The sequence below is a fragment of the Xenopus laevis genome, chromosome 4L (assembly GCF_017654675.1).
Source record: "Xenopus laevis strain J_2021 chromosome 4L, Xenopus_laevis_v10.1, whole genome shotgun sequence".
Classification (NCBI taxonomy): Eukaryota; Metazoa; Chordata; class Amphibia; order Anura; family Pipidae; genus Xenopus; species Xenopus laevis.
In genome coordinates this window covers 1792981-1937159 of record NC_054377.1, presented here as the reverse complement: position 1 = coordinate 1937159, position 144179 = coordinate 1792981, and the positions used below count along the sequence as shown (strand labels likewise).

The 144179-nt window shown below is 43.6% G+C and overlaps 5 protein-coding genes across 12 annotated transcripts in view; 2 read left to right on the top strand and 3 right to left on the bottom strand.

Moving 5' to 3' along the window:
• Nucleotides 1-4960: 4960 nt before the first annotated feature.
• Nucleotides 4961-23207, bottom strand: copb1.L (COPI coat complex subunit beta 1 L homeolog). Of its 2 annotated transcripts, XM_018256709.2 has the most exons (22): nt 23052-23207; nt 16653-16798; nt 16321-16550; nt 16009-16178; nt 15694-15808; nt 14509-14601; nt 14287-14424; nt 14047-14166; nt 13172-13279; nt 12943-13089; nt 12711-12856; nt 12005-12101; nt 11617-11777; nt 10525-10645; nt 9602-9829; nt 8048-8227; nt 7777-7921; nt 7010-7129; nt 6642-6787; nt 6076-6165; nt 5575-5730; nt 4961-5285 (listed from the first exon to the last, which is right to left on the bottom strand). In XM_018256709.2, exons 2-22 carry the CDS (start codon nt 16741-16743, stop codon nt 5226-5228), a joined length of 2862 nt encoding a protein of 953 aa, XP_018112198.1. In that variant the 5' UTR covers nt 16744-16798; nt 23052-23207; the 3' UTR covers nt 4961-5225.
• Nucleotides 23208-25117: 1910 nt separating this feature from the next.
• Nucleotides 25118-31291, bottom strand: psma1.L (proteasome subunit alpha 1 L homeolog). Its single transcript, NM_001096533.1, is given in 10 exon segments — nt 25118-25383; nt 26522-26626; nt 26975-27054; nt 27346-27475; nt 27864-27934; nt 28432-28520; nt 28614-28717; nt 28986-29087; nt 29788-29832; nt 31247-31291. Coding segments are annotated over 10 exon segments (786 nt in total). The 5' UTR covers nt 31250-31291; the 3' UTR covers nt 25118-25326.
• A 16257-nt stretch (nt 31292-47548) lies between these two features.
• pde3b.L (phosphodiesterase 3B L homeolog) lies at nt 47549-106777 on the top strand. Its single transcript, XM_041589682.1, has 16 exons — nt 47549-48335; nt 83493-83543; nt 83625-83873; nt 84478-84617; nt 84888-84994; nt 85921-86116; nt 86745-86836; nt 87011-87117; nt 87208-87342; nt 90934-91045; nt 91214-91312; nt 95763-95959; nt 98823-99026; nt 100484-100645; nt 101008-101248; nt 105423-106777. The coding sequence occupies exons 1-16, from the start codon at nt 47694-47696 to the stop codon at nt 105644-105646; spliced, it is 2958 nt and encodes a 985-aa protein (XP_041445616.1). The 5' UTR covers nt 47549-47693; the 3' UTR covers nt 105647-106777.
• Nucleotides 106778-112256: 5479 nt separating this feature from the next.
• Nucleotides 112257-117645, bottom strand: cyp2r1.L (cytochrome P450 family 2 subfamily R member 1 L homeolog). 5 transcript variants are annotated; one of them, XM_018257234.2, is made up of 6 exons: nt 117168-117635; nt 114784-114925; nt 113978-114610; nt 113515-113658; nt 113077-113406; nt 112257-112805 (listed from the first exon to the last, which is right to left on the bottom strand). In XM_018257234.2, the coding sequence occupies exons 1-6, from the start codon at nt 117618-117620 to the stop codon at nt 112630-112632; spliced, it is 1878 nt and encodes a 625-aa protein (XP_018112723.1). In that variant the 5' UTR covers nt 117621-117635; the 3' UTR covers nt 112257-112629. The 5 variants fall into 5 exon arrangements, with proteins under 5 accessions (XP_018112723.1, XP_041445612.1, XP_041445614.1 ...); XM_041589678.1 differs by having other exon boundaries at nt 113539-113658; XM_041589680.1 differs by having other exon boundaries at nt 113515-113634.
• A 22071-nt stretch (nt 117646-139716) lies between these two features.
• Nucleotides 139717-144179, top strand: part of LOC108713444 (calcitonin gene-related peptide) — a 13825-nt gene continuing 9362 nt past the window's right edge. For all 3 annotated transcript variants that reach the window (XM_041589677.1, XM_041589676.1, XM_018257010.2), the window contains exons 1-3: nt 139717-139788; nt 140568-140663; nt 142870-143001. In XM_041589677.1, the coding sequence (XP_041445611.1) occupies nt 140578-140663; nt 142870-143001 (218 nt within the window). In that variant the 5' untranslated portion in view covers nt 139717-139788; nt 140568-140577. The remainder of the gene's footprint in view (nt 139789-140567; nt 140664-142869; nt 143002-144179) is intronic.

Below are 144179 nucleotides of genomic sequence, written 5' to 3'. Positions count from 1 at the left end.
CCCTTCCCAGGAGACGTATTATCCACTGTTACTATTAGGAACATCCTCTCCCTACTAGTAGCCTTGCTATCCCAGCAGCACGTCACACGTCCTTCCTCTCCAAGAGACTATTATCTCACCTGTTGAGTCTGATAGGGCACCATCTCTCCTATCATCTGTTATCCCACAGTCCACACTCCCTTCCCAGAGACTCTTAATCCACTGTTACTATAGGCACCATCTCTCACTACTATCACCTTGCTATCCCCACATGGTCACACTCCCTTCCCAAGCACTATTATCCACTGTTACTATAGGCAAGCCATTCTCGTCGGCCTAACTCGTAGCGCTGATAGTCCCAAGTCACAGTTCTTTCAACCCTTCCAAGAGAGCTATTATCCGATCTGACACATGGTCTCTCCGCCTAACTTACCTGCTATCCACAGTCACACTCCCTTCCCAGCGATCTATTATGCAGCACTGTTATACATAGACACATCTCTCCCTACCTATGATCCTAGCTATCCCACAAGTCATCACTGCCCTTTCCGAGCAGACTATTATCCGCGTGTTACTATAGACATCCGATCTCTCCCTACTAGTACCTGCTATCGACTGCCCGTGGATCTCTACCAGGATGTCACACTCCCTCTCCCGAGAGAGCTATTGGACTCGCACTCGTTACTATGTAGGCACCATCTCTCTGCTACTCGATACCTAGCTATTCCACAGTCACACTCCCTGTCCAGAGACTATTCCACTGTTACTACTATAGGCACATCTCTCCCTCTATACCTGCTATGCCCACGTCACACTCGCCCTATCCCAGAGACTATTATCCACTGTTTACTTATTTAGATCACATCTCTCCCTATATACCTCTGCTATCCACAGTCATAACTCCCTTCCAGGAGGCACTATGAATGGCAGTACGTGTTACTTATAGACCCGATCTCTCCCTACTATATGGTTTCCCAGTCACACTCCCCTTCCCAGAGACTATTATCACTGTTCTATAGGACAAGACCATCTCTCCTACTATAGCCTGCTATCTCCACAGTCACAGCTCCCCTTTCCCCGAGACTATTCACCCACTGTTACTCAGTAGAGCACCATCTCTCCCTACTCATACCCTCTAATCCCAGCATGCCACTCCTTCCCCAGAGACCTATTATCCATGTTATCTATAGGCAAGGCACCATCTCTCCTACTTACATAGCTATCAGCCGCAGTCACACTCCCTTGCGCCAGACAGACTAGTTATCGCACTGTTACTGATAGGCACCATCTCCTCCCTACTGATACCTGCTATTCTCAGCAGTCACACTCCCTTCCCAGAGAGCTATTATCCACTGGGTTACATATAGACAGCAGTCTCTCGCCTACTAGTAACCTGCTATTCCACCGTCAGCACTCTCTTCCAGAGACTATTATCAGTTACTATATGGCACCCACTCTCTCCCTATTATAGACCTGTTTACGGCACAGTTCCACACTCCCTGTGCCAGAGAACATTATTCCCTGTTACTCGATAGGCACCATCTTCTCCCATACTATACCTGCTATCCGCCACAGTCCCCTGCCCTTCCCAGAGGACTATTATCCACTCTGTTTACTATAGGCACCAGGTCTCTCCATACTATACCTGATATCCCATCAGTCACACTCCCTTCCAGAGAACTATTATCACTGACAACATTCTCCCTACTGATACTGCTATCCCACAGTCCAACACTCCCTCCCAGAGACTTTATCCACTGTTACTATAGACACTCTCTCCCTACTTACCTGCTTATCTGCCCAGTCCACTCCTTCCCAGAGACTATTATCCACTGTTACTATAGACACATCTTCCCTATTATACCTGCTATGCACAGTCACACTCCGACTTCCCAGAGACTATTATCCACTGTTAACTAGGTAGGGCAACATCTCTCCCTACTATACTGCTATCGCCTACAGTCGACACCTTCCCTTCCCAGAGCTATTATCCACTGTACTATAGACACATCTCTCCTAACTATAGCTGCTATCCACCGTGCACACCCCTTCCAGAGACTATTATCCACTGTACTATAGGCCCATCTCTCCCTACTGATACTGTTATCCACAGTCTATCACTCCTTCCCAGACGCACTATTTATTTATCCACTGTTACATCGGCACCATCTCTCCTACGTATACCTGCTAATCACACCACAGTCAACTCCCTTCCCAGCTGAGACTATATCACGTGTTATACTATAGGCACCTATCTCTCCTACTATATTCCTGTTCCGAACAGTCCACACTCCTTCCCGAGAGACCTATTACTCCCATGAAGACATCCTCTCCTACTATACTGCTATCGGCCACAGTCACAACTCCCTCCGAGACTATTTCACTGTTTACTATAGACACATCTCGGCCCTACTATACCTGCTATCCCGCCCACAGTCCCACTCCCTTCCAGAGACTTTATCCACTGTTACGTATAGAGCTACCATCTCTCTACTATCCTGCTATCCGAAGCAAGTCATAACACGTCCCTTCCCCAGAGACTATTATCGCACTGTTACTATAGGACAACCATCTCTCCCTACTATACCGTGCTATCACACATCACATCCCTTCCCAAGAGACTATTATCCACTGTTACTATAGGCACCATCTTCCTACTATGCCTGCTGATCACCAACAGTCACACTCCCTTCCCAGACGACTATTCAATCAGCACTGTTACTTTATAGATCACATCTCTCCCCTACCATACCTGCTACCCACAAGCTCACACTCCCTTCCAGAGACTATTATCTCACTGTTACTATAGACATCATCTCTCCCTACTATACCCTGCTATCCACAGTCACACTCCCTTCCCAGAGACTATTATCCACTGTTACTATAGACACCATCTCTCCCTACTATACCTGCTATCCCACAGTCACACTCCCTTCCCAGAGACTATTATCCACTGTTACTATAGGCACCATCTCTCCCTACTATACCTGCTATCCCACAGTCACACTATTTACCCAATTCTATCAATAATTATTTTACATTGGGGATCAACGAGCTCCAGCTTTTAGTTTTCTTTATGACAAATCAATAATAGTATTATAATATCTGGCTTTATTGATGCAAAGGCAGCCAAGATTTATGGCACCTGCTGTCACCCATTAGATTATCAATTAATTACCCCCCTGAACTGGTGATGCTCTCACACAGGGCCCAGCACAACCTTGATACTCAATAAATTATATCACTTGTCTGAGATGAGAGGATTTGTGTTTCTTGGGGAAGTTCCCTAGAGGAAGTGATGGCTCTACTGTAGTAGGAATGTTCTGAGAGTCTGGAATTACTGAACTGGCTTATCAACAGAGTTGATAAGGTCAGTTATCCGGGGAATATTAAGCCTGGAAAGGCAATTTCTGAGAGCTGAGGCAGAGAATGAATTTTATTTAAACTGTTTCTCTGACTTGATTCCCTTAGACAGTACAGTATGAGGGTATAGCTTATTGTGTGCCCAGAACATTCCTTCTCTGTATATTTGTATTTATACATATGGGAGGAGGGAGGTGCCATATTGATTCCCTTAGACAGTACAGTATGAGGGTATAGCTTATTGTGTGCCCAGAACATTCCTTCTCTGTATATTTGTATTTATACATATGGGAGGAGGAGGTGCCATATTGATTCCCTTAGACAGTACAGTATGAAGGTATAGCTTATTGTGTGCCCAGAACATTCCTTCTCTGTATATTTGTATTTATACATATGGGAGGAGGGAGGTGCCATATTGATTCCCTTAGACAGTACAGTATGAGGGTATAGCTTATTGTGTGCCCAGAACATTCCTTCTCTGTATATGTGTATTTATACATATGGGAGGAGGAGGTGCCATATTGATTCCCTTAGACAGTACAGTATGAGGGTATAGCTTATTGTGTGCCCAGAACATTCCTTCTCTGTATATTTGTATTTATACATATGGGAGGAGGAGGTGCCATATTGATTCCCTTAGACAGTACAGTATGAGGGTATAGCTTATTGTGTGCCCAGAACATTCCTTCTCTGTATATTTGTATTTATACATATGGGAGGAGGAGGTACCATATTGATTCCCTTAGACAGTACAGTATGAGGGTATAGCTTATTGTGTGCCCAGAACATTCCTTCTCTGTATATTTGTATTTATACATATGGGAGGAGGAGGTGCCATATTGATTCCCTTAGACAGTACAGTATGAGGGTATAGCTTATTGTGTGCCCAGAACATTCCTTCTCTGTATATTTGTATATAGGACTGCTGCTTACAATGGGGATCAGATAGGATCTGTGCAGCCACTGGGACAGAATGTTCTGTTATACAGATAGCTAGAATCTCAGCTGCCATAAAGCAGGACAGGACTGCTGCTTCCAATGGGGATCAGATAGGATCTGTGCAGCCACTGGGACAGAATGTTCTGTTATACAGATAGCTAGAATCTCAGCTGCCATAAAGCAGGACAGGCCTGCTGCTTACAATGGGGATCAGATAGGATCTGTGCAGCCACTGGGACAGAATGTTCTGTTATACAGATAGCTAGAATCTCAGCTGCCATAAAGCAGGACAGGACTGCTGCTTACAATGGGGATCAGATAGGATCTGTGCAGCCACTGGGACAGAATGTTCTGTTATACAGATAGCTAGAATCTCAGCTGCCATAAAGCAGGACAGGACTGCTGCTTACAATGGGGATCAGATAGGATCTGTGCAGCCACTGGGACAGAATGTTCTGTTATAAGATAGCTAGAATCTCAGCTGCCATAAAGCAGGACAGGACTGCTGCTTACAATGGGGATCAGATAGGATCTGTGCAGCCACTGGGACAGAATGTTCTGTTATACAGATAGCTAGAATCTCAGCTGCCATAAAGCAGGACATAATAAGTAGGTAAAGGAGAGCGGATGAGCAGGAGACCAGACACTGGAGGATAAATAGAGGAAATCGCACAGGGAATGACAGTAATGAAAAAGGTCACTTTATTGTGAGAGAGAACAGACATCTGTAGGACGAGTCATCTCTGTGTGAGAGAGGAGACGACATTCATACAGAGACAAAAGAAAAATATATATTTATAAAGTTTGTAGAGTTATCGGACCACAACTTCAGTGACCGGGGGGGATGCTGGGAGGAACCTGCTCTCTCTATTCTTAGACCTAAGAAGCAGATAAAGGGTTAAGTGGCCCCAATCTGAGCAGCGAGCGACGTCTCGTATACAACATTATATACAGGATTTCTTCTGCGAAAGGTTGATCTTATCCCCGAGGCTCAGCGCCATCCCCTGGTGGAGAAAAAAAGGGCAGAACATTATAATCAATGCTTGATAGGGTTAGTTTCCCTTTAAACATTAAGCAGATTAACACAACTGTTCACCCTTCTATTTGTCATTTAGCCCTGTGCTGGTTGCTACAGCCAGTGATCCTAGCAACCAGACAGACATTTAAAAAGCCAAACCCATTGCAGATTGAGAATAAAATTCTGTGCAATGAAGTGATTATATTTAAGGTGGAACTTTAAGGTGGAACTACTGGGAGGGCAGGATTCAAGAATAACTGAACACTGCCCATTACCTGGCTCTTGGCTCGAATCCTTATGTGCCCAGTTACGGGGGCTTCCGGTCCGAGGTGAATGGGCTTCTCGATGCTGACGTTGGCGAGGGCGTCTTCGCCAAATATGGAGCGGGCGTAAAGATTGGCCGCCATGAAGCCGCAGTAACCAGACAGCGCCTGTGGGAGGAGCAATAAAAGTCATTAATCAGAGGAACAGAGTTTAGGAGCAGAGCTTGCAATTTAACTCTAATACTATTTGTAGTTTCTCCTCCTTATTCCACAGCACCATCTTGTGGTGAATAATAGGAACTTACTTTGCCCCTACAGCAGCGGGTCGTGTACCCACGATTAACCCACAAAAACTTGTGGTACCCTGCCGGTTGCAGGTAGAAGTTTCGGGAGCGGGTATGGACGCAGGTCGGCGGTTCTCCGGGTTTGTGGAACGAGGCACCAGCTTTCTACCGAATCCGTGGGCCCCGCACTTTTAAACCCCAATATAGTCGGCCACCAGCACCAACCTACCTTCTCTGGGGTGAGACATTTCATGTTTGTAGATTTCAGAATGTGTTGCAGATATTCATTCAGATCTGTGATGTTTGTATTAACCGTCACCTGTAAAGGGGGGCAAAACAGGACGGGTCAGTGAGTGACCAATCAGGGCTGTTACTAGAGGTAGGGAAAAGCCATATAACGACTATCATGTGACTTTCTCTTTATCACTTCAACTTGCAGTACAGCAGTAAAGAGTGACTGAAGTTGATCAGCGCACAAGTCACATGTCTGGGGGAAGCTGGGAAACTGACAATATGTCCGATTTCAAAATGAAATATACAAAAATCTGTTTGCTCTTTTGAGAAACGGATTTCAGTGCAGAATTCTGCCAGAGCAGCGCCATTAACTGATGCGTTTTGGAATTTTTCTTTTTCCCATGACAGTTTGCATTTAAAGGACCAGTAACGTCAAAATGTTTTTTTAAAAATGATAATGTATGATGGATCGCCTTTTTTTTCCTTCAATACAAAGTTTTTTAAAAAAATTTTTTTGACGTTACTGGTTTAAGGATTCCTATTCACTGGGACAAATGTTACCTTATTCTCCCATTCAAACTCCGCCCACATCTGTCGGAATTCCGTGTCGGAGCAGGACGCAGGCTGGATGTAGTCCATAATATCGATGTGGATATCACTGAGGACGACACAGTTCCTGTCGCTGGCTGCGCCCGACACGTCGTACACTGCAAAGAGGCAGCAATTACAGCAGGGAACGGGTTAATCTCAGCTCCAAGGTTCATTCCTGGTCTGAGCTGTGAAGTGGGTGCAATGGAGTATATAGCGCACATATCCTGGGCCTTAGTCTCAACACGGGAAGAATAAAGCGTTTGAGAATACGGCCCAAGATATGCGCTATATACGCGTTCACCTCTATTGCTCCCGCTTCATACAAACACCAGACTCACCGATATTGCCAAAAATGATTCCGTTCTCCGTAGAGGCGACTTTGACGTTAGCCTTAATGTTGGCAAAGTCGTGGGGGGCCAGGGTGAGAGGGGAGGGCTTCTCTACGAGCTTCAGATCACCTGCGATAAGCAACAAAATAAAATAAAAAAAATGTTCATTTTAAAGTAAACTTGCCCTTTAAAAAGACGCAACTCACGGTGAGGCTAGATCTAAGTCTTATAACTCCCTGTACAGCACAGAGTACAGCTATGACATATATATATATATATATATATATATATATATATATATATATATATATATATATATATATATATATATATATATAAATAATACACAGGAGCCATGAATATCCGGTGAATTAAATCCTTATAAATGGTGCTTAGTGATGTCATCGGTTATAAACGGTGAGTAGTGATGTCATTTCTGTCACACGACTCACTGAAACTTGTGTATTATAATAAATGTTGCAGAATATGAGGATATTAGAAGTCACCTCGGAGTTCCATGACACAATCTTGTAAACGGTGAGTTCTGATGTCATCAGTTATAAACGGTGAGTTCTGATGTCATTTCTGTCACATGACTCACTGAAACGTTATATGGACATGAAACTCCTCGGTAACTTATAATATCCTTTTATTTTGCAACTGGGGGTACTTTATTCACTATATATATATATATATATATATATATATATATATATATATATATATATATATATATATATATATATATATATATATATATATATATATTTTCTTACCTAGGGTTGCCAGCTCGAGGGTACAGTTCTGCAGGGTGTCGCCGGTCTGATTCACCACCAGCACATCCAGCACAATATCATATTGATTGACATGCACATAAGCTTCTGCGTACACTGGGTCTGAGAATCCCGTCAGCTGCGTCACCTTCCGGGGAGAAGAGCGAAGAGGTGACAGTTGCACAAATAATCATCTCATAAAGGCACTAACTGTCATCTGCAACGAGCTCCCAGACACGCCAGGTTAGGGCACATTACAGAGAAGCCCGTTTACCTTATTGAGTTTGGAGGCCAGAGGGTCGGCGGCCTCCTTCCTTTGCGTTGTCCCCATGGCGGCCAGAAGGCTGAGCTGAAACTGATCCTCTTTGGAGGCCGTTTCGTTCTTGGCCGTCAGTTGCATGAAGGATATGGGGTCGTCGGCTTGAACAGTCACGTTCCTCTTCTCCGACTCTTTCTGATAGGGGGGGGGGCGAGAAAATACGAGGAACAATCACAACCCGTGCGTCAGAAGTCGCATAAATTCCGATGCACAACCACTACTTTGTTAAAGGAAAAGTCATCTACACTACTTGTTCCACCAAACTTATACCAGCAACTAGGGATGCACCAAATCCACTATTTTAGATTCGGCCGAATCCTTTGTGAAACATTCGGCCGAATACCAAACCGGATCCGAATGTGCATATACGAATTAGGGGTGGAAAAGAAAAGTGTAAAACTAAAAACATTTTCACTTCCTTGTTTTGTGACAAAGTCACATGACTTCTCTTCCCACCCCTAATTTGTAGGGATGCACCAAATCCAGGATTCAGCCTTTTTCAGCAGGATTCGGCCGATTCATTCTGCCAGGATCTGACTATGCAAATTAGGGGAGGGAAAACGCACAACGTTTTGTCACAAAACAAGGAAGTAAAAAATATTTACTCTTTCCCACCCCTAATTTGCATATGCAATTTAGGATTCGAGTTCGGTACACGGCCGAATCTTTCGCAAAGGGTTCAGGGGGTTCGGCGCATCCAAAATAATGGATTCGGTGCATCCCTACTAATTTGCATATGCCATTCAGGATTTGGATTTAGATCGACCTGCCCCTGCTGAAAAAGGCCAAACCATGTCCGAATCCCGGATTCGGTGCCTCCCTATCTGCAGCACAGCTCTTCTTTAAAGGGGTTTTTCACCTTTAAATTAACCTTTAGTATTCTGGGACAATTTGCAATTGGTTTTCATTTTTTATTATTTGTGGTTTTTGACTTATTTAGCTTTTTATTCAGCCATCTGGTTGCTAGGGTGCAAATTCCCCTAGCAACCATGCATTGATTTGAATAAGGGACTGGAATATGAAAGGACTGTGAGTAATAAAAAGTAGCAATAACAATACATTTGTAGCCTTACAGAGCATTTGTTTTTTAGATGGGGTCAGTGACCCCCATTTGAAAGTTGAAAAGAGCCAGAAGAAGGCAAATAAATAAAAAACGACAAAAAATGAAGACCAATTAATAAGTTGCTTAGAATAGACCATTCTATAACATACTAAAAGTTTACTTAAAAGTGAACCACCCTTTTAACTTGCGCTGTGCCTCATATAAACTACCCCTGCCAAATTAATTGCTGCAGCATGCATCTTTGGCCAGTAGAGGGTGCTCCTGCTTCATCAGCTTCTTTACCCCACTGCTCCAGCTCCAAAAACCCATAAGGGATCTTCTCATATTCATCTTCCATTCTGAATGCAAGACTGCCGCTTGGTCGCTAGGGAACCATTTCTGACAGTTTCTGCGTGACCTCATCCATAGGCTCCTCCTCCTCTTGGATAAGTATAAAAATGACTTACCTTCTGGGAGAGCTTCTCCTCCTCCAGCTTGGCCGACAACATGTGGGACAGGGACTGGCGACATTCCTTGTTGAAGATCTCGTTCATGAGGGGAGAACATTCCGACAGCACCTTGAGGCACAGGGAGATGCGATCCACATCGTCGTCTGTGATTGGCTTCTTGGGGAGGGAGGACTTGCCCAGGTGAAGGATGGTGGCCATTAGCAACATGGCTTCCGCAACAAATGACTAAGAGGAAACAAACAGAGACGTCAGAGTCTTCTTCCTTAAAACGTCTCAATCACAATTTGCCAGGGTTAAACACATTAAAGGGGAACTATTGCTAAAAATTTTATTTAATATACGTTTCCTCCTACTGAAATAAGAAACTTTCTAAATACAATCAATTAAATATTCTGCATTGTTTCTGAAATAATCAAGTTTATGTTCACTATTTCTCTCTCAGCATCTGTTTCTCTTCATTCTCTCTTCATGCGGCAGTTGGGTGTCAGATATTCACTGACAGTTAGATCCAATATATCTTATAGGGGGGCTCCTTTCCTAGCAGATGTATTAGATCAAATAACTGATTCCAGTACAAACAAAATAATTGCCTTTTGCACAAATCCTGCATGTAGAGAGACATGATGTCTGGTGAGTTTAATAGAGTGACCTCTAATACATCTTCTAGGCAAAAGGAGCCCCCCTATAAGATATATTGGATGTAACTGTCAGTGAATATCTGACACCCAACTGCTGCATGAAGACAGAATGAAGAGAAACAGATGCTGAGAGAGTGAAGAAAAACTTGATTATTTCAGAAACGATGCAGGGTTTTTAAATGATTGTATTTAGAAAACATCTTTTGTCAGTGTGCTGAAGCTTATATTAAATTTTCATTTTCGTGACAGTTCCCCTTTAAATTTGATTAAAGGAGAACTTACATTTTGTTTCCTCTTCTCCTGGACCAAAGCCACGTAGCGCAGGGCAATCTTTGTCAGGGTGGTGGCGAGAGATGCGGCAACATAGAAATCGCCGTCCAGCAGGAACCCTCTGAGGGGAGGTCTGTAAGGAGCAACAGTGGAACTGCATTAAATCACTTGCCGTTGTAAACAGGAGAGATTGTAGAATGTCAGCTCCTTGGAACCAAGAGGGGGAACACGGATACTCAGGAGCCAGCTTTACCCACACTGGGTATAAATAACCCACCTTCAGGTTAGATCTATGGAAGCAGTTTGACCATGACATCATAGACTATGAGGGGAGTAATAAAAATACAGAGAGGGCTGGAGCTTTGCAGCAATGCCATTTCCGAGGATTTTAAAGGGATACGGTCATGATTTTTATGATGTAGTTTTTATTTCTAAATGACTCTGTTTACACTGCAAATAATTCACTGTACAATATAAAATGTCATTCCTGAAGCAGCAAGTGTATTTAGTTGTAATATTGGTGTGTAGGTGCATCTCAGCTCATTTTGCCTGATCATGTGATTTCAGAAAGAGCCAGCACTTTAGGATGGAACTGCTTTCTGGCAGCCTGTTGTTTCTCCTACTCAATGTAACTGAATGTGTCTCAGTGGGACCTGGATTTTACTATTGAGTGCTGTTCTTAGATCTACCAGGCAGCTGTTATCTTGTGTTAGGGAGCTGCTATCTGGTTACCTTCCCATTGTTCTTTTGTTTGGCTGCTGGGGGGGAAGGGAGGGGGTGATATCACCCCAACTTGCAGTACAGCAGTAAAGAGAGACTGAAGTTTATCAGAGCACAAGTCACATGACTTGGGGCAGCTGGGAAATTGACAATATGTCTAGCCCCATGTCAGATTTCAAAATTGAATATAAAAGAATTCTGCTGGAGCAGCACTATTAACTGATGCGTTTTGAAATGACAGAATTCCTATGCAGGTAGATTTTACGGCTCCACCTAGTGGCAGAAAGCAGAATCTGTTCAGTCAGGATAAAAATGATATAACAGGTACGTGTCGGTATCACTTTAACTCAAGTGTGAGTGGAGAGATAAGTGTAAGCTCCGCACCTCTCCTCCTCTTTCTTGGCCGGCCGTGAGCTGCTGAGGGCGCTCTGTGTAACGTAAGTGCCCATTTCTGTCACCAGCTTCTGCGCCGGCCCCACACTCACATCTTCCTCTGCTTTTACTTCTCCCGATTCCTTCTTGAGTTCTGTCTCTACAATCGGCACCTATAGATACAAGACAAATGATTTTACACCCTGGTGTCCCCCGGGGGAGGGGGGGGGAGAGAGAGAGAGAGAGAGAGAGAGAGAGAGAGAGAGAGAGAGAGAGAGAGAGAGATGATAGATAGAGATATAGATAGATAGAGAGATAGATACAGACAGATAGACAGATAGATAGGTAGTTAGATGACAGATAGACAGACCAGACAGACAGACAGACAGACAGAACTTACCTCTCCCAGTGACCTGCGCACCTCAGTCATCACACTGTTAATATCTTCTTTAGTGCTGCAGTATTCACCCATAATCCACAGGGCCCCCCTGTATATCCTACAGAAAGAAGAGACATTGCACAGTGATATTAATGGTTAGAACAGGGGCCCCTCACTGAGCCTTCTAATTGCCCCTTTGAAGCTTAGTGATCAGAACACCCATTGGTTTAAGGGGTGGTTCGCCTTTAAGTTAACCATTAGTGTGTTATATAATGTCCTATTCTGAGCAACTTTTCAAATGGTCTTTATTATTTATTTTTAATCGTTTTTTAATTATTTGCCTTCCTCTTCAGACTCTTTCCAGCTTTCAAAAGGGGGGGGGGGGTCACTGAGCTCATGTAAAAAACAAATGCTCCCAAGTTTGTGTATCTCCCCTTCCCTGTAATAAAATAAAATAAAGACTTTAAAAAATGTATAGTTATTGCTACTTTTTATTTCTCGTCTTTCTTTTCTTATTCATATCAGGGCATGGTTGCTAGGGGAATTTGGACCCTAGCAACCAGATGGCTGAAATTACAAACTGGAGAACTGCTGAATAAAAAGCTAAATAGGTCACAAACCACAAATAATAATAAATGAAAACCAATTGCAAATGATCTCAGAATATCCCTCTCTACATTATACTAACAGTTCATTTAAAGGGGAACAACCCCCTTTAAGAACGTACTTGACTGATTTGATGGCATGGAAAACCTCCAGCATCTTCTCGACTATCAGCGGCCGGAGATGATCGAATCGCTGCACGGCCTCACGTACGAACTCCAGGACATCAGCCGACGCCGCCTCACTGCTGTCGCTGAGGAACTCCATGAGCTGAAAGGGAAGAATAAAATGTCATTAACCTTGCTCATGTACAAAAACAAGCATGGCCGACTCGGTTTTGGGATTACGTCTCTTACCACGGGAATGACGTTGGCAGCCATATCTGGGAATCTCACGCTGCACGAGTGGAGAGTCCTCACCAGCAGTTGCCTGTACTTGTCCGTGTCCTCGTGCTCCGTCACGTTATTGGTCTTGATCACCTCCTTCTTCAGCACGATGACCAGCTGGGGGAGAAATAACAGCCAATCAAAGCTCTGCGTGCCCCCATCAGGAGGTGGATTATTGGTTCAACTTATAAAAAGTTACCTCTTCCACATTGCGTGAGGAAACCAATTCAAGAGCCAGCTGGAGGGTTTTCTTGCGCACTTCCAGATCAGGGGTGCTCAGCACCCGCAGGATGTCCATGACCAGATCCTTCAATACAACAAGGGAGCATAACATGGATGAAGTTAGAGGGACACTGTCATGGGAAAAACATTTTTTTCCCCCAAAACACATCAGTTAATAGTGCTGCTCCAGCAGAATTCTGCACTGAAATCCATTTCTCAAAAGAGCAAACAGATTTTTTTTATATTTAATTTTGAAATCTGACATATGGTCAGTTTCCCAGGTGCCCCCAGTCATGTGATCTCTCTTTACTGCTGTACTGCAAGTTGGAGTGATATCAACCCCCCTCTGTTTCTAACAAGCAGTCTAACAACAGAACAATGGGAAGGTAACCAGACAGCAGCTCCATAACACAAGATAACAGCTGCCTGGTAGATCTAAGAACAACACTCAATAGTAAAATCCAGGTCCCACTGAGACACATTCAGTTACATTGAGTAGGAGAAACAACAGCCTGCCAGAAAGCAGTTCCATCCTAAAGTGCTGGCTCTTTCTGAAAGCACATGACCAGGCAAAATGAGCTGAGATGCACCTACACACCAATATTACAACTAAATACACATGACATTTTATATTGTAGAGTGAATTATTTGCAGTGTCATCATAAAAATCATGACGGAATCCCTTTAACCTTGGGTCCTTGAGAAAAGCCAAGGTATTGGAGAATTCAGTAGCAGAATATAATGGTTCCACTGTAACTCTACAATATAGTGCCCTCTAGCGTCTACTTTGTATCCAAACCTGGGATTTATCAAGTGGCCAATAAGAATGACAAAAAAAACAAATGTGCCCACCTGCAGCACTCGCTCATGGGAAGGATGGTCCTTTAGCTCCACAAGTCGGTCCAACACAATTAGCTTCACGTTGTTGTCGCTCTCCTTGATGATCAGGTCAATGTAGCACTGAGCAGCTGCCTAAAGACAAAATATTCACACTGACACCCAGTATCTACCCATGAAATGGCCCTACGCCCCAAAAGAAAGAGAAATGATCACCAGATCATCTTGTACTGACCCATCTGTCCCGCTATTTACCTTGACGGCAGTTGGAGCGCTGGAGAGGGTGACCAGTGTTCCGGCAGCTTCATACCTGACAGCGGGGCTGGAGGACTGGAGAAGGTTGTAGATGCAGCGGATGAAGCGAGCTCTCTCAGAAGGGTTAGCATGGCACACCTGCGGGGGAACCACAACATGTGAAGACTCAATGGATTGTGTTGTTCAGAAGGACAGAGTTGGGCGGTCGTTACTAACACAAACCTTGTATATCAGCTCAACGATGACCAACTGCAGGATGTCCCCAAATGTCTGCACTTGGTCAATGCAGGTGCTCAGGTAATCCAGGGCCCGGTCCTAAGAGACACACACAGTAACAAGTCAAATCCCTGCAGAGTTGCTCCCAGAGCTCAGAATTATACATCCAATGACACCAACCCCCCCAACGGCCAATGAGGTTTCATTCCATGACACCAACCCACCCAACAGCCAATGAGGTTTCATTCCACGACACCAACCCACCCAACAGCCAATGAGGTTTCATTCCATGACACCAACCTCTCCAACAATCAATGGGGTTTCATTCTATGGCACCAACCCCCCAACGGCCAATGAAGTTTCATTCCATGACCCAACCCCCTCAACAGCCAATGAGGTTTCATTCCATGACACCAACCTCTCCAACAATCAATGGGGTTTCATTCCATGACACCAACCCCCCAACGGCCAATGAGATTTCATTCCATGACACCAACCCCTCAACGGCCAATGAGGTTTCATTCCATGACACCAACCTCTCCAACAATCAATGGGGTTTCATTCCATGACACCAACCCCCCAACGACCAATGAGGTTTCATTCCATGACACCAACCCCCCAACGGCCAATGAGGTTTCATTCCATGACATCAACCCACCCAACGGCCAATGAGGTTTCATTCCATGACACCAACCCACCCAACAGCCAATGAGGTTTCATTCCATGACACCAACCCACCCAACAGCCAATGAGGTTTCATTCCATGACACCAACCTCTCCAACAATCAATGGGGTTTCATTCTATGGCACCAACCCCCCAACGGCCAATGAAGTTTCATTCCATGACCCAACCCCCTCAACAGCCAATGAGGTTTCATTCCATGACACCAACCTCTCCAACAATCAATGGGGTTTCATTCCATGACACCAACCCCCCAACGGCCAATGAGATTTCATTCCATGACACCAACCCCTCAACAGCCAATGAGGTTTCATTCCATGACACCAACCTCTCCAACAATCAATGGGGTTTCATTCCATGACACCAACCCCCCAACGGCCAATGAGATTTCATTCCATGACACCAACCCCTCAACAGCCAATGAGGTTTCATTCCATGACACCAACCTCTCCAACAATCAATGGGGTTTCATTCCATGACCCAACCCCCCTGCTTTGCTTTCTCCTCACCTGGTCGGCATGGATGAGCATCATGAAGGCATTCCTCTTGCAGCTCGCATCTTTCTCATTCACCAGGAAATCATGGATCAGTTCTGGAGCGTCTGGGATCAGGTGCTCAAAGTTTCTACAAGGGGGAGCACAGCAGGACTGAGTAGAACAGTATTAGGGGATAGCTACAAAATAACATGGCTTACAGCAAGTCCAAAGCAAATTCACCAAAAGCCAAAGGGTAGATACTAATAATCACCATTGGGGCAGTGTTACCCCTAATTCCATGCAAGTCCTGAATCAGATATGCACAATATGATCTTCCCTGAGGCTCACCTGTAGATGGTGTAGATTGCGAGCACTGCGTTCCTACGCACATAGCTGTGCCGGTGGTCCAGGCAGGCCCGAATCGCAGGCATCAGAGGCTCCAGAAGTTCTGCCTCCTTCAGTTTGCACAAGAATCGCAGTGTAGATCCCCTGATGAACTCATTGGGGTGCTGGAGATCCTGGAAATGGAAAAAACACACCCAAATTACAGCCCCAAGTCTGAGCCACCACAATCTGAACAGAAGCAGAAGAAACTCGCTTTGTGCCTACTAGAAAGTAGCAGTTAACTGAGCACCCCAACCAGACCCGCTCCCCTCTCACCTTTCTGTAGGCATCACACACCAGGATCATCTCCTGCAATAGTTTCCCATCGGGTGTTGTTTTGGGCACAATCTCCCAAAAGACCAAGAGAAGCTTCTTGATGGTGTGATCCTGCAGCGGCAACACAAAGCGGATGATGGTCATCAGAAGGCCCGGAAGCTTCTCTCCATTCAAGATCATGATGATCACTTTCTTCAAGGCCTCCGTCTTGGACTTCGCATCTCCTTTCTCTGCGGGTAGAGAAGAATAGAGTGTTATCTGCATCCAGAGACGCATATTTCTAGCTATTCATTACTAAGGCAGAATAACAAAGGGGGCTGGAGGGGTCTTACCCAGATCTGCCTTCAGAGTAATTTCAGATGGAGGTTCCGAGTCCATTGGGACGTTAATGAGAGTGTAACACACATTCTCAGCGGCAGTCATGGTGCCGGGTGGTTCAGTCTTCAGATTATCTGCTGTATGTTATGAGGAGGTGGCCCTGGACCATGGGAAATAAAATTAACATTACAATTAAACATTACCTCAATTAGTATTAGCACAATGGGATATTATACATGGAATTGGCCCTGTATTTATCTGCTGTGTGTTCTGGGGTATTATACATGGAATTGGCCCTGTATTTATCTGCTGTGTGTTCTGGGGTATTATACATGGAATTGGCACTGTATTTATCTGCTGTGTGTTCTGGGGTATTATACATGGAATTGGCACTGTATTTATCTGCTGTGTGTTCTGGGTATTATACATGGAATTGGTCCTGTATTTATCTGCTGTGTGTTCTGGGTATTATACATGGAATTGGCCCTGTATTTATCTGCTGTGTGTTCTGGGTATTATACATGGAATTGGCCCTGTATTTATCTGCTGTGTGTTCTGGGGTATTATACATGGAATTGGTCCTGTATTTATCTGCTGTGTGTTCTGGGGTATTATACATGGAATTGGCACTGTATTTATCTGCTGTGTGTTCTGGGGTATTATACATGGAATTGGTCCTGTATTTATCTGCTGTGTGTTCTGGGGTATTATACATGGAATTGACCCTGTATTTATCTGCTGTGTGTTCTGGGGTATTATACATGGAATTGGCCCTGTATTTATCTGCTGTGGGTTCTGGGGTATTATACATGGAATTGGCCTGTATTTATCTGCTGTGTGTTCTGGGGTATTATACATGGAATTGGCCCTGTATTTATCTGCTGTGTGTTCTGGGGTATTATACATGGAATTGACCCTGTATTTATCCTGCTGTGTGTTCTGGGGTATTATACATGGAATTGACCCTGTATTTATCTGCTGTGTGTTCTGGGGTATTATACATGGAATTGGCACTGTATTTATCTGCTGTGTGTTCTGGGGTATTATACATGGAATTGGCCCTGTATTTATCTGCTGTGTGTTCTGGGGTATTATACATGGAATTGGCCCTGTATTTATCCTGCTGTGTGTTCTGGGGTATTATACATGGAATTGGCCCTGTATTTATCTGCTGTGTGTTCTGGGGTATTATACATGGAATTGGTCCTGTATTTATCTGCTGTGTGTTCTGGGGTATTATACATGGAATTGGTCCTGTATTTATCCTGCTGTGTGTTCTGGGGTATTATACATGGAATTGACCCTGTATTTATCCTGCTGTGTGTTCTGGGGTATTATACATGGAATTGGCCCTGTATTTATCTGCTGTGTGTTCTGGGGTATTATACATGGAATTGGCCCTGTATTTATCTGCTGTGTGTTCTGGGGTATTATACATGGAATTGACACTGTATTTATCTGTTGTGTGTTCTGGGGTATTATACATGGAATTGGCCCTGTATTTATCTGCTGTGTGTTCTGGGGTATTATACATGGAATTGACACTGTATTTATCTGTTGTGTGTTCTGGGGTATTATACATGGAATTGGCCCTGTATTTATCTGCTGTGTGTTCTGGGGTATTATACATGGAATTGGCACTGTATTTATCTGCTGTGTGTTCTGGGGTATTATACATGGAATTGTCACTGTATTTATCTGCTGTGTGTTCTGGGTATTATACATGGAATTGACACTGTATTTATCTGCTGTGTGTTCTGGGGTATTATACATGGAATTGGCCCTGTATTTATCTGCTGTGTGTTCTGGGTATTATACATGGAATTGGCCCTGTATTTATCTGCTGTGTGTTCTGGGGTATTATACATGGAATTGGCACTGTATTTATCTGCTGTGTGTTCTGGGTATTATACATGGAATTGGCCCTGTATTTATCCTGCTGTGTGTTCTGGGGTATTATACATGGAATTGGCACTGTATTTATCTGCTGTGGGTTCTGGGGTATTATACATGGAATTGGCACTGTATTTATCTGCTGTGTGTTCTGGGGTATTATACATGGAATTGGCCCTGTATTTATCTGCTGTGTGTTCTGGGGTATTATACATGGAATTGGCCCTGTATTTATCTACTGTGGGTTCTGGGTATTATACATGGAATTGGCACTGTATTTATCTGCTGTGCGTTCTGGGGTATTATACATGGAATTGGCACTGTATTTATCTGCTGTGCGTTCTGGGGTATTATACATGGAATTGGCACTGTATTTATCTGCTGTGCGTTCTGGGGTATTATACATGGAATTGGCACTGTATTTATCTGCTGTGTGTTCTGGGGTATTATACATGGAATTGGTCCTGTATTTATCTGCTGTGTGTTCTGGGGTATTATACATGGAATTGGCCCTGTATTTATCTACTGTGGGTTCTGGGGTATTATACATGGAATTGACCCTGTATTTATCTGCTGTGTGTTCTGGGGTATTATACATGGAATTGGCACTGTATTTATCTGCTGTGAGTTCTGGGGTATTATACATGGAATTGGCCCTGTATTTATCTGCTGTGTGTTCTGGGTATTATACATGGAATTGACACTGTATTTATCCTGCTGTGTGTTCTGGGTATTATACATGGAATTGACACTGTATTTATCTGCTGTGGGTTCTGGGGTATTATACATGGAATTGGCCCTGTATTTATCTGCTGTGTGTTCTGGGGTATTATACATGGAATTGACACTGTATTTATCTGTTGTGTGTTCTGGGGTATTATACATGGAATTGGCCCTGTATTTATCTGCTGTGTGTTCTGGGGTATTATACATGGAATTGACACTGTATTTATCTGTTGTGTGTTCTGGGGTATTATACATGGAATTGGCCCTGTATTTATCTACTGTGGGTTCTGGGGTATTATACATGGAATTGACACTGTATTTATCCTGCTGTGTGTTCTGGGTATTATACATGGAATTGACACTGTATTTATCTGCTGTGGGTTCTGGGGTATTATACATGGAATTGACACTGTATTTATCCTGCTGTGTGTTCTGGGTATTATACATGGAATTGACACTGTATTTATCTGCTGTGGGTTCTGGGGTATTATACATGGAATTGGCCCTGTATTTATCTGCTGTGTGTTCTGGGGTATTATACATGGAATTGGCACTGTATTTATCTGCTGTGTGTTCTGGGGTATTATACATGGAATTGGCCCTGTATTTATCTGCTGTGTGTTCTGGGGTATTATACATGGAATTGACACTGTATTTATCTGTTGTGTGTTCTGGGGTATTATATATGGAATTGGCCCTGTATTTATCTACTGTGGGTTCTGGGGTATTATACATGGAATTGACACTGTATTTATCCTGCTGTGTGTTCTGGGGTATTATACATGGAATTGACACTGTATTTATCTGCTGTGTGTTCTGGGCATTATACATGGAATTGGCCCTGTATTTATCTGCTGTGTGTTCTGGGGTATTATACATGGAATTGACACTGTATTTATCTGCTGTGTGTTCTGGGGTATTATACATGGAATTGGCCCTGTATTTATCTGCTGTGTGTTCTGGGGTATTATACATGGAATTGGCCCTGTATTTATCTACTGTGGGTTCTGGGGTATTATACATGGAATTGGCACTGTATTTATCTGCTGTGCGTTCTGGGGTATTATACATGGAATTGGCACTGTATTTATCTGCTGTGCGTTCTGGGGTATTATACATGGAATTGGCACTGTATTTATCTGCTGTGCGTTCTGGGGTATTATACATGGAATTGGCACTGTATTTATCTGCTGTGTGTTCTGGGGTATTATACATGGAATTGGTCCTGTATTTATCTGCTGTGTGTTCTGGGGTATTATACATGGAATTGGCCCTGTATTTATCTACTGTGGGTTCTGGGGTATTATACATGGAATTGACCCTGTATTTATCTGCTGTGTGTTCTGGGGTATTATACATGGAATTGGCACTGTATTTATCTGCTGTGAGTTCTGGGGTATTATACATGGAATTGGCCCTGTATTTATCTGCTGTGTGTTCTGGGTATTATACATGGAATTGACACTGTATTTATCCTGCTGTGTGTTCTGGGTATTATACATGGAATTGACACTGTATTTATCTGCTGTGGGTTCTGGGGTATTATACATGGAATTGGCCCTGTATTTATCTGCTGTGTGTTCTGGGGTATTATACATGGAATTGACACTGTATTTATCTGTTGTGTGTTCTGGGGTATTATACATGGAATTGGCCCTGTATTTATCTGCTGTGTGTTCTGGGGTATTATACATGGAATTGACACTGTATTTATCTGTTGTGTGTTCTGGGGTATTATACATGGAATTGGCCCTGTATTTATCTACTGTGGGTTCTGGGGTATTATACATGGAATTGACACTGTATTTATCCTGCTGTGTGTTCTGGGTATTATACATGGAATTGACACTGTATTTATCTGCTGTGGGTTCTGGGGTATTATACATGGAATTGACACTGTATTTATCCTGCTGTGTGTTCTGGGTATTATACATGGAATTGACACTGTATTTATCTGCTGTGGGTTCTGGGGTATTATACATGGAATTGGCCCTGTATTTATCTGCTGTGTGTTCTGGGGTATTATACATGGAATTGGCACTGTATTTATCTGCTGTGTGTTCTGGGGTATTATACATGGAATTGGCCCTGTATTTATCTGCTGTGTGTTCTGGGGTATTATACATGGAATTGACACTGTATTTATCTGTTGTGTGTTCTGGGGTATTATATATGGAATTGGCCCTGTATTTATCTACTGTGGGTTCTGGGGTATTATACATGGAATTGACACTGTATTTATCCTGCTGTGTGTTCTGGGGTATTATACATGGAATTGACACTGTATTTATCTGCTGTGTGTTCTGGGCATTATACATGGAATTGGCCCTGTATTTATCTGCTGTGTGTTCTGGGGTATTATACATGGAATTGACACTGTATTTATCTGCTGTGTGTTCTGGGGTATTATACATGGAATTGGCACTGTATTTATCTGCTGTGTGTTCTGGGGTATTATACATGGAATTGGCACTGTATTTATCCTGTTGTGGGTTCTGGGGTGGTATAAGTGGAATTAGCCCTGGGATAGTAAGAAGTAATCTGTATAGAAAATACCTAAATGACCCTCTACCAACAGCACCAGGGTTGAAACAGTAAATGCCCCAGCAGGTATTTCTTATATATTCAGGTCCCAGTGTAGTAAGAACATCAGCACCAGGAGGACATTGAGTCCATCCCTCTCTACATATAACACTGACACTGCATCAAGTCTCACTATTTGTGCCACAGGCCAATGGTACTAAACACTCACTGATGTGCAGCACTCACTCACACTCACTCACTCACACTCACACTTACTAACACTCACTGTTAAAGTTAGGGGCAGCTAGGCTGGGGGAGGGAGGGGGGTCTATGTGGGGGGGGTTTAATAAGGGGTTTGTTTGTCCTTTAAGTTAACTTTTAGTATCTTATAGACTGGCTCATTAGAAGTACATTTTGAGTTGGCCTTTTTTTTTTAGTTTTTGAATGATTTCCCGGACTCTTTCCAGCTTTCACATGGGGGTCACTGACCCCATCTAAAAAACAAATGCTCTGTAAGGCCACACGTTTAGGGGCAGGTTTATCAAGGGTCGAATTTCGAAGTCAAAAATACTTCGGAATTCGACCGTCTAATTAAAATACGCCGAATTCAAACTTTTTTCATCGAATTTGTGCATTCTGCGGTCGAAAATAAAATCGATCGACGTATTAACGTATTTTAACATGCGATTGAACGATTTTACTTTGACTTTAAAGAAATGCTGTAGAAGGTCCCCCCGTAGGCCAACATAGCACTTCGGGGGGTTTAATTTGGGCAAGTATTGAAGTCAAAGTTTTTTTAAAGAGACAGTACTGTATGGTCGAATATTCTAACTATTTTAACAAAGTCGAAGCCGCAGTATCGTATTCGATGGTCTTAGTATCCAAAAAAATGACCTCTCCTCTTCATAATCCAGTGTGACAAATAGAAAGGTGAATAAATTAGCAGCATGGCCCCTCCCACAACTGACTGTCACATAAAACATGATTCGCTGCCACTTGGGTACAGGGAATTAGAGGGAACACTGGGGGTGTCTGCCCATCTGCCCCCCTTATATCAACACTTAATTCCCCACAATAAGATTTATCCCTCCTGTGACACAAGGACACTTTCCTGCAGTGTCGCAAAACCCCTAATGAGTCCAGACAGGCAGTTGCTTCCCCAGAGTCGAGTGATATTAACTCAGGGGAGGCAGCAGCAGGTCCAAGAGTGGATTCTATGGAGGAGTGACGTGTGAGTATCCAGGTGTGAGTATCCAGGTGTGGGCTCTTACCTGCGGCTCCGGCCTCGCTCCGTTCCAGGGAGTTACTGACCGCTCTCTGGGTGACGTGGAAGCGCTGGCGGAGCGCAGGACAACTCACTACTACGGAAGCCGGGGAGGGGAACCGGAAGACTCGCAAAAACGCAGACAGCTGACGTCACTGGCAGTTCAAAGAAGATCTGCGGAAGGGAGCGACTCTGCCAACCGGAAACCAGCAGCTGGAACGCATAATCCAGGAAATAGCGCCGTTTTATGGAACGCAAACAAACAGGGCGAGGAAATAGAGGGTAAAAAAAAGAACTGAGCAACAGCCACGAACTGACATTGGTGTCGTTTGTCCTTTATACTGACATGTACGTTTTATTTTCCTGTAGGGATGTGTGTGAGTGTGGCAGGGCTGCTCACAAGTCAGTACAGGCTGCAGCAGGAATATCCGGGTTACAAACGAGGGGAATAGAAAGACCTTCCTGTGTATTTCTATGGCGTTTCCCTTCTATGAAAGGGCCGGTTCACCTTTAAATTAACTCTTAGTATGTTCCACAATCTTAGCAACTTTTCAATTGGTCTTCATTCTTTAATTTTTTTATAGTTTTAGAATTATTTCCATTTTTCTTCGGACTCTTTCCAATGGGGGTCATCTATTAAACAAATGCTCTGTAAGGTACAAATTTAATGTTATTGTTACTTTTTATTACTCACAGGCCTTTCCTATTCATATCCCAGTCTCTTATTCAAATCACTGCGTGGTTGCTAGGGGAATTTGGACCCTAGCAACCAGACTGCTGAAATTACAAACTGCTGAATAAAAAGCTAAATAAGTCAAAAACCATAAAAAATAAAAAACAATTGCAAATTATTTCAGGATATCCCTCTATCTATACATCATACTGACAGTTAGGGGGTTATTTATCAAAGTCCGAATTTATCTCAATATTTCCTACGACAAACTCTGATCAAATCCGCTCACGTTTTCAACGCTTATTTATTAATACATTTTCCCTAAAATCAGATTTTCAAAATTTTTTCGGATTTTTCCATCAAATTTTCACGATTTTACCAGTATTGCACGAAACCCAGCGCACATCAATTGCGACTTCTCCCATTGACTTATATGGAACCTCGACAGGTCTGAGATGCTGCATTTTCAGATTCAGACTTTTCCATCCTTGGGGTTTAATAAATTCCGAAAAAAGTCCAATTTTATAAAAAAAAAAAAAATAATTGATCTTTGAATTCGGAGTTTAGTAAATAACCCCCTTAATTTAAAGGTAAATAAACCCTTTAAAAACATTGACATTTTTCAGGTTTAAGTCAGGTAGTAACTCCAATAAAAAAAGTTGTGACTGAACTACAAGTCCCAGAAACTCACACTCAGCTTCATTACTTTCTCCATCATGTTGGGCCTCAGGGCAGAGGCTCTTGGTTACCGCCGTCCTATGACTGTAAGGACAGGTCTAGGACTCTTATTAAAGGGGACCTGTCACCCAGACATAAAAAACTTTTCAAATTGAAACCCAAATTTTTTTTTAATTAAAACATCCATATCAATTATAAAGTTATTAAATATCTCAGCTGTCAATCATTTATTGGGCACCACCTCTATCCCGTAGGCCTTAGGCCCAGAGAGGGAGCAGGGAGTGACTTTAACTTTCCATTCTGCACTTCTACATATTACTCCCCTCCTCGCATCTCATTTTGTCATGATGCATGGGCATCAACAAATAATAAATACGATTTCGAGATCATACAAAACTTGCCTTAATAAGGGGTCATTTATCAACACTATGCAAGTTTGCCCATGGGCAGTAACCCATGGCAACCAATCATTCATTGTCCTACTTGCAGCTGCCTTCAAAAATCTGATCACCGATTGGTTGCTAGAGGTAACTGCCCGTGGGCAAATATGCCCGGTCTTGATAAATGAGCCCCAGTGTGTACAAATGGCTGCTGCCTCCTTGATTGTGAATTCTCAGACTGAAGGGAATAAAATTTATATAATTTCTATGGTGTAAGTAAAGTTTATTTTGCTTGACTAATGAATACGGATTTATTTGTAGAATGAAACCGCTGAAACAAACTGAAGAGGAAAAAAAAAAATCCTTTATTTTTTTAGTGGCTTTTACAACCGTAGACACAATATCATACAAAATATAAGGCAATGCCTGAAACTGTTTTTTTTTTTTCTTCAGAAGAGCATTATGTACGTAGGACTAGATCTGCAAGTGAAGATATGTTTCATCAGATCCTCAGGGGCAGGGTCAGGGCGTGGCCTTCATAAGCTTGGAATTTAGTGCTCCATAGGCTCCTCCTGCTTTTCTACTGGTTCCTCAGCAGCAGGTGCAGTCTGCAAATAGGAATGTTGGGAAGTTATCCTCGTTAAATGAATTATACTGTGACGCCCCTATCTCTGCTCTCCTCTCACAGCCAAAAAACACACATTTGGGTTAAAATATCTACAGAAATAAAATTATTATTACACATACAACCAATCTTTCCTGTAGTTATAAGGTTGAATGTGCAGGCGTATCTGTGCTACAGGACTGGGTATTCCCAAATACATGATATCCGCAAGGCTCTATCCCCATGTCTGTCCTGTGGGGACGGGAGCAGCAGAACATACATAAGGGCTCTTACACATGAGCGTTCTGACCTGCGCTCCCCTGCGTTCCGTTTTTTTGGCGTTCAGCCGCAGGGGAGCGCAGGAATAGACGCAAGTCATTATTTGAAATGGGGCTGTACTCACTCAGGCGCGTGTAGGCGCCGAACACAGGTTCAGACGCAACATGCTGCATTTTTCCTGCGTTCGGCGCCTACACGCGCCTGAGTGAGTACAGCCCCATTTCAAATAATGACTTGCGTCTATTCCTGCGCTCCCCTGCGGCTGAACGCCGAAAAACAGAACGCAGGGGAGCGCAGGTCAGAACGCTCATGTGTAAGAGCCCTAAGAGAGAAGTCATTTACAAAAGAGCTCTAGCCACTAGAGGGAGCTGCCGAGATGTAAAACTAGTTGCCCTGATGGTTTTGCCCCATCAGTTACACCACGGAGTTTCTACATTGTTCCATTTATAATGCAGCATTTACATAAATCCTATTCCGAGTTAGGGTCAGGCAGATTCGGGGAGATTAGTTGCCTTGCGACAAATCTCCTCTTCTTCGGGAGCGACTAATCTCCCCGAACTGCTTCCCACCAGGCTAAAATGTAAATCGACTCACGAGAAAACTTCGAGCTAATTCGGAAAACGAAGCTCTCCGACTGCCACCCTGCTGGTGATTAACATTGTAGCTGGCGGGATGGCAGTTAGGGGAGATTAGTCGCCCGGAGACTAAACTCCCCGAATCTGCCTGTGTGCCCTGACCCTAACTGTCATTTACACAACTCATTGGGCTGACAGTTACAAAACACCCATGACAGATCCATTGTATCAGAGATTATAGAGAGGCCTCTGATCGTTAATCCTGACAACTGGTGGGGGGGTACTGACCTTCCTCTGGGGTCTTTCTTCCAAGCCCTCTAGAAACGAGGCAACATCATCATCATCGTAGATGGTAAACTCCATGTCTTTCCCGACGATGCCGATAGAAACATTCTGAGGAACAAAAAGAGATAAATCACATTTCCCGGCAGCCTTTTAGTTACGGTTATGAAATAATATCCATTCAGTTGCAGCTTCGGCCGAATCCTTCGCGAACGATTTGCCCGAATACCTAACCGAATCCAAATACGAATTTGCATATGCAAATTAGGGGCAGGAATGGGAATTTTTTTTTACTTTGTTTTGTGGCAAAAAGTCCCTTCCCACCCCTAATTTGCGGATTCGTTTCGGCCAAATCCTGCTGAAAAAAGACAGAATCCTGGCCAAATCCCGAACCGAATCCTGGATTTGGTGCATCCCTAATTTAAATATCTATTTAAAGGTGCGACGGGGAGAGATTACCTTAGTAGTGAGATCCTGCTCTGCAGGGAGGGTTTCTCTCAGGCCACGGAGTCCATGTTTCACCAGCTCACTCAGATTACCTGTATGGGGAAACAAAAGCACAAATCTGCCAATCACCATTTAGGCTCACAGTGAAATTTAAAGGGTAACTTAAAATATTAGCCACACCCTCAAACCCACTACATCAGCCTGAAGTAACTTGTGTATCTACATTAACAACTTCAATAGTTTTCCTTTCTATCCTGCCTCTCCCCACTCTGGAATATAAAGGGTTTATACAAGAGGCTGTTTGGATTTAGTGGTACCCCCATTTATAGCCACTCAGTAAATAAGCATTCACCCCCAAATGTTTCCCTAACTGGCTCACTTACAGTCCAGAAACTCGGACATGTGTCGCTCCAGGTAAGTGCGCGCTGACTGAGACCTCGCTCCGATGGACATCGCTTTACAGTCAAAGTAGTTGGCGGAGGGGCAAGTCTGGAAAATGTGGGGTCCCATGTCCTGTACACACAAGAGATATTGGGTTATAATGCGATTATTGTACATTGTACCAAAAATTGTACGTAATCTGTGCAAACTCACACTTTATACACAACAGTAGATTAGATGTTAATTACTTTAAAACACTACATTTTTTGGTGTTACTGTTCCTTTTATATACGAACGTCTTTTCCAAGTACACAACATACAAGGCATTTTCTCACTGCCAATGGCTTCTGCCGTATCCTCCTTCACAGAAGCTCTTACATCTGATTTGATTATTTTCACTGCTTGTATTTAAAGCGATTAGGAGTCAGAACATTTTTGACTGCAGATACCCAAAATTGCTTCCGACTCCACAGCTCTGGGTAAAAGCAAGAACATTTCTAAAGGGGAAATAAGCCCTTACATCATATCCAGCGATGAGCAGCCCCACGCCGTACGGTCTCCGTCCGTAACGCTGAGTTGGAATTTGGGTTTCTAGGGTTACAGTTAAAAGAAAACGTTCACTAAAAATAAGACAAAGTTACAAAAATAATGTTTGCCCCTTTTCTGGGGTTAAAAGTAGGGATCCAGGATTCGATTTTGGATTCGGCCTTTTTCAGCAGGACTCAGATTCGGCCAAATACTTCTGCCTAGCTGAACCGAAACCTAATTTGCATATGCAAATTAGGGGTGTTGAGGGAAATCGCATGACTCTTTGTCACCAAACAAGGAAGTAAAAAAAATGCCCCCCTTATTTGCATATGCAAATTAGGATTCGGTTTGGTATTCAGCCAAATCTTTCGCAAAGGATTCGGGGGTTCAGCCGAATCCAAAATAGTGGATTCCTATGTAAAAGCCACAATTCTGTGTTCAGGTCTGGCGGCGCCAGTCGGGTACAGAGACCCCTAGAAAGCTGATCTAGAAAAGTCTGGGATCTAGAACAATGCTGTATCTTGAGACAACACCGAGACTCCCGGGAAATGAAAGGATACTGCTTCCAATCTGGGAGACCAGTCGAGAAACTGGAAGGGGGCGATCGAAGACGAAGCGAGAGTCCAGACACTCCTGCCGCATGAAGTTGCTGCAAAATAATAGAGAGTCAGCGGTGCGCAACAGTTGTTTAACTATACGTGGGTATCTATGGGCGGCAGCAACGGGACAGCACTTTACTCACCACAGCAGGCGGGCATCAGCCGTGAGACCGGCAATGGAAATACCAACGTGATTGTCCACATTGAGAATTTTCTTCTGATGAGCTGCCAGTTCTGACTGTGCCCTCTGTACAGAAACAACAGGAGGGTCCAAAAAGGAATTAGGGAGTTGTAAGAGATGTACCACTTATTAGACCAATACAAGTGATGCTTTAGAGCCTGTCTCTTTAATAAGAGGGATGGGAATTTATAACGTTGCCGTAACTGATGGAGGCAGCAGTAAAGTGCAGCTATAGACAAGCACAGGAGGAGGAATGAGAAGGGCTGAGCTGCACCCACTGATGCTGCAAATTGAAGGGACCTACCGCAACCTACAGGAGATGCCATCGACTTACCTTTAAAGCTACAAGCACGGCGTGAGTTTTGGACTTGAGTCCGACGGTGGCAGAGCCCTGCTTCACGGCCTCCATTGCATACTCAATCTGATGAATACGGCCCTGGGGGGAAAGAAATGCTCAGCACCAACTCTCAGTAACTTCTCTGCGCAGATTCAAGGGGTGCTTCACCTTTAGTATGTTATAGAATTGCCAATTCTAAGCAACTTTTCCACTGGTTTTCATTTTTTATTTTTAATAGTTCTGAAATTATTTGCTTTCTTCACTGACCCCATCTAAAAAACAAATGCTCTGTAAGGCTACAAATGTATTGTTACTTTTTATTACTCATCTTCCTATTCAGGCCTCAATTCATATTCCAGTCTTTTATTTAAAGCAGTGCATGGTTGCTAGGGGGATTTGGACCCTAGCAATCAGATGGCTGAATTGCAAACTGCTGAATAAAAAGCTAAATAAGTCAAAAAACCCAAATAATAAAAAATTAAAACCAATAGCAAATTGTCTCAGTCTGATATAGAGAGTGATATTCTAACAGTTAATTTAAAGGTGAACAACCTCTTTAAGGGAGAGCAATAGTTTCATTCTAAACATGTGACTCCTATTTGAGGAACACAGACCCGCCCCTGCAGAACCCAACAGAAAAGCGAGTGAGGGACACTCACACCTTACAACCAATCTGTAAACTTACTATCAATATGAGGATAGCATTCTCCAGCAATGGGAGCTACCATACTGCCCAGACCCAATTAAACGCCAACTAAACAGTGATTCTTCTGACAGTAACATTCCTATTCATTATTACCTGAGGGCTCCACACGGTAACATCGTTGTCATACTGATTGCGGAACTAGGAGAGAAAAGACAACATTGTTACAACCCAGTTAGCCCAACACAACTGTCTTCTGCTACATTGTTTCAGGAGTCAGAGGCAGCATTGAAGAGTATATAACCAGACAGTAATCAGTTACACAGAACTATAAACCCAGTGAGAATGAGGAATGAATGGATATTGGGAAGTTGTATCAGGAGTCAGAAGCAGCAGTGCAGAGAAAGGGACAGACACAATGACAGTTACACAGAACTATAAACCCAGTGAGAATGAGGAATGAATGGATATTGGGAAGTTGTATCAGGAGTCAGAAGCAGCAGTGCAGAGAAAGGGACAGACACAATGACAGTTACACAGAACTATAAACCCAGTGAGAATGAGGAATGAATGGATATTGGGAAGTTGTATCAGGAGTCAGAAGCAGCAGTGCAGAGAAAGGGACAGACACAATGACAGTTACACAGAACTATAAACCCAGTGAGAATGAGGAATGAATGGATATTGGGAAGTTGTATCAGGAGTCAGAACCAGCAGTGCAGAGAAAGGGACAGACACAATGACAGTTACACAGAACTATAAACCCAGTGAGAATGAGGAATGAATGGATATTGGGAAGTTGTATCAGGAGTCAGAAGCAGCAGTGCAGAGAAGAGAAAGGGACAGACACAATGACAGTTACACAGAACTATAAACCCAGTGAGAATGAGGAATGAATGGATATTGGGAAGTTGTATCAGGAGTCAGAAGCAGCAGTGCAGAGAAAGGGACAGACACAATGACAGTTACACAGAACTATAAACCCAGTGAGAATGAGGAATGAATGGATATTGGGAAGTTGTATCAGGAGTCAGAAGCAGCAGTGCAGAGAAGAGGAGCAGAATTTGTTTGGGAAACACTTGTAGGGGGTAAATTGCTGTTAAAGGGAACTATGAGGATATAAATTGTTGGATGTTGAGTCACAAGTGAAAGTGAAAGAATGAGGGGAGAGGAATTAGAAGTAAATATTAATGATTTTCTATCTGTGGGGGAAGTGGTTGTCAGTCTCAGGTGCAGGTGAGACATATAATACATAGAATATAATATAATATATAATAACTGTACATAGAATAAGAGAATATAGAATTGCAGCTCGTGTCTCATTGGTGCAGAGGGAACACAAAAGGGAAAATGAATGTGGGGGGCACAATGATACAGTTGGGGGGCCAGAGAGGGAAAGGTTAAAGGTGAGTCAGGAGGGGGTGCTGGGAGTTGTAGTCCCCCAATGACAGGAGGAGCCGAGACAGAACTAGAGACACAAGAGACACAAGTGCAGCTGCTGCAGAAGCTCTTGGAGGCGCCACACGTCACTTCCGCGTTAACTCGGGGCCCAACTGAGCTAATTCGGTGCAGCGGGTAAAGCAGTGGCTTCAGTCACAGACACAGGGATACTCACCATACTGCCACTAACTGCTGAATAATGCTGCCGGCTCCACGATCCGCTACTCCGGTCTGACTCAGAAACAAGGGGACGCGCCGGAAACAAGAGCAAGTACTTCGCTCGGGGATTGGTTTGTCTGGTCTGGCTACATCAGCAAATGAGAAGGGGCGGGGCCAGAGAGAAAAAGCGAAGGCTGACTATTCTATGTGCCGGCCGCTACCGTCACGTGACTAAGTGCTGATTCACTCAACTTTATTAACATCAGACATGATGAACAGGAGCTGCATGTTATTCTCTAGTACTGCGTTAGTGTTGGTGGGAAAGATAAAGGAAGAGAAGAAGGACTGTCATTTCCTTCCTACTGTCCCTCTGATTATATTGCACTGAAACGAGGGACACTTCCTCCTACTTCTAGACTGGCTAATTCTCACCAACTTTTCAATTGGTCTTTGTTATTTACTCTTCATACTTTTTAAATTATTTCCCTTCTTCTTCTTTCGACTCTTTCCACCGGGGGTCACTGACCCCATCTAATGTCTTGTTATTGCTACTTTTTATCACTCATCTTTCTATTCAGGCCTCTCCTATTCATATTCCAGTCTCTTATTCAAATCAGTGCGTGGTTGCTACGGGAATTTGGACCCTAGCAACCAGACGGCTGAAATTACAAACTGGAGAGCTGCTGAATAAAAAGCTAAATAAGTAAAAAACCAGAAATAATAAAACATGTATTTATTAGGAGAGGCTCATGGTGTAAGCTAAAGCTGGCCATAGATGTACAGATTTTCAACAGATCCAATCCACATCGTGAGACCAAGATCTTCTGAGAACCATCGTACGAACGTTCGAACTGTCCATCAACTAAAACGACCAATTTACCAGGAAAACAAAGGGGAGCTGCCTGCTTGGCCCTGCAAACATCCATAGATTGTACTGGGACCGACAAAGATTTTTTAACCTGGCCGATCAATTTCCTGGCAGATGTCGGACGAAAAATCGTAAGATGTACGATCGTTTGAATCCCACTAACCGCACGATAATTTGACGAATCGGTCGGGCTGCGCTGAAATCGGTCGTTTCGCAAAGAAGAATCGTCGCGTCGAGTAGTGGGTACAGGTCACAGGTATCAGGAGATTAAGCAAAATACACAAGTGTCACCAAGAAACTGTTACAATGTCTGAAGTCTAACCCAGGAGTAGTGGTTGCAGGTCTCTGGCTCCCTGTCCAGCTGGAGAATGTGGGGTGTAACCTAGGAGTAGTGACTGTGTGGCTGGAGTACAAACCTCCCAACATTTGGAAAATAGAAAGTGGGACAAAAAAATTTGTTGCACATAGCATGGTGTAATTTTGTGACCACACCCATTTTATGGCCACACCCCCTAAGTACCTCATACTGGCTATGGAAAGTTTCAACACATTTCTGGCAGTTTTAGGGTCAGGTTTTATGTGTTGTTAAAGGTTTGCTAATGAATATGAATTGCTCTTTAAACTGCAAGTCTCCGTTCTCCCAAGAGACCTGCTTATCTTAAATTGTTACAATTGTTTATTTGCTTATCTTAAATTGTTACAATTGCTTCCTTGCTTATCTTAAATTGCTACAATTGTTTAACTGCTTATTTTACATTGTTATAATTGTTTCTTTGTTTACCTTAAATAGGTACAATTGTTTCTTTGCTTATTTTAAATTGTTGCAATTGTTTCTTTGCTTATCTTAAATTGTTACAGTTTTTTCTTTTCTGAAATTGTTACAGTTGTTTCCTTCCTTGTCTTAAATTCTTACAATTGTTTCTTTGATTGTCTTAAATTATTACAATTGTTTCTTTGCTTATCTTAAATTGTTACAATTATTTCTTTGCTTATCTTAAATTGTTACAATTGTTTCTTTGCTTATCTTAAATTGTTACAATTGTTTCTTTGCTTATCTTAAATTGTTACAATTGTTTCTTTGCTTATCTTATATTGCTACAATTTTTCTTTACTTATCTTATATTGTTACAATTGTTTATTTGCTTATCTTAAATTGTTACAATTGTTTCTTTACTTATCTTATATTGGTACAATTGTTTCTTTGCTTATCTTAAATTGTTACAAGTTATTTATTTTCTTAAATTGTTACAGTTGTTTCCTTCCTTGTCTTAAATTCTTACAATTGTTTCTTTGATTTTCTTAAATTGTTACAATTGTTTATTTGCTTATCTTAAATTGTTACAATTATTTCTTTGCTTATCTTAAATTGTTACAATTGTTTCTTTGCTTATCTTAAATTGCTACAATTGTTTATTTGCTTATCTTGCATTGTTACAATTGTTTCTTTGCTTCTCTTAAATTGTTTCAATTATTTTTTGCTTATCTTAAATTGTTACAATTGTTTCTTTACTTATCTTATATTGGTACAATTGTTTCTTTGCTTATCTTAAATTGTTACAAGTTATTTATTTTCTTAAATTGTTACAGTTGTTTCCTTCCTTGTCTTAAATTCTTACAATTGTTTCTTTGATTTTCTTAAATTGTTACAATTGTTTATTTGCTTATCTTAAATTGTTACAATTATTTCTTTGCTTATCTTAAATTGTTACAATTGTTTCTTTGCTTATCTTAAATTGCTACAATTGTTTATTTGCTTATCTTGCATTGTTACAATTGTTTCTTTGCTTCTCTTAAATTGTTTCAATTATTTTTTGCTTATCTTAAATTGTTACAATTGTTTCTTTGCTTATCTTAAATTGTTACAATTATTTCTTTGCTTATCTTAAACTGTTACAAATGTATCTAAGTGCAGCTGCCAATGTATCCTGGGTTATCTGCTAAAAGCCTCTTATTTAATTAATTTTTAGATAATTTGTTTCTTTTTCTGGCTGTCCAGTGCAAGAGATCAAAGAGAAAGTCGGGACATTTCAATAACAATCCGAGACTGCGGAGTGAGCTGTGAAGATCGGGACTTTCGCATGAAAATCATTAGATGCCCAGCACGGGGTATACCGAGACTGTTACTGTGCTTTGTTCCCTGGACATTGGGTTTCGGAGGTTGCAGGGAGTTGTTTCTTTTATGGTTGCACATAGATTACTGTTCCCTTTGAGTTGTTTTTGTTAGTTGCACAAGTCTTCTTTAAAGCCTGGACTGGTACTGATGATTAAGTGTCTGTAGATAAAAAACGCGTTAGGATTCATTGTTTCAGCTAATGGAACAAACCCAAGTTGTATCGGCACCAGCTGATTCCAGGAGTGCGGCTTCAGGATGTCGTTGGAATTAGTCCCAAAGCTACAGGTTCAGGGAGTTGCACCCGAGACACCGGACGCCATCGATGAGTGCGAAACATTTATTGGCTAAATTGCAACATTCACTTGTGTAGGGGTTGAGCCTGAACGAGATAAATCTCAGGTCTTTACACTCATGTCCTTTTTTCGCACAGGGTGAGTCAAACTTCTGAAATTATTTCACGGCCGGGATTGAGCAGCAAATTTCCTTTTTTCGTGTGTAAATCACAATAATCCCTGAGTCTGACACAATCAATGTTCTGTGCGGCTCGACTGACAAAAGAACATTTTATTACTCCTACAGGATTATATATAGATAGAATATTCATTTTATTTCTATTATAGTTCCACTATAACCTAATATTCTGCTGAATTGTGCTTAGTACAGAGGGATACTATGCTGTTTTATGGGAGGAGGAGGTGCCATATTGATTCCCTCAGACAGTACAGTATGAGGGTATAGCTTATTGTGTGCCCAGAACATTCCTTCTCTGTATATTTGTATTTATACATATGGGAAGGAGGTGCCATATTGATTCCCTTAGACAGTACAGTATGAGGGTATAGCTTATTGTGTGCCCAGAACATTCCTTCTCTGTATATTTGTATTTATACATATGGGAGGAGGAGGTGCCATATTGATTCCCTTAGACAGTACAGTATGAGGGTATAGCTTATTGTGTGCCCAGAACATTCCTTCTCTGTATATTTGTATTTATACATATGGGAGGAGGAGGTGCCATATTGATTCCCTTAGACAGTACAGTATGAGGGTATAGCTTATTGTGTGCCCAGAACATTCCTTCTCTGTATATTTGTATTTATACATATGGGAGGAGGAGGTGCCATATTGATTCCCTTAGACAGTACAGTATGAGGGTATAGCTTATTGTGTGCCCAGAACATTCCTTCTCTGTATATTTGTATTTATACATATGGGAGGAGGGAGGTGCCATATTGATTCCCTTAGACAGTACAGTATGAGGGTATAGCTTATTGTGTGCCCAGAACATTCCTTCTCTGTATATTTGTATTTATACATATGGGAGGAGGAGGTGCCATATTGATTCCCTTAGACAGTACAGTATGAGGGTATAGCTTATTGTGTGCCCAGAACATTCCTTCTCTGTATATTTGTATTTATACATATGGGAAGGAGGTGCCATATTGATTCCCTTAGACAGTACAGTATGAGGGTATAGCTTATTGTGTGCCCAGAACATTCCTTCTCTGTATATTTGTATTTATACATATGGGAGGAGGAGGTGCCATATTGATTCCCTTAGACAGTACAGTATGAGGGTATAGCTTATTGTGTGCCCAGAACATTCCTTCTCTGTATATTTGTATTTATACATATGGGAGGAGGAGGTGCCATATTGATTCCCTTAGACAGTACAGTATGAGGGTATAGCTTATTGTGTGCCCAGAACATTCCTTCTCTGTATATTTGTATTTATACATATGGGAGGAGGGAGGTGCCATATTGATTCCCTTAGACAGTACAGTATGAGGGTATAGCTTATTGTGTGCCCAGAACATTCCTTCTCTGTATATTTGTATTTATACATATGGGAGGAGGAGGTGCCATATTGATTCCCTTAGACAGTACAGTATGAGGGTATAGCTTATTGTGTGCCCAGAACATTCCTTCTCTGTATATTTGTATTTATACATATGGGAGGAGGGAGGTGCCATTAGACAGTACAGTAGGAATTTACCAAGATAAGTTCTAACAAAAATCCCATTTGATATCAGATGACTGGAGGCAAAATTGTTTCAAAGAAACCCTGTTTGCAGTCTGTGTTATTCCTATACCAAAATGTTTGGGTGCGGTTGCCCCCTTGTTGAGCCCCAGACTGATATTAGAGCGTCAGCTGATAGACGAGCAGTAATGGGCAGCAATGAATACAGGACCCATCAGTGTGTGATTGAAACTGAATCATGAGATCCATGTTGCACAACGTTTCACCAAAATGTGAAACCTCCAAAAACAAAGAGCACAAGGTTTAACCCCAAGATTTTAAAAATTAAAAAAACACTTCTCACCCCTAAATACAAAATAAAGTGAGAAATGATGAGAGACCCTCCTGCTCATGTCGATCCACTTATTCTGCACAAACACTTCCTTCTGGGAATTCCTGTATTCAGCTTTAAAAAAAAACTAAAATGTTCTCAAAGCTTCATATGATTATCTTAGTTATCTATTAAATATATCACATAGCAGGTATAGTAGGGAGAGATGGTGTCTATAGTAACAGTGGATAATAGTCTCTGGGAAGGGAGTGTGACTGTGGGATAGCAGGTATAGTAGGAAGAGATGGTGCCTATAGTAACAGTGGATAATAGTCTCTGGGAAGGGAGTGTGACTGTGGGATAGCAGGTATAGTAGGGAGAGATGTGTCTATAGTAACAGTGGATAATAGTCTCTGGGAAGGGAGTGTGACTGTGGGATAGCAGGTATAGTAGGGAGAGATGTGTCTATAGTAACAGTGGATAATAGTCTCTGGGAAGGGAGCGTGACTGTGGGATAGCAGGTATAGTAGGGAGAGATGGTGCCTATAGTAACAGTGGATAATAGTCTCTGGGAAGGGAGTGTGACTGTGGGATAGCAGGTATAGTAGGGAGAGATGTGTCTATAGTAACAGTGGGATAATAGTCTCTGGGAAGGGAGTGTGACTGTGGGATAGCAGGTATAGTAGGGAGAGATGGTGTCTATAGTAACAGTGGATAATAGTCTCTGGGAAGGGAGTGTGACTGTGGGATAGCAGGTATAGTAGGGAGAGATGGTGTCTATAGTAACAGTGGATAATAGTCTCTGGGAAGGGAGTGTGACTGTGGGATAGCAGGTATAGTAGGGAGAGATGGTGTCTATAGTAACAGTGGATAATAGTCTCTGGGAAGGGAGTGTGACTGTGGGATAGCAGGTATAGTAGGGAGAGATGGTGTCTATAGTAACAGTGGATAATAGTCTCTGGGAAGGGAGTGTGACTGTGGGATAGCAGGTATAGTAGGGAGAGATGTGTCTATAGTAACAGTGGATAATAGTCTCTGGGAAGGGAGTGTGACTGTGGGATAGTAGGTATAGTAGGGAGAGATGGTGCCTATAGTAACAGTGGATAATAGTCTCTGGGAAGGGAGTGTGACTGTGGGATAGCAGGTATAGTAGGGAGAGATGGTGTCTATAGTAACAGTGGATAATAGTCTCTGGGAAGGGAGTGTGACTGTGGGATAGCAGGTATAGTAGGGAGAGATGTGTCTATAGTAACAGTGGATAATAGTCTCTGGGAAGGGAGTGTGACTGTGGGATAGCAGGTATAGTAGGGAGAGATGTGTCTATAGTAACAGTGGGATAATAGTCTCTGGGAAGGGAGTGTGACTGTGGGATAGCAGGTATAGTAGGGAGAGATGTGTCTATAGTAACAGTGGGATAATAGTCTCTGGGAAGGGAGTGTGACTGTGGGATAGCAGGTATAATAGGGAGAGATGGTGCCTATAGTAACAGTGGATAATAGTCTCTGGGAAGGGAGTGTGACTGTGGGATAGCAGGTATAGTAGGGAGAGATGTGTCTATAGTAACAGTGGGATAATAGTCTCTGGGAAGGGAGTGTGACTGTGGGATAGCAGGTATAGTAGGGAGAGATGGTGCCTATAGTAACAGTGGATAATAGTCTCTGGAAAGGGAGTGTGACTGTGGGATAGCAGGTATAGTAGGGAGAGATGGTGTCTATAGTAACAGTGGATAATAGTCTCTGGGAAGGGAGTGTGACTGTGGGATAGCAGGTATAGTAGGGAGAGATGTGTCTATAGTAACAGTGGATAATAGTCTCTGGGAAGGGAGTGTGACTGTGGGATAGCAGGTATAGTAGGGAGAGATGTGTCTATAGTAACAGTGGGATAATAGTCTCTGGGAAGGGAGTGTGACTGTGGGATAGCAGGTATAGTAGGGAGAGATGGTGCCTATAGTAACAGTGGATAATAGTCTCTGGAAAGGGAGTGTGACTGTGGGATAGCAGGTATAGTAGGGAGAGATGGTGTCTATAGTAACAGTGGATAATAGTCTCTGGGAAGGGAGTGTGACTGTGGGATAGCAGGTATAGTAGGGAGAGATGTGTCTATAGTAACAGTGGATAATAGTCTCTGGGAAGGGAGTGTGACTGTGGGATAGCAGGTATAGTAGGGAGAGATGTGTCTATAGTAACAGTGGATAATAGTCTCTGGGAAGGGAGTGTGACTGTGGGATAGCAGGTATAGTAGGGAGAGATGTGTCTATAGTAACAGTGGGATAATAGTCTCTGGGAAGGGAGTGTGACTGTGGGATAGCAGGTATAGTAGGGAGAGATGTGTCTATAGTAACAGTGGATAATAGTCTCTGGGAAGGGAGTGTGACTGTGGGATAGCAGGTATAGTAGGGAAAGATGGTGTCTATAGTAACAGTGGATAATAGTCTCTGGGAAGGGAGTGTGACTGTGGGATAGCAGGTATAGTAGGGAGAGATGGTGTCTATAGTAACAGTGGATAATAGTCTTTGGGAAGGGAGTGTGACTGTGGGATAGCAGGTATAGTAGGGAGAGATGGTGCTATAGTAACAGTGGATAATAGTCTCTGGGAAGGGAGTGTGACTGTGGGATAGCAGGTATAGTAGGGAGAGATGGTGCCTATAGTAACAGTGGATAATAGTCTCTGGGAAGGGAGTGTGACTGTGGGATAGCAGGTATAGTAGGGAGAGATGTGCCTATAGTAACAGTGGATAATAGACTCTGGGAAGGGAGTGTGACTGTGGGATAGCAGGTATAGTAGGGAGAGATGGTGCCTATAGTAACAGTGGATAATAGTCTCTGGGAAGGGAGTGTGACTGTGGGATAGCAGGTATAGTAGGGAGAGATGGTGTCTATAGTAACAGTGGATAATAGTCTCTGGGAAGGGAATGTGACTGTGGGATAGCAGGTATAGTAGGGAGAGATGTGTCTATAGTAACAGTGGGATAATAGTTTCTGGGAAGGGAGTGTGACTGTGGGATAGCAGGTATAGTAGGGAGAGATGTGTCTATAGTAACAGTGGGATAATAGTCTCTGGGAAGGGAGTGTGACTGTGGGATAGCAGGTATAGTAGGGAGAGATGTGTCTATAGTAACAGTGGGATAATAGTTTCTGGGAAGGGAGTGTGACTGTGGGATAGCAGGTATAGTAGGGAGAGATGGTGCCTATAGTAACAGTAGATAATAGTCTCTGGGAAGGGAGTGTGACTGTGGGATAGCAGGTATAGTAGGGAGAGATGGTACCTATAGTAACAGTGGATAATAGTCTCTGGGAAGGGAGTGTGACTGTGGGATAGCAGGTATAGTAGGGAGAGATGTGTCTATAGTAACAGTGGGATAATAGTCTCTGGGAAGGGAGTGTGACTGTGGGATAGCAGGTATAGTAGGGAGAGATGGTGCCTATAGTAACAGTGGATAATAGTCTCTGGGAAGGGAGTGTGACTGTGGGATAGCAGGTATAGTAGGGAGAGATGGTGCCTATAGTAACAGTGGATAGTAGTCTCTGGGAAGGGAGTGTGACTGTGGGATAGCAGGTATAGTAGGGAGAGATGGTGCCTATAGTAACAGTGGATAATAGTCTCTGGGAAGGGAGTGTGACTGTGGGATAGCAGGTATAGTAGGGAGAGATGTGTCTATAGTAACAGTGGATAATAGTCTCTGGGAAGGGAGTGTGACTGTGGGATAGCAGGTATAGTAGGGAGAGATGGTGCCTATAGTAACAGTGGATAATAGTCTCTGGGAAGGGAGTGTGACTGTGGGATAGCAGGTATAGTAGGGAGAGATGGTGCCTATAGTAACAGTGGATAGTAGTCTCTGGGAAGGGAGTGTGACTGTGGGATAGCAGGTATAGTAGGGAGAGATGGTGCCTATAGTAAATGTGGGATAATAGTCTCTGGGAATGGACCAGGGCTGTGCAACAATATCCCTACATTCTATAACATTTCAGTAAATACCAAATGCTATTGCTGGGAGTTGTAGTTCAGTAACAGCTGGAGGGCAGCATGTTGGATATTCCCAGATCAGATAATGTTTCTCTCAGTATAACTGGGACCTCACATTCCTGTGCTGCTCCCCCCAGGCCAGGATCACTGCCGGAGGTGAATGCCCCTCTCTGTTCCTCGCTGGGACCGGCCCTGTTTTCCTTGCAGTGGGGAAATGCTCTGCAGAGTTGGAAAGTTTTGGTTGCGGAACAAGAGAAAAACAAATCCCGTCTCGATGCCGAACGCTGACGTCAAGGGCTGACATTTTGTCAACGAAGAGGAAGTAATTTTTTGGGCATCAGCTCATCAGAGACTGCGGAAAGCGGGTTTTACCTAATGGCTTTTTATTATATTTATTTTGAGTGGGAGATGTGGGTCCTGTTTTGTGTCTCTAGAGAAAATGATTATTGGATAATGGGTTTTGTTTGGCATTGACACCTGTAACCCAAAGGGGGGGGGGGGTCCATTGCACAAAACTGGGGTACATTGAATAATATCAGTGTGGAAAGATGAAAATAATCATTGAGCTGTTTCCTTCCTTACTATACATTTATTCCAGTTAGAGCACCTGCTTTCTACTTAAAGGGCAGTGTTCCCCTTTATCTGGTGTGACCTCAATGAAGAAAGCTTGCACAAACCAAATATTTTACTTATAATTAGGAGATATCTGTGGATTTCGTTATTTTTAGCATTAAACAGTGTTCGTATGAGCGCCATCAAAAGTGATATACAGTCCTGTGATAAGCCTCTGTATAAACAAATCCCTCCCTTACCCTAGCTGCAGCCTCTTAGACTTTAAGAGAAGGAGCAGCTCATTATACACTGAACTGCTCATTCCACTAGCCTTCAGCCTGGACCCCTTAGCTCATAACAAGGTTACAGATATATAGAAACATTGGGGTGTCACCCTGCTATAGTTCCAGGGGTACCCAGGGCACAAATAAGCACTCACCCCAAATCTCCCCCTAACTGGCCTTCAGACTGGGCCCCTTAGCTCATAACAAGGTTACAGATATATAGAAACATTGGGGTGTCACCCTTCTATAGTTCCAGGGGTACCCAGGGTACAAATAAGCACTCACCCCAAATCTCCCCCCTAACTGACCTTCAGACTGGGCCCCTTAGCTTATAACAAGGTTACAGATATATAGAAACATTGGGGTGTCACCCTGCTATAGTTCCAGGGGTACCCAGGGCACAAATAAGCACTCACCCCAAATCTCCCCCTAACTGGCCTTCAGACTGGGCCCCTTAGCTCATAACAAGGTTACAGATATATAGAAATATTGGGGTGTCACCCTGCTATAGTTCCAGGGGTACCCAGGGTACAAATAAGCACTCACCCCAAATCTCCCCCTAACTGACCTTCAGACTGGGCCCCCTTAGCTCATAACAAGGTTACAGATATATAGAAACATTGGGGTGTCACCCTGCTATAGTTCCAGGGGTACCCAGGGTACAAATAAGCACTCACCCCAAATCTCCCCCTAACTGACCTTCAGACTGGGCCCCCTTAGCTCATAACAAGGTTACAGATATATAGAAACATTGGGGTAACAGTCACCCTGCTATAGTTCCAGGGGTACACAGGGCATATTGACAGAATGTTCTGTTATACAGATAGCTAGAATCTCAGCTGCCATAAAGCAGGACAGGACTGCTGCTTACAATGGGGATCAGATAGGATCTGTGCAGCCACTGGGACAGAATGTTCTGTTATACAGATAGCTAGAATCTCAGCTGCCATAAAGCAGGACAGGACTGCTGCTTACAATGGGGATCAGATAGGATCTGTGCAGCCACTGGGACAGAATGTTCTGTTATACAGATAGCTAGAATCTCAGCTGCCATAAAGCAGGGCAGGACGGTTGTTTTGGGAAAGGAGGAAGGAAACATTTTCATTTTATTTAGGAAGGACAAATTTGAGTAAGTAAATATTTGTTTTCAGTAATTCCTGCTCCACTCGTTATTACATAATGTTATTAGGAAGTAATACAAACTTTAATAGATCATTTGCTAAATTCTCTTTACATAATTTAATAAACGTAGAAATCAATACAATGACCAATGGGAAATAATACAGAGGTGCCCAAGCCTGTATTACAGTAAAGGATGATTTTTCTGCTGCATCGATGTGATTCCGAGCAATTGCTGCTCACACAGACCCTTCTTGCCTGGTCACCGGCTCAGCAGCTTCTCAAACATTAGAAATGAATAGCGACGATTGTTTCTCTGCTGCCAAGAGCGGGTATAGAGTGGCGCATGCCAAGTCTGAAGAATGCGCAGCCCTAATTGAGGTCTAACCCACGCTAAGTATTACCTGGCACCTTCATTTACACTCCGCAGCCTCGGTAAAGTAAACACACTGCTCATTAATCAGCTCATTAGAACATGGTATTCTGATTAATTAACATAAATATTTAGTTAATCACCAGACAAATCCATCTGTTCCACTTCACAGGGATCGGTGTCCCCTTATTCTCATTCTTTAAAATTAGATTAGTCATATGCTACAAACAATGGGAGGATTCTATGCCCAGGAGCTTACATTCTAAATGACAAGTGTATATTCTGCTCTCATTTCCCTTCAGAAATAGGGATTGGTAACACTAGATAGGTACCTAATATATAGAGACAAGAGGAAAGTGTTGGAAGGGTTACTGTCTGCTCTCTCTCATTTCCCTACAGAAATAGGGATTGGTAACACTAGATAGGTACCTAATAAATAGAGACAAGAGGAAAGTGTTGGAAGGGTTACTGTCTGCTCTCATTTCCCTACAGAAATAGGGATTGGTAACACTAGATAGGTACCTAATATATAGAGACAAGAGGAAAGTGTTGGAAGGGTTACTGTCTGCTCTCTCTCATTTGCCTACAGAAATAGGGATTGGTAGCACTAGATAGGTACCTAATATATAGAGACAAGAGGAAAGTGTTGGAAGGGTTACTGTCTGCTCTCTCTCATTTCCCTACAGAAATAGGGATTGGTAACACTAGATAGGTACCTAATATATAGAGACAAGAGGAAAGTGTTGGAAGGGTTACTGTCTGCTCTCTCTCATTTCCCTACAGAAATAGGGATTGGTAACACTAGATAGGTACCTAATATATAGAGACAAGAGGAAAGTGTTGGAAGGGTTACTGTCTGCTCTCTCATTTCCCTACAGAAATAGGGATTGGTAACACTAGATAGGTACCTAATATATAGAGACAAGAGGAGAGTGTTGGAAGGGTTACTGTCTGCTCTCTCTCATTTCCCTACAGAAATAGGGATTGGTAACACTAGATAGGTACCTAATATATAGAGACAAGAGGAAAGTGTTGGAAGGGTTACTGTCTGCTCTCTCTCATTTCCCTACAGAAATAGGGATTGGTAACACTAGATAGGTACCTAATATATAGAGACAAGAGGAAAGTGTTGGAAGGGTTACTGTCTGCTCTCTCATTTCCCTACAGAAATAGGGATTGGTAACACTAGATAGGTACCTAATATATAGAGACAAGAGGAGAGTGTTGGAAGGGTTACTGTCTGCTCTCTCTCATTTCCCTACAGAAATAGGGATTGGTAGCACTAGATAGGTAAGTAATATATAGACACATAGACAAGGATTAACATATCTACCCATGCTGGATTCATCAGAATGTATATCTTTCCAAATTAAATGCTTGCCTCGGGTCATCTTAGTTTTAAACACACATAAACACACGTAAAATGCATTCAGTATGTTGAATGTATAATAGCCCAATTAGAGCCATGGTACTTTCTATGTACAATTTTCATTTTGGGGTCCATACATGGCTCTTAGGCAGATAATATTATGTATATTGGGTGTCAAACTGTTCAGAAGATCCCTGGCATTCATAATCTTCATGTTTTACAGTGGTCCTGGGTGACATGTGATAAATAAGAGGCCATAAATTGCACGGTTTGAATCAAGTTTTGGGAAAGCATTGCAGTTGTATTTTAACATAGAAAGACATATCTCCATTTTGGATTTGGCAGAATGTGTATTTTCCAATGACATATGTGTTCCTAGTATAAATTATTTTTAGTGGATCTCTGTCCCTCGCCGTCTTTAGTAAGCTGATTTCTAGTGTATGAAAGTTTTTGACCTGTATATGTAGTTCTGTGTAAAATTCAATATCTAGGTTTGGGCACCGTACAATTCTTTTGGCAGTGCAAGGGTTGAATTTGCATTAAAGTGGATTTTTTTTAATATCATGATGACAGTTTCCTCATAAATGTCAGTTAGGGAGATGTTGACCCTTTAAATATTAAAAAAAAAATAAAAGTTGAAGGAATATTTATAGCCGACAGTCCCTCTGTATAAATAGAATATATTCTGCAGATAAAGCAGAGGCAGACACAAGTGCAGGGGGATTCAGTTCCCGCTTGGCACCAAGTGTTGGCACAACAGTAGCCCCAATGCAACGAGGGAGAAATAAATCCCATTACCCTGACCCCCTGTTCCCAGGTAGCCTGGGGGGCTCAAAGAGGCAGCACTGCATCTACACCCCCAGAATGCTTTAAGTTTTCTTCACTTTTAAAGTGGAAAGTGTAACCCAAGTGATATTTTACATATAAGGGCCCTTAATGAATACATAGATGCCATTGAATCGGTTGCTCTTGTTTGTCAAACAATGCTCCTAAAATCCACAAGGGGTCACAATGATTTTTTATTTGCTCCGTAGGGTGCACAACACTTCTCTCACTTTCCTATAGGCTGCGGATTCAAATGAGTTCTGGGAACCATATGCAGTGCCATATGTTACTTAATGGAAATATATCGTTGTCCCATACTTACTGCAATTCCTACAGTCCCTGAGTCTGGAATTCCTGCCCTTTATTGGACTCTTGTTCTCCTCCCCTCAGTATGTTTCTTTTTATTGGTCTCTCTTAGTCTCCTGTCTCCATCTTCCCCTACGGTCTCCATCTTGCCCTACTGTGTCCATCTTGCCCTACTGTGTCCATCTTGCCCTACTGTCTCCATCTTGTCCTACTGTCTCCATCTTGCTCTACTGTCTCCATCTTGCCCTACTGTCTCCATCTTGTCCTACTGTCTCCATCTTGTCCTACTGTCTCCATCTTGCTCTACTGTCTCCATCTTGTCCTACTGTCTCCATCTTGTCCTATTGTCTCCATCTTGCTCTACTGTCTCCATCTTGTCCTGGTGTCTCCATCTTTTCCTACTGTTTCCATCTTGCCCTACTGTCTCCATCTTGTCCTATTGTCTCCATCTTGCTCTACTGTCTCCATCTTGTCCTACTGTCTCCATCTTGCCCTACTGTCTCCATCTTGTCCTACTGTCTCCATCTTGCCCTACTGTCTCCATCTTGTCCTACTGTCTCCATCTTGTTCTACTTTCTCCATCTTGCTCTACTTTCTCCATCTTGCCCTACTGTCTCAATATTTACCTTCTTGTCTCCATCTTGCCCTACTGTCTCCATCTTGTCCTACTGTCTCCATCTTGTTCTACTTTCTCCATCTTGCTCTACTTTCTCCATCTTGCCCTACTGTCTCAATATTTACCTTCTTGTCCTACTGTCTCCATCTTGCCCTACTGTCTCCATCTTGCCCTACTGTCTCCATCTTGTCCTACTGTCTCCATCTTGTCCTACTGTCTCCATCTTGCCCTACTGTCTCCATCTTGTCCTACTGTCTCCATCTTGTCCTACTGTCTCCATCTTGCCCTACTGTCTCCATCTTGTCCTACTGTCTCCATCTTGTCCTACTGTCTCCATCTTGCCCTACTGTCTCCATTTTGTCCTACTGTCTCCATCTTGTCCTACTGTCTCCATCTTGTCCTACTGTCTCCATCTTGTCCTACTGTCTCCATCTTGCCCCTTACTCTACATCATGCAATACTGTCTATCTAATATATCTATTTATCTAATGGCCCTGCCAGGATCCTGACTTACTATAATGTTACTTTAATCAGAGATGTAAGTAGATATTATTGGGTCCCACCGCAAATTATTTTTCAGGCCCCCAAAATATCTAGAGATTGACTAGTTATTACCAATGTTTATAGAAATTATATATGAATCAGGGCTTCATGGGGCCCCTATACCTTGTGATTCTGCTTCCTCTGCAGTTACCCCCCCCGGTACTTTTCTTACCCATCACTGGGGCAGGTGGAGTTGCCACAATGGGGCATTGGGGGGTATTAGTGCCAATCTGGGCAGAGACAGCAGCAGAATGTGCAGGGGAAGCAGAACTTTTTCTTCTTTCTTTTGTTCATTTTGGGAAATGAAATGACATGATGGGAATGAGTAAATAAGGGGGACATTTGTATTGAGTGGGGGGTGTCATGGGGCAATACATTGTGTGGCTCTTCAGCTCTAAACATTGATCTTTTTTTTTTTTTACAAACATTCCTGCTCTGGAATAAAAATCTGATTTTAAAAGAGGTCAGAAAATCTATTGAATAGGGCCCCAGATTATTTATGGCCCAATGGGTTTTAATCATGTATTGATTCTTGCCTCGTGTCTGCCTCTCCAATAAACATGGACTGTGATTGGCTGACCGTATGGAGGTTGCTGCGCGCTGATTGGCCATAGTGGATTGTCTTTTCCTCCATTGGACAGACAAGTACAGGCTCAGCTGGCTCCTCCCTCTCTCTCAGCTGTGTGAGGCACAATTTCAAATAGAGGAGAGGCGGGTCACTGGCTGAATGGGGTTTAGCGGAGGCGGGACAGAGAGAGAGACGGGAAAGCAGCGAGCGGTAGGAGGCGGGGATAAGGCTGAAGGTGGAGAGAAGTGGGCGGTGCAAGAATGAGGAATCCGAGGCGGTGCAGGTGTTTATCAGAGCAGAGGTGGAGCAGTGGGTGGGGCTAGCTGGAGGCGTAACCGTGTAGGGGCGTGAGATGGGCGGGGCGAGGCCAGGAAGAAGAGCAATTTGGAGAAGGGGGCGCGTATTGAGGCGGAACCGGATCTGTTTGATTAGCTATGGCGAAGAGGAGGCGTGGCGATAGGCGGTCCCTCAGTTTGTTTGGCGCTAATGGCGGGAGGCGGAGTCCAATGCTCTGCGGGTTGTGCCCGGGCAGTGGGCGGTGCTGGAGTGTTGGCGGAGCCAGTGGTGTGGGCGTGTCTGTTGGTGAGTGGGAGGAGCTGGGGCCAGTAGTTGTGAGGGAGCAGATGGCGGAGGAGGCCCCGGACATGAGCCCCCCGGGCGCGGACACACGAGCATGAAGGGACCGGAGGGACGGAACGGCTACGTGCGGACTAGTGTGAGAGCTGTGCCCGCGGAACCCCCGTGTGAGGAGCTGCTGCGGGGGCTGCGCTTCCCTCTGGTGCTGGGGGCGCTGGGAGTGGTCGCTCTGTGCGGATTCCCGGGGGTGGGTCAGGCGCTCAGTCCCCTCTTCACTATCGGCTCCGCCTACTTCTTCCTGAGCCGCAGTGTGTGGCCCCGGGGGGCCCTTCTGGCGCTGCCGCTTTGCTGCTCCCTGGGGGAGGTCCTTGGACTGGGGGCGGTTCTGGGCTCCGTGGGGCTCGTGTCTCTGTATCAGGCGCTGAGACTGGGGGAGTCCGTGCTGCTCCTTCTCTTCTCCAGTCTCATCTGGCTCCTCACTGCCTCTGGCCTCGGGGCCCTTCCTGCCGGACTCCGGGCCCTGGGGAGCTGCTTGGCCGGACTGGGGGGCGTGCTCTTGGCTTTGGCTTCTCGTCCAGCCCCGCCCCCGAGGAGCAGTCTTGTGGAGGCGGATAAAGTCCCGGTGATTCGGCCCCGCAGGAGATCCAGCTGTGTGTCCTTCGGAGAGACCCCCAATTCGTACTATGGGGGCAGCAAGATGGGCCGGAGACCTTCCCTACCCTGTATCTCCCGTGAGCAGGTAAGTCATCTCTGGCCCCTCCCCTGCGGAACCTCCTGTCTCACAACATCTCCCTGGGCAAGAGGTTCCGCTGCGGCTGAGGGTAATGGAACGTTGTTTCTCATCAAATTCACTTGTAGTCGTCTCCCAGGGAACCGGCTGCTGCAGAAGCTCTTGGATACAACTAAACCCACAATGTCAGCGCTCATCACTGGGTCCAAGAGGTTCTGCAGCAGCAGCAGAGAGACATGTCTATGGGCCCCTACTGACTGGCACTAGCCCCAACTCCTGACCAGCCAAGATGTCCCACAGCAGCCGAGACTGAGTGCAAGCTCTTTGTACCAGGGAAACCTCCGTCATCTCTACTATTCACATCTGACCTGAGCATAGTTGGGCCCTTTCTTGATTGTAGCGGCTTCTTATTGGTCGGTGTTTGGCTCCAGAACCAAGAGACCAGGGACACTGCTGTAACTACATGATACTGGGCCCCTCAGCAAATTTATTTTAGGGCCCCCAACATATCCAGAGGTTGACCTAATTTACCAATATTTGAAATTGCTAATTAATTAGGGCCTCACGGGGCCCCCTATACCTTCTGGGCCCCTCTGCAGCCACCAGGTCTGCTTCCTCTCTAGTTACACCCCTGCCATTGGTCACCCTACATTTCCTTGTTCATTTCCACCTGGTCTGGGAGCTGGTGCCAGGTACCAACTACTCTTTCATAAAAGTGAATGTTATTGTATCTGGGCAAGGAGACGATTCTGGCCCCCAGTGTTAATGTGAGACCAGGGGCCACAATAGGGCCACAGATCGCAGGGCAGCAGCTTGCACCCCCCTAATAATAAGTGATTGTTACACACTGGCTTCATTGATAAATGTGTGAGATTTGAATTATCCCCAGAATTTACACCGATCCTTTAGGGCCGAGACACGCGCTGCTATTGCGGGAGATTAGTCGCCAGCGAAAAACCGCTTCTTCTTCGGGCGACCAATCTCCACGATTTAAATCGCAGATGGGATGCCACTCGGAACACTTCCTTTTCCGAAGTCGCCCAAAGTCGCCTTACGAGGCAGCTAGAATGTAAATCACCGGTGGGATGGAACTCTGATCGCTTCCTTTTCCGAAGTCGCCTGAAGTCGCCTTACGAGGAAGCTACAATGTAAATCGCCGGCTGGCACTCAGATTGCTTCGGCTTTCCGAAGTCGCCTGAAGTTGCCTCGTAAGGCGACTTCGGGCAACTTCGGAAAAGGAAGCGTTCCAAATGCCATCCCACCCCAATTTACATTCTAGCGGCCGTGTAAGGCGACTTCGGGGGACCTCGTAAAACAAAGCACTACGACCAAGTGCCATCCCATGGGCGTTTTACATTCTAGCCGGCGGGTGTAGGCCGTTCGGGGGACATAAGTCGCACGAAGAAGAATCGATTTGTCGAAATCTCCCGAAATAGCAGCGTGTGTCTCTGCCCTTAACAGGCCAAGTTGGGGGGATTCTGTATAGAAAGTTCTGTTTTGTACCCAAATAAATCTTTCGGCTGTTTCTCTCTCTCTCTGTGCCACGAAATTCACGTGAGCTGCCCCCCCCCCACCAAGATTTGTGCAAAAAAAAAACAATTCTCTCTGTCGCAGGGAGATTGAGCCCAAATATCTGAGACTTGTGACTTTGTGACGTTTCAGATTTGTTTCCTCCTTTGTTTTGTTTCCTATCGAAAGTTCTTCACTTCTACTGGATCCTACACTGTGTAACGTGATTGTTACATTACTATACTCCTGCACCCCCAAACCTTGTATATAATGATCTGTATCTCACACATATATTGATATTGTACATCAGTCAGGAACCCCACTGTCCCTCTATACTCCTGCACCCCCAAACCTTGGGATAATGATCTGTATCTCACACATATATTGTACATCAGTCAGGAACCCCACTGTCCCTCTATACTCCTGCACCCCCAAACCTTGTATATAATGATCTGTATCTCACACATATATTGATATTGTACATCAGTCAGGAACCCCACTGTCCCCTCTATACTCCTGCACCCCCAAACCTTGTATATAATGATCTGTATCTCACACATATATTGATATTGTACATCAGTCAGGAACCCCACTGTCCCTCTATACTCCTGCACCCCCAAACATTGGGATAATGATCTGTATCTCACACATATATTGATATTGTACATCAGTCAGGAACCCCACTGTCCCTCTATACTCCTGCACCCCCAAACCTTGGGATAATGATCTGTATCTCACACATATATTGATATTGTACATCAGTCAGGAACCCCACTGTCCCCTCTATACTCCTGCACCCCCAAACCTTGGGATAATGATCTGTATCTCACACATATATTGATATTGTACATCAGTCAGGAACCCCACTGTCCCTCTATACTCCTGCACCCCCAAACATTGGGATAATGATCTGTATCTCACACATATATTGATATTGTACATCAGTCAGGAACCCCACTGTCCCTCTATACTCCTGCACCCCCAAACATTGGGATAATGATCTGTATCTCACACATATATTGATATTGTACATCAGTCAGGAACCCCACTGTCTCTCTATACTCCTGCACCCCCAAACCCTGGGATAATGATCTGTATCTCACACATATATTGATATTGTACATCAGTCAGGAACCCCACTGTCCCTCTATACTCCTGCACCCCCAAACCTTGGGATAATGATCTGTATCTCACACATATATTGATATTGTACATCAGTCAGGAACCCCACTGTCCCTCTATACTCCTGCACCCCCAAACCTTGGGATAATGATCTGTATCTCACACATATATTGATATTGTACATCAGTCAGGGACCCCACTGTCCCTCTATACTCCTGCACCCCCAAACCTTGGGATAATGATCTGTATCTCACACATATATTGATATTGTACATCAGTCAGGAACCCCACTGTCCCTCTATACTCCTGCACCCCCAAACATTGGGATAATGATCTGTATCTCACACATATATTGATATTGTACATCAGTCAGGGACCCCACTGTCCCTCTATACTCCTGCACCCCCAAACCTTGGGATAATGATCTGTATCTCACACATATATTGATATTGTACATCAGTCAGGAACCCCACTGTCCCCTCTATACTCCTGCACCCCCAAACCTTGGGATAATGATCTGTATCTCACACATATATTGATATTGTACATCAGTCAGGAACCCCACTGTCCCCTCTATACTCTTGCACCCCCAAACCTTGGGATAATGATCTGTATCTCACACATATATTGATATTGTACATCAGTCAGGAACCCCACTGTCCCTCTATACTCTTGCACCCCCAAACCTTGGGATAATGATCTGTATCTCACACATATATTGATATTGTACATCAGTCAGGAACCCCACTGTCCCTCTATACTCCTGCACCCCCAAACCTTGGGATAATGATCTGTATCTCACACATATATTGATATTGTACATCAGTCAGGAACCCCACTGTCCCTCTATACTCCTGCACCCCCAAACCTTGGGATAATGATCTGTATCTCACACATATATTGATATTGTACATCAGTCAGGAACCCCACTGTCCCCTCTATACTCCTGCACCCCCAAACCTTGGGATAATGATCTGTATCTCACACATATATTGATATTGTACATCAGTCAGGAACCCCACTGTCCCTCTATACTCCTGCACCCCCAAACATTGGGATAATGATCTGTATCTCACACATATATTGATATTGTACATCAGTCAGGAACCCCACTGTCCCTCTATACTCCTGCACCCCCAAACATTGGGATAATGATCTGTATCTCACACATATATTGATATTGTACATCAGTCAGGAACCCCACTGTCTCTCTATACTCCTGCACCCCCAAACCCTGGGATAATGATCTGTATCTCACACATATATTGATATTGTACATCAGTCAGGAACCCCACTGTCCCTCTATACTCCTGCACCCCCAAACCTTGGGATAATGATCTGTATCTCACACATATATTGATATTGTACATCAGTCAGGAACCCCACTGTCCCTCTATACTCCTGCACCCCCAAACCTTGGGATAATGATCTGTATCTCACACATATATTGATATTGTACATCAGCTGATTGGGGAGCACTTTTTATTGTTACACCCCAGTTCCTCCTCACTTGCTCCTGTATTTAATATCTAAAGAAATCTGAATTCTGTTTCTTTTTCCTCCGCTGGCAGGGGTGACACCTTCAGACGTTTGGGGTTTAATTGCCTCAGTAGATTTGTCACATTTATTAGCTGGTATGTGAATACGGAGAAGCTTTGCGTCACACAATTGATAAAGAATTTAACTCTTCGGGGACACCTTTAGGAAGGAGCGGGTGTGATGGATCAATTCGACATTTTGTTAAGGAGTTTTGGGGGGTGGGGGAGGGAGGTTGCACTTTGAATGAAGAATTTGCAGCAGCGAAACATGTCAAAAAGTTAATCTTTTTTGTTTTTAGACGAAGTTGTATTTCCTGCTACTCATGTGACTCCCTCCGAGCCCCGCGTTGCTTTAAGGCTGGGATTTTTCATATAAACTCAGTGTAAAAGTCACAAGGTTTATGGAAAGAGGGAGATTGTATTTGCAGCACTGCTGTCTGGCGAGGCCTGGGACTGATTTACTGGTGGGGATGTAATAAAACTCAGCAGGAGAACTGACAACACCACTGATACTTTTTAAGCAAATAAATTAGGGATGCGCCGAATCCAGGATATGGTTAGAATAGAATCCAAACCTAATTTGCATATGCAAATTAGGGGCAGGGAGGAAAATCGCATGACCTTTTGTCACAAAACAAGGAAGTAAAAAAATGTTTTCCCCTTCTCACCCCTAATTTTCATATGCAAATTTGGATTTGGTCCGGTATTCGGTCGAATCTTTTGTGAAGGATTCGGGGGGGGGTTCGGCCGAATCCAAAATACAGGATTCAGTGCTTCCCTAAAATAAATGTCTATAATGTCTGATGCCTCAGCGATTCTCCCACTCGGGGCAGATGTGAGCGTAACTAATTGCCCTTTAACAAGCAGCAACTCCCCGCAGGCCTGTGGGCAACGCTGGGAACAGATCCCTGCAGTTAAAGTGCGGTGCATTCAGGCGCAACACCTGCATCTAATGCCTTTCAGTTTATTGGCTCCTCTTGACGTCATTTGGACGTTTGTAGAAAGTGAATTGAAGAAAATTCAGGTTTGAAAAGTAAACAAGAAAAAAAGCAAAAAAAATTCTTTACATATCGGAGGTCCTTTCCGTTCCCCAAATACAAATATTAAAGGTCAGACTGTTTGCGGGGTGTCTCTGTAATTGTCGTTGCTTTTGTACAGTAGCCCCATGTCTGCATTACTGTGTATTATTACTCTATAGCCACAGGGGCTACAAGGGGGACATCTGTGTTCTGCAGCCCCCGGCACTGGCTTTCCAAAATAAAGAGAGAGGTTAAAGGTCATTCTTTTTGGAACAGGCTGCTTTAAAGTAACCGTCACAAATCTACTGCTGATAGAACTATTGCTGCTGCTATTGCTTCTGCTACAACTGCTGCTGCTGCTACTACTACTACTGCTGCTACTACTGCTCCTGCTACAACTACTACTGCTGCTCCTGCTACAACTACTAATGCTGCTACTACAACTGCTGCTACAACTACTACTGCTGCTACTACTGCTCCTGCAACAACTACTACTGCTACTACTACTACTGCTGTTGCTATAACTGCTGCTACTACTACTGCTGCTGCTGCTGCTACTACTACTGCTGCTCCTGCTACAACTACTACTGCTGCTGCTACTACTGCTCCTGCTACAACTACTGCTGCTGCTGCTGCTACTACTACTACTGCTGCTGCTATAACTGCTGCTGCTACTACTGCTGCTCCTGCTACAACTACTACTACTGCTACTGCTGTTGCTACAACTGCTGCTACTACTGCTGCTCCAACTATTACTGCTGCTACTACAACTGCTGCTGCTTCTACTACTGCTGCTACTACTACTGCTGCTACTGCTACTACTACTACTGCTGTTGCTATAACTACTGCTGCTGCTACTACTGCTGCTCCTGCTACAACTATTACTACTGCTGCTGCTACTATGACTACTGCTGTTGCTACAACAACTACTGCTACTGCTGTTGCTACAACTACTACTGCTAGTGCTGCTACTACTACCGCTGCTGCTACTACTACAGTTGTTGCTACAACTGCTGCTGCTACTACTACTGCTCCTGCTAAAACTACTACTGCTGCAGCTACTACTACTGCTGCTGCCACTACTACTGCTACTGCTGTTGCTAGAACTACTTCTGCTGCTGCTGCTATTACTTAGTTAACAGCCCGCCACCCGGGTGCCCTTTTTATTAGCCACTGCTTGCCTGACCCCCTGGGTAGGGGGCCCTGCGGGCAAGCAGAATGGGGCCCCTATAAGAAGTATACGTTAGAGAAGTAGGATGGCGCACACATATGCAAACGTGCTGAAGTCTGATCAGAATAAAAGCCCTTTAACTTCAGCACGTTTGCATATGTGGGCGCCATCCTACGTCTCTAACGTATGGTTATTGGAAGCCAGTTGAGCCGCAAGGTTTCTGGACAGAGCACCACAGCGAAACAGCCGCAGTCTGTTGAACTATTGTATGTTACCCTATAAGAAGCAGCCTGACATTTAATGCAACTTTTCGGAACACCCTTTGGGTTACTAATACTGTTGGCGGTTAAATGGCTCAGAGAAACCGTGAACTTTGCCCAAACCAAGGGGACGAGGGATTTTATTTTTGGGCATGTGAAGTGTCACCGATCGCTGCTTCAAAATAAACGTCTGTCTGTTCTGTGAATATTCACGGCTGCTCTTTCCCATTACTCTCGGCTCAGGTCTCTGCTCATAGTTTGGGACGCTTTCCAGTTTGTAAAAGTCTTTGCTTTGCGCTAAGCATTTATTTACCCTTTAATAGCATAATAATGTATTCCTTGACCACAGAATGTATTGGGGCCCCTGCTCTCTGAAGGGCCACCTGTTTACCAGTGTGCAAACGACTTCATATCCAGGTTACTGTGACTTTAAGCTAAACGGTAATCGGTTAACTGCTTGTGTGCTGGAGTGATCAGGCAGCAGAACAACTTGCTTCCTCATTACACCTCGTGGGTTAATGTGTAACAGTCTCAATCCTTTCCATTTCCCGGCCCAGGAGCCTCAGATCTGCTTTATGGCAGCTGAGATTCTAGCTATCTGTATAACAGAACATTCTGTCCCAGTGGCTGCACAGATCCTATCTGATCCCCATTGTAAGCAGCAGTCCTGTCCTGCTTTATGGCAGCTGAGATTCTAGCTATCTGTATAACAGAACATTCTGTCCCAGTGGCTGCACAGATCCTATCTGATCCCCATTGTAAGCAGCAGTCCTGTCCTGCTTTATGGCAGCTGAGATTCTAGCTATCTGTATAACAGAACATTCTGTCCCAGTGGCTGCACAGATCCTATCTGATCCCCATTGTAAGCAGCAGTCCTGTCCTGCTTTATGGCAGCTGAGATTCTAGCTATCTGTATAACAGAACATTCTGTCCCAGTGGCTGCACAGATCCTATCTGATCCCCATTGTAAGCAGCAGTCCTGTCCTGCTTTATGGCAGCTGAGATTCTAGCTATCTGTATAACAGAACATTCTGTCCCAGTGGCTGCACAGATCCTATCTGATCCCCATTGTAAGCAGCAGTCCTGTCCTGCTTTATGGCAGCTGAGATTCTAGCTATCTGTATAACAGAACATTCTGTCCCAGTGACTGCACAGATCCTATCTGATCCCCTTTGTAAGCAGCAGTCCTGTCCTGCTTTATGGCAGCTGAGATTCTAGCTATCTGTATAAGAGAACATTCTGTCCCAGTGGCTGCACAGATCCTATCTGATCCCCATTGTAAGCAGCAGTCCTGTCCTGCTTTATGGCAGCTGAGATTCTAGCTATCTGTATGTTAGTTGGCACTAATAACAATTACTTACAATTAAACAGAACGGAAAAGGTGCATTTTGCGGTGATTATATCCCTTAAATGATTAACTTTTTGCCCGTTCAAGAAATCCCTGTATTTTCGGTTCTAGTCGTTGCTACACAAACACGCCCTGACGCTTGTTACATATTTATTTTAAACGGAACACTGGCTGCACCTCTGTATTTGGACAGTGTGTTTGGGAGACCTCTCTCTCTCTCCTGCCCGTGTTGTACCCAGGGGACAGCCCTAGTGCTCGGAGTGAGAGATCCAGTCAAACAAGACTGACGAGGAGGAATCTTTAGTGTCTGTTTATTTTTGACACACAAATGTGTAGGATGATGTCACAACACTGGCACCGCCCATTTGTTCTGTTAAAGTCTCCTTTCCCATCAGCAGTGACTTATTGTCATTAACCACAAGCCTCGAGCAAAATATACAACTGTCACTTCTGTGTCCCTCCCCTCAGTCTGGAAAATACACAAGTGTTACTGTTTTATACAGCGGGAAATGCCACATTATTTCCCATATACTGTACATTATATCTTATTGTGTGCCCAGAACATTCCTTCTCTGTATATTTGTATTTATACATATGGGAGGAGGAGGTGCCATATTGATTCCCTTAGACAGTACAGTATGAGGGTATAGCTTATTGTGTGCCCAGAACATTCCTTCTCTGTATATTTGTATTTATACATATGGGAGGAGGAGGTGCCATATTGATTCCCTTAGACAGTACAGTATGAGGGTATAGCTTATTGTGTGCCCAGAACATTCCTTCTCTGTATATTTGTATTTATACATATGGGAGGAGGAGGTGCCATATTGATTCCCTTAGACAGTACAGTATGAGGGTATAGCTTATTGTGTGCCCAGAACATTCCTTCTCTGTATATTTGTATTTATACATATGGGAGGAGGAGGTGCCATATTGATTCCCTTAGACAGTACAGTATGAGGGTATAGCTTATTGTGTGCCCAGAACATTCCTTCTCTGTATATTTGTATTTATACATATGGGAGGAGGAGGTGCCATATTGATTCCCTTAGACAGTACAGTATGAGGGTATAGCTTATTGTGTGCCCAGAACATTCCTTCTCTGTATATTTGTATTTATACATATGGGAGGAGGAGGTGCCATATTGATTCCCTTAGACAGTACAGTATGAGGGTATAGCTTATTGTGTGCCCAGAACATTCCTTCTCTGTATATTTGTATTTATACATATGGGAGGAGGAGGTGCCATATTGATTCCCTTAGACAGTACAGTATGAGGGTATAGCTTATTGTGTGCCCAGAACATTCCTTCTCTGTATATTTGTATATATGGGAGGAGGGAGCTGCCATATTGTTACTTTAGCTGCTCACTAAGCTTTCAGAAATTGGCATTAAACCTATAAGGTATCAATGAAGACGTCGGTGCTGCCCTGTAGGTTTGGCCGCCCTTCAGAAAGGGTCACACTGTGGCTAAAGCTAAATCAGGAATGAGACTAATCAGCATTGGGCCAAGCACAATCTAATGTGTCAACACTCCTTGTTTTTGTCACAGCCACTGACACCCTATAAACACAAGCTCAGGCCGACCCGGGACATCGCACTGCATCATGGGAAGCCTGAGATAGAACAGAATAGTGTGGAAGTCTGTGTCTGGTTTTCAGCTCAGGAACTAAACTTGTAAACTTGTATATTGTACCTCCTGGGGTTCAGAAATGTCAGGGTTAAAGACCAACCCTAATGTATAATTTAATTTAATTGCCAGCATCCAGCTCTCAGGGCCCTATAGCAACTATAGCAGGGTGACTGTTACCCCAATGTTTCTATATATCTGTAACCTTGTTATGAGCTAAGGGGGCCCAGTCTGAAGGTCAGTTAGGGGGAGATTTGGGGTGAGTGCTTATTTGTACCCTGGGTACCCCTGGAACTATAGCAGGGTGACACCCCAATGTTTCTATATATCTGTAACCTTGTTATGAGCTAAGGGGGCCCAGTCTGAAGGCCAGTTAGGGGGAGATTTGGGGTGAGTGTTTATTTGTACCCTGGGTACCCCTGGAACTATAGCAGGGTGACACCCCAATGTTTCTATATATCTGTAACCTTGTTATGAGCTAAGGGGGCCCAGTCTGAAGGTCAGTTAGGGGGAGATTTGGGGTGAGTGCTTATTTGTACCCTGGGTACCCCTGGAACTATAGCAGGGTGACACCCCAATGTTTCTATATATCTGTAACCTTGTTATGAGCTAAGGGGGCCCAGTCTGAAGGTCAGTTAGGGGGAGATTTAGGGTGACTGCTTATTTGTACCCTGGGTACCCCTGGAACTATATCAGGGTGACACCCCAATGTTTCTATATATCGGTAACCTTGTTATGAGCTAAGGGGGCCCAGCCCTGGTCCTGGTTCAACAACATCCAAAATAGAAGAAGAAATGATAAGTCCAAAGACGTTGGCCCCCAGCTGTGGACCCAGTTTGGGGGGAGCAGTTAGATTTAGTCAAGTGGTAGGGGTTGTATTTGTTAGGCTGTAGTTATTTCCCCTTTAATATTTTGGCTTAAAGTTATACAGGAATGTTGAATTTTGGGGACTCCTTATTAAAAGAAATAGTGGGCCCTGTGTCTGCACAACTCACATATTCATAGACTTTCCTGATTTGTTAAAAAAAAAAAAGATAGAAAAAGTAGAAATGATTTGTGTCCCCTTCCCATGTGATTCGGGAAAGTGCGTCTGTTTCAGAGGTAACTGTCAGTTACGGGTTCAGGTCCCTTGTGGCTCGGCTCGGCTACGGAGCTTGCTCTCACAGAGGAACTGAAAGATGATTTTTCGTCAGTAGTTTTGAATGGTGGGGTGACGTTGGCTGAGTAACTGTCGCTTTCAGTTTCATGTGGGGGGGGGGGCATTAGCCACGAGGCCCCGATATCACAGGAGGAACAGATATTTGTGTAAGTTCACAGGTATAATCACTTGCTGCAACAAGTACAATTTAGTATGTTCTAAAATGGCCAAGTCTAAGCAACTTTTCAGTTGGTCTTCTTTCCAGCTTTCAACTGGGGGTCACTGACCCCCAACTAAAAAACAAATGCTCTGTAAGGCTACAAATGTATTGTTATTGATACTTTTTATTCCTCATCTTTCTATTCAGGTCTCTCCTATTCATATTCCAGTCTCTTATTCAAATCAGTGCATGGTTGCTAAGGGAATTTGGACCCTAGCAACAAGACTGTTGAAATTATAATCTGGAGAACTGCTGCAAACTCTATCTTCATCCCCCCCCCCCTTTAAAATCCATCAGCCGGGACGGTGAGACCAACAAGGGGACAGAAATCACCGGCGCCTCATGACAGAAGAGGGTGGAAGGATCAAACACAAGTGCTCGGCTAATGCCTCTGAAACTGCCCAGACTGCCCCTATCCACACACTTGGCTCCTCTCTGTTAATTGGGTTCTTGACAGAATGAACATTTATGATTTGATGCCATCGTCTCCCCTGACACTGACTTCTTTCTCTTTTTAACATTATCTGAGATTCAGATTATTGTGAAATTATTCTATTACCCACTTAACCAATCATACAGCTTTCCTTGCCCTTTAATATCCATATTATCCAATATGTATAAATACAAATATACAGAGAAGGAATGTTCTGGGCACACAATAAGCTATACCCTCATACTGTACTGTCTAAGGGAATCAATATGGCACCTCCTCCTCCCATATGTATAAATACAAATATACAGAGAAGGAATGTTCTGGGCACACAATAAGCTATACCCTCATACTGTACTGTCTAAGGGAATCAATATGGCACCTCCTCCTCCCATATGTATAAATACAAATATACAGAGAAGGAATGTTCTGGGCACACAATAAGCTATACCCTCATACTGTACTGTCTAAGGGAATCAATATGGCACCTCCTCCTCCCATATGTATAAATACAAATATACAGAGAAGGAATGTTCTGGGCACACAATAAGCTATACCCTCATACTGTACTGTCTAAGGGAATCAATATGGCACCTCCTCCTCCCATATGTATAAATACAAATATACAGAGAAGGAATGTTCTGGGCACACAATAAGCTATACCCTTATACTGTACTGTCTAAGGGAATCAATATGGCACCTCCTCCTCCCATATGTATAAATACAAATATACAGAGAAGGAATGTTCTGGGCACACAATAAGCTATACCCTCATACTGTACTGTCTAAGGGAATCAATATGGCACCTCCTCCTCCCATATGTATAAATACAAATATACAGAGAAGGAATGTTCTGGGCACACAATAAGCTATACCCTCATACTGTACTGTCTAAGGGAATCAATATGGCACCTCCTCCTCCCATATGTATAAATACAAATATACAGAGAAGGAATGTTCTGGGCACACAATAAGCTAATAAGTAGTAAATAGAAGAGGCATGAGAAGCTGTGATTGGGCACGACTTGCTTTCTCGTACTACGATCCCTTTGTTTACTAATAAAACTTTCATTTTTTTTTCTTCTCCTTTCACCGGAATTGGATTTTCCACTTTGGCTTCCTGTTCTGGGGAAGAGAGGAATTTTCGAATAACTCGCCTGAAAGCCGCATTGTTGCCTCATGTATTTACGCTGGGAATGAAGGGGGGGGGGTGCTCTACAAGTGACCCACGGATCTCAATACATTTATAGAGAACTAGTTATTTTTTAGAAATGTGCACATTGTAATATGGGGGCGAGGGGAGTACTTTTTTTTTGGGGGGTGGGTTCTTTATGCCGCACAGACTTATCTGATGTTTATAATATTGGTGTGTAGGTGCATCTCAGGTCATTTTGCCTGGTCATGTGATTTCAGACAGAGCCTGCACTTTAGGATGGAACTGCTTTCTGGCAGCCTGTTGTTTCTCCTACTCAATGTAACTGAATGTGTCTCAGTGGGACCTGGATTTTACTATTGAGTGTTGTTCTTAGATCTACCAGGCAGTTGTTATCTTGTGTTAGGGAGCTGGTATTTATCTTCCCATTGTTCTGTTGTTATCACTCCAACTTGCAGTACAGCAGTAAAGAGAGACTGAAGTTTATCAGAGCACAAGTCACATGACTGGGGGCAGCCGATGTCAGATTTCAAAATTAAATATAAAAAAATCTGCTTGCTTTAGGGATGTTAAACTGGTGCATTGCCTTCTGTTATTGACCTTAAACTCCCATCAGCCTCAGCCTGCCTGAAGTTTTAACCTCCTGACCATGTAATCGGTTTGCTTCTCACTTTCGGTGCCTGTAGGAAGCCGCAGCTTTAAAGGGGCGGTTCACCTTTAAATGAGCTTTATGTTATGGAATGGCCAGTTCTAAGCAACTTTTCAATTGGCTTTCATTTTTTCTTTTTGACAGTTTTTGAATTATTTACTTTCTTCTGATTCTTTGCAGCTTTCAAATGGGGTCACTGACCCCATCTAAAAAAACAAATGCTCTGTAAGGCTACAAATGTATTGTTATTACTTATCTTTCTATTCAGGCCTCTCCTATTCATATTACAGTCTCTTATTCATATCCGTTCATGGTTGCTAGGGGAATTAGGACCCTAGCGACCAGATGGCTGAAATTGCAAACTGGAGAGATGCTGAATAAAAAGCTAAATAAGTCAAAAACCACAAATAATAAAAAATGAAAACCAATTACAAATTGTCTCAGAATATCCCTCTCTACATCATACTAACAGTTAATTTAAAGGTGAACACCCCCTTTCACCCGTTAGCCATTCTATAATATGCTAAATGTTAACTAATTCTAAGCAACTTTTCAATTGGTCTTCATTTTTTTTTATTATAGTTTTTTTAATTTGTTGCCTCTTTCTTCTGACTCTCTCCAGCTTTCAAATAGGGGTCACTGACCCCATCTAGAAAAAACGAATGCTCTGTAAGGCTACAAATGTATTGTTATTGCTACTTTGTGTTACTCCTCTTTCTAGTCAGGCCTCTCCTATTCATATTCCAGTCTCTTATTCAAATCAGAGTATGGTTGCTAGGGGAATTTGGACCCTAGCAACCAGATGGCTGAAATTGCAAACTGGAGAGCTGTTGAATAAAAAGCTAAATAAGTTAAAAACCACAAATGAAAACCAATTGCAAATTGTCTCAGAATATCCCTCTCTACATCATACTAACGGTTAATTTAAAGGGGAACAACCCCTTTATCTGCCAGACACCTAGTGGTGACCTTGGGGTTAATCAGGAGAGTGGGGGCTCTATAGATTGGCCTTTATTTGTTACTGGGATCAATAGTAACAATGTTCCGCTCTCCCTCGTATTTAGGGCACATTACAGTAACCAGCTAATTCTGCTCCTTCAGCCCCAGGAACAGACGCATCAATTTAACCTCTGGCTCGGGACCCCCAGGGAGGGTCAATGGAAAATTTGATGGGTGGTCGGAGGTTGCAGATTTCTCTCCGGCTAAACAAAATGAGACAAGAAGCCGTCAGTTCAGGGAGACAATAAAATGCACGTGTTGGGGTCGCAATTACTGCAGCACTCATGCATGTGTAATTAGATAAAAACAGCCCAAAACTGCACAGATCACATGTGTTTTTCTTTCAGGTGCCTCTCATTTCAGCTTTCCACTCCGCTGTTAAAAAATCGTTGGAGATCTGTTTTCAAAGATTTTATTTAAAAAATGTCCTGCGGAGACGTCTACATCTATTTCATTTAACTTCCCCTTTAATAGATTAAAAAAAACTCTTTCATTGTTTTTTTCCCTAAGGTGTTATTAACTAGGTGCGTGTGTTAGATTGTAACCTCTTTGGATCAGGGAGTCCCGCCTAACACAAACTTCATATTTCTGTTAAAGGGGAAGTTCCCCTTTCCATTAATGGGGTGGTTCAACTTTAAGTTAACTTTTAATATGTATAGAACGGCCAGTTGTAATCAGCTTTTCAATTGATCTTCGTTATTTATTTATTGTAGTTTTTGAATTATTTGCCTTCCTGATTCTTTCCAGCTTTCAAATGGGGTCACTGACCCCATCTAAAAAAACAAATGCTCTGTAAGGCTACAAATGTATTGTTATTGTTACTTTTTATTCCTCATCTTTTTGTTCAGGCCTCTCCTATTCATATTCCAGTCTCTTATTTACTGTAAATCAGTGCATGGTTGCTAGGGGAATTTGGCCCTAGCAACCAGACTGCTGAAATTGCAAACTGGAGAGCTGCTGAATAAAAATGACTCAACACCCACAAATAATGAAAAACGAAAAACAATTGCAAACTGCCTGGCTGGTTGAGGGGGTCGCTGACCCCAGCATCAGACTTAGCTGTAAAATAGAAGGGTGTATAAGTGATTTAGATTTGTTCATAGATTATATCTTATGGTGGGGCACTGGGAGTTTCAGTTGAGCGACCAATGCAAAGCAGGGAAACCGCTGTATTATAATCCCGTCATTTGCTTTGGAATCTATGAATCGATTCTGCACGACTGTGTTTGTAAATACGGGAACATAAAACATCTCTTACGCTGGGGGATTGATGTATTTTGTTAGACGCCTACGAATGGGGAAATCGTCAGTTGGGAGACCTGATAATCTCTGTGTTTAACTAGTTCTGCTAATTATTCCAGCACTTGCCTCGTCGGCTGATATTCCTGCTCTAGTATCACTGTGATAAACAATAAAGGGGAAGTTACTCTGAAAATAAACTGCTGGTTTGACATAGACATTGGCATCTCCAGACAGTGTGGAGCTGACTCGTTTTTTACGGTTTAATTACTCTTGTTCATCTTTGAGGGGTTGCTACATATATTGCTTGTATCTCATCTGCCATAAAGCAGGACAGGACTGCTGCTTACAATGGGGATCAGATAGGATCTGTGCAGCCACTGGGACAGAATGTTCTGTTATACAGATAGCTAGAATCTCAGCTGCCATAAAGCAGGACAGGACTGCTGCTTACAATGGGGATCAGATAGGATCTGTTATACAGATAGCTAGAATCTCAGCTGCCATAAAGCAGGACAGGACTGCTGCTTACAATGGGGATCAGATAGGATCTGTGCAGCCACTGGGACAGAATGCTCTGTTATACAGATAGCTAGAATCTCAGCTGCCATAAAGCAGGACAGGACTGCTGCTTACAATGGGGATCAGATAGGATCTGTGCAGCCACTGGGACAGAATGTTCTGTTATACAGATAGCTAGAATCTCAGCTGCCATAAAGCAGGACAGGACTGCTGCTTACAATGGGGATCAGATAGGATCTGTGCAGCCACTGGGACAGAATGCTCTGTTATACAGATAGCTAGAATCTCAGCTGCCATAAAGCAGGACAGGACTGCTGCTTACAATGGGGATCAGATAGGATCTGTGCAGCCACTGGGACAGAATGTTCTGTTATACAGATAGCTAGAATCTCAGCTGCCATAAAGCAGGACAGGACTGCTGCTTACAATGGGGATCAGATAGGATCTGTGCAGCCACTGGGACAGAATGTTCTGTTATACAGATAGCTAGAATCTCAGCTGCCATAAAGCAGGACAGGACTGCTGCTTACAATGGGTATACATGCCTATGGATATTTCTAGCCAGTTAATTTAAGTATATTTCACAGGTTATTGGGTCAAGCTGGTGCAGCAGAACAAGCAGAACAATTTCTCGGTGCTGATAAAGTGAAGTGAATCATCGGGGGAGATCTGAGATAACTTTGCAAAGTGTAATGGAGTGAGGGATGTTAGTTGGAATTATCTCTATTATTCACTCTAATCCATTTGTGCCTGTGCCCACGTCTGGTGCTGGTGGGGGGGTATCACATTTTTTTTCCGCACAAAAACGTAAGCGTCAGCCAAGGGGTTTCCATCTAATAACATTCGAAGACAGACAAGGCCCATTAAATTGCTAGCTTTGTGGGCAATTGGAGCATGAGTCTCACAAAAGACACACGTAGGATCAGTTACCCTTTATCTGAAAAGCTCCGGTGTAGATAAGGAGGTTTATTTGAGGCAATGCAAATAAAGCCCTTGAACTTTTAAAATTCATAAACACACTTTAATATATCATGGAATGGTATTAATAGCGCCCCCTGCAGGCGGCCGCAGATAATTTACCCTTTAGGCTTGAGTTGTTTGTGCCCGTGTTCTCCCTATTTGTTTTCTATGGGAACTAGATTGGGCAGGGCTATTTTAAGCAGCCACTCCATGGGGGCCCGATAAGATGCTGAATATCTTTCTGGCGGTTCTTGAGATACGACAATCAGATGGTCGGCGATCACCCGGCACTATGTGGCTTTGAGTTTGGCGTTCGTTATTCACGAGAACTGCACCGCGTCACACCCAATGCAAGAGGGGCGGTGATGATCTTCGCTGTGTTTGTGTTATTGCTATTGAAAGCTGTTGTCTGGCTCTTTATATTCTCTGCACTGCTGGTTCTGACTCCTGAAACAATGTAGCTGAAGCCTTGCAGATGTGTTGGACTTTGCTATATTATTTTTTTCAAGAGTCTGCTTTTCCAGCTCTACTATCACAGATGTGCTATAAGTCCTGTGGAATAGGTTATTATTATTATTAATAATAGTAAGATAATGTTATTATCATTATTAATAATAATAATAATAATAGTAAAATAATCATAAAGATAATAATCATAATGATAATCTTGATAATAATGATGATAATAATGATAATAATAATATCTAGAGCTCAGGGCAAATCCCAGGTGCAAGTACATTTTAAATGAGCCCTAAGGGGGCACCTTTGAGCCCAACGTCCCCAATCAGGAGTCTCAAAATTTGGAAAATGCTTCATAAAGCGACAATCCCGTACCTGCCGCATAGACCTGAAGGTGGCGCTGTTCTGTTGTGACCCTATGGGAAACCCTGACCTTTAATAGGAAGTGGTAGTGCAAATCAGGGGCACAATGCATCCATTTTTAGAAGCAAATTCTTTTTTTTTTTTAATTATTGCATTAAAGGGGAAATAATCCTTTAAACAATTTGTCCCACAAGGAAACGTATGGAGCCCTGTAAGGCAGGGCAGCATAAAATCCACAGGAGGTGTTTATTTGTCTTCCAAATCTCTATTGAAAACCAACATAACATAGTTACATAACCCATTGAGTAGAATATACCTCTGATCATACAGAGTCCAAAGCAGCTTCTGATTGGTGGATGTTAGACTGTACCAAACTCTGGTAAAGTAGGAACCTGTGTAAGTTGTCTCTATTGACATGTGCAAAGAAAGGGTTAATCCGTGTCCTGTCACCTGCCTCTCTCATTGGCTGCTGCTGGAACAGGATGCGCCTGGGCTGAGTGCAAACAGATGAGGAAATGTGGGAGAGGGGGAATCCAGAACTTTGGCTGTTACCCCAGCAACCGCTGACGTCACAATCACCAGCAATTAGTCTGCAGCTCTGCACTGACTGGAGGAGAGAGGCATTAGGGAGAGGGGACACTGACCCCAGTGCAGGCTGCTGTCTCTTTACACACGGGATTGGTATTTATTGGCCGGGGGTGGGAGTGCAACTTTTTCTGTCATTTTGAAAAGAAAAACTGGAGCCAAATTGTGTTATTTTCTAGATACTTCTATATTTATATACTTATATGCTTATAGATATATTATGTAGAAACTTATATATTTATATACTTATATTTAAGTATAGTTCTGCCATCGTTATGTACTAAGGTTGCCACCTCACCCCTTTAAAAATGAAGGCACATGGAATCCACAGGCTGCATGGCTAATTAGCAATTCATTTAGATGCATGGCTGCAGAATGAGCTGATTTAGGGCTCTTACACACGGGCGGTTTTACCTGTGTTGCGCTTTCTTCCGTTCAGCTGCAGGGGAGCGCAGGAGTAGATGCACTGAATGATTGTGAAGGGGGCTGTACTCGCACAGACGCATGTATGCACCAAACGCAGGTAAAATGCAACATGCTGCGCCCCACCTGCGTTTGGCGCCTACATGCATCTGTGTGAGTACAGCCCCTGCGTTGCACTTCCTTTCGTTCAGCTGCAGGGGAGCGCAGGAGTAGACGCACTGAATGATTGTGAAGGGGGGCTGTACTCACACAGATGCATGTAAGCGCCAAACGCAGGTACAGCCCCCTTCACAATCATTCAGTGCGACTACTCCTGCGCTCCCCTGTGGCTGAACGGAAGAAAGCGAAACGCAGGGGAGCGCAGGTAAGAGCCCTAAATCAGCTCATTCTGCAGCCATGCATCTAAATGAATTGCTAATTAGCCATGCAGCCTGTGGATTCCATATGCGTTCCTTTCAAGGGCTCTTACAGACGAGGGGTTTTACTCCCCTGCGTTCCGGTTTCATGCATTCAGCCGCAGGAGTAGATGCACTCAATTATCGTCAAGGGGGCTGTACTCACACAGACGCATGTAAGCGCCAAACGCAGGAAAAATGCAACATGCTGCGTCCCAACCTGTGTTCGGCGCATATCAGGGCTGCGCCGCACAGGCGCCCAAGGCAAGCCGGCAGACGCGGTGCCGGCTTAGCCCAAGTGCGCATGCGCAAGGTGGCGCTCGCGTGCGCATGTGCAAGAAAAGCGGTCGTTTTTACTTCTTTTGCGCTTCTGCGCATGCGTGAATTGGCGCGAGATACATTTGCGCGCATGCGCAGGAGCGCAAGAAGCCGTAAAAACTACAAAGAGTCGGCCACCGGACTGGGGGTAGGCGACAGAGGAGGTGCGTGCCTGGCGCCCCCCCGGCTTTGCGCCCTAGGCACGTGCCTACTCTGCCTACCCCTAGTTCTGGCCCTGGCGCATATATGCGTCTGTGTGAGTACAGCCCCATTGACAATAATTCAGTGCGTCTACTCCTGCGGCTGAACGCATGAAACCGGAGCGCAGGTAAAAACGCTCGTCTGTAAGAGCCCTGGCAGGGGTGAGGTGGCAACTCTATTATGTAGCCATCGCTCTAAAGTTCAAGTTTAGGTAAATTTCCCCTTGAAATGGGATAAAACACTTGTCACCCTGCTCAGGGGCCGCACACTGAACGACACATAAACTTTCAATCACCGACTCTTAATCGCTGCTCAGCTCATTAATTAGAAGCATTTAGACTTGGGCAGGAATAATGTTTCTTTTGGGAATGGCACACGGACGGGAACGTGTTTTGCTGGGGGGCAAGATTAAAGTTTTTAGGACCGCGGTGTTGGGGGAGACTATAAAAATCGAAAAATATATTATAAACAGTTGCCCCTAAATACAAGGTACAACGGCATTGCCATAAAGTGGCACTTTCCGTATAAAATGGCCCATATTTATATTTATATCAAAGCTGCTGCTAATTACTTTGCTTTAGATCTGACTTATAATGTGACAAGAAAGTGTCTTTTTCACCTTCAAAAGCAACTCTGGGAAGAGGGGTCGCCGACCCTGTAAACTGTTCTAAATTGATACATTTAGTTGATACATTTCTTATCTTTGTCCCTGCTGAGAAGAATCCCTGGGTTTCATTACAGGCAGCTGTTAGACTTGATACAATAGTTACTGATGCTGCTGAGGAATGTATCAACTAAGTGAAAATTCTATTTTTTTTTTACATTTTTTGTGTACTTTGACTAGAGAATAGTCCAAATTCGATTTGAATTTGAAAAAAATGTGAAAATTCGAATATCGAAATTTATCATGTACCGTCTCTTTAAAAATTCGACTTCGATCATGCGCCATCTAAAACCTGCGGAATTGCTGTTTTAGCCTATAGGGCACCTCCTAGAACCGATTTGGAGTCAATTGAAAGTTTTTTTTTTTTTTTTTTAGAAAAAACTTTGAATCGAATACGATGTTACTTAGATTCGTACGATTCGAACGAAAACGGCCTATTCGCCCGAAAATAAAAACTTAGATTTTTTTAAGTGAATTTCGGTTGGCCTTTTTTTATTCGAAATTCGATCCTTGATAAATCTGCCCCTAAATGTTGCGAAATTGTAACAATTCAGAACCTGCACCTGAATTACCCAGGAGCTGACACTCAAACACCAGAGACAGGGACATTCAACTTAGATTTTGAAAAAAAACGGTAAAAAATACACAATGGAAAGTAATTGGAAAAATTATTTATTTCTGGGGTACAGTCTGAAAACAACTGAACTGAATAAAGTGAACTTCCCCTTTAACTGGGAACTTGTTCCATTGTAACACAATAGAGATTCTTTTCTCTTGCTGATTTTTTTTCTACTAGCAAGAAGTAAAAACTAGGGATGCACTGAATCCACTCAGCCGAACCCCTGAATCCTTAGCAAAAGATTCGGCCGAATACCGAACTGGCAAATTATGGCTGGGAAGGGAAAAAAAATGTACTTTTCTTGTTTTGTGACAAAAAATCACGTGATTTCCCTCCTCACCCCTAATTTGCATATGCAAGTTGGGATTCGGTTCACCCGGGCAGAAGGATTCGGCCGAATCTGAATGCTGCTGAAAAAGGCAGAATCCCAAACCAAATCCTGGATTCGGTGCATCCCTAATAACAATACATTTGTAGCCTTACAGAGCATTTGTTTCTTTAGCTGGGGTCGGTGACCCTCATTTGAAAGCTGGAAAGAGTCAGAATGCAAATTATTCAAAAACTATAAAAAAATTAATAATGAAGACCAATTGAAAAGTTACTTAGAATTAGTGACATACTAAAAGTTAACTTAAAGGTGAACCACCCCTTAACATTCATGTATGTGTCTGGGAGTCATATTTAACCCTTTCTGATCTCTCCCCAGTTCATTATTTTATTTGATACAGTTAAAAAAAAAAAAAGGAAAAATGATCACATTAAAGGGGAACTCAAGCCAAATAACTTTTTTTCAAGCACAGTTCTAAGCAACCTTCCAATATACACGGGGAGGCACATTTATCAAGGGTCAAATTTCCAATCCATGGGAGTTTTATAAACTCCCTTAAATTTCAATGAATTCGAAATTCAACTTGGGGAGATTTATTTAAAAAAAATAGAAGTTCTAAAAGTCGGACGAATCTAAACGACCCAAAAACTCGAATCGAATTCGATCAAACTTGATTCGAGTTTTTTCTCCGAAAGGAAGGCTGCAAACATCTCCAAATTGATCCTTAGACCTCTCCCATTGGCTTAAAGAGTAATTCGGCAGGTTTTAGGTGGCGAATAGTCAAATTCTTTAAGGGCCAGGGTATGGTAAATCTGGACATTCTAATTTTTTATTAAAAAAAACTCTATTCGAATTTGGTTACTTCCCTAGTCGAATTTGACAGTTTTAACAATAAAAAAAAAATTGAAAATTCAAATTATATTTTTCATTTCGACTCTTAATAAATCTCCCCCTATATAAAACTCATATAATATATAGGGTTGTGCCGAATTCAGGATTCGGCCTTTTTCAGCAGGATTAGGATTCGGCCGAATCTTTCTGACCCGCTGAACCCAATCCTAATTTGCATATATTTTTTACTTCCAGGTTTTGTGACAAAAAGTCACACAATTTCCCTCCCCGCCCCTCGAATTCGAATTCAAAAAGACCAACCTAAATTACGTCAAAGTTTTTTTTTGGGTTGAATAGGTCCATTTTCGATTCAATAGGTCCGTATTCGGCCGAATTCGAATCGTTCAAATCGAATTAACAGCACAGTCAAGTTTTTCCAATTGGTGGATTTTTCAAAGTCCACCTATTGACTCCAAATAGGTTCTAGGAGGTCCCCATAGGCTAAAACAGCCATTTTTAAAGAGACAGTACATGATAAATTTCATTATTCGAATTTTTAAATTTTTTTCAAATTCAAATCGAATTTGGACAATTCGTTAGTCGAAGTTCACAAAAAAATAGCTTGAAATTTTTTCATTTGCAAATTCACCTTGACTTTTGATAAATCTGCCCCTTGTAGTTGTATAAATATATTGTGTAGGTTTATAAAGCTTATCGTGTGTGTGAGCTGCCATATTGCCTGCCAGGTGCTAGATGTTTCCGTGGAACAGGACTAATTATCCACGTGACTTGCTCCGGGCCCAGTAATTACTAATAACGGAACTTAATTCCAGGCTCACACTGTGTTTGTGTAACCGACATCTGACTCCGAGGAGCGAGGCTTTTGCTGTTTCTGGAGTCGCTAATATATTATTTTTGTCTGGCATTTTGTTCTTTCCATTCCCTAAAGCTTTTGGACTGGGCTCGGAATTGTGCGGCTGCCTCTTGGGTGGGATCTGGACTTGATTGGATTGCGAGGCCTTCGCACAGTGAAAACGAGTTTGTTACCCCAATACGGGAGGAGAAGTGGGTGGAGTAGAGGGACGAGGAGGGGAATAGGAGTTTCCAGGCTTTTCCTATGGAGTCTGAGGCTTTAATGAAATGCTCCGGGTTGTGTGCTCAAGACCAAATCCTTCATCCGCTCGCCCACAGCCGCCCCAGATCTTGGAGTTGGCTCCGCTCTCCTGGAAAGTCCTGGAAAGTAACGAAAACAAGTCTGGAAAGTCAGGGGAGAGGGTTCAACGGAAAGTGCAAAGGGCCAAAATTATTCACATTCAGACTGACAATCTGTTCTCATTGATTAGTTCTGAGTCGGATCCCCATGCGAGTCTCACCTTCCTCCGAATCCCATAGAGTTTGGTGAAGTGACTCTTGACTTGACTCTTGACTTCACCAAACTCTATGGGATTAAGAGGAAGGTGAGACTCCCATGGGGCTGCAAAGGGCCACGGAATGGGATCGTCTTGCCAGAGGTTTAAACTGGCCCCTAATCTCCTGTGATCATTGGCCAGGGGCCTGACAACGAAATCAACAACTGAATCAGCCCAAAAAACTTCTGCCTTAACCCCTTCCTGAAAACCTTCACTGGTTCTGTCTGTACAGAGACGAATCCTGCAAGTCTGTTGTGAACATTTTATATTGAATATTTGCTCTGTTATACAGATAGCTAGAATCTCAGCTGCCATAAAGCAGGACAGGACTGCTGCTTACAATGGGGATCAGATAGGATCTGTGCAGCCACTGGGACAGAATGTTCTGTTATACAGATAGCTAGAATCTCAGCTGCCATAAAGCAGGACAGGACTGCTGCTTACAATGGGGATCAGATAGGATCTGTGCAGCCACTGGGACAGAATGTTCTGTTATACAGATAGCTAGAATCTCAGCTGCCATAAAGCAGGACAGGACTGCTGCTTACAATGGGGATCAGATAGGATCTGTGCAGCCACTGGGACAGAATGTTCTGTTATACAGATAGCTAGAATCTCAGTTGCCATAAAGCAGGACAGGACTGCTGCTTACAATGGGGATCAGATAGGATCTGTGCAGCCACTGGGACAGAATGTTCTGTTATACAGATAGCTAGAATCTCAGCTGCCATAAAGCAGGACAGGACTGCTGCTTACAATGGGGATCAGATAGGATCTGTAAATATATTTCATGCCCAGTGGGTGCCTCTCCCTCATCTTTCTATTCAGGCCTCTCCTATTCATATTCCAGTCTCTAATTCAAATCAATGCATGGTTGCTAGGGGAATTTGGATCCTAGCAACCAGATGGCTGAAATTGCAAACTGGAGAGCTGCTGAATAAAAAGCTAAATAAGTAAAAAACCACAAATAATAAAAAATGAAAACCAATTGCAAATTGTCTCAGAATATCTCTCTCTACATCATACTAACAGTTCATTTAAAGGTGAACAACCCCTTTAACGTTAACCCAGCTTTAGAAATTGTAAATAAAGATTTCAGACCAGGATTTATAGAAATTATACAAAACTCATGATTTTTCTTTTTAAATCTCTTTTTCCTCCCAATTTGCTCTATTTTTTCTGTTTTCCCTTCCCATAGCCCAGGGGCCGGTGACTTTTTCGGCCTAAAACTCATGAGGCCACAGAAGTTTTTTTTTTCTCTGCCCCCCCCCCCCCCCGTGTTGTTGCTTGGATACGGCTGACGTCAGTGTGACTTGTATAAAAACCTTTGTGTGTTTATCTGCTGACAACTGACCCCCCCCCCTCGCAAAGGGCCAAAGTGTTCAGCTCCCGTCACCCAAACTTTCCTCTCTGCAAAGGCCCCGCCATTCTGCCCCCCACCCCTTGCCATGCGTTTACCCCTTTTTTTTTTAGTTTTTGTTAAATTTCAAAATTACAATTTTTTTAAATTTTTAAAAAAAATTATTTTATTATTATTAGTTTGTTCCGACTTCTACCTTCTAGGGATTCCGTGGCGCGTCCTACTGTGGAGCATTTCTATTGGCCTCGAGATAACATTTAGTATGTTACGGAATAGCAACTTTTCAATTGGTCTTCATTATTTGTTTGTAGTTTTTTTAATTATTTGCTGTTTTCTTCTATTTCTGACTCTTTCCGCCTTGCAAATAGGGCCAGTGACTCACTACTCTGTACTTGCACAGGTATTTGCACAGGGGAGAGTATTTCCTGGTAACAGCAGTCGTGACTTGCTTTATGGCAGGGATTCTAGACACACATTTATGTCACACAAGACTCATGGCAATGGCTGGTAAGTGGGAGAGTAGAGAAATCAGAGGATAAGATACAGTAAAAAGCAGATCATTATGTGAGGACAGTATGGCATCCCCACCTCTGGATTGCTAGCTCTCTGTCTCAGATCCCTCCATGCATTTTACTCCAGTAAAAACTACTTACTACAGTGGAAATCACTTGTAGCAGTGAGATAGTTGGTGTAGTTGACCTTACAGTCTGAGCTTCTGAAAACCATGGGCACCAAATATCAAATATACCCCCCCCCATGGCATTACCCTCAGTTCTGCTTCACACCTACCCCTGATGTACTAAAAGATCATTCTTTTCACTGTGTAAATCTCACACGTAATTGTGGTTTGTACAGGAAACCGCGTGACTCTGCGGCTCCTGCACCTTCATAACAATAGTAGGCGGCGTGTAAAATGCTTAGTCTTCTCCCGCAGGTATTTATATAGATGGGAGCTGCCATATTGATTCCCTTAGACAGTACAGTATGAGGGTATAGCTTATTGTGTGCCCAGAACATTCCTTCTCTGTATATTTGTATTTATACATATGGGAGGAGGAGGTGCCATATTGATTCCCTTAGACAGTACAGTATGAGGGTATAGCTTATTGTGTGCCCAGAACATTCCTTCTCTGTATATTTGTATTGATACATATGGGAGGAGGGAGGTGCCATATTGATTCCCTTAGACAGTACAGTATGAGGGTATAGCTTATTGTGTGCCCAGAACATTCCTTCTTTGTATATTTGTCAGTAGTATGGCAGCTCCTACTCATGAATAGGAGAGAGAAGCTTGTGGGACAAAGCCTGTGTATGAGCCGCTTGTCGGATTGTCCGGCTGTGGGATAAAGTTCACATGTGACTCACCTCTGTTGACCTTCCCATGATGAAGACGATGGTGCCCCAGTGTAAAACACGTGTTGGTTATTACGCCTGTTTCTCCCAGAGGCTGAGGGCACTGAGCCAACTCACACTGTCACTCAATGGACTCGCTGCTTTGCCTTGTGCTGCTGCTCCGGAGTGTGGGCTCTGTTTGTCCATTGTGAGTGGGGCCGTCTGATACTGTTTCCCAACATAAAGATGGGCTGTTAACCCCTCGCTCCCAGAATTAGCGGAGAAACAGCTGTATCCTTACTGAGCATTTTCCTCTAAAAATTGTATATATTTATATAAAAAAGCATTGCCAGGGGAAACAAAACAACATACTAATGTTCTGGGCACACAATAAGCTATACCCTCATACTGTACTGTCTAAGGGAATCAATATGGCACCTCCTCCTCCCATATGTATAAATACAAATATACAGAGAAGGAATGTTCTGGGCACACAATAAGCTATACCCTCATCCTGTACTGTCTAAGGGAATCAATATGGCACCTCCTCCTCCCATATGTATAAATACAAATATACAGAGAAGGAATGTTCTGGGCACACAATAAGCTATACCCTTATACTGTACTGTCTAAGGGAATCAATATGGCACCTCCCTCCTCCCATATGTATAAATACAAATATACAGAGAAGGAATGTTCTGGGCACACAATAAGCTATACCCTCATACTGTACTGTCTAAGGGAATCAATATGGCACCTCCTCCTCCCATATGTATAAATACAAATATACAGAGAAGGTATGTTCTGGGCACACAATAAGCTATACCCTCATACTGTACTGTCTAAGGGAATCAATATGGCACCTCCTCCTCCCATATGTATAAATACAAATATACAGAGAAGGAATGTTCTGGGCACACAATAAGCTATACCCTCATACTGTACTGTCTAAGGGAATCAATATGGCACCTCCCTCCTCCCATATGTATAAATACAAATATACAGAGAAGGAATGTTCTGGGCACACAATAAGCTATACCCTCATACTGTACTGTCTAAGGGAATCAATATGGCACCTCCTCCCATATGTATAAATACAAATATACAGAGAAGGAATGTTCTGGGCACACAATAAGCTATACCCTCATACTGTGCTGTCTAAGGGAATCAATATGGCACCTCCTCCTCCCATATGTATAAATACAAATATACAGAGAAGGAATGTTCTGGGCACACAATACGCTATACCCTCATACTGTACTGTCTAAGGGAATCAATATGGCACCTCCTCCTCCCATATGTATAAATACAAAGATACAGAGAAGGAATGTTCTGGGCACACAATAAGCTATACCCTCATACTGTACTGTCTAAGGGAATCAATATGGCACCTCCTCTCATATATACAGTCGAACCTCAATTTTACATCCCATGATTTTAAGTTTTCCTATTAAGAGGCTGCTGGGAGTTGTCGGTGTTAGAGCTCAGGCTGCAGTTGGTGCCGGGGAGCAGTGGAGGGAGTGGGAGCAGCAGGGATATTATTTCCATACAAGGCTGGTTCTGCGGATCAGTAAGAGGAGGAAACAGACTGGATGGAGCCTGATAAAGATTGATACCGAGCGGCCCAGAAGCCCCTGTCTCTTGTCTTTGTATAAAGCTCTTGTGGCTCTGTCCGGGGGGAGATTATCTGGGCCGTGGCAGTTCCATTGTGTCCCCTGTTCCCCCAGTGCCGACCAGAAACAAAGGAGCGAGATGGAGATAAAACCCAAATTCTGAGATAAAAACTGGCCAGGCCAATTTATCAGAAAGAGTAGAGTTGGGCTGTTTACTCAGGGGCCCTCTTGACTTGTCTATAAAGTCCCAAGCCTCATTGGCTGCCCATTCACCTCTATCCCAGCCCCGGAAGCCTTGCAGCCAATGAGATGTCAGTGTAGTAAATATCAAACTGAGGATTCCCTGCACCTTGGTATTTTCCCTGTCCCAGAGCAGATGAGTGTGTCCATGTGTCCAGTCACTCGTTTGTTCCCAGCTGCAGCCCCGAGCTCTAACACCCATCCCTGTTGTTAATTCCCAGTCTAAGTTGCATTAGAATGCGTGGCCAGTTCCAGGCAGATCATGTGACCAGTAGGTGAGCCATTGATTGGTTGCAAATATAATGTTGCCATGGATGTCCATAATGTCTATCCCTGAGGCCCTCCAGCTGCCTTGGGTAGCCTGCTGAGAGTTGCATTTCAATGGACTGAGGGGCCACATATTGGCCGTAAACTCATGTTGCACTGTTACTTTCCCTTTAATTTTAAAGAGGCAGCTTCTGGCAGATTGTCCCTTCCCTGGTGCTTTGGGCTGAATAGGGAGAAGGAAAGTGCCCGTGGCTGTCACTGTGGCCAAGTCCAGACTGGGAGTCAAAATAGGCCCTGACATTCCAAGTACAGAGAGGCCCAATAAACTGTCATCTCACACAACTGTCAGTCTGAGCCTGGCTTTGCCCCTGCACCACATGGCACAGGTGAGAAGGTTTCCCATCGTTGCCGTGTCTGTATGGGGGTTGCCATGGAGCCGCTATCATTGTTTGCTTAATTCTATGTCGGGTATCCATGGCGATGCTTATTTACTCAGCTAATGCCAGACTGTGTCAGTGCAAACCGGCCTTTCTATTGGCTCCAGAAATGGCCTAAGACTTTAATGGGGATAAATTATGGCGACTTCTGACAGGGCCACAGATTTGTTTTATAGTCACTTAGCAAACTTAGGGGACTGTTCCTGCTGAATTGTGCTTAGTACAGGGAATACCTATGTACCATAGTTTTATGGGATCTCTCTGTACAGACTATGAGCAAACTTAGGGGACTGTTCCTGCTGAATTGTGCTTAGTACAGGGAATACCTATGTACCATAGTTTTATGGGATCTCTCTGTACAGACTATGAGCAAACTTAGGGACTGTTCCTGCTGAATTGTGCTTAGTACAGGGAATACCTATGCTGCCATAGTTTTATGGGATCTCTCTGTACAGACTATGAGCAAACTTAGGGGACTGTTCCTGCTGAATTGTGCTTAGTACAGGGAATACCTATGCTGCCATAGTTTTATGGGATCTCTCTGTACAGACTATGAACAAACTTAGGGGACTGTTCCTGCTGAATTGTTCTTAGTACAGGGAATATCTATGCTGCCATAGTTTTATGGGATCTCTCTGTACAGACTATGAGCAAACTTAGGGGACTGTTCCTGCTGAATTGTGCTTAGTACAGGGAATACCTATGCTGCCATAGTTTTATGGGATCTCTCTGTACAGACTATGAGCAAACTTAGGGGGCTGTTCCTGCTGTAATGTTTGGAGTGGGAACCCCATACAGGCGTAATAATGAGCCTTTGCTTGACTCCAGATATTTATACAATTATTTTCCACCCTTGGAGTTGGTACAGTCCATTAGAGGCAGTGGGACAAGTTGGGACAGAGAAGAAATTCCTCAAAAGCAGTGGAATCACAAGCAGTTTTCACACAACTTTCTCACGCCGGCACCCGACTGTTATAAGTTAATAAATACTCGTGATCCAATATGGAGAAAACCAGGGAGGGTGGGGCTAATCTCTAAAATCTGTTTTTACCAGGAATGCACAGAATCCACTATTTTGGATGGCCGTACCCCCGAATCCTTCGCGAAAGATTCCGCCGAATACCGAACCAAATCCTAATTTGCATATGCAAATTAGATGTGGGAATGGGAAAACATTTTTTACTTCCTTGTTTGGTGACAAAAAGTCACGCTATTTCCCTCCCCGCCCCTAATTTGCATATGCAAATTAGGATTCAGATTCAGTTCGGCTGGACAGAAGGATTCTTGGATAAGTTCATTGTTCATTCCTGTATCAGAACAGCCTGCAAAGACCTGGCCTATGGAGTGTAGGACAGCTAATTGCTTTGCAGCACCTACTTCCAGGGCTGCTTTAATAAATGGGCAGAGCGGGGGGACATTGGAAGGGCTCAATAGAGGAGCTGAGGGGGGGACCAGGACAAGTTGGAACCCTCCAGTCCCCTCCTTATAAAAGGAGCAGCCCGTGCCCCCGGCTTCTGCAGCCTCATGTGGGAACCCGGCACCTGCGGCTCCTCTTTAGTTGCTCCGTAAAAATTAGCCATTAATCAGCAGGGAAAACAAAGGCTATTTGGGTTTAACAGATCTACTCTCACAGATAAGAAAAAGTACAGCTCAAGACCCAGTCTACATTCTGGTTGTCAGGGGCACCCTCCCTAGCAACCAAGCAACACTTTTTTTTTTAAGTTTTGTTTTTATGCTTTATAAACCGCTTGACTGAGCACAATAAGAGCTTGTGAATTGAATGGGGATCACTGTGACCCCCCACAACTTTGTGTCTCCTTCATTATAAATATCTGATAATGTGAGCTCTTTAGGCGACACGTTTTGCTTTGGCAGGTGAATAAGAATTGTGGGGGCTGCCATGCTGGTGGCACTCTGCTATGAAATTGAAACCCTAAAGTAAATGCAAATAAAACGTGGCCCCTTCTCTGCGCAATGCCATGTGCTGCTTCTTATGGGTTTGGTTTACATCACCATCTAGTGGCCATTTCACTGTACTGACTCGCTCTTCTGCACCGGCTGTTCTGTCTCTCTAACTGGCCGTTCTGAGTTGGCACTTGCCTCTGGTGCTGCATAGGAGACAGGGCTGGCCACTAGGCAGTGGCACTACAGAGGGAATTGTGGGATTGATTCTATTATGCAGTGGTTATTAGATATTAGGCTCTGGGGGACAGGGGTTCATTGTGCTTGAAACCCCTTATAAAGCTGTTTGCTATAGGGTATCAATTTGACTCCCTGAGAGCGACTGCACCCTCAGAATGTGTGCCCCAACTGTTATTTATTGTGTGTGTGTTGGAGCTGCCAAATAGCTTCCCTGCACAGTCGTCTTATGGCCACTAGATGGTGCTGATTGGATACAATCCACCAACATCTCATTGGGGGCTGCTCCCAAACACTTGTAAAAGTTCAAGCCCTAAAAAAGGGTTACAGATGTCTGTGCCCCCCCCCCGCACAAACCATCACTTTGGTATATACTGTAATATATGGGGAAACTCTGCTCCTATGTAGGGTGTATTTCCCCTTTAATTAATGTTGGATCATCTGTGAACACTCCCAATAAGTCCTGTTGTTTATCTCTGAGCCCATAAAGACTGGACCCTGGGGGCCGGAGAGGGTCAAAACTCATATACTATTCTTTGTATATTTGTATTTATACATATGGGAGGAGGAGGTGCCATATTGATTCCCTTAGACAGTACAGTATGAGGGTATAGCTTATTGTGTGCCCAGAACATTCCTTCTCTGTATATTTGTATTTATACATATGGGAGGAGGAGGTGCCATATTGATTCCCTTAGACAGTACAGTATGAGGGTATAGCTTATTGTGTGCCCAGAACATTCCTTCTCTGTATATTTGTATTTATACATATGGGAGGAGGAGGTGCCATATTGATTCCCTTAGACAGTACAGTATGAGGGTATAGCTTATTGTGTGCCCAGAACATTCCTTCTCTGTATATTTGTATTTATACATATGGGAGGAGGAGGTGCCATATTGATTCCCTTAGACAGTACAGTATGAGGGTATAGCTTATTGTGTGCCCAGAACATTCCTTCTCTGTATATTTGTATTTATACATATGGGAGGAGGAGGTGCCATATTGATTCCCTTAGACAGTACAGTATGAGGGTATAGCTTATTGTGTGCCCAGAACATTCCTTCTCTGTATATTTGTATTTATACATATGGGAGGAGGAGGTGCCATATTGATTCCCTTAGACAGTACAGTATGAGGGTATAGCTTATTGTGTGCCCAGAACATTCCTTCTCTGTATATTTGTATTTATACATATGGGAGGAAGAGCTGCCATATTGATTCCCATAGAAATACAGTACAGTAATATTTCTGTAACTATTCTCAGCACCCCTGTTTCTCAGATGGGGAGACTTGGGGGAAGGGGGACTCTGGCTTTTTAATTTGCTGAAAATCCTGAGGTTTACAAGAATGTGGCCGGGGCATGTAAATGTCTTTAATCCCGTCCGGAGACCCCTCCCAGCACACGGCGGAACGCACCCATTTGCATTGTCTTTGCGTCATCACAGCACTTAAAAGATTAAATTGCCTTCATTTCATTTACCCGACCCCTCATCAATCTCATGCCGCTCAGACAAACTGCTTTCACTACCTGCAAATATAAATATTCTGTGCAGCAGGGGAATGATACGTGTCCCTAAACCCCCATAAATATATGTATAGTTGGGGGTCGGAGCCCACTGGGGTCTTTAACAAAGAAAACATATCTGTGCTTTATATCAGCCTGCAGCCTTGTGCCTTTATATGGTCACAGAACAACCCCTCAGTGACTTCTAATATCCTTATCATTTACAGTAGGGGGTACATTATCCCTTATAATACATGAGTGATACTCAGAGTTCCCTGTATAACTCAGCCTGCAGCCTTGTGTCTTTATATGGTCACAGAACAACCCCTCAGTGACTTCTAATATCCTTATCATTTACAGTAGGGGGTACATTATCCCTTATAATACATGAGTGATACTCAGAGTTCCCTGTATAACTCAGCCTGCAGCCTTGTGTCTTTATATGGTCACAGAACAACCCCTCAGTGACTTCTAATATCCTTATCATTTACAGTAGGGGGTACATTATCCCTTATAATACATGAGTGATACTCACAGTTCCCTGTATAACTCAGCCTGCAGCCTTGTGCCTTTATATGGTCACAGAACAACCCCTCAGTGACTTCTAATATCCTTATCATTTACAGTAGGGGGTACATTATCCCTTATAATACATGAGTGATACTCAGAGTTCCCTGTATAACTCAGCCTGCAGCCTTGTGCCTTTATATGGTCACAGAACAACCCCTCAGTGACTTCTAATATCCTTATCATTTACAGTAGGGGGTACATTATCCCTTATAATACATGAGTGATACTCAGAGTTCCCTGTATAACTCAGCCTGCAGCCTTGTGCCTTTATATGGTCACAGAACAACCCCTCAGTGACTTCTAATATCCTTATCATTTACAGTAGGGGGGTACATTATCCCTTATAATACATGAGTGATACTCAGAGTTCCCTGTATAACTCAGCCTGCAGCCTTGTGCCTTTATATGGTCACAGAACAACCCCTCAGTGACTTCTAATATCCTTATCATTTATAGTAGGGGGTGCGCTAACTTTAGTGGCAGCAGAAGGAATGTGGGTGAGAGTCACGTATCTTATGTCCATTTATTCTGATGTTCTATTGGACAGGAAGGATATTAACCCTAGAGAGGCAGCTCTTCTGACCCGTTATATCTGCAGCATGCCCGGTGTTAATTTAAAGGGGAACTGTCTCTTTCCATGGCTGTAACTGATTGGCTGGAGCAGTGAGTGCTGAAAATTTGGCCGGGGAGCTGCTGCGGCTGTTCCTTCCTGCTACAAGTCTAACACTGAGCTGAACTCGATTGACGTCATTGAGAGAGATAAGATCTGTCTGTGGTTCAGCCGCACTCCTGTTCCTGTTTGCCAGGGACCCCGTGTAACCCCAGGCCTCCTCTCTGCGGGGGGAACCAGCAGTGCATTAGCGTGTTCTTCATCTCACCCTGAGCATCGTGCCCTCTCCTATATCAGTATTCATTGGCTTCTTCCCTGATTCCTGCCTTTGCTACTCTCTCTCTCTCTCTGCACTGCTGGTTCTTACTCTTGAATCACAAGTTTAAAGATCAATAAAGTCCCCCATGTTTCTCCTGTACCAAGTGTTCCCTGTTCTAGTTCAATTTAGCCTTCCTGTTATTTGTATGGGGGATCCCCACAGAGTAGCAGTTGGGAATAGGAAGTGCAGTCAGACCAATTGCAATTTTTCGTAGAGCATGTCAGACCCAGTTGCACTACTGGTTGGGCTGTGTGTGTATATATATATATATATATATATATAATACACAGAAGCCATGAATATCCTGTAAATTATATCCTTATAAACGGTGAGTGCTGATGTCATCAGTTATAAACGGTGAGTTCTGATGTCATTTCAGTCACATGACTCACTGAAAGTTGTGTATTATAATAATACCTTTGGCCTCGTGTTTTTATATGGTCATGAAACTCCTTGGTAACTTATAATATCCTTATATTTTACAAGAGGGGGTACTTTATTCACTATATATATATATATATATATATATATATATATATATATATATATATATATATATATATATATATATATATATATATATATATATATATATATATATATATATAATACACAAAAGCCATGAATATCCTGTAAATTATATCCTTATAAACGGTGAGTTCTGATGTCATCAGTTATAAACGGTGACTTCTGATGTAATTTCAGTCACTAGACTCATTGAAATGTGTGTATTATAATAAATAAAGTACCCCCAGTTGTAAAATATGAGGATATTAGAAGTTACCTCGGAGTTCCATGACCTGTATAAACACACTCGGCCTTCGGCCTCGTACTTTTATATGGTCATGAAACTCCTCGGTAACTTATAATATCCTTATATTTTACAAAAGAGGGTACTTTATTCACTATATATATATATATATTGTTACAGTTTCAGCTGTGCCTAAGACTCCATTGTTTTAGTCTTTCTGGCTTCTCCCTTGTATATTCCCTCCCGTGGCTCTCCTGTTGTGTTATAACCCTTTATTAGACACCAGCAGGGGGCGTGACCTAGTAACCCCAGCTATATGGGCATAGCCAGCTAAGTTGGGGTGTAAGTGCAGTGCCAATAGGTGGAGCACAACACACTAGGTTACCCGCCTCTCGCAGCTGAGCTCCACCCACAGGCCCCGCCTCCAGCACTTAGAGAGGACACCTCGGGACTGGAATGTTTTGCTGGAACTGCTCCCCTTTATTTCTCTGTTCATTGGTGTCCGTTTGTCTCGTTTCAGATGATTCTGTGGGACTGGGATCTGAAGCAGTGGTACAAACCCCAATACCAGGTACCGACCCGCCTCCTCCTGCAAGTCTGACCTGTGTATCTGTTACTTTAAATTAACCCTGTCTGTGCCGTCTTGTTCCAGAACGCTGGAGGTGGCAACGGAGTTGATCTGTCAGTCCTCAACGAGGCGCGAAACATGGTCACCGACCTACTGGCCGATCCCTCCCTCTCACCCCAAGTGATCTCCTCCCTCCGCAGCATCAGCAGCTCAATGGGAACCTTCTCAGGCTCATGTAGACCAAAAATCAACCCCTTCACCCCCTTCCCTGGCTTCTACCCCTGTACTGAAATGGAGGATCCTATGGATAAAGTAGAGCGTAAACCTCACAAGGTAACAACACCTGTACAAAGCACAGTCCAGCAGGAACAGCCTGTACAGATACAGTAAAACTATAGGTATTCCCCTGTACTAAACTTAATTCAGCAGGAACAGCCCCTACATTTGCTCATAGTCTGTACAGAGAGATCCCATAAAACTATGGCAGCATTGGTATTCCCTGTACTAAGCACAATTCAGCGGGAACAGTCCCCTAAGTTTGCTCATAGTCTGTACAGAGAGATCCCATAAAACTATGGCACATAGGTATTCCCTGTACTAAGCACAATTCAGCAGGGACAGCCCCTAAGTTTGCTCATAGTCTGTACAGAGAGATCCCATAAAACTATGGCAGCATAGGTATTCCCTGTACTAAGCACAATTCAGCAGGAACAGTCCCTAAGTTTGCTCATAGTCTGTACAGAGAGATCCCATAAAACTATGACAGCATAGGTATTCCCTGTACTAAGCACAATTCAGCAGGAACAGCCCCTAAGTTTGCTCATAGTCTGTACAGAGAGAGATGTAACATAACTGTGCCCAGGTAGGTGACATATGAGCAGGTTTGTGTGCGACTGTATCAGGGGTCACTGTGTATTTATTTGTCTGTTTTCGGCAGGGGATGAACAGTCGCAGCAGTCTGCCAACCCCCCAGCTCCGTCGCAGCTCAGGGGCATCAATTCTGCCTCCCATGGAGCCGCCTCCTCGGTGGGAACGAAGCAATGGCAAGAGGCCCCACCAGGAATACATGGGTGCCAGGTAATTGCTGCGTTTATTAAATTGATAATTATTACACAGTTTAAACCTGCAGCCTCCTAAGGATGACGGGAGTTGGTTGGTGGAGCAGGGAGTTGCAGGCTAAAGGGAAGGATCTGACCAAACTGATTGTACAGTTGTGCAGTACCAGTTTGTACCAGCAGATGTCACTGATGCTGCAAACTCTTTTCAATAGAACCACAAAGTGACCAAAATCATTTCTATTCTGTACAGTTTTTTAATGTCATTTTACAATTTCCCCCTCCAAAACAGCCAAGGATCATATCCAAACGGACCCTACAGTTCCAACCTCCTCACGATACCAAAGCAACGGTCCTCGTCTGTAACGCTGACCCACCACATTGGCCCCAGGAGAGCTGGTAATAACATGAATTTCATACAAACTGCACTGGGCAGGGGGAATGAGTGATTTATTGGTGGGGAGGAAAGGAGATCTCACCATCAGCATAGGAAGGGGTTCTTTACTGTAAGGACAGTCAGGTTATGGGATTCCCTACCAAGAGAGGAGGAATGAGTGATTCATTGGTGGGGAGGAAAGGAGATCTCACCATCAGCATAGGAAGGTGTTCTTTACTGTAAGGACAGTCAGGTTATGGGATTCCCTACCAAGAGAGAGGGAATGAGTGATTCATTGGTGGGGAGGAAAGGAGATCTCACCATCAGCATAGGAAGGGGTTCTTTACTGTAAGGACAGTCAGGTTATGGGATTCCTTACCAAGAGAGGGGAATGAGTGATTCATTGGTGGGGAGGAAAGGAGATCTCACCATCAGTATAGGAAGGGGTTCTTTACTGTAAGGACAGTCAGGTTATGGGATTCCCTACCAAGAGAGGGGAATGAGTGATTCATTGGTGGGGAGGAAAGGAGATCTCACCATCAGCATAGGAAGGGGTTCTTTACTGTAAGGACAGTCAGGTTATGGGATTCCCTACCAAGAGAGGGGGGATGAGTGATTCATTGGTGGGGAGGAAAGGAGATTTCACCATCAGCATAGGAAGGGGTTCCTTAATGTAAGGGCAGTCAGGTTATGGGATTCCCTAACATGAGATATTAAATTAAAATGGTCAGTGCTGTCAGGAGAGTCGTAGTTCCACAGTAGCTGGGAGTATAGCAGTTAATAGTGGGAATGCACAGGGGGAATGAGTGATTCATTGGTGGGGAGGAAAGGAGATCTTACCATCAGAATAGGAAGGGGTTCTTTACTGCAGAAGAGAATGATTTCTAAGTGCTACATTGTATGTTGTTTAGAGATTGAGTCGGTTGCTGCTCTGTTGCCCTTTCTCCAGGTGCCTCGCCGTCCCTCAGTCCAGTGAATTCCCCCAGTCTTGGTTCTGGGTTCAGTCGGGCCCCCGTTGAATTCCCCGACACGGCTGATTTCCTCACCAAGCCCAGCGTGACTCTCCATAAAACCGCAGGACTCGCGTCCACTTCTCAGGATTTCCAGCCGCAGGTCCGGTCGCCCGGCAGCCATATTTGTACCAGGTAACCCGGCAACGTCCAGGGGTTCTGCCCTCGGCCCAAGCAGTGACCCATTTGTTTAGCACCAGGGTATTGGGTATTATGCCTTCCTGGCTACTGATTGGCCAATATCCTCCCCTGGGTATTGCTGTACCATTTACTTTAAAGGGTTTGTTTACCTTTAAATGAACTCTTAGTGTGCTGCAGAGAGGGATATTCTGAGACCGTTTGCAATTGGTTTTCATTTTTTATCATTTGTGTTTTTTGGTTTATTTGGCTTTTTATTCAGCAGCTCTCCAGTTTGTAATTTCAGCCATCTGGTTGCTAGGGTCCAAATTACCTTGGCAACCACGCACTGATTTGAATAAGCAGAACAGCAGAGGCCTCAATAGAAAGCGGAGTAATAAAAAAAGCAACAGTAACAATACATTTGTAGCCTGACAGAGCATTTATTTTTTAGATGGGGTCGGCGACCCCCTTTTGAAAGCTGGCAAGAGTCTGAAGAAAAAGGCAAATCATTAATAAACTATAAAATATATATAATGAAGACCAATTGAAAAGTTGCTTTGAATTAGCAATACTAAAAGTTAACTTTGAAATGAACCACCCCTTTAACTCCGTATGTCCTGAACTCCCCTTTGTCTCCCGCCAGTTGTGGGCGTCCGACTCTGAAGGCTGTTTCCAATGCAGAAGTGACAGACAGCAGTTGCCAGTCGGGCACAGAGCAGCAGTCTATACAGCAGGGTAAGTACCGTGAGTGCCCAATTGGCCAGTCCCAATGGATTCACTGGGCAGCGTCTGTCTCTGGTTCTGTCCCAAGAAACAATCTAGGAGGAGTCTGTCAATTCGATCAGATAAACTTTGTTACACAGACGGGCACTGCCACTGTATCTCTCATGCCACTGTCTCCCCCCGCAGCTGAAAGTGGAACCGGCCAGAAGGAAGCGGGGCATTTAAAGGAGAAGGCGCAGGAGAGCCGACTGCAGAAAGACTCCAGGAATGAGCCAGGGGGCCGGGAATCCCAGGTATCATTAATGTTATTGGCCTGAACTTGGGGTACAGGGAGTGGGGTACAACCCCCCCAGTGTAACATTGTGGCCCCTTGTGACCCTCAGATGAAAGAAGAGTCCCCCCTGCAGGAGCTGATCCAAGAACAGGACTCGCTGTTGGGCAGATTAGACAATTGGAACTTTCCCATATTTGATCTGGTGGAGCGGACGGGAGGGAAGTCGGGGAGGATCCTCAGTCAGGTACCCCCCAAACCCCCTCTTTATTATGGGGCCCATGTCACTCGCATGTCTCTCATTATGGTGCAGAAGCCAAACTAACATCTCAGCATTTCACTGCAAACCTATTGTGATATCAAACACTGGATATTTCCATGGATACGTAGCCACGCCCCTGATCCACCCTGGTAATGCCCATTATAGCTGTCCAAGCCCTGCCCACTCTGGTGCTTCATCTTTAAGTTACCTTTTAGTATGTTATAAAATGGCTAATTCTAAGCACCTTTTCAATTAGTCTTTATTTTTTATACTTTTTGAATTATTTACCTTCTTCTTCTGACTCTGTCCAGCTTTCGAATGGGGGTCACTGACCCCATCTAAAAAAACAAATGCTCCGTAAGGGTACAAATGTATTGTTATTGCTGCTTTTTATTCTGTTCAGGCCTCTCCTATTCATAATCCAGTCTCTTGTTCAAATCAACGGATGGTTGCTAGGGTAATTTGTTCCCTAGCAACCAAATGGCTGACATTGCAAACCGGAGAGCTGCTGAATAAAAAGCTAAATAACTCAAAAACTACAAATAATAAAAAATGAAAACCAATTGCAATTTGTCTCAGAATATCCCGCTCTACATCATACTAACTGTTAATTTAAAGGGGAACAACCCCTTTAAGCTCCACCTCCTCTGTGCCCTGCAAATCCCTTTTTTACATCTGTTGGGGCCCCTCTGCCATGGGGCTCCTGGGTGTTCCGCATAGTGCCCACTCAGTGCCCCTGTCTCATGCCAGTTAGGGAGTGGGTAAGGTGCAGGGGAGGTTGCAGGTACACTCCACCCCCATCTGGATTACACCTACTTTTTTGCATGTTGCACCCAGCATTGCACATATTGGGGTGAATAAGGGAAATGGCACCGGGGGAACTTGTGCAGTATTAGAGGCATTGGAGCCTCCTCCTGTACTCTATAGACCAGTTGGTTGGGTAATGCTCCTGTACTCTATAGACCAGTTGGTTGGTAACGCTCCTGTACTCTATATACCAGTTGGTTGGGTAATGCTCCTGTACTCTATAGACCAGTTGGTTGGTAACGCTCCTGTACTCTATACACCAGTTGGTTGGGTAATGCTCCTGTACTCTATATACCAGTTGGTTGGTAACGCTCCTGTACTCTATATACCAGTTGATTGGAATCGCTCCTGTACTCTATATACCAGTTGGTTGGGTAATGCTCCTGTACTCTATATACCAGTTGGTTGGTAACGCTCCTGTACTCTATAGACCAGTTGGTTGGTAACGCTCCTATACTCTATATACCAGTTGGTTGGTAACGCTACTGTACTCTATATACCAGTTGGTTGGAAACGCTCCTGTACTCTATAGACCAGTTGATTGGTAACGCTCCTGTACTCTATATACCAGTTTGTTGGTAACGCTCCTGTATTCTATAGGCCAGTTGGTTGGTAACGCTCCTGTACTCTATATACCAGTTGGTTGGTAACGCTCCTGTACTCTATATACCAGTTGGTTGGTAACGCTCCTGTACTCTATATACCAGTTGGTTGGTAACGCTCCTGTACTCTATATACCAGTTGGTTGGTAATGCTCCTGTACTCTATATACCAGTTGGTTGGTAATGCTCCTGTACTCTATAGACCAGTTGGTTGGTTATGCTCAGAGCCCCCCTATTCCGCTGGTAGAGTTCTGGGGCTGCAGACAGAGCAACAGGTATTGATTGTCTCCGTATTCTCATCAGTGTGACAGCTTTTAGCATGAGTAACATTTTTTGGCTCGGCCGCATTCCAATAAAAAAGGGATTTATTAAATTCATATCTCTATAAAAGATGTCGTAATGCGGCCGGGAGCTGATTGCTGCGGGGCCCCTGCCAGAACGTCGCTCCCAAATTACCCAGTGACTAATCCGAGGTCCCTCCAGGATCCCTGCAAGAATAATGGGGCCCATCTGGCCGGTGCAGAAAATAAACGCAGCAGAAATAATGGCTCGTTAATTGGAAGGCGCTCGTTAAGATGAAGGTTCCTTTATATAGACGGATTCCCTGCTGCGGGTGCTGTGATTGGACACTCTTACTTCCGAGTGTGGGCCCCTGAAAGCATAGGGCCAATCTTCCTGTGACAAACGAGTTAATTAGACGCAGCGATGATCAGGCTCGTTATGACCGCACAGCATCCTGGGGATTTCCTGAGGATAATAAAAGCTGAACTTGCTTTCCTGTATAATGACAAAGAGGAACCATCTGTTACCCCTGTGAGACAATAGTATCTCCCAGTGTATCGCTTGTCTCCGCTCCGGAGCAATTCAGGAACTGTCTCTTCCGGAGTCTCAGTGGGACTGTCAGTCTATTATCCCTTTTACAGAGCAGCGTGTAAACTCTGAGCATCCTGCGAGTAGGGGCGATTATCCTTAATATATTGCTGGGACCAGGAAGTAGCACAAGAGCAGTGAGAGGGTTAAATGTATAATGATATTCAATTGGGAAGTTTCTCATAGCGCTACTCACAGGAAGTTCCCCGTAGTAGTACTCCCACCAGTATTTCCCAATAATACTGTTTACAGGAACCTTCCTATAGTACCACTCTCATTGCACAGCTCGGGAAGCTTCTCATAGTAGTGCTCATAAGAATTAGTACTATAGCACCGCTCACTGGAAGTTCCCCGTAGTACCCCATTATACTGCTGACAGGAAGCTCCTTGTAGTACTCCCACCAGTATTTCCCAATAATACTGCTTACAGGGACCTTCCTATAGTACCACTCTAACTGTACAGCTCCCGGGAAGCTTCTCATAGTAGTGCTCACATGAATTAGTACTGTAGTAGTGCTATAGCACCGCTCACTGGAAGTTCCCCGTAGTACCCCATTATACTGCTCACAGGAAGCTCCCTGTAGTACTCCCGTCAGTATTTCCCAATAATACTGCTTACAGGAACCTTCCTATAGTACCACTCTCATTGTACAGCTCACAGGAAGCTTCTCATAGTAGTGCTCACAAGAATTAGTACTGTAGTACTGCTCACTGGAAGTTCCCCGTAGTACCCCATTATACTGCTCACAGGAAGCTCCCTGTAGTACTCCCACCAGTATTTCCCAATAATACTGCTTATATGAACCTTCCTATAGTACCACTCTCATTGTACAGCTCACAGGAAGCTTCTCATAGTAGTGCTCACAAGAAGTAGTACTGCTCACTGGAAGTTCCCCGTAGTACCCCATTATACTGCTCACAGGAAGCTCCCTGTAGTACTCCCACCAGTATTTCCCAATAATACTGCTTATATGAACCTTCCTATAGTACCACTCTCATTGTACGGCTCACAGGAAGCTTCTCATAGTAGTGCTCACAAGAATTAGTACTGTAGTACTGCTCAAAGGAAGTTCCCAGTAGTACCCCATAATAACATTCACAATAAGTTCCCATAGTACCACTCCCAGGAACCTTCCCTTAGGACAATAAGACTTTTTTTTTTTTAATTTAAGAATTTTCAATTTAATGTAAAAATATTTCACATTGGGCCCCTGGGTTTTATCTTAATTTCTGAATCTGAATTTAAAATGTTTTCCCTTTCCTGACCTGGAATCTCTCTATATCTCTCTCTCTCTAGGTTTCCTACACTCTGTTTCAGGACACGGGTTTATTTGAGATTTTCAAAATCCCTCTACGAGAATTCCACAACTTCTTCAGAGCCTTAGAAAGCGGCTACCGGAATATTCCATGTGAGTAATCCCTCTCCCTTCCAACGGGGAGCGCCAAAATTTTCGCCCGGCACTTACACTTACATTTACTGTGTGAAACAGCCATGATAAAGCAGTTGTCTGAATTGAAGGATAAATATCAATAATAACCAACCAGGTGTTTAATGTGTTTAATGTCTCCTGTCTCAGACCATAACCGTATTCACGCCACTGATGTGCTCCACTCCGTGTGGTACCTGAGCACCCGGCCAATCCCAGGGTTCCAAGATATTAACAGCGACGAAACAGGTAACTCACACCTCTAGTTGGTGCGAATCTACTGTTACTATAGGCACCATCTCTCCCTACTATACCTGCTATCCCACAGTCACACTCCCTTCCCAGAGACTATTATCCACTGTTACTATAGACACATCTCTCCCTACTATACCTGCTATCCCACAGTCACACTCCCTTCCCAGAGACTATTATCCACTGTTACTATAGACACCATCTCTCCCTACTATACCTGCTATCCCACAGTCACACTCCCTTCCCAGAGACTATTATCCACTGTTACTATAGGCACCATCTCTCCCTACTATATCTGCTATCCCACAGTCACACTCCCTTCCCAGAGACTATTATCCACTGTTACTATAGGCACCATCTCTCCCTACTATACCTGCTATCCCACAGTCACACTCCCTTCCCAGAGACTATTATCCACTGTTACTATAGGCACCATCTCTCCCTACTATACCTGCTATCCCACAGTCACACTCCCTTCCCAGAGACTATTATCCCACTGTTACTATAGGCACCATCTCTCCCTACTATACCTGCTATCCCACAGTCACACTCCCTTCCCAGAGACTATTATCCACTGTTACTATAGACACCATCTCTCCCTACTATACCTGCTATCCCACAGTCACACTCCCTTCCCAGAGACTATTATCCACTGTTACTATAGACACCATCTCTCCCTACTATACCTGCTATCCCACAGTCACACTCCCTTCCAGAGACTATTATCCACTGTTACTATAGACACCATCTCTCCCTACTATACCTGCTATCCCACAGTCACACTCCCTTCCCAGAGACTATTATCCACTGTTACTATAGGCACCATCTCTCCCTACTATACCTGCTATCCCACAGTCACACTCCCTTCCCAGAGACTATTATCCACTGTTACTATAGACACATCTCTCCCTACTATACCTGCTATCCCACAGTCACACTCCCTTCCCAGAGACTATTATCCACTGTTACTATAGGCACCATCTCTCCCTACTATACCTGCTATCCCACAGTCACACTCCCTTCCAGAGACTATTATCCACTGTTACTATAGACACATCTCTCCCTACTATACCTGCTATCCCACAGTCACACTCCCTTCCCAGAGACTATTACCCCACTGTTACTATAGGCACCATCTCTCCCTACTATACCTGCTATCCCACAGTCACACTCCCTTCCCAGAGACTATTATCCCACTGTTACTATAGACACATCTCTCCCTACTATACCTGCTATCCCACAGTCACACTCCCTTCCCAGAGACTATTATCCACTGTTACTATAGACACCATCTCTCCCTACTATACCTGCTATCCCACAGTCACACTCCCTTCCCAGAGACTATTATCCACTGTTACTATAGGCACCATCTCTCCCTACTATACCTGCTATCCCACAGTCACACTCCCTTCCCAGAGACTATTATCCACTGTTACTATAGGCACCATCTCTCCCTACTATACCTGCTATCCCACAGTCACACTCCCTTCCCAGAGACTATTATCCACTGTTACTATAGACACATCTCTCCCTACTATACCTGCTATCCCACAGTCACACTCCCTTCCCAGAGACTATTATCCCACTGTTACTAAAGGCACCATCTCTCCCTACTATACCTGCTATCCCACAGTCACACTCCCTTCCCAGAGACTATTATCCACTGTTACTATAGACACCATCTCTCCCTACTATACCTGCTATCCCACAGCCACACTCCCTTCCCAGAGACTATTATCCACTGTTACTATAGGCACCATCTCTCCCTACTATACCTGCTATCCCACAGTCACACTCCCTTCCCAGAGGACTATTATCCACTGTTACTATAGGCACCATCTCTCCCTACTATACCTGCTATCCCACAGTCACACTCCCTTCCCAGAGACTATTATCAAACTGTTACTATAGGCACCATCTCTCCCTACTACACCTGCTATCCCACAGTCACACTCCCTTCCCAGAGACTATTATCCACTGTTACTATAGACACCATCTCTCCCTACTATACCTGCTATCCCACAGTCACACTCCCTTCCCAGAGACTATTATCCAGTGTTACTATAGACACCATCTCTCCCTACTATACCTGCTATCCCACAGTCACACTCCCTTCCCAGAGACTATTATCCACTGTTACTATAGACACCATCTCTCCCTACTATACCTGCTATCCCACAGTCACACTCCCTTCCCAGAGACTATTATCCACTGTTACTATAGCACCATCTCTCCCTACTATACCTGCTATCCCACAGTCACACTCCCTTCCCAGAGACTATTATCCACTGTTACTATAGGCACCATCTCTCCCTACTATACCTGCTATTCCCACAGTCACACTCCCTTCCCAGAGACTATTATCCACTGTTACTATAGACACCATCTCTCCCTACTATACCTGCTATCCCACAGTCACACTCCCTTCCCAGAGACTATTATCCACTGTTACTATAGACACCATCTCTCCCTACTATACCTGCTATCCCACAGTCACACTCCCTTCCCAGAGACTATTATCCACTGTTACTATAGACACCATCTCTCCCTACTATACCTGCTATCCCACAGTCACACTCCCTTCCCAGAGACTATTATCCACTGTTACTATAGACACATCTCTCCCTACTATACCTGCTATCCCACAGTCACACTCCCTTCCCAGAGACTATTATCCACTGTTACTATAGGCACCATCTCTCCCTACTATACCTGCTATCCCCACAGTCACACTCCCTTCCAGAGACTATTATCCACTGTTACTATAGACACATCTCTCCCTACTATACCTGCTATCCCACAGTCACACTCCCTTCCCAGAGACTATTATCCACTGTTACTATAGGCACCATCTCTCCCTACTATACCTGCTATCCCACAGTCACACTCCCTTCCCAGAGACTATTATCCACTGTTACTATAGACACATCTCTCCCTACTATACCTGCTATCCCACAGTCACACTCCCTTCCCAGAGACTATTACCCCACTGTTACTATAGGCACCATCTCTCCCTACTATACCTGCTATCCCACAGTCACACTCCCTTCCCAGAGACTATTATCCCACTGTTACTATAGACACATCTCTCCCTACTATACCTGCTATCCCACAGTCACACTCCCTTCCCAGAGGCTCCTCCTTCCCCTCCCCAGTAGGGACCTTGTCGTGGCCCTCAACCTGAGCAGTAATTTTCGGAGCATTTCCTATTTGGTTCCTTATTAAGTGATTGATGGGCAAGTGCTGATCTGTTTGGCTCATGTGCCAAGTTCCATCAGTTTCCTTTGCTGGATGAGAAGTTTATTCCCCCTCAGAGTCAGCAACTTTGTGCCTGTGCATTAGGCTAATATTTCTTTACATAATTAGGAAATTAAAACATCTCAAACTAAAAATATCCTGGGTTAAACAACTTAACTGATTGCTGTTGCACTGGACTCATGGAGGGAATTGTAGAAATTACAGTGACTCATATACTGAGCCGATTCTCTGGCACAGGGAACATCAGCCTCTTCCCTGGGAGGGGCAGAAACTGTACTAACAGTATGGCAGCTCCCACTCATCCTATGGAAGCTGTTTATTGTGTGCACAGAATCTGTATATTTGGGGATTTGTTTGGGGAAGTAACCCAGGGTGGCTCTGCTTCTTTGTTACTTTGTAGGCTGGGTTCCTGGGCACAAGAGCTTACAGCTTGTAGCAGAGCTGCCCTAGCAATTGCCCAATGGTTCTGTTAATTCTATTCTGTGTGACTGGCTGGTTCTTATGAATAGAGGGATATTCTGCCTTCCCACTCCCAGCATCTGTGAATAATAAAGGGGAACTAATCCTTGCAATGATCCCTAATTCTCATATTTAGTGGAGCGTTAGCTTCATGTCCTATGGACGGGGCATCTCTAGGTCTGGACCAGAAACCCTGGGAACGTTGTCCCTTCTGATCCCTTCTACAGGGGGTCCATATCCCTCTTTTCATACTCTCCCACCCCAAGAATCCCGCCTGCCATGTGCTTTTCATGCATCATTTTCTACTTTTAGTTAAAGGATGATTTTGGCATCTATTTTGCTTTTCTCCCATGTTGCTGACAAATGCAATTAGGTTTACTCCATCGCACAGGGCCCAATATAATTTATAAACGGGAGCCATCGCTTGGCTCGGGAAGACGCTGGATGGCAGTTGCCTACGCAAATAAATCTGCACCAGGCTGATTACGGGGCTTTCTGAGGCGGATGTGATTCCATATTTTTTGGATCAACTGACATGTAACGATTTGATATGCACTATTAACTTGCCCTTTATTCCTTATAAATGTGCAGTGAAACAGGTCGGCATATTTTATATAGGGGTTCTGTGTATTAGTATATTTGTGTATAGCAATATCAGCAGCTATACTATTCCTAATCACCAGTGCAACATCTTTAATGCTAGTATCAAATGTCTCGTTCCTTGCTCCAGATCCAGACGCAGAGGGCGGAGCCACACAAGCGTACTTGGCATCAAAGACTTGCAAGCTTCCAGATGATAGCTATGGGTGTCTCTCATCCAATATCCCTGCACTTGAGTTAATGGCCCTGTATGTGGCAGCAGCCATGCACGACTATGACCACCCCGGTCGCACAAATGCATTTCTCGTGGCCACCAATGCACCGCAGGTATATCTGCCCAAGCTTTGCACATGGATTTGATTTTAAATGAAACATTTCAGTGTATGTATATGATGATGATGTTGGCTGATGGTTGGTTGGCTGATGGTTGGCTGGCTGATGGTTGGCTGGCTGGCTGATGGTTGGCTGGCTGGCTGAAGGATGGTTGGCTTGCTAATGGATGGATGGTTGGTTAGCTGATTCATGGTTAGCTGGTTGATGGATGGTTGGCTGATGGTTGGTTGGCTGATGGTTGGTTGACTGATGGTTGGTTGACTGATGGTTGGTTGGCTGGCTGATGGTTGGCTGGCTGGCTGAAGGATGGTTGGCTTGCTAATGGATGGATGGTTGGTTAGCTGATTCATGGTTAGCTGGTTGATGGATGGTTGGCTGATGGTTGGTTGGCTGATGGTTGGTTGACTGATGGTTGGTTGACTGATGGTTGGTTGGCGGGTGATGGTTGGCTGGCTAATAGATGGTTGGCTGGCAGATGGATGGTTGGCTAGCGTTGGTTGGCTGATGGATGGTTGGCGGGTGATGGTTGGTTGGTTGGCTAATGGATGGTTGGCTGGCGGATGGATGGTTGGCTGGCTGATGGAGGGTTGGCTGGCTGATGGATGGTTGGCTGATGGATGGTTGGCTGATGGTTGGTTGGCTGATGGTTGATTGACTGATGGTTGGTTGGCTGATGGTTGGCTGGCTGGCAGATGGATGGTGGATGATAAATGGTTGGCTGGCTGATGGTTGGTTGGCTGGCTGAAGGATGGTTGGCTGGCTGATGGATGGATGGTTGGATGGCTGGCAGATGGATGGTTGGCTCGCTGATGGCTGGCTGACTGTTGGCTGGCGGATGGTTGGCTGGCTGATAGATGGTTGGTTGGCTGGCTGATGGATGGTGGACTGGCTAGCTGGTTGGCTGGCTGACGGTTGGCTGGCTGACGGTTGGCTGGCTGACGGTTGGCTGGCTGACGGTTGGCTGGCTGATGGATGATTGGCTGACTGATGGTCGGCTGCCTGATGGATGGCTGATGGTTGGTTGGCTGATAACGACTGATGATGGTAAATTATGATGACCCATGTGGAGTGATGATGGTTGATGACTGCTTTGCATTTGTTTATGGATAAATTTGTGCCCCTGTTAGGTGGAATGTAAGAGCTGTATAGTCAAGTAACCCATAGCAACCAAAAAGAAAGTAGACTTTATTGGTGTGCTGCTTGGAAGAAAATATTTGATTCCCAGTTTGAGTCAGTAGTCTAACCCAAGCAGAAACTGCCCTCTCTGTGGATTTGATTGGTTCCTGCTGAAACAGAGGCAAGAAATCCCAAATAAATAGGAGTAACATAATCTCCTTCTTACTCGATAGACTGTAAGCTCTTCCGAACAGCAGCTTCTCACACCAGTGAAATGTAGAGCAATATAAGGCAACCACTACTGACCTGATTAAAAATCCTATTCTGGATCTTCTCCATGTTTTACCACTGGTACCTAGGGCTCAAGTCTGAGAGACCTGCTTTTCATAATGCCGGGAGCCTTTGCAGCAATGAGGTTTTCCAAGGATTTTAGCAGAGCTTTTTGTTCCCATGTCATGTTCCCTCTAGTGGCCGAATGCAGCATTGCATATTAATAATTATGTGTTGGGTTAATAAACTTACCGTTAATTAAATGAAATAACCAGCAAAAATAAAGCTGCTGTCCCTTTAAACAGTTTACTCAACCAATGAAACATCACTTTGCATATACTCGATACTGAGTGTAAATACGGCACGCCATAAATAAAGATACATACGCAGCGGCGCAGTTACGTCCCATCCAGTCAGTGGCTCTGATGAGTAAAAAATCCACTGCACGTCCGGCCTCATTAGAAGTCGCCAATTTGATCTGCGTTCTGTCTCTTTCCGCTAAACCGGCTCTCGGTTTAGGAGAGCCAGATTTACTATGCAGCGGCTTTATGTTCAATCAGTCATAGAAATGAGAAGTTTATGGAGAGGGGCCGCGATGGGATAATTTAGCCCCCTGCTCTCTCTCCCAGCTCATTAGAATGCGCAAACCAGGGTCGCCCCCTGCGTATAATTTGATTAGGGTGGATCAGCTGAGTGCAGATTTAATCCCATTAGGAAATCGATTTGACATGGCCATGAAGGCAGATTGGGAAATTTTTCAGGGCAGACATTAAAGCTTTTAAATTGATTTATCTCTGAATCATTCGAGGTTGGGACTGTGGAACTAAAGATGCTTTTATATTAATATTATCATTTTACTATTCACTTCCCTGCACCATGGAGCTGCCATACTACTCCCATCACTTCCATTCACTGTCTATGCCTGTCCCCCCAAATCTCCCCCTAACTGGCATTCAGACTGGGCCCCCTTAGCTCATAACAAGGTTACAGATATATAGAAACATTGGGGTGTCACCCTGCTATAGTTCCAGGGGTACCCAGGGTACAAATAATCACTCACCCCAAATCTCCCCCTAACTGACCTTCAGACTGGGCCCCCTTAGCTCATAACAAGGTTACAGATATATAGAAACATTGGGGTGTCACCCTGCTATAGTTCCAGGGGTACCCAGGGTACAAATAAGCACTCACCCCAAATCTCCCCCTAACTGACCTTCAGACTGGGCCCCCTTAGCTCATAACAAGGTTACAGATATATAGAAACATTGGGGTGTCACCCTGCTATAGTTCCAGGGGTACCCAGGGTACAAATAAACACTCACCCCAAATCTCCCCCTAACTGACCTTCAGACTGGGCCCCCTTAGCTCATAACAAGGTTACAGATATATAGAAACATTGGGGTAAACTACAGCTCCCAGCAGCCCCAGCTGAAGAGTATAATATTACAGAGATTTATGAATTATCTTTCAGGCTGTTCTTTACAATGACCGGTCAGTGCTGGAGAATCATCACGCAGCCTCAGCCTGGAACCTCTTTCTGTCGCAGCCGGAATACAATTTCCTCTCCTACTTGGACCATGTGCAGTTCAAGAGATTTCGATTCCTGGTGATAGAAGCCATACTCGCCACCGACCTCAAAAAGCATTTTGACTTTCTTGCTGAGTTCAATGCCAAGGTCTGTCTCCCAAACACATGTCCTACACCTGATATCATTGGCCTTTATTTACTGTAGCGAGTTCAGTTACTCATATTATGTGCCCAGAACATTCCTTCTCTGTATATTTGTATTTCTACATATGGGAGGAGGGAGGTGCCATATTGATTCCCTTAGACAGTACAGTATGAGGGTATAGCTTATTGTGTGCCCAGAACATTCCTTCTCTGTATATTTGTATTTATACATATGGGAGGAGGAGGTGCCATATTGATTCCCTTAGACAGTACAGTATGAGGGTATAGCTTATTGTGTGCCCAGAACATTCCTTCTCTGTATATTTGTATTTATACATATGGGAGGAGGAGGTGCCATATTGATTCTCTTAGACAGTACAGTATGAGGGTATAGCTTATTATGTGCCCAGAACATTCCTTCTCTGTATATTTGTATTTCTACATATGGGAGGAGGGAGGTGCCATATTGATTCCCTTAGACAGTACAGTATGAGGGTATAGCTTATTGTGTGCCCAGAACATTCCTTCTCTGTATATTTGTATTTATACATATGGGAGGAGGAGGTGCCATATTGATTCCCTTAGACAGTACAGTATGAGGGTATAGCTTATTGTGTGCCCAGAACATTCCTTCTCTGTATATTTGTATTTATACATATGGGAGGAGGAGGTGCCATATTGATTCCCTTAGACAGTACAGTATGAGGGTATAGCTTATTGTGTGCCCAGAACATTCCTTCTCTGTATATTTGTATTTATACATATGGGAGGAGGAGGTGCCATATTGATTCCCTTAGACAGTACAGTATGAGGGTATAGCTTATTGTGTGCCCAGAACATTCCTTCTCTGTATATTTGTATTTATACATATGGGAGGAGGAGGTGCCATATTGATTCCCTTAGACAGTACAGTATGAGGGTATAGCTTATTGTGTGCCCAGAACATTCCTTCTCTGTATATTTGTATTTCTACATATGGGAGGAGGAGGTGCCATATTGATTCCCTTAGACAGTACAGTATGAGGGTATAGCTTATTGTGTGCCCAGAACATTCCTTCTCTGTATATTTGTATTTATACATATGGGAGGAGGGAGGTGCCATATTGATTCCCTTAGTCAGTACAGTATGAGGGCATAGCTTATTGTGTGCCCAGAACATTCCTTCTCTGTATATTTGTATTTATACATATGGGAGGAGGAGGTGCCATATTGATTCCCTTAGACAGTACAGTATGAGGGTATAGCTTATTGTGTGCCCAGAACATTCCTTCTCTGTATATTTGTATTTATACATATGGGAGGAGGGAGGTGCCATATTGATTCCCTTAGTCAGTACAGTATGAGGGCATAGCTTATTGTGTGCCCAGAACATTCCTTCTCTGTATATATATATATATATATATATATATATATATATACAATACTTTGTGTTGGTTACTACTCTGTTTGCCCCTTTCTCAGGTCAATGATGTGAATGGACTTGGCATCGACTGGAGCAACGAGAATGACCGCCTCCTGGTTTGCCAAGTCTGCATTAAACTGGCCGACATCAATGGGCCGGCAAAAACCCGGGAATTGCACTTAAAGTGGACAGAAGGAATTGTGAATGAATTCTATGAGCAGGTGTGTGTGTTGCACATATTTGTCAGTGAGGGGCAGTTGGGTGGAAGAGTAGATCATTGGGGAGAGATATCTCATTCTTTAGGCGAGTAATGGAGCTGGAAGAGAACGGACCTCTGCTACATTGTTTCAAGAGTCACAACCAGTGTCCGAAAGTGACAAACAAGTGGCAATTGTGGGGCAGGATTTCCTATTGGGTCCAGCCTATGAGCTTTGCTTATCTCTGACAGACAGTACTATCCTCCTATCTCTAAACACCACTGAAATAAATCTGTGTGTCCAATGGCTTGGAGATGTTGTTATGTACTCAGAGTGTTAGTAACGGGTATTTATTTACTAACAATGTTCTATACCCCCCCCCCCAGGGAGATGAAGAGTCAAGTCTGGGACTCCCCATCAGCCCATTCATGGACCGTTCCGCTCCACAACTCGCAAAGCTGCAGGAATCTTTCATTACTCACATAGTGGGGCCCCTGTGTAACTCGTACGATGCCGCCGGCCTGCTGCCCGGGAGATGGACCGAGGAGGATGAGGAGATCGAGGAAAGTGATGACAACGACGATTTGGATTCAGAAGAGGAAGAAATGGAGGAAGATATTGATCCAAGTAAGTGGGCGGAGTCCTGGGATTATCTTTAGTTTTAGGAAAAGTGCCACAAAGTGGATACTATCTCTTTCACTGTTACTATAGGCACCATCTCTCCCTACTATACCTGCTATCCCACAGTCACACTCCCTTCCCAGAGACTATTATCCACCGTTACTATAGGCACCATCTCTCCCTACTATACCTGCTATCCCACAGTCACACTCCCTTCCCAGAGACTATTATCCCACTGTTACTATAGACACCATCTCTCCCTACTATACCTGCTATCCCACAGTCACACTCCCTTCCCAGAGACTATTATCCACTGTTACTATAGACACCATCTCTCCCTACTATACCTGCTATCCCACAGTCACACTCCCTTCCCAGAGACTATTATCCACTGTTACTATAGGCACCATCTCTCCCTACTATACCTGCTATCCCACAGTCACACTCCCTTCCCAGAGACTATTATCCACTGTTACTATAGACACATCTCTCCCTACTATACCTGCTATCCCACCGTCACACTCCCTTCCCAGAGACTATTATCCCACTGTTACTATAGACACCATCTCTCCCTACTATACCTGCTATCCCACAGTCACACTCCCTTCCAGAGACTATTATCCACTGTTACTATAGACACATCTCTCCCTACTATACCTGCTATCCCACAGTCACACTCCCTTCCCAGAGACTATTATCCACTGTTACTGATAGACACCATCTCTCCCTACTATACCTGCTATCCCACAGTCCACACTCCTTCCCAGAGACTATTATCCACTGTTACTATAGACACCATCTCTCCCTACTAATACCTGCTATCCCACAGTCACACTCCCTTCCCAGAGACTATTATCCACTGTTACATAGGCACCATCTCTCCCTACTATACCTGCTATCCCACAGTCACACTCCCTTCCCAGAGACTATTATCCACTGTTACTATAGACACATCTCTCCCTACTATACCTGCTATCCCACAGTCACACTCCCTTCCCAGAGACTATTATCCACTGTTACTATAGACACCATCTCTCCCTACTATACCTGCTATCCCACAGTCACACTCCCTTCCCAGAGACTATTATCCACTGTTACTATAGGCACCATCTCTCCCTACTATACCTGCTATCCCACAGTCACACTCCCTTCCCAGAGACTATTATCCACTGTTACTATAGACACCATCTCTCCCTACTATACCTGCTATCCCACAGTCACACTCCCTTCCCAGAGACTATTATCCACTGTTACTATAGACACCATCTCTCCCTACTATACCTGCTATCCCACAGTCACACTCCCTTCCCAGAGACTATTATCCACTGTTACTATAGGACACCATCTCTCCCTACTATACCTGCTATCCCACAGTCACACTCCCTTCCCAGAGACTATTATCCACTGTTACTATAGACACCATCTCTCCCTACTATACCTGCTATCCCACAGTCACACTCCCTTCCCAGAGACTATTATCCACTGTTACTATAGACACATCTCTCCCTACTATACCTGCTATCCCACAGTCACACTCCCTTCCCAGAGACTATTATCCACTGTTACTATAGACACCATCTCTCCCTACTATACCTGCTATCCCACAGTCACACTCCCTTCCCAGAGACTATTATCCCACTGTTACTATAGACACCATCTCTCCCTACTATACCTGCTATCCCACAGTCACACTCCCTTCCCAGAGACTATTATCCACTGTTACTATAGACACCATCTCTCCCTACTATACCTGCTATCCCACAGTCACACTCCCTTCCCAGAGACTATTATCCACTGTTACTATAGACACATCTCTCCCTACTATACCTGCTATCCCACAGTCACACTCCCTTCCCAGAGACTATTATCCACTGTTACTATAGACACCATCTCTCCCTACTATACCTGCTATCCCACAGTCACACTCCCTTCCCAGAGACTATTATCCACTGTTACTATAGGCACCATCTCTCCCTACTATACCTGCTATCCCACAGTCACACTCCCTTCCCAGAGACTATTATCCACTGTTACTATAGGCACCATCTCTCCCTACTATACCTGCTATCCCACAGTCACACTCCCTTCCCAGAGACTATTATCCACTGTTACTATAGGCACCATCTCTCCCTACTATACCTGCTATCCACAGTCACACTCCCTTCCCAGAGACTATTATCCACTGTTACTATAGACACCATCTCTCCCTACTATACCTGCTATCCCACAGTCACACTCCCTTCCCAGAGACTATTATCCACTGTTACTATAGGCACCATCTCTCCCTACTATACCTGCTATCCCACAGTCACACTCCCTTCCCAGAGACTATTATCCACTGTTACTATAGACACCATCTCTCCCTACTATACCTGCTATCCCACAGTCACACTCCCTTCCCAGAGACTATTATCCACTGTTACTATAGACACATCTCTCCCTACTATACCTGCTATCCACCGTCACACTCCTTCCGGGAGACTATTATCCCACTGTTACTATAGACACCATCTCTTCCTACTATACCTGCTATCCCACAGTCACACTCCCTTCCCAGAGACTATTATCCACTGTTACTATAGACACCATCTCTCCCTACTATACCTGCTATCCCACAGTCACACTCCCTTCCCAGAGACTATTATCCACTGTTACTATAGACACATCTCTCCCTACTATACCTGCTATCCCACCGTCACACTCCCTTCCGGGAGACTATTATCCCACTGTTACTATAGACACCATCTCTTCCTACTATACCTGCTATCCCACAGTCACACTCCCTTCCCAGAGACTATTATCCACTGTTACTATAGACACCATCTCTCCCTACTATACCTGCTATCCCACAGTCACACTCCCTTCCCAGAGACTATTATCCACTGTTACTATAGACACATCTCTCCCTACTATACCTGCTATCCCACAGTCACACTCCCTTCCAGAGACTATTATCCACTGTTACTATAGGCACCATCTCTCCCTACTATACCTGCTATCCCACAGTCACACTCCCTTCCCAGAGACTATTATCCACTGTTACTATAGGCACCATCTCTCCCTACTATACCTGCTATCCCACAGTCACACTCCCTTCCCAGAGACTATTATCCACTGTTACTATAGGCACCATCTCTCCCTACTATACCTGCTATCCCACAGTCACACTCCCTTCCCAGAGACTATTATCCACTGTTACTATAGACACCATCTCTCCCTACTATACCTGCTATCCCACAGTCCACACTCCCTTCCCAGAGACTATTATCCACTGTTACTATAGACACATCTCTCCCTACTATACCTGCTATCCCACCGTCACACTCCCTTCCGGGAGACTATTATCCCACTGTTACTATAGACACCATCTCTTCCTACTATACCTGCTATCCCACAGTCACACTCCCTTCCCAGAGACTATTATCCACTGTTACTATAGACACCATCTCTCCCTACTATACCTGCTATCCCACAGTCACACTCCCTTCCCAGAGACTATTATCCACTGTTACTATAGACACATCTCTCCCTACTATACCTGCTATCCCACCGTCACACTCCCTTCCGGGAGACTATTATCCCACTGTTACTATAGACACCATCTCTTCCTACTATACCTGCTATCCCACAGTCACACTCCCTTCCCAGAGACTATTATCCACTGTTACTATAGACACCATCTCTCCCTACTATACCTGCTATCCCACAGTCACACTCCCTTCCCAGAGACTATTATCCACTGTTACTATAGACACATCTCTCCCTACTATACCTGCTATCCCACAGTCACACTCCCTTCCCAGAGACTATTATCCACTGTTACTATAGACACATCTCTCCCTACTATACCTGCTATCCCACAGTCACACTCCCTTCCCAGAGACTATTATCCACTGTTACTATAGGCACCATCTCTCCCTACTATACCTGCTATCCCACAGTCACACTCCCTTCCCAGAGACTATTATCCACTGTTACTATAGGCACCATCTCTCCCTACTATACCTGCTATCCCACAGGTACAGTCATGATTAGTGGTGATGATGATTAGTTGGGACCAGTTTGTCTGACCATGTGGGCCACCAAACAAACTGTATAGTTGCCCCAACTCTGTAACATTCGGACTCTGAACCCAACAGCCTTATATGTTTCCACTGACCCATGGCTTTGTGTGTTTCAGAACCTCCGAGGCGGAAAAGAAGGAGGCGGATACTTTGCCCACTGATCCATCACCTCCGGGAGAACCACAAGGTCTGGAAGAAAACCATCGAGGAAGAGGAGAAGAGCAAAGCCGAGCAAACGAAACAGCAGAACGACGGCAGCTCTGGGCCTGACGACATTCAGGTCATTGAGGAAGATGACGAGGAAGAAGAGCGACAATCCGGGGAGGAGAGAAAATGCTGAGAATTATGGGAAGGGAGGCTCTGACCCCCAACGTGCCGAGCTGCCCCCCACTTTCCCTTCCCCACACTGTAACTCTGATAGGCCTTAATACTGTGAGTGGATTATTGCTGCGTCTACAAACTGAGTAGATTAACCCCCCATATCCCCGATGCAACGTTCTCTGTGCCCTAATTGGTATGAGAATACCAGAGTCTAATGCTGCCTTGCTCCTCCCCCCGAGCCCTTGCACAAGGAGCTCACACTTCATTTCTGTTACCAAAGCGTCACTGCTGCAACTCACTATTCCCCTTTGAGGGATTTTTTACTATTCAGTTTTGCTGGAGGTTTTTTTTTTGTGTTTTTTTTGTGTTTTGTGACTGAAATAGAAATGGTTGGGGGGGGGGGGGGAATGGAGAAAAAAATCCATTTGAAAGACTGACCAAAAAAAAAAGAAAGAAAGAAAAAATGGGGAAAAAAAGGTCTAATTTTTAGAAGATTGGAAAATCCCGGATGCATTGATTTTTGGTGCTTTTATTGCTGCGTATAATCGGCCTTTATTTTACCGTTATTATTATTATTATTTCAGGTATGCAGTGAGTATACACTTCAATTTGCCGTTCTGTGGTAGATTCCAGGGAAAAAAAAAAAAAAACCACGCCTACAAAAAAAAGTATTTCCGTAATGAAGGGATTTTATTTTTTTTATTTAGACGACGATGATGATGATGATATTATTATATATATATTTTTCCACTCTTGCTCAGGACTGGCCTGTAGATCTGTGTCACGTGTCAAGCCACGCCCACACACGCCCCGTAACGATTTTGTACCGGCAGCGCTGAACGCGATTAACCCTTTGTATGCATGCCTTCAGATAAAACACACACAAAAAAAATTTATTAAAAAAAAAAAGTTTTTTAGGAAAAGAATTTGCAGGCGCACCCCGTGTCTTTAACCACCATCTGCCTTCTTGCCCCCCTCCCCTTACGACAGGGATCTGGGGAAACCCCCATTGAATTTATAAGGAATTGTTTGCAGGAACCTATTATTTCAGTTTCACGTATTTTAGTTCCCCTTTAAATACCATGCATTTTTTTTAAGTTGCCCAAATCAGCCCCCTATTGGCTTGTGGGTAAATCACATGACTGGTGCTTGGAAAAGCCAAGTCTTTGGGGGTGCCGTTGCTTTAAGTGGGTATATAGAAGCCGTGCCATAAAGCAGAACACAACTGCTGTATAGTTGCTTGAAGAGTCCTGGTTTTTAAAGGCGTCATTCACCTCAAAGTTAACTTTTAGTATGTTATAGAATGGCCAAATCGAAGCAACTTTTCGGTTGGTCTTCATAATATATATTTTATAGTTTTTGAATTATTTGCCATTTTTTTCGGACTCTTTCCAGTTTTCAAATGGGGGTCCATGACCCTATCTAAAAAACAAATACTCTGTAATGTATCGTTATTGCTAGTTTTTATTACTCATCTTTCAATTCAGGCCTCTCTTATTCTCCTTATTCAAATCAATGCATGGTTGCTAGGGTAATTTGGACTCTAGCAACCAGACGGCTGAAATTGCAAACTGGAGAGCTGCCGAATAAAAAGCGAAATAAGTCAAAAACCACAATGATAAAAAACGAAAACCAATCGCAAATGGTCTCCAAATGTCACTATCTGCAGCATACTAAGAGTTAATTTAAAGGTGAACAACCCCTTTAAGAGACTGGGCTCTAGGGGATGAGTAATGGCACATACACGGGTATGGCTGGTGTTCTGGAACATAAAGGGTTAAATCCTCAGCTTCTTGATGGAATAACGGCATCACCACCACCCTCTTCCATTATAAACAGGGCAATTTGTTCCATGGGAGAGACCGAGCACTGTATAAACAAACACCTCCCTTTGCTAAGCTGCAGCATTTATAACCAGCATTTATAACTAGCTACTCCTCTTCAAACAGTGACTGGAGAAGTTGGTTTTATTTAATGGCAGAAACAACAAGACCCCTAGATCCTTCTTAATGGATCCAACAGGCAGAAATCTGGTCACCCCAAGATGATGTTGGAAAAGGGGGGGTATACTTCCCCTTTAATGATAAGTTTCATGCCCAGCCCCCCTATATTTCTCAGTCTGACTTATTTTAATTGGGGATGGGTGTTTGGGGGCAGTAAACCCTAAATGACCCCTAAATTATTTTATATGCCATCGGTTTTTTAAGGATTAGTTTGCCTTATTGCCTGTTAGTATGTTACAGACAGTCCTAATCTGAGCAACTTTTCAATTGGTCTCCGTGTTCTAGTTCTTGAATGATTCTGTCTCTTTCTAGCTTTCAAAAGAGGGGGGGCGGGGGTCACTGACCCCCGGAACTCAAAAAGCTATTGCCCTGTGAAGCTGTAATTATATTGTAACTGTCTGGTTGCTAGGGTAAATTGGACCCCTAGCAACAAAATAGCATGACACTAAAAAGGCAAAATTTTTTATTAAGTCTGAATTCTGGGAGCTGTAGTCCAGCCAATGGGTGAGGCCCCCTGTAACGCTGTAGGCGGAGCTATGGATAGTTCACCCCTGGGTCTTGTGCACCTTCTCGGGTAAAGTTCTGGGTGCCGCCCCTCCTCCGCTTGCACCCAATGTTCTGGCTTTAACACAGACTTGATTTTGGGACATGGGGATACGGCTTTAATTTGTCTATTTTTTTACATCTGACATCAAATTTGTTTGTTCTGTGCTGATCCGACTAATTCAAACTTCAAAATTGTGTGTCTGTAAATCCCCATTCCCCCCTATTTCCTTCCTGTAAAAGGGGAACTCAAGCCAAATAATGATCATTTTGCACAAGAAACGCTATTTGTTTGTTCCTTCCTGCACTGCTGGTTTTGACTCTTGAAACAATGTACCCTCCAATGCCTTTCATGCTCCTTCACCCTAACCCTGTTGGTTATAAAGTTGCCATTTGGGCACAAGGGGGCGGCTGCTATTGGGTCGGTCTGATCATGTGATCCTCAGGAAATAACCCGCTCGCTGCACAGGCAGAAAAGGGGAAATAGAACTGTTTCAATATCAGTCGTTGTTTTTAATTGATGCTTCATTCAATCATATAGAGTTAACCCCTTCCTGTATAGATCTCCAGTCCTGCACTGCTTTACGGCTCAGTTGCTGGGGACATTAAAGCACTTCATGCAGCGCAACAGTGGGCCATGATCTTTATTTATGATTGGGTAAGAAAGCTTAGCAAGGCACAGGGAGCAACCCCACTGCTGATTTAAATATGCAATTTTATGAAAACTGTAAATATTTACTAACAGGACACTTATGTCACGTGCCTAAAAAATCCAAATGTCAAATAAGGCGAAATGTTGGACCGCTGTGTACTCAGGTTCCTGCTGAATTGTGCTTAGTACAAGGGGAAACCTATGCTGCCATAGTTTTATGGGATCTCTCTACAGACTATGAGCAAACTTAGGGACTGTTCCTGCTGAATTGTGCTTAGTACAGGGAATACCTATGCTGCCATAGTTTTATGGGATCTCTCTATACAGACTATGAGCAAACTTAGGGACTGTTCCTGCTGAATTGTGCTTAGTACAGGGAATACCTATGTGCCATAGTTTTATGGGATCTCTCTGTACAGACTATGAGCAAACTTAGGGGCTGTTCCTGCTGAATTGTGCTTAGTACAGGGGAATACCTATGTGCCATAGTTTTATGGGATCTCTCTGTACAGACTATGAGCAAACTTAGGGGACTGTTTCTGCTGAATTGTGCTTAGTACAGGGAATACCTATGCTGCCATAGTTTTATGGGATCTCTCTGTACAGACTATGAGAAACCTTAGGGACTGTTCCTGCTGAATTGTGCTTAGTACAGGGAATACCTATGCTGCCATAGTTTTATGGGATCTCTCTGTACAGACTATGAGCAAACTTAGGGGACTGTTCCTGCTGAATTGTGCTTAGTACAGGGAATACCTATGCAGAAAGGAAATGATCAGCGATAGTTAACTTCCCCTTTGAAGGCTAACCTTGGTTTAGTACCCGTTGGACGGGGATGTCTTGTTGCCCATAGTAAACGTATTCATCCAATAAGATGCCAAAAACATATACTTATGGGAAATATTGTAATTAAGACTAATTTATTTTGGGGGTGATTTTCCTGTAATACAGACCCAGGGAGCAGCGGGAAGTCCATGATGTACATAGAAAAGAACATTCAGCCATTTAACCCTTTGTATCCACACCCCCCATAAAAGGGGCCCCGTGACAAATGCCCTTTCTGCTCCTGGATTATTAAAGGAGAAGTAAAGCTACTGAAGCAGTTTATTGCCAATAGATTAGTCACAATAGTACAAGCTATAAGACTATATTTATTCTGCAGAATGCTTTACCATAACAGCTCTAGAAGCTCTCTGTTTGTTTAGGGTAGCAGCTGCCATATTAGCTTAGTGTGACATCACTTCCTGCCTGAGTCTCTCCCTGCTCACTCATAGCTCTGGGCTCAGATTACAGTAGAGAGGGAGGGGGGGGGAAGAGGAACAAACTGAGCATGCTCAAGCCCTAGCCCTGGAGGTTTAAGCTGAAAACAGGAAGTCTGATACAGAAGCCCATGAGTACACAATAGAAGGAAAGAAATGACTCAGAGGACTCAGAGCAGCATTACTTTGAGTGTTCACTGATGTATAGCGATGGGCAAATTTATTCGCCAGGCGCAAATTTGCGCGATTCGCCGCCAGCGAATAAATTAGCGAAGCGCCTGCGAAAATTCAATGGCGCAGTTTCGCAAAATTTTCGGCAAAGCGAAACGGCGCAAATTCGCCCATCACTACTGGTGACCTTTCTGATAAAGCTTACTTACGTTTAGCCTTTCCTTCTCCTTTAAAGCTTTGGGTGGGGGTGGGGCAAACACCAGATAAGGAAGTGACAGGAACCCAAACCTTTTCCTGAATTCATTGTTACAATTTCTCTCTGTTTCTCTCGTTTCTGTGAAACTTTTTCCGTTTCAGTTGCGTCTGCCCACGAAATCTCTATTTATTGTCCCCCGGTCTGTGCCAAACCCCCCAACACAATCTTTCTACCAGTAATTAAATTTGACAGTTTTAAAGAGACAGTTTGGGGTTTGTGTCTTTTATTTATAGAAGCAATAAGGTTTCTGGGGAGGTGTGTGTGTGTGTGTGCCCAGCAGTCCCTGTTGTGTTACCCGGGTGTGTGTGACACTATTGTTGGGAAACGTCTCTCTCTGAAGTGACAGCACAATAGCCGCTGACGTCACAATGATTGTGACTCACTGACTCCACGTGGCACAAGTGTTACACAATCACATCTGGAAAGAAATGTAAAAATAATAATGAATCACTTGGAGGAGATGAAGGAGTGTCACACGTACGGCCGAGTACAGATCCACCTCTCAGCTGATACTTTACACCCTGCAGTCTCTGTGTAGTGCCCAGTATTCCAGCAGGGGGCGTATATATATGAAATATCTGTATAACAGAGCATTCTGCACAGATCCTATCTGATCCCCATTGTAAGCAGCAGTCCTGTCCTGCTTTATGGCAGCTGAGATTCTAGCTATCTGTATAACAGAACATTCTGTCCCAGTGGCTGCACAGATCCTATCTGATCCCCATTGTAAGCAGCAGTCCTGTCCTGCTTTATGGCAGCTGAGATTCTAGCTATCTGTATAACAGAACATTCTGTCCCAGTGGCTGCACAGATCCTATCTGATCCCCATTGTAAGCAGCAGTCCTGTCCTGCTTTATGGCAGCTGAGATTCTAGCTATCTGTATAACAGAACATTCTGTCCCAGTGGCTGCACAGATCCTATCTGATCCCCATTGTAAGCAGCAGTCCTGTCCTGCTTTATGGCAGCTGAGATTCTAACTATCTGTATAACAGAACATTCAGTCCCAGTGGCTGCACAGATCCTATCTGATCCCCATTGTAAGCAGCAGTCCTGTCCTGCTTTATGGCAGCTGAGATTCTAGCTATCTGTATAACAGAACATTCTGTCCCAGTGGCTGCACAGATCCTATCTGATCCCCATTGTAAGCAGCAGTCCTGTCCTGCTTTATGGCAGCTGAGATTCTAGCTATCTGTATAACAGAACATTCTGTCCCAGTGGCTGCACAGATCCTATCTGATCCCCTTTGTAAGCAGCAGTCCTGTCCTGCTTTATGGCAGCTGAGATTCTAGCTATCTGTATAAGAGAACATTCTGTCCCAGTGGCTGCACAGATCCTATCTGATCCCCATTGTAAGCAGCAGTCCTGTCCTGCTTTATGGCAGCTGAGATTCTAGCTATCTGTATAACAGAACATTCTGTCCCAGTGGCTGCACAGATCCTATCTGATCCCCATTGTAAGCAGCAGTCCTGTCCTGCTTTATGGCAGCTGAGATTCTATCTGTATAACAGAACATTCTGTCCCAGTGGCTGCACAGATCCTATCTGATCCCCATTGTAAGCAGCAGTCCTGTCCTGCTTTATGGCAGCTGAGATTCTAGCTATCTGTATAACAGAACATTCTGTCCCAGTGGCTGCACAGATCCTAAATGATCCCCATTGTAAGCAGCAGTCCTGTCCTGCTTTATGGCAGCTGAGATTCTAGCTATCTGTATAACAGTATAACACATCAGTGCAAAGGAAGCAAATACATCTATAAAATTTATTTTAAAAATTGCCCAGAACCGATTAATAAAAAGCAAATACTTTTAAAAAGGTACATTTGGGAATTATAAGTTAAGTTGGATCCCAATTCCTTAAGCCTTATCAAGTGCTGGGGTTTTCCGAGAAAAATAACCAGTTGGTTCCCTTATGATGAATGAAATACAAAGTATCAAGACAGTCTTCTTATTTCTACACCGGCTGCGCATCCACAAAAGTCATAATATGCAGCATGGCAGCTCCACGTGAACTGGTGAAACCTCACTAACTGTACATTCTGCCGCAGTCCATGGTGTTACAAGCAGGAGGATGAATGTATCTGTGGGAATGAGAGGGTTTCAGTGAGACCGGGCAGTGCCCTCATCGTCTCTCAGCGCAGATAACATACGGGTACGGCTGTAACGTCATCCCCAGTTTGGGCCTGAGATTGGGCACGAAGCCTTGTGGGAAATGAAGGTGGAAGCGCTGAAGCAGCGACGTGAAGAACAGATACATTTCCATGCGGGCGAGTTGCTCCCCGAGGCAGTGTCTCCTCCCTATGGGCACAAGAGAAACGTTAGATTGGCACAACCAGACTGGCAACATGGGCACCAAACAAACAGGACAAATCCAAATAAAGAACTATAGGACATCCCTAATTATGGCTTGATCCTAAATCAATCTCTCCCTATTGCTGGACCCAACCCAGAGCATCAGTCGAACTATACTGGGACCAGAAGAACATCATGTAATACCAGTTACCCCTCACCTTCCCCTCTGTCTGGGCACGGCCCATCGTGGCACTGGATTTGGTTCAGAGGTACTTACCCAAAGAAAAAGGCACAAAAGCTTCTTTCTTTGTAAACTGCCCAGCGCTGTCCAGGAACCTCTCCGGATAAAAGATCTCTGGGTCGGTCCAATATTTCTCATCGAAGTGCACAGAGTACAGGTTGGTGATGACTGTGGTGCCCTCCGGGATCGAATAACCTCGCACCACAGTGTCCCTAGAAGTTGCATGGAAGATCCCTAAGGGGGCGATGTTGCAGAAGCGCAGGATTTCATGCAGCACGGCCTCCGTGTAGGGCATCTTGGATTTCTCCTCCAACGTTGGGATTCGGTTCAGTCCCACAGCTGCATCTATTTCCTTCTGAACTTGGCCTGATAAATTAGGAGAGGGTATTTAGGAGAGGGTCATTTTTGGTTCTTGATTCCTAAAGGTGGCAGGAGAAGGGTTTGGAGAATGGCCAACTACTCTCTTAGATACACCTGAAATCCCAACTTGAAGGTCACCTGAAATCCCAGCTTGAAGGTCACCTGAAATCCCAGCTTGAAGGTCACCTGAAATCCCAGCTTGAAGTTCACCTGAAATCCCAGCTTGAAGGTCACCTGAAATCCCAGCTTGAAGGTCACCTAAAATACCAACTTGAAGGTCACCTGAAATCCCAACTTGAAGGTCACCTGAAATCCCAACTTGAAGGTCACCTGAAATCCCAACTTGAAGGTCACCTGAAATCCCAGCTTGAAGGTCACTTAGGGTGAGGTTTGGGGAGAATATATATATTTGATGTCCTAGATATTCTTGGAGATGTAGCTGAATGACTGATACACCAAATATAGGAAGATATGGGGGTCCTCACAAAAGGTTAAACCTTCAAAATGACCTTCAACTGTTTCACAACCACTGCTCTAAGAACTATATGCCTCTCTTGCTGGACATAGGGTCACCCACCTTGGATGTTTGGATAAAGCGCCATAAAAAGCATTGCCCATCTCAGCACGTTGGTGGTGGTTTCAGTTCCGGCAATGATGAGTTCACCAACTGAGAAGATCAGATTCTCCATGGAGTACGTGCTGTCGGGGTCCGACTCGTTCCTCTCCATCTCATCTATATAGGCGTCAATGAAGTGGCGGGGTGACTGCGGTTTGTGGTTTTCTGAGAAGCGCCCGATAATTTGGAGTAGGAAGTCGTAGACCTCGGAAGCGTTTCGGAATAGTTGCTGGTGCTTCCCGAAAGGCAGGAGGCCAATAATGGGAAAGGCGTTATAGAGGAAGACCCAGGAGCTGGTGGCCAGCTCAATGTTCTCGCTGAAGATCTCAATCATGTGGAGGAAATCGTTGTCATCGTAGCGGAAGCGCTCGCCAAACAGGATCAGGTTGGACACGTTGGAGACCGCGATGGTGACCAGGTGCTTGGGGTCAAAGGATTTCCCTTTATAGGTGTCGACGGCATCGAGGAAGAAGAGACACTCCTCCGAAATCTTGTTCTCAAAGGACTTCTGGCTGTACCCGAAGTTACGGAAACAGCTGACGGCCAACTTGCGATGCTCTGTCCAACAGCGGCCGTACTTGGCATTGAGGAGGCCTGAAACCCAAACCCAAAGATGTAAGTAGGTTCTACTGGGAGGGAAGCAAAGACATAACCATCTGAGAAGCTTCTTCCACCCCACGGTCCCACAGAGATCTCCTGACAGTCAGGGAGTCTGGGTAATGTCCTACAAAACCTTTAGCCCCTTAATATTTTTTGCCGCCACCTACCTCCCATATTTGTCAGTTTCTTGAACAGTGGAAGGGATGGGCGATCTGCAAAGACATCACTCTGCCGCACCAGACATTCCTTCACCGAGTCGTATCCATTCAGGACCACCGTGGAAATCCCCCCCAAATCCAGGCTGAAGATCTGAGTGGAAAACCACAGGGTTACTTGGAATAGGGAGCAGGGAATAAAGCTCACACTTGATTGATGATTACCTCAGCCAATCATCCGAGCTCTAGGCCCCATTGAAGGCACAAACAGCCGGGTTATCCAAGCACAAGGCCACATGGGTGCTGCCTCTACAGGCTGGGTGCCAAGGTGTGACGGGGTGATCCTCACTACTAACTTCCCTATTCTCTGATCCTATTGGATAAGTAACAGGCAGATCAATAGTGTTGCCCTTTACACACAGTGACCCATCTATTGGCTGCCCGTAGGCTCCTCCCACTCTCACCATGAGAGGGGCCCCAAAGGCTTAGGGTCAACAAAATGAACCAAAACCCAATCCTTCTGCTGCTCCAATATAGACACGTGTGTGGGAGAGAAGTCTGAGTAGTAACACAATTACACAAGGTAGATCAGTGTACTGGATACAGGTGATATAAGTGTGCAAGAGGAGGAGGGGCCAGTGTGGATGAGAGTGTGGTGACTCTATGGTGAACAGATAAGTGTGCAAGTGGCAGAGCAGCCTGGGTAAGTGTGAACCCAAACAGTTGTTTCCGGATGTCAATTTACACAGGGGGCAGTTTTGTTTTTGCACCATCAGAGCAGCTTGTGTTTCACACTGGGACCTATTTACACAAACGCTGATCCCTATCACTATTCACTGACCTGCATCACTCGCATGTTTCCCTCGTGTTCTCTCTCACGGGGTCAGCGAATGCGTTAAACACATCCCTATCGGTTACCCCTGGAACTATAGCAGGGTGACTGTTACCCCAATGTTTCTATATATCTGTAACCTTGTTATGAGCTAAGGGGGCCCAGCCTGAAGGCCAGTTAGGGGGAGATTTGGGGTGAGTGCTTATTTGTACCCTGGGTACCCCTGGAACTATAGCAGGGTGACACCCCAATGTTTCTATATATCTGTAACCTTGTTATGAGCTAAGGGGGCCCAGTCTGAAGGTCAGTTAGGGGGAGATTTGGGGTGAGTGCTTATTTGTACCCTGGGTACCCCTGGAACTATAGCAGGGTGACACCCCAATGTTTCTATATATCTGTAACCTTGTTATGAGCTAAGGGGGCCCAGTCTGAAGGTCAGTTAGGGGGAGATTTGGGGTGAGTGTTTATTTGTACCCTGGGTACCCCTGGAACTATAGCAGGGTGACTGTTACCCCAATGTTTCTATATATCTGTAACCTTGTTATGAGCTAAGGGGGCCCAGTCTGAAGGTCAGTTAGGGGGAGATTTGGGGTGAGTGATTATTTGTGGGGTACGGCTGGAACTATGGCAGGGTGACCCCCAATGTTTATATATATGTTGTTCTGAGTGAAGGGGCCCAGACCAAGTGCTGGAATTCCAAAAATGAGTTGAACCCGTTGGCCTGTGGATAGAGAAATGTTACTTGGAGTAAATTCAAGTCCAGGTTTCATCATCTCTTTGCTCGGTCTCCGCGCTTGAGCTAAATATAAAGATTTACTAGAAACACCCACAGGGTGAGTAGAATTCTGTTTGTAGAAGTTGCAGTGAATTTGATTCTGCTCATACCGGGTTACAGTTAATAGAAGCCTTAAACAATAAAATGTCAGTTTCAGTGACCAGTGAGGTTGATATTTCATTACATTTCTATTTATTGTATAGAGAGCAGTGGTTCTAATTGCCCTGACTTTGCTGAGCTTTCCTGTCACCTCCACTTTCTAATGAATCACAGACATTTCCAGACATCAAGTTACTGAGCTCTTTCCATTGCGTGAGCTGGACACTAGTTTCTATACATTACCCATTGCATCCTGGGAAGTCTATTATACACACTTATATCACACATACAGTATAACACATATATCACATACACACACACATATATATATATATATATCACATACAGTATATATCACACACAGTATATATCACATCACACATAAAAAGTTGGGGGGATAGTATATAAAGTTGGGGGGCAGTGTATAAAGTTGGGGGGGCATTGTATGAGGGAATATAAAGTTGGGGGGATAGTATATAAAGTTGGGGGGCAGTGTATAAAGTTGGGGGGGCAGTGTATAAAGTTGGGGGGGCAGTGTATGAGGGAATATAAAGTTGGGGGGCAGTGTATAAAGTTGGGGGGGCAGTGTATGAGGGAATATAAAGTTGGGGGGCAGTGTATAAAGTTGGGGGGCAGTGTATGAGGGAATATAAAGTTGGGGGGGCAGTGTATAAAGTTGGGGGTCAATACCTGTCCGTGGATGTTACTTTGCTTCTTCATGTAGACGTGGGGGTCGGAGGACAAGGCCAGGATGTTCCCAATCAGAGGGATTCCTGGGGGCCCAGGGGGGAAGCCTCGGGGTCGCCTTTGCTTTACGATGTGTCGGACCAAGAAGCCGACGAGCAGCAGAGAAGCAGCGGCCGCTACAAACGCCACGAGCGGTATCGGGGGGAACATGGTGACCGGATCCCAGGGCCCCTCTCTTCCCTGATCAGGGACCATAACCGCCCCATTGGGATCCACTCCCGCCCCCTCCGACTCTTCCCTCCCCTGACTCCTCCCAAGGGCAGAGTTAAAGAGCCGCCACGTGCAGTCGCTTCCTACTTCCGCCCTTACTGGCGCCTGCTGCGTCCTGATTGGCCAATGTCCTGCCCGAGCTTTACCCACAAACACTTCATTATTCCTCTCTTTGTTTTGGCTCATTTGGGCTTTTAGACTGACCTGTCACTTCTTAGTCACGTCACGTCTGACACGAGTGGGCAGGGCGCCATTAGCAATCACAGGGGTCCAACAACTACTTCTGACGCCCCCAAGCTCCACCCCAGATCCCGCCCACTTCACCCCAAAGTTAAAGGACCAATCAGACATCACTGCTAAACACGGTAACCCCCCCCCCCCATACACATATTATAAAAAGCTATTGGTCAGGGCTGCTGGTCTGTGTTTAAAGGGGAAGTAAAGTCTAAAATAGAATTAGGCTAGAAATGCTGTATTTTGTATACTAAACATAAACATGAACTTACTGCACCACAAGTCTAATCAAACAAATGATTTATGTTTTCAAAGTTGGCCACAGGGGGTCACCATCTTGTAACTTTGTTATACATCTTTGCAAGACCAAGACTGTGCACATGCTCAGTGTGATCTGAGCTGCTTAGGGATCGTCATAAATGATCAAAACAGCACTAGTCAAATAATATCTGCCAGAAGCCGATACACAAGACTGATTAATAATCAGAATATACAGACTGCACTGGGTCCTGTGTTGTCATGTGATCTAATGTGGATTTTATAGTTTTTGTATTGTTTAATATAAACTTTCTCCAACTCTGCAGAACCAGTGGCTGCAGCAAAATAATCCTCCAAATAGAATCCCAGTTTATCTGTTTAAATCTGGCTCCATGATCTTTGTCCCTGCAGCTGGAGTTGGAAACAGTAAAGGGGATGTAAAGGCAAAAATAAAATCCAATACAAATCTCTACACAGTTGCCGACTGCTCTACAGGGAAACAAACAAAGCTGCTTGAGTTCTGCATGGCTGGGAAGTAAGGCGGGGGCTCCCCCTGCTGTTCATAAGTATGATTGTTTCCCTGCAGAGCAGTTAGGGACCGTCTGACAATTCCTATCCACAGCAGTAAATGAAGGGAGAATTTCACTGCATACAGTCAGGTTTCTTATAAAAACGGTACACATTTTTTAATTAAAGTATATTGGACATAGGTTTCTTTTTAATTAAAGAAAGTAAAAATTAGAATTCTTTTGGCTTTACATGCTCTTTAATGTTTTTTTTACTGTGTTGCTATTTCCAGGGACCCAGCCAAAACTCATAGGAAAGGTGATCCTGGGGATAAAATCTCTCACCCTACTGAAAAAAAACCTGATATAACACTGTAACTTTATGTCACATGATTCCCAAGTGAACTTGTGGTTTCATCATTTACCCAGGGGTTATTGTTTGGTGAAACTGCTACAATATCACATTAGGTATAAGAAGGGGTTTGTTACAGTGAGAGCTGTGAAGATGTGGAATTGTCTCCCTGAATCAGTGGTACAGGCTGATAAATTAGATAGGTACAAGGAAGGGTCGGATGCTTTATTCACCAGTAGCTCCTCTCAGCAGACAGGAGGGAGCCAATGAGATTAGAGGAGGGAAAGGGGCGTTACAGGGAGAGCTGGGAAGTGAATCAGGGGTACAGGCTGATACATTAGATAGGTACAAGGAAGGGTCGGATGCTTTATTCACCAGTAGCTCCTCCCAGCAGACAGGAGGGAGCCAATGAGATTAGAGGAGGGAAAGGGGTGTTACAGGGAGAGCTGGGAAGTGAATCAGTGGTACAGGCTGATACATAAGATAGGTACAAGGAAGGGTCGGATGCTTTATTCACCAGTAGCTCCTCCCAGCAGATGATCACTATGATCAACACTGATTTTTACAGTTCCTGGTTATCAGACACCTCCACTTTTCATCTGGAAGGACGGCATCCATTTGGACTATAATGAAAGCCAACCAAATGCAACTAAGGTGTTAGGATAAGTGATGGGCAGAAGTAAGACTCCCTTACCCTACTGAGAAGATAATATTTTGTAGGGATGAAGGATAGCTGTATGTAAAGCTAAAAAGGAACTTAACCATAAAATTACATTTTAGAAAGATACAAACAGAGAAGGAATGTTCTGGGCACACAATAAGCTATACCCTCATACTGTACTGTCTAAGGGAATCAATATGGCACCTCCTCCTCCCATTATATAAATACAAATATACAGAGAAGGAATGTTCTGGGCACACAATAAGTTATACCCTCATACTGTACTGTCTAAGGGAATCAATATGGCACCTCCTCCTCCCATATGTATAAATACAAATATACAGAGAAGGAATGTTCTGGGCACACAATAAGCTATACCCTCATACTGTACTGTCTAAGGGAATCAATATGGCACCTCCTCCTCCTCTCATATGTATAAATACAAATATACAGAGAAGGAATGTTCTGGGCACACAATAAGCTATACCCTCATACTGTACTGTCTAAGGGAATCAATATTGCACCTCCTCCTCCCATATGTATAAATACAAATATACAGAGAAGGAATGTTCTGGGCACACAATAAGCTATACCCTCATACTGTACTGTCTAAGGGAATCAATATGGCACCTCCTCCTCCCATACGTATAAATACAAATATACAGAGAAGGAATGTTCTGGGCACACAATAAGCTATACCCTCATACTGTACTGTCTAAGGGAATCAATATGGCACCTCCTCCTCCCATACGTATAAATACAAATATACAGAGAAGGAATGTTCTGGGCACACAATAAGCTATACCCTCATACTGTACTGTCTAAGGGAATCAATATGGCACCTCCTCCTCCCATACGTATAAATACAAATATACAGAGAAGGAATGTTCTGGGCACACAATAAGCTATACCCTCATACTGTACTGTCTAAGGGAATCAATATGGCACCTCCTCCTCCCATACGTATAAATACAAATATACAGAGAAGGAATGTTCTGGGCACACAATAAGCTATACCCTCATACTGTACTGTCTAAGGGAATCAATATGGCACCTCCTCCTCCCATACGTATAAATACAAATATACAGAGAAGGAATGTTCTGGGCACACAATAAGCTATACCCTCATACTGTACTGTCTAAGGGAATCAATATGGCACCTCCCTCCTCCCATACGTATAAATACAAATATACAGAGAAGGAATGTTCTGGGCACACAATAAGCTATACCCTCATACTGTACTGTCTAAGGGAATCAATATGGCACCTCCCTCCTCCCATATGTATAAATACAAATATACAGAGAAGGAATGTTCTGGGCACACAATAAGCTATACCCTCATACTGTACTGTCTAAGGGAATCAATATGGCACCTCCTCCTCCCATATGTATAAATACAAATATACAGAGAAGGAATGTTCTGGGCACACACTGTTGGCAAAGTTATAACTCAGTAGTAATTGTCCCAGTTCCTAAGTGTAACGGGAGATAATGACTTGGCCTTTCCCCTCCATATTCTGGGTCACATGACTGGTTTTATGGTGCAAACAAGTTAATCTTTATGGGGGGTTTCCTGGGTGAGGCAGATAAGAGAGTGATCTGATAGGTTGACGACCATAAAGACATTTCCCAGATTGCGACACTTGCAGGGAAATTCAGTCGAAATTTATTCTCTTTGTATTTTTCTCAGTAAAACCATAAAATGAGTTTCTTTTCGTTGGTCCCAGTGAGTCGCCGTCACCCCCGTGTCCCTTGAGGGGAATCTTTGGCCTCCGTCTTTATTCCGTATTGTGTCAATCAGTGAGGAATTGTCTCTAACGAGCGTCTGCTCTTGGGTTTCTCCGCTCACAATAAGTGACCTTGGCAATTGGCTCAATTAGTGAACAGATCTATTCTAATTAACTTCCTGGCCTCCATCTCTAGTCGCGGCCTGAGCAGCGCTAATTAGATGTGACAGCGATCTAAATGCCCCCGTAGGGCACAGCAGGGCTTGTTACACTCTCTGTCTGGGGGTAGAGAAAAGTGTGGCCCTTGGCAAGTAAATTCTATTTAAATTTCTCTGTCATCCCCCCAATCCCAAGTCCAATAGAAAGGAGGGAGCATTAGCCGCAATTCAATCTCCAGCCTGTAGATGGCGCTGTGTGAAAGGAGTTCACACAGTGTTAGACAATAGAAAACAATATGGCAGCTCCCTTCATGTAGAAATACAAGTCTACAGCAGAGGAATGTTTAGGGTGGAGTAAAGCACAAGCTAAAAGAAGATAAAGCCCCTGATATAAAGAGGTTCCAGTGGACTCAGGTCTGTAGGTTCCCCTGGGCTGGAGGCTGATTGTCATTCATCCCACGTCCCTCTCCCTCCTGCCAAAAAGGATGTTTCATCTTTCATTTAAGAATTACACAGAGGTTCCCAGTCGGCTCCGTCACTGCGATTGGCTGCAACCTTCAAATCAATATAAATCAATGGCAGGTCTTTAAAATAAGTCAGTTGAGTCATCGTGTCATTTCTCTACCTCAGCGCTCGCTACGTCTCTTCTGGAAACGCTTGCGGCATGTCAGCGAAATATTTCCCTTATATTTCTCCCCCCCCCCACCTGTGTGATGGACCCGGGACTGAAAGGGTTACAAAGGGTCAATACAGTTGGTCTAATCCTACGTCCCCCAATGTGTCCTTTCTTTTCTGCCATCTTGGTATTGGAAAGTGGTGGAGCTGGAGAGACACAATCTGCTGGGACATGAAAAAGCAGAGATTTCTATCCCTCATAACTTTCCTCTTGTCTCTGTCTCTATATATTAGGTACCTATCTAGTGTTACCAATCCCTATTTCTGTAGGGAAATGAGAGAGAGCAGACAGTAACCCTTCCAACACTTTCCTCTTGTCTCTATATATTAGGTACCTATCTAGTGTTACCAATCCCTATTTCTGTAGGGAAATGAGAGAGAGAGCAGACAGTAACCCTTCCAACACTTTCCTCTTGTCTCTATATATTAGGTACCTATCTAGTGTTACCAATCCCTATTTCTGTAGGGAAATGAGAGAGCAGACAGTAACCCTTCCAACACTTTCCTCTTGTCTCTATATATTAGGTACCTATCTAGTGTTACCAATCCCTATTTCTGTAGGGAAATGAGAGAGAGCAGACAGTAACCCTTCCAACACTTTCCTCTTGTCTCTATATATTAGGTACCTATCTAGTGTTACCAATCCCTATTTCTGTAGGGAAATGAGAGAGCAGACAGTAACCCTTCCAACACTTTCCTCTTGTCTCTATATATTAGGTACCTATCTAGTGTTACCAATCCCTATTTCTGTAGGGAAATGAGAGAGAGCAGACAGTAACCCTTCCAACACTTTCCTCTTGTCTCTATATATTAGGTACCTATCTAGTGTTACCAATCCCTATTTCTGTAGGGAAATGAGAGAGAGCAGACAGTAACCCTTCCAACACTTTCCTCTTGTCTCTATATATTAGGTACCTATCTAGTGTTACCAATCCCTATTTCTGTAGGGAAATGAGAGAGAGCAGGTAGTAACCCTTCCAACACTTTCCTCTTGTCTCTATATATTAGGTACCTATCTAGTGTTACCAATCCCTATTTCTGTAGGGAAATGAGAGAGAGCAGACAGTAACCCTTCCAACACTTTCCTCTTGTCTCTATATATTAGGTACCTATCTAGTGTTACCAATCCCGATTTCTGTAGGGAAATGAGAGCAGACAGTAACCCTTCCAACACTTTCCTCTTGTCTCTATATATTAGGTACCTATCTAGTGTTACCAATCCCTATTTCTGTAGGGAAATGAGAGAGAGCAGACAGTAACCCTTCCAACACTTTCCTCTTGTCTCTATATATTAGGTACCTATCTAGTACTACCAATCCCCATGACCTTGAATTATGAACGCTTCTTCCATATAAACTGAGATTGAATTAATTTCTGAGAACTGATTAAAGTCAGGTATGAATCACTGGACTGAATGGGATTATTACTTCCCTCCCATACTTTCCCTTGTTACTGTGCTTAGGGGAAATGAGGAGATGATCCCAGTACATTACTACTTGTGACTCAGAATCTCTTACTGTCTCTCAGGTGGGATCAGTTTGTTCCCAGAAGAGCTGGGGAATTCTCTCAATACTCATTGGCTGCGGCCAATTTCCCCACAGCTCTTGTACTTTTGGATTCTTGTAAACTAGATTAAGAAAATGAAAGTTCTGTGGACCCAATGATCATCTTCCAGTGACCAAGTTTCCCATAAATGGAGGAAACATTTCTATGAATTATCCACTTTTTGGTTTAAAAAGAATCTCAGGCAGAGCCCAACTGATAGAGAGAGAGAGAGACCCCCGAGTAGAGATTCTGTACTGAGCTGCACCCATGGGAAGCGACTAATACGGAGATTTATGTGTGAATTATGAGATTTATAAACTGGGAGAGGTTCCCAGCAATGCTGCTCAACTGCCACAAGCAACTCAACTGTCAAGCTGTCAGGATAATAAAGATATGTATGAGATACAGATCGTTATCCCAAGATTTGGGGGTGCAGGAGTATAGAGGGACAGTGGGGTTCCTGACTGATGTACAATATCAATATATGTGTGAGATACAGATCATTATCCCAAGGTTTGGGGGTGCAGGAGTATAGAGGGACAGTGGGGTTCCTGACTGATGTACAATATCAATATATGTGTGAGATACAGATCATTATCCCAAGGTTTGGGGGTGCAGGAGTATAGAGAGGACAGTGGGGTTCCTGACTAATGTACAATATCAATATATGTGTGAGATACAGATCATTATCCCAAGGTTTGGGGGTGCAGGAGTATAGAGGGACAGTGGGGTTCCTGACTGATATACAATATCAATATATGTGTGAGATACAGATCATTATCCCAAGGTTTGGGGGTGCAGGAGTATAGAGGGACAGTGGGGTTCCTGACTGATGTACAATATCAATATATGTGTGAGATACAGATCATTATCCCAAGGTTTGGGGGTGCAGGAGTATAGAGAGGACAGTGGGGTTCCTGACTAATGTACAATATCAATATATGTGTGAGATACAGATCATTATCCCAAGGTTTGGGGGTGCAGGAGTATAGAGGGACAGTGGGGTTCCTGACTGATGTACAATATCAATATATGTGTGAGATACAGATCATTATCCCAAGGTTTGGGGGTGCAGGAGTATAGAGAGACAGTGGGGTTCCTGACTGATGTACAATATATGTGTGAGATACAGATCATTATCCCAAGGTTTGGGGGTGCAGGAGTATAGAGGGGACAGTGGGGTTCCTGACTGATGTACAATATCAATATATGTGTGAGATACAGATCATTATCCCAAGGTTTGGGGGTACAGGAGTATAGAGGGGACAGTGGGGTTCCTGACTGATGTACAATATCAATATATGTGTGAGATACAGATCATTATCCCAAGGTTTGGGGGTGCAGGAGTATAGAGGGGACAGTGGGGTTCCTGACTGATGTACAATATCAATATATGTGTGAGATACAGATCATTATCCCAAGGTTTGGGGGTGCAGGAGTATAGAGGGGACAGTGGGGTTCCTGACTGATGTACAATATCAATATATGTGTGAGATACAGATCATTATCCCAAGGTTTGGGGGTGCAGGAGTATAGAGGGGACACTGGGGTTCCTGACTGATGTACAATATCAATATATGTGTGAGATACAGATCATTATCCCAAGGTTTGGGGGTGCAGGAGTATAGAGGGACAGTGGGGTTCCTGACTGATGTACAATATCAATATATGTGTGAGATACAGATCATTATCCCAAGGTTTGGGGGTGCAGGAGTATAGAAGGACAGTGGGGTTCCTGACTGATGTACAATATCAATATATGTGTGAGATACAGATCATTATCCCAAGGTTTGGGGGTGCTAGTCGGGGCCATAACTGACCATTGTGGTGCAATAGTTGCTCTGCCAGTTGATGACATTTTCTGGGGGGTGTTGGCAATTTTGTAGCTTTTATGGGTATTTAATAGCATTATTATTACACTGAGAGCAAAACAATTAGCTTGTTAAAGTGATCACAGTTCATTTAAGATAAGAAAACAAAAACACTTTGATTGTACTGACAATTCCCCTGTAGGTTTTGTATTTACATGAAACGTTTAGATAAAAACTGGAAATTGGACTTTTCTTAGACAAAGATAAGATACGAGATAAATGGAAAAAACATAAATTCAGGCCTCCGCTGTTATATAAGTGAGGTTAAATGAGTGTATAGGAACCAGTCCTGTGTTACACAACAGCAACAGATAGAGTGACTAATGTATACGTCATGTGATCATAACAGCTCTTCTTGATAGTTACTTACTAAAACTTACTATATACCATTAACTAGGATATGTCATATGTCAGCCTTACCAGACCTACAGTACATAGTTTCACCTCTTTGGCAAGTAATGCTGGGATGTCCCCCTTAAATGTCTCTTCTCCAGTGTAACAATCCCAACTTGCCTTTCCCCATAACTGATCCCTTCCATTCCCTTTATCAGCTTAGTCGCTCTTCTCTGTACTTTCTCTATTTCATTACTGTCCCTTATATATTTATATATAGTGATCATATCCCCTTATATATTTATATATAGTGATCATATCCCCTTATATATTTATATATAGTGATCATATCCCCTTATATATTTATATATAGTGATCATATCCCCCTTAACTGTCTCTTCTACAGTGTAACCAATCCCAACTTGCCTTTCCCCATAACTGATCCCTTCCATTCCCTTTAACAGCTTAGTCGCTCTTCTCTGTACTTTTTCTATATCATTACTGTATCTATGACCCTTTCAATACATTGATATTTTGCGCACCTTTTCATATTGGCAACAGTCTTTAGAATCATACCTGTAACCTAACAGAGGGCACTTTTATATGTTGGCTTTGCACCCCTGCAACTCCTTTATAATTAGCCCCCAAAAGTCAAGTCAGAATCCATCCTATTGCGAAAATTTGAGAATGTAAGGAATGAGCATTTTGTGACGCTTTTTTTGTCCTTAAACAAGTTATTTTCCTGTCAAGATCTAGAGATAAAGTAAGATGAGCCTTTAGGTCACATGTACTCATTCACCCCTACAATATATTTGTATTTATATATATGGGAGGAGGTGCCATATTGATTCCCTTAGACAGTACAGTATGAGGGTATAGCTTATTGTGTGCCCAGAACATTCCTTCTCTGTATATTTGTATTTATACATATGGGAGGAGGAGGTGCCATATTGATTCCCTTAGACAGTACAGTATGAGGGTATAGCTTATTGTGTGCCCAGAACATTCCTTCTCTGTATATTTGTATTCATACATATGGGAGGAGGAGGTGCCATATTGATTCCCTTATACAGTACAGTATGAGGGTATAGATTATTGTGTGCCCAGAACATTCCTTCTCTGTATATTTGTATTTATACATATGGGAGGTGGAGGTACCATATTGATTCCCTTAGACAGTACAGTATGAGGGTATAGCTTATTGTGTGCCCAGAACATTCCTTCTCTGTATATTTGTATTTATATATATGGGAGGAGGAGGTGCCATATTGATTCCCTTAGACAGTACAGTATGAGGGTATAGCTTATTGTGTGCCCAGAACATTCCTTCTCTGTATATTTGTATTTATACATATGGGAGGAGGAGGTGCCATATTGATTCCCTTAGACAGTACAGTATGAGGGTATAGCTTATTGTGTGCCCAGAACATTCCTTCTCTGTATATTTGTATTTATACATATGGGAGGAGGGAGGTGCCATATTGATTCCCTTAGACAGTACAGTATGAGGGTATAGCTTATTGTGTGCCCAGAACATTCCTTCTCTGTATATTTGTATTTATACATATGGGAGGAGGAGGTGCCATATTGATTCCCTTAGACAGTACAGTATGAGGGTATAGCTTATTGTGTGCCCAGAACATTCCTTCTCTGTATATTTATGTTCAGACAATTCTTTACTATTCAGGATTCAGTTGGTTGCTGGTATATTGCACCTTAGTGCTCTCTGCCATTCACGTGACTCATATGATTAGTAGTGTCAGTAGTGCAGCCCTGTAAGCCTGACACCTCCTTTTCTCTCTCTGTTGGTGAATGTCAGTTCTGGCGCAGAACATTTCTTTCAAATCACTGTCACAAAAATGTCAAATGACGTTGGGTGGGGCTGCCCGTGTCACCTGACTATTGTTCAGAATGGAATTTAAACTCAGTTGACTGGAAACGTTGCGACTCTGTTATACAAAAGAAGTGTCAGCCTCGCAATGAATGGGATCAGTATGAGTGTGGGTGGGGCTTGCGATAGAATCTTTATATTTGTGGGGTTCCTGCCAATCAGAATTAGGCTCTGGAATTGATGTTGAGTAGAAGGGAATGGGGTGAATAATCTCGAGGTGCAACCGGTCTGACTGTAACTGCGGGTTGGTTGCTATGGTTTCTGCGACTTCTGAATTTTCGACTTGTTCCATTGTTACAGGGCCGCTTTGTCATTATTTATTCTGTTTGGACCCTGAAAAAATCCTTTACAATCTCAAGACTTTACCTTTATTGGAAAATGAATCTCTCGTGGGCTTTATTCAACAATACCCAATTATTTACTGCTCTTTGCTTTATTTATTGAGAAAAGTTTGGGTTTTCATTAAGATTGGGCTCCGTGCCTTCCAAAAAAAATGCAAATAAAACACAGAGAACTTTTATACTTTATGTTAAAGGAGAAATCCACCCACATAACTTAAATTTTATTTAGTAAAAGTATTCGTAAACCCAACTGACTTTCCATTCCTCCTTTATCGGTCTGTCAGTCACAAAACCTGCAAGGCATTGTGGGAAATGGCCATTGCTATAATGTTTCAATGGTACACGTAGCCTGGACCAGCAGTGCAGAGAAAGGGACAGACAGACAAAACTTTCAGTAGTAATTAAATTATGGCACCAGTTTATATTGCTATTTTATAGACATGTAGGACTGTACTAATCTCTCCCATTGTCCCCAACTGCACCTTTCACCCACCCAGTGTCCCCAGTATAATACCCTATTCGTGGCCCCAGCAGCACCTTTAACCCACCCAGTGTCCCCAGTATAATACCCTATTGGTGGCCCCAGCAGCACCTTTAACCCACCCAGTGTCCCCAGTATAATACCCTATTCGTGGCCCCAGCAGCACCTTTCACCCAGTGTCCCCAGTATAATACCCTATTCGTGGCCCCAGCAGCACCTTTCACCCACCCAGTGTCCCCAGTATAATACCCTATTGGTGGCCCCAGCAGCACCTTTAACCCACCCAGTGTCCCCAGTATAATACCCTATTTGTGGCCCCAGCAGCACTTTTCACCCAGTGTCCCCAGCATAATACCCTATTCGTGGCCCCAGCAGCACCTTTCACCCACCCAGTGTCCCCAGTATAATACCCTATTCGTGGCCCCAGCAGCACCTTTAACCCACCCAGTGTCCCCAGTATAATACCCCTATTGGTGGCCCCAGCAGCACCTTTAACCCACCCAGTGTCCCAGTATAATACCCTATTGGTGGCCCCAGCAGCACCTTTAACCCACCCAGTGTCCCAGTAATAATACCCTATTGTGGCCCCAGCAGCACTTTTCACCCAGTGTCCCCAGCATAATACCCTATTCGTGGCCCAGCAGCACTTTCAACCCACCCAGTGTCCCAGTATAATACCCTATTCGTGGCCCCAGCAGCAACCTTTAACCCACCCAGTGTCCCCAGTATAATACCTATTGGTGGCCCCAGCAGCACCTTTAACCCACCCAGTGTCCCCAGTATAATACCCTATTGGTGGCCCCAGCAGCACCTTTAACCCACCCAGTGTCCCCAGTATAATACCCTATTCGTGGCCCCAGCAGCACCTTTCACCCACCCAGTGTCCCCAGTATAATACCCTATTCGTGGCCCCAGCAGCACCTTTAACCCACCCAGTGTCCCCAGTATAATTACCCTATTCGTGGCCCCAGCAGCACCTTTAATCACCCAGTGTCCCCAGTATAATACCCTATTCGTGGCCCCCAGCAGCACCTTTAACCCACCCAGTTCCCCAGTATAATACCCTATTGGTGGCCCCAGCAGCACTTAACCCACCCAGTGTCCCAGTATAATACCCTATTCATGGCCCCAGGCAGCACCTTTTAACCCACCAGTTGTCCCCAGGTATAATATCCTATTCATGCCCCAGCCAGCAACCTTTCACCCGTGTCCCCCAGTATAATACCCTATTGGTGGCCCCAGCAGCACCTTTCACCCAGTGTCCCCAGTATAATACCCTATTGGTGGCCCCAGCAGCACCTTTCACCCAGTGTCCCCAGTATAATACCCTATTGGTGGCCCCAGCAGCACCTTTAACCCACCCAGTGTCCCCAGTATAATACCCTATTCGTGGCCCCAGCAGCACCTTTCTCCCAGTGCAGTGTCCCCGGTATAATCCCCTATTGGTGGCCCCAGCAGCACATTGCAGCCTCCTAGTGTCCAGACATGTACATAACACCCTTCCAGTGTTCCCAATAGTTCATAACACACTTTCTATTCCTCAGAACTACTGTATATTCAACCTTCCCCACTACAGAAAATCCTCCCAGTGTCCCCAGCAGGACGTCACCCTCTTTTAGCTGCACCTCACCATTTCCCAGTAACCCCAAGAGCACAATACACCACCCTAGTGTTTCCAAAAGTGGGTCACGTATTTGCCCGTCACATATTTGCAGTTCCTTTGACAACATTGAAAGTGATTGAGACTTGGGGCAAAGGCAATTGATGCAGTTACACATTCCTTACCCAGTGTGTAATGTCTCTGTTATTGCTGATGACACCAAACTGTGCAGAACTATAAGTCTCATGCAGGATGCTGCCATTTTGCAGGGAGATTTGACTAAATGAGCAAACTGGGCAGCAAACCGGAAAATGACATTCAGGGGCAGATTTCTCAAAGGTCGAAGTGAATTTTCAAATGAAAAAACTTCAAATTTCAAAGTATTTTTTGGGTACTTCGACCATCGAATAGGCCAAATTCGACTTCGTCTCGAATTGAAACTTCGAATATTCGACCATTCGAAAATCGAAGTACTGTCTCTTTAAAAAACGTTGATTTCGACACTTCGCCACTTTAAACCTGCTGAATTTCTATGTTAGCCTATGGGGACCTCCTAGAACCTAGAGCCAAAATTTGGCTAAGTTTTAAAAAGTCGATGTTTTTTTTTTGAAGATCATTCGATCTATTAAATCGTTCGAATCGATCGATTGCTATGATCGATTGAAAGATTTTCAACGCCCAAAAAATTCAAAAAGAAAAGATCGACTATCGAATTTCGAAGTTTTTTAACTTCGAAATTCGTCCCTTGATAAATCTGCCCCTCAGTGTTGATAAATGCTGGTTATGCACTTTAATAAATTGTAGAAGAGGAGAGCACTACAGACGCAGATTAACTGCTAGTGGCTGATATTTATTTTAAAGCTGCTGTACACGACATGTTTCGGGCTAACAATTGCCCTTTCTCAAGTGCAACAAAACCAGATACACAAAGACATTTTATACACACCCCCTCCACCCCCTTCTTTGACTACATCCAATCAGGGATGAATGCTCAATCTTTTGAGCATATTGTTTTGGCAGAAATGAGGAAAGTTTGGGATATTGAGAAACAACCCCCTAATAACAACTTGAGTTTTAAAGAACGGGCTGCACTTAAATCGCTACAAAATAACAAGGATTTGATTATTCGCAAAGCCGATAAGGGTGGTAGTATTGTGGTACTCAATAAACGGGATTATAATATGGAGGTAGATAGACAGTTGAATACCCCAGGTCATTATACTAAAATTGATTATGACCCTACAGTAAATATTAAAAAACAAGTGGATTTAATGGTTGAGGATGCTTGGCTAAATAACATAATTGATGACACTGAAAAGGATTTTTTAACTACTACATATCCAAGGGTTCCAGTGCTGTACTTATTGCCGAAAGTACACAAGACACTTGTAAATCCCCCTGGACGACCTATCGTCTCAGGCATGGGGTCAGTACTGGAACCTTTGTCAATTTATGTTGACTCCTTTCTACAAAAAGAAATGCTCAAAATAAGGGTTTGTCTTAAAGACACAACAGATCTATTGTGTAAATTGGAGAATATTGGTGTATTACCACCAGAGACTATTTTATGTGGGATCGATATCCAAAGTCTCTATACATCCATTCCCAACAATGAAGGAATGGATTGCATAGAAGAAGTATTATTAGACACAAATTTGTCTAACCCAAAAATTTTTTTCATCATGGATTGCCTCAATATGGTGTTGACCAAAAATTATTTTACCTTTGAGAATGAATTTTTTTGGCAAACCCAGGGTACATCAATGGGGGCAACAGTAGCCCCCTCGTACGCTAATTTATTTGTACATCATTTAGAGGAACAACTTTTCCTTAAAAAAGAACCATATTGCCAACATATTTTTGCTTTTTTCAGGTTTGTGGATGATATTTTGTTATTTTGGAATGGCTCATTAGATCTGTTGAAAGAAATGATCAATAAAGCAAATAATAGCCATAGAACAATTAAATTCACGTATGAATATTCCCACTCTGAAATTTGCTTTTTGGATGTAAAAATCAGTATAATAAATGGCTTAATCAACACAGATCTATATAGGAAAGATGTTGATAAAAACAATTTGCTACATATGCGTAGCTTCCATAGTCCGAAGGTTAAACGAGCAATTCCAAAAGGGCAATTCACTCGTGCCAAAAGGATATCCTCTAGAGCAGAGAAGTATGAGGAGGCTAAAGAAACACTGACTAAACGTTTTTTGGAGAGAGGTTATAGACATGTGTTGATTGATAAAGCTATTGATGAGGTTGATAACACCCCACGTAACAATTTGTTATGCCCTAAACGTATTGAATCTGTCGATCAGAAATTAACCTTTGTTTCAACATATAATTCAAATAGTAATAGAATGGAAAATGTCATCAAAAGATACTGGCCACTGCTGAGACTGGATAAACAGTTTGGCCATCTATTTAATTCTACCCCCCTTTTTTGTTATAAACGGGGTCGTACACTTAAGGATATGCTATGCCCATCCGATACTTGTCAAAAGAAAACGCTATTTTTGGGGAAGAAAAAGAAGGGGACATTCCCCTGTCTAAACTGTAATTGTTGTTCATCTATAATAAAAGGCTGTAAAATTAATCATCCTAGAAAAGGTTATGATGTTAATATAAACGTATATGCCACCTGTAAATCTTCTCATGTCATCTATTTATTGAAATGCCCGTGTGGCTTAGGATATGTAGGACAGACATCTAGGGAGGTGAAAACTAGAATCCAGGAACATAAAGGTAACATTCGTAATTACAAAGCGAACACGCAGACCGACACATCAGTCTCGAGGCATTTTTTTGATCATAAGCACAACCCAATGCAATTGCGCTGGTGTGTTCTGGATGAAGCAGCCCTTGATAAACGAGGGGATAACAGACTTAAAAGACTGCTACAGAAAGAGGGTAAATGGATTAAGAAATTAGACACACTCTTTCCTGATGGTCTGAATGACTCCTGGAGTTTAAAACCGTATTTGTAACATTATTTTTCTTACCTTGCAGACGTGGAATGTGAATAATGAAAATTATCTTGAATATACAATTTATTGTCACAAATATCTGCAAAGTATTGGTAAGATTTTAACTTCTTGTTCTGATTATTTTAATGTTCATTATGTGTCTGGTTATTTGGATACAAGTAACAATTTTGTTAGTGTACAAATGTGTGGTAGACTTTAAATAAGTAGTACCACCAGGTTCCAAATACTGATTTTTTGTTTCCTATAGGTTGTGGAAATTTTGCACATTTGGATACAATGTTTTATTGGACATTTTTCTATATTTCTTATACCTTTTTATACTTGGACTTTGGAACATTTGGGCCTTTGATGTCACTTTAATCACATGTGGACACTTAAGCTGAACATTGTTGCAATTTGTATTTCATCCCTGATTGGATGTAGTCAAAGAAGGGGGTGGAGGGGGTGTGTATAAAATGTCTTTGTGTATCTGGTTTTGTTGCACTTGAGAAAGGGCAATTGTTAGCCCGAAACATGTCGTGTACAGCAGCTTTAAAATAAATATCAGCCACTAGCAGTTAATCTGCGTCTGTAGTGCTCTCCTCTTCTACAATTTATTACAGATATAACAGATGGTCGGTACATCTACTTCTAGAGGATAGAAGCACTCATTTACTGATTGGAATTGGCTGAGCGCAGTTTCATCTAATCTATACAGGTTATGCACTTTAATGTAAATGGGAATAATACACTAAACGGGAGTGCGTTGGGGGTCTCCTTAAATGAGAAGGGTTTGGGGGTGTTTGAGGAGAACAGACGGTGCAGCTCTAGGCAGTGTCATTCACTGGCCACTAAAGCAAATACACTTCTGTGTTACATTACAGAATATATTTATCTTGATGAATGAAAACAAAATGTTGTCTCCGGTAAAGCCTCACCTTGAGTATCCAGTGCCGTTTTTTAACCGCAGTACTTAAAGGGCACCTACCACGGAAAAATTGTTTCCTTCATCAGAGGTGTGAGTTAATAGAGCGCCAGGGATGATTTCTTGGACACACAGAATATCATAGGCTGTTGCAACATCTACAGTTAGTTTGTGTAAGTAAAGGTTTCTTTGTGGGCACATGAATGTATATATATATATACTGTATTTATATATATGTGTGTGTGTGTGTCTTTTTCAACCTATATTAAAGGGGCAATTCACCTTTAGGTTTACTGTTAGTATGTTATAGAATGTCCTATCCTTAATGGCCTTTCAGTTGGTCTTTTTTATTATTATCATTTTTTAATTATTTACCTGCCTCTTATGCCTCCTTCTAGATTGTCACTGGCCCGGCAGCCAAAAAATCCCCAAAACTGTTGCTCTCTGAGGATACAATTGTATTGTTACTTTGTATTCCTTATCTTTATACTCTGGTCTCTCCTATGCGTCTTCCTTTTTCTCATTCAAACTGCTGCCTTGGACAGTACAGTATGAGGGTATAGCTTATTGTGTGCCCAGAACATTCCTTCTCTGTATATTTGTATTTATACATATGGGAGGAGGAGGTGCCATATTGATTCCCTTAGACATTACAGTATGAGGGTATAGCTTATTGTGTGCCCAGAACATTCCTTCTCTGTATATTTGTATTTATACATATGGGAGGAGGAGGTGCCATATTGATTCCTTTAGACAGTACAGTATGAGGGTATAGCTTATTGTGTGCCCAGAACATTCCTTCTTGGTATGTTTGTACGTGTAGGGTGGAGTTGGAATACACAAGGTGGCACCATCTAGGGTTCTTAAATAGATTTTACCAATGCAGGAGTAAAGGGCATCATTTTCCCCCCAGCACCAGAGAGGCAGGTTGAGGGAAACAAAACTATTTTCCCCAATAAATGCTTGTATTGAGCAATATGCCACCCACACAGAGAGGGAGCTTTGGTGCAGACAGTCATGTTTGGTGACACACATGGGCATAATAAGTAGGGATGCACTGAATCCACTATTTTGGATTCAGCCAAACCCCCGAATCCTTCACGAAAGATTCGGCCGAATACCGAACCGAATCCGAACCCAAATTTGCATATGCAAATTAGGGGTGGGAAGGGGAAACATTTTTTACTTCCTTGTCTTGTGACAAAAAGTCAGGCGATTTCCCTCCCCACCCCTAATTTGCATATGCAAATTAGGTTTTTGGATTTGGTTCGGCCAGTCAGAAGGATTCGGGCAAATCCTGCTGAAAAAGGCTGAATCCTGGCCGAATCCCGAACCGAATCCTGGATTCGGTGCATCCCTAATAATAAGTGATTCTATAGCGCATGCATGTGAAAGAGTAAACCTTCTAAAGTGGCATAGTTCTCACCATGAGCATTTTTTTGGCAAAATATTGTTGTTTCCCCTGCAAGCCTCTATAGGGAAACAACTTTCCTGTGACAGGTGCCCTTTAAGGATTCAACCAATGTAAATACTACCAAAGGCTTCTTGTTCTATTTCTGACCCTCCTCCTCTTTCCGTAGGGAAACTCTGATATTAACTCCTTCTGTGCAATACCCAGTGATGGGGCAGAAGCTTCTTTGGATTGAGCAGTGGCCTCAGCCCATAAAGAAATAGTTCTGTCTGCTCAGGCTGTTATTGTAAGATTCTCTCATCATTCCTAAAATTGGATTATCAGACAGAGGTGCCCATGAAACCAAAATACCCCCCCCCCCTTTATAAATATAATTTACCCTTGAAAGAAAATATATGAAACAGATGATTCCTTTCCTCCTCTCCCACTACAGAATCCCTCCAAATACACGTGACACCAATTTCCCCTGGATAATAAGATAATAGGGGGATTATTATTATTAATTATAAGGCATTCATTTTACTATGTGTCCCTTCTCTTATCTTACATCAGCCAATCACACTGCTGCATTATTTATGTCCTCTTCCCAAAATATTGTCATAGAAAAACAGTCTGGTGCCCAGAAGAGGAGTAAATGTTCCATTTGGGGAATTTTATTCTTTATTTGTTGCAAAACTGACAATTCGTGGGAGTGAAACAAATGGATCGAGTTCTGAGACATTAAAGGAAACAATGTTTAACTCCTTGTTACAATGTACCTCTTTACAGACACGTTTTATTCGAATCGAATCGAATACAAAGGAATTGTACGTCGTATAGAAAAGGAGAAAAAGAATAAAACCCGATCAGAATTTCCTCTGTTTATAAAGAGACAATGGATAAAAAAAAACGAATTATTGCAGAAAAGGGAATTGTGTTGTAGGAGGTGTCGTTTGAGTTGATATTTAACTATTTATTGCACTAAAGGGAAATAGAGATTCGTGTAAATACAAAAGAGTCACAATAAAATCAGAGCGATTCTACTAAACCCAGTGACAGTTCAGCAATGAGACATTTAGGAATGGAATATATATATATTTATTATTTAATTGAGTGTCCCCTGCCCAATACCATTCACTTACCCACAGCACAATTATCCCCAATAAAACCAACGGCACCGTCAGCATTTCTCAGTTCCTAATTAGCAGGATCCCTTAATTAGCAGCAGTAAAAAAAAGAAACACAACGACAAAGGGGATCCGATCGCCGTTTGAAACCCAAATTCTTTTTTTTCGACGAACCCCAATATGTTCACTGGTCCCTTAAGTCTTACTCCCCCTTGTGGCGGCAGGTAGAGGACATGCAGTGATGTCACTATGGTCTGTATATGATCAATAACTATAGCAACCTTCAGGTTCATAAACTCGGGGCCCCAGAAGAAGGGGATACTTAGAAATAGGGGTGTAATAATATCATGCGCGATTACTGATTCAGTTCCCATTCCTCCTATATTATTAACACTAAATACTCATTCTGTCTATAAACCAGCGAACCTGCAACTCCCAGACAAGGTGATGTGGGTTTTGGGAAACTAGAGATGTGAGTGTGGCACTGGGGGTAACACTGGGGTGCGTTATTTTATATTAGGACGTTCGTGTATTTAAAAGGGAAGGTCAGACTGTATTGTGTAGTGTGTGTGTGTGTGTGTGTGTGTGTGTGTGTATATAGGAGTGTGGGTGTGTATATGAATGTGTGTGTTTGTGTGTATGAGTGTGTGTGTGTATATATTAGTGTGTGTGTGTATAGCAGTGTGTCTGTGTATGTGTTTGTGTGTGTGTGTGTGTGTGTATAGGAGTGTGTGTGTGTGTATATAACAGTGTGTCTGTGTATGTGTGTGTGTGTGTCTGTGTGTGTATATGAGTATGTGTGTATGAGTTAGTGTGTGTGTGTGTGTGTATAGCAGTGTGTCTGTGTATGTGTGTGTGTTTATGAGTATGTGTGTGTTTGTGTATATAGCAGTGTGTGTGTGTATGTGTGTATATAAGTATGTGTGTTTGTGTGTATGAGTGTCTGTGTGTGTGTATATAGGAGTGTGTGTGCGTGTGTGTATAGCAGTGTGTCTGTGTGTGTGTGTGTTTATGAGTGTGTGTGTGTGTATATAGCAGTGTGTCTGTGTGTGTCTGTGTCTGTGTGTGTATATGAGTATGTGTGTTTGTGTGTATGAGTGTGTGTGTGTGTGTGTATATAGGAGTGTGTGTGTGTATAGCAGTGTGTGTGTGTGTGTGTGTGTGTGTGTGTGTGTGTGTGTGTGTGTGTGTGTGTGTGTGTGTATATATATGAGTATGTGTGTGTGTGTGTGCCAAAGACACACACACACACACACACTCATATATACACACACACTCCTATATATACATACACACACACACACACACTCCTATATACACACACACTCCTATATACACACACACTCATATATACACACACTCATGTACACACACACACACACACTCATATACACACACACCCCTCCTCCCTAATAGGGCAGTAGATCTTTTGGAGGATCCTTAAAATAGGAGTGCGGCACCAAGTAACCCCCACCACCTAAAATAAGGGACATTGCCACCCTTTACCCTTTGGGTGTAACTGCTGGAATGACTTTTACTTACCCAGTGCCCCTGGGAAACCAGACACCACCAGCTTTGCCAACTGAGTGGAAGGCGTTGTCCCTCCTGCCCCCAGCAAGGGATCACTTATATTCACAAAAGGCAAAGTAATGTGCTGCCCTCTCCCCCCAAAACATAAAAAGCCTAATCCAGAGGGCTCATGCCACGGATCAGCATTGAGAAATCCAGGGGACGCAGGTTCTTCAGACTGGAAATGTTGTTGGCAGAGCAGTAAAGGGAGTCACTGAACCTGTTGGGAGGGGGGCGAATTAGTGGGAAGGGGGCAGCTCCACGTGGGCTGAGACCACTAAGAAACAGGGATTGGTGGGGGCGTGTGGAGCTCCGGATACATTACAGCCTCAAGTGTCCGCTCTTCAGTAAAGTGCCACCACTAACTGCCGGTTATTTATGGTCCAATCACTTCCCAGCACCCACAGGAATAGAATAAAGCTCTCTGGAGACCTCTCTGGGGCAGCAGGGGTTAACAAGCTCCACCTGGGCATTAGTTTTGGGATCTGTCCGAGGTGCTGAAGTCTGTGTTTGCAATGCGTTTGTATTGGGAGCTGTCCAGGGTGCTGAAGTCTGGCTTCTCTATGCGTTTGCATTGGGAGCTGTCCGGGTGCTGAAGGCTGTTTGTGGTCCAACGTGATGGATGCTGCTCGGGGGAGCACTTACAGCAACAAAGCAAATGTTTATCCCCATTTCCTCGTGTCATGCCCCATTAGCAGAACAATCAGGTCTAACAAACGGCCGTGTTTATTGGGCACATAGGGAAGGTGTTGAGATTTTTAATTGAGTTTTATTGCCGGCAGTGCGGGCGGCACTTTATCTGTGTTAGGAAACAGCCTGTCACTTTGCACAATGGGCTGATGGATTGACTCTTTCTCTCTCTCTTCTTTAAATACCTGTCAAGGATATAATAATCAGATAGATATATATATATATACATATATCTGTCAGTCTGCAGCTCTGTATACTCATCAAGCACACAGGTGGGAATCGTGCCCGGCCCAAAGCAAACAGCCCAAGCTCCCTGTGTCTGTCCTGTTATTGAGACTTTATTTTACTTTATTTGTCCCTTGATCTTCTCGAAACTCAGAGAGAGATAGAGGGGGAGCAGGGGTTCCAGTTTACCTCCTAGATCATCTGATGGAGAGTCCAACCCCCACTGCCATGTTCTAGTGGGACCAGTCCTGTTTATAGTGACAGCATTCAGAGGAATCCCTGATAAATAGACCTTGTCTCCTCTTTCTATGTCTGCAATGCAGTATGGTTTGCAGTAGATGTCGCTTTTAATAACTAAATAACCTGTCCATTGAATTAGCTGTCTTACAGTCATATTTTGGGGGTGGGGAAGGTGGAGGTGGGGGGGGGGGAGGAAATGTAGGGAAACAATAAATTATTAATGCCTGAGACTGTTTCCCCTTACTTTTCATTAAATGTCTGATACACTCTCCCTCTCTCTCTCCCAATGACATCAATGCAAATTGGAGTGGCACATGGCCAACAGACTAGCAAATTTTGTGAATGGGCTTCTCAGCGAGTGCAGTGACGTCATTGGAACGTTGGGGGTCCCTTCCCCTCCTGCGATTGGTCAGAAACCTCACCAGAAGCCTGTGACTGGCTGGAAACTAGTGATCACACGCCTACACACTGTCACCCAGGCGCTAGATATAAAAGCTTTGGAGTCTCCATTGAGGAGCATTGAGAATTGGACACATTAGTTGAATTATCCATTTTTACTGCAACAAGAGGATTGCCACTGGGCTGGTGAGTACCTTCCAACCTTCCAACCTCTGCCGTCATGTCATCCCTCCCATTGGGGTTTTTATTCTGTTTAATTTACAAAAAAAGGGTCGATTGTTAAAGTTAAATCTTAATGGGAAACGATTGAGGGCTACAATTAAATGAGGAAAGAGCTTCAATTACTGATTTAATTGGTTATTGACTTGGCTTCTTCCAAGGTCTATAGACACTGGCCGACCAATAATGTTAATGACGCCAATTAGCTGTTATTATTTATGACATTTCCTCATTTTCAATCAATGCTCATTTTTAACTTCTATCTATCTATCATCTATCTATCTATCTATCTATCATCTATCTATCTATCTATCTATCTATCTATCTATCTATCTTTATTGTATTCTATTTTATTTAAGATTTATTTTTCAGGAAACCAATTTTGTTCCTTTGCCTTTGCTTGGCTATAAGATAATTTGGAATATTATTTACAAGCATCTTAGTATCACATCTAGGACTGGGATATAAGGGGGTTAAAATCCCACAAAGTGTCTTTTTTTGGGGGGGTACCTCTTTGATCTGTTGCAAATGGTGAAACAGTTTCCAAGTCTATGGTGGGATCACTATGCAAATGCGAGTTGTACAAGGAGCTGGACCCCACTTATTCAGAGTCTTTGTGCCTAAGAGCTGCCTCTGGAAGATGAATAGTTAACAATAGTGGTGGTGGTGGGGGGGAGGAACTGATGGGATCTTGGATAAAAGCCTACACCACTCCTCTATATATGCATTTGTATATATTTTTGTAGGGTGGACATTATGGTTGCATTGAAGATCTCATGCCTGCTTGCTGTCCTAGCCTTGGTACTTTGCCAGATGCCCAGCTCACATGCAGTGCCTGTCAGGTAAGGAAGGGATGATAGTGCCCCCTCTCCACTGACACCTCTGATATCTCTAACCTATTACATTGGAACAGTTTGGCCAATCTGATTGACTGTATCCGAGCAACTACTGGAACCCCAATGCCCCCTCTATAGTTACATAGTTACATAGTTAAATTGGGTTGAAAAAAGACAAAGTCCATCAAGTTCCAACCTCTCCAAATGAAAACCCAGCCCCATACACACACCCCTCCCTACTGTCACATAAATGATATATACCCATATCTATACTAACTATAGAGTTTAGTATCACAATAGCCTTTGTATTATGTCTGTCCAAGAAATCCTCCAAGTCCCTCTTATAGTCATTAACTGAATCATCACCCGGCAGTGCATTCCCCAACCTCACTGTCCTCACTGTGATGAACCCCCTACTCTGTTCCTTTAAATGAAACTTCTTTTCCTCTAGTCTGAAGGGGAGGCCTCTGGTACGTGATTCTCTTTATGGGTAAAAAGGTCCCCTGCTATTTGTCTATAATGTCCTCTAATGTACTTGTAAAGTCTAATCATGTCCCCCCTCATAATTTAACTCTTCCCTCCCTCTAACCAGTTTAGTTGCACTTAGTCTCTGCACTCTCTCCAGCTCATTTATATCCCTCTTAAGGACTGGAGTCCAAAACTGCCCCCATACTCCAGATGAGGCCTCACCAGGGACCTATAAAGAGACACAATTATGTTTCATCCCTTGAGTTAATGCCCTTTTTTATACAAGAACTTTATTTGCTTTAGTAGCCACAGAATGACACTGCCCAGAATTAGACAACTTGTTATCTACAAAGACCCCAAGATCCTTCTCATTTAAGGAAACTCCCAACACACTGCCATTTAGTGTATAACTTGCATTTATATTATTTTTGCCAAAGTGCATAACCTGCATTTATCAACATTGAACCTCATTTTCCAGTTTGCTGCCCAGTTTTCCAGTTTAGATAAATCACTGTGCAAAGTGGCAGCATCCTGCATGGAACCTATAGTTCTGCACAATTTAGTCTCATCTGCACAATAACTCCTGGACCCCAGGCTGTAGGGAAACCAGAGTGAACTTAGTTACCTGAACAGTAAAGTGTCTGACAATTATATCACTCCCAATGGTCACTGGAACATGTGGGCTCAACTAATCTGTATCTCACACATATATTGATATTGTACATCAGTCAGGAACCCCACTGTCCCTCTATACTCCTGCACCCCCAAACCTTGGGATAATGATCTGTATCTCACACATATATTGATATTGTACATCAGTCAGGAACCCCACTGTCCCTCTATACTCCTGCACCCCCAAACCTTGGGATAATGATCTGTATCTCACACATATATTGATATTGTACATCAGTCAGGAACCCCACTGTCCCCTCTATACTCCTGCACCCCCAAACCTTGGGATAATGATCTGTATCTCACGCATATATTGATATTGTACATCAGTCAGGAACCCCACTGTCCCTCTATACTCCTGCACCCCCAAACCTTGGGATAATGATCTGTATCTCACACATATATATTGATATTGTACATCAGTCAGGAACCCCACTGTCCCTCTATACTCCTGCACCCCCAAACCTTGGGATAATGATCTGTATCTCACACATATATTGATATTGTACATCAGTCAGGAACCCCACTGTCCCTCTATACTCCTGCACCCCCAAACCTTGGGATAATGATCTGTATCTCACACATATATTGATATTGTACATCAGTCAGGAACCCCACTGTCCCCTCTATACTCCTGCACCCCCAAACCTTGGTATAATGATCTGTATCTCACACATATATTGATATTGTACATCAGTCAGGAACCCCACTGTCCCCTCTATACTCCTGCACCCCCAAACCTTGGGATAATGATCTGTATCTCACACATATATTGATATTGTACATCAGTCAGGAACCCCACTGTCCCTCTATACTCCTGCACCCCCAAACCTTGGGATAATGATCTGTATCTCACACATATATTGATATTGTACATCAGTCAGGAACCCCACTGTCCCTCTATACTGCTGCACCCCCAAACCTTGGGATAATGATCTGTATCTCACACATATATTGATATTGTACATCAGTCAGGAACCCCACTGTCCCTCTATACTCCTGCACCCCCAAACCTTGGCATAATGATCTGTATCTCACACATATATTGATATTGTTGTGTTGTCACATTCAGACCTGGGCTGGAGGCCACAGCAGAGAGAGTTGCAGTCAGTGAGTATGAAGCTCGCAGGTTACTCAGCGCTTTAGTGAAAGAGTTTGTACAGATGACGGCAGAAGAAATGGAAGAAACAAATGAAGGAAACAGGTACAGACTGGCAATGAAATAGTGAAATGTTTTATATTGTGTGACAGATGCACCAGTACATTATTTTGCAGGTCACATGACAGATAAACAATAGGAGTGTTGCACAATACAGAGAACAAGCAATGTAACAACTTGTATCACTGAATTCTGATTTTCTTGCTAAAATGGAGTTGATTTCGCTTGCTCATTGGTTGCTATTGGTAACTGCCCATTTAGCACAAATGGCAGAAAATGAACCTCTATGACTATATCTATGACTTTAGCTCATTTGATCTCTTCATGTGTTTCTATATATAAATATAAACTGTAAATACTGCAAGTTACCACTAGGTGGCGCATGTAGCAAAAACCGATCAGCAGGTAAAACTTCAGATAACGGCATTGCTGGAAAGACTCATGTGAGGGGCAGGTTTGTGTTGTTACATCAGAAGCTGCTGAATTCCATTTTGGGAGAAAAGTCTGGTTAAGGCAATTGGATGTCTTTTTTGTATCTATGAGGGAGGGGTGTAAGTGTAACTGGTGTTTGTGGGGGGTGTTTATTTGGAGTGTGAGCTCTGATTGGCCAGGAGTATATATGGGGGGGGGGCAGTGACAATTCTGATATGGGGGAGAGAATCCTTTTCCCTTCCTCTCTGGTAAATCTCAAATATTGTTGTAATTTAAACTTCTGACTCTGCAGAAATAAGAGCTGATTGGGCAGTTGATTTCCTCATTCTGTTCCCACTGACCCCCCAGAGTAACGAGTAACAAAACAGAGAACATGTGACACTTTCTCTCTTCACTCACCCCCCGTGTATTTCTCCCCCCCAGTCAACTTTTTCATTCAATTCTCTGATCTTTGTTTCCTCTGGTTATTTTTTAGTCTTTTTCTCCCCCCTCTCCTTTTCCTTCTTCCCATATTTCCTCTCTCCATTCTTTTTATTCTGCTCTTTCCTTTTCTCTTTTTACTTCTTACTTCTTTCATTTCTTTTCCAGGTTTCACTCCTCTGATTTACACTTTCCTCTTCCCTTTTCTTTTTTCTCTTCCCTCAGTTCTCTCCCTTCTGTTTCTCTTGGTCCCGTTTCTCTCTCTTCTCTCTCTACTTGATTTTACTTTCCTTTTCCTCCTTTTCCTGCTTAAACTTCTCTGCTTCTTCTCTCACTCACTTCCTCCTCCTTCTGAATCTGCCCCCCCACTC

What these genes read in the sequence shown, in the direction of transcription:
- copb1.L (XM_018256709.2), bottom strand. Translation starts at nt 16,743, where the DNA reads ATGACTGCCGCTGAGAATGTGTGTTACACTCTCATTAACGTCCCAATG. An exon ending in TCGTTGAGCTGATATACAAG is followed by an intron (nt 14,425 to 14,508) that starts GTTTGTGTTAGT and finishes GTTCCCCCGCAG; the next exon opens with GTGTGCCATGCTAACCCTTC. An exon ending in GCGCTCCAACTGCCGTCAAG is followed by an intron (nt 14,167 to 14,286) that starts GTAAATAGCGGG and finishes TTTTGTCTTTAG; the next exon opens with GCAGCTGCTCAGTGCTACAT.
- pde3b.L (XM_041589682.1), top strand. Translation starts at nt 47,694, where the DNA reads ATGAAGGGACCGGAGGGACGGAACGGCTACGTGCGGACTAGTGTGAGA. An exon ending in CGGCTACCGGAATATTCCAT is followed by an intron (nt 91,046 to 91,213) that starts GTGAGTAATCCC and finishes CTCCTGTCTCAG; the next exon opens with ACCATAACCGTATTCACGCC. An exon ending in TGAATGAATTCTATGAGCAG is followed by an intron (nt 100,646 to 101,007) that starts GTGTGTGTGTTG and finishes CCCCCCCCCCAG; the next exon opens with GGAGATGAAGAGTCAAGTCT.
- cyp2r1.L (XM_018257234.2), bottom strand. Translation starts at nt 117,620, where the DNA reads ATGAGCCAAAACAAAGAGAGGAATAATGAAGTGTTTGTGGGTAAAGCT. An exon ending in GCTTTATCCAAACATCCAAG is followed by an intron (nt 113,659 to 113,977) that starts GTGGGTGACCCT and finishes TTGGTATTTTAG; the next exon opens with GTGACCTTCAAGCTGGGATT. An exon ending in CCTTCAAGTTGGGATTTCAG is followed by an intron (nt 113,407 to 113,514) that starts GTGTATCTAAGA and finishes CTAATTTATCAG; the next exon opens with GCCAAGTTCAGAAGGAAATA.